The sequence below is a fragment of the Phallusia mammillata genome, chromosome 3, assembly GCF_965637545.1.
Source record: "Phallusia mammillata chromosome 3, kaPhaMamm4.hap1.1, whole genome shotgun sequence".
NCBI lineage: Eukaryota > Metazoa > Chordata > Ascidiacea > Phlebobranchia > Ascidiidae > Phallusia > Phallusia mammillata.
In genome coordinates this window covers 13,053,064-13,196,463 of record NC_137254.1, presented here as the reverse complement: position 1 = coordinate 13,196,463, position 143,400 = coordinate 13,053,064, and the positions used below count along the sequence as shown (strand labels likewise).

The following is a 143,400-nucleotide window of genomic DNA, read 5'->3' as shown; positions in this document are numbered from 1 at the left end:
TTTTGCTACCTTTTTAGTGGACAGAATTCTGGCAGTGGGTGATTAGTAATTAAACAAAACTAAAAAAACAACAATAATAGTTAACGCCAGAAGAAAAAAAATCTGATTACTTATTCTGAACGGTGGATTCAAATCTTTTCGGTTAAATGCGACAGAGAAACAAAATGTGTGGAGACAAATTAGTTGATACTCGCCACGCAATGTAAAAAATGGCACAAAAATATTACAAAACAACCACGATTGATGCTTCAGAGTTTTAATCTCTCCGATAATGGAAGTTAACATTGCTACAAGATAATGTATTTCACGATGCTAATAGAAAATTTGCAAATGTATAATTGATTAATTTGTCCCAATCTGACAAAGATTAATCTTAAAATTTTGTTTACGGTTTAAAAATTGCTTATACGCACTGGTTTAGTACTGAATATTTAAACCAAACAAATTACATTTTACACTGGTGACAAGGGTTTTCAATTCCACACTGTTGCCAAGGTAAGAAATTAAGGCGACATAAAATGTCCTTGTCACTCAAATGCTTATTTTCGATTTGTTTGCATCTTTATGTTGGTCGATAAGCACCACCATACTTTGTATTTCTACAACTTAATTATACATTTACATTTTACATTGATTTTAAACATTGGCCTTTTTTGTTTTTTTGCATTTTATGAACTTTTTTGTTTGATAATTTGCGATTTAACTTAGTATGCCTTTTAGATAGATTTTATCATTTTGCGCTTTTTTTTCAGATTTCGGATCACGACAGAGTTGTAAGTCGAGCCGAGCTTTTTCCATTTTATTGAAACGGGTGTGCCCACAACTGAGTGTTTTCCCCAACTTAATTCGAGCCTGAAATCACACTAAGCCACATAGCTGTAGTAATTGTGCATTAGTTGTTAATATTTGATACTGATTCGAGTTTTATTTTAACGAATTTTCAGTTTAGGACGTCTTACTCCTCCGAATCAAGAACCGACATTTTATAATAACATGTCTTTCATGCTTCCATTCTGCGCGTCAGATTAACGTAACACTAATAGCCACTGTTTATACAAGCTTGTTTGTCACAACATATGTATGGTAACAAGTGTGCTGTTTTTATTGACAAAATTGTTTTGTATGTTTTCGTCGCAAGAGCATCAATCCAAACACCGAACTGTTGTGCGACGGGAAAAGAGATTGTCCATCTGAGATTAACTATGTTGGTATATGGTTCATTCACGATGAGGATCCTCATCTTTGCGAACATCGCAAACATTGTCTCACTAACGACGGGCTTCTCAGCATCCCTGAATCTCAAGTTTGCGATGGGGTCATCCACTGTCAAGACGGAAGTGACGAAACTGCATACGAAACACTAACTGAATTTCGTTCCAAAGTTTGCGACGGTTTTGTCCACTGTAAAGACAAGAGTGACGAACAACCTGAAAATTGTATGAATCAGGATAGATTCTATTGCTCAGCGTTAAATGGAGTTAAGGTATGCTGTTTCACAAGGTAGTGATTTTTGATTGCAGCATAATTCTATGTCTTCAGGTTTCCATTAGCAACGCTGAGGTTTGTGATTTCACTATAAACTGCGATGATGAAAGTGACGAAAAAAACTGCACGAATGACGGAAGGTTCTATTGCGAAAACAAACAACCACTCTTTGTCAAAAAGGAAAAAGTATTACTACATTAAATGACTACTGGGTATTTCCAGTTTTCAACATTCAAATGTTGCTAACCAACAGAAATTCAACGGATTTGGAGATTGTTCTGACTGGAGTGACGAATGTCCATCAAAATCGACAAGAACAGATGAGAACATTTTCTCCTCGCGATACGAACTGATCGCTAATCCATTGTTACGAGCTGTTGTGTGGATCATGGGCTTTCTTGCAATCTTTGGAAATTTGGTATGTTTAGACTTGAACTGCATAATAATAACACATGAAGTATCACGTTTGAATTTTGCAATAACATCACAGGTCGTCATGGCAACGACAGCAAAAACTTTGATGACAACAGAATCACAAACAGCTGCTTCTCGCACCAACCATCTTCTTGTCCTCAATCTTTCTGTTTCTGATCTGCTTATGGGAGTTTATCTTCTCATGCTGGGCGCAGCTGGTGTTCACTACTCTGGAAAATATTGCGCCAATGACCTTTTTTGGAGGTCAAGTGAAAGTTGCACTACAATGGGAATATTGGTTTTGCTTTCCAGCGAAACATCAGTATTTACAATGGTTCTGCTGACATTATTTCGACTCTATGCTGTAAAACACGTAAGTAATTCAGTTGTGTACATGCACATTCATGCTTTTTCAAACAATGAACCATTTTTTTTCAGCCTTTCAACGCATCTGTATACCCGAAGCTTGAAGTTGTCATCCTTACCATTCTATTGTCGTGGTCAATTTCATTCACTCTGGCATTTATTCCTCTCACATCTCAATTCCAACATTTGTTTGAAACAAAAGCATGGATAAAGGAAAACCCGTTTTTCCAAAGTGCTGCAGTGGAATTTTCACGTAAGATTTTTTGCGCTTTTGTATATCCATTCAAATCATAATTATCATTGATTTGTTTAATCTGTTGGAAACATCTTTGTATTTTGTGCAGGCATGGAGAATTTCATGGAGCAGTTTGTAAATTTTCAACACAATTTCACTCTCAACGATTCTCAGCAGTATGAAACTGCAGTTGCGAAGCTAGAAAATACTTATTCCTGGACGGATCTTGTGGATGTTCTCAAAGATTATAACTACACCGAAATGTTTGGCATCGCAGGATATTTTGGGTATGTGGTTGCAAATACTGATGGGTTGTAACATATTGAGTGCTTTAATACCTTAACATGTTTTCATAGATACTACAGCACCAACAGCGTTTGTATCAGCAAACTTTACGTGAAACCAACAGACAAGGCTTGGACATATTCACTTGGTATCATCATACTAAACTTCTTGGCTTTTCTATTTGTGGCAGTGACGTACATTTGGATTTACAAAAAGTCAACGTCCAGTGGCAGGAAAGTGAATGAGGGGGTGAGAAATCCAAGAGCGGAAAAACAAAACCAAGGTAAACCTAATGAGGTGTTTTTGTATAAGAAAAACAGTAAAACTGTCTTGCATTTGCTAGAAATGCAAAAGAAAATCATCCGACTGATCTTCACCGATTTCTTCTGCTGGATTCCAATTTCTATCATGGCTTTCTTGAACTTCGGTGGAACAACTGTACCTCCAGTGATCTACGCAGTTTCGGCAATAGTCCTGCTTCCCATCAACAGCTCCCTCAATCCTCTCATCTACTCAAACGCACCGAAATTGCTCTATGATTATATTCGGGAGCGTTTGTGGGAGCTACGTCCACGTCAACAGCCAGAAGCCGACCGACGAGTGAACGTGGAAGTTGTGGACGAAACTCAACTCTAAAAGATAATATAGGTTTGAAACGATGTTGTAGAATTGAAAAATAACTAACTGTTTCGGTTGATGGAAAGTGTTTCAATCCTTGAAGGATTTATTCCACGTTCTTCACGTTGATTCTTTTTTTGCATTTCTGTACAAAATCAACCTGTGGTAAATTGTTTGAATCGTGGCCTTCAATAAAGTGTAAATACGTTTCTGAGTAAAAGTGTAAATTGGTTTGTCAGTTTGCAGGTTCCAGGCTGTCGGATTTGGTTTGGTAAGTCATTAGTATAAATGCGTTAAAAATTCTTCTTTTCACAAAGCCTTTGCACAAGATGCGTAAAAACCTACAATTTTAACATAAAAAACATTGTGGCGACAACTGGGTGTTTTCCCAAACAGCTGTATTTATCAACCGACTGGCACAATGCGTGATGTGCCTTTTTCTTTGCAACGTACCTGGTTCTCCCTTGGGTGATATTGGTCTTCGATATTTTGAGTCGCGCAAATATATTGTTTCATAAAACACGAGCACAACCCACTCCGAACTCCCGAAAAGACGTACAGTTTTGCTCTTGGTGACAGATTGCTGGTTTCAGTGTAAGAATATGATTACAATATTGAAACATCAGAAAACGACATTTTATAGTAATTCGGGTTTTTAGAAATGTATTTATGCAGTAAAATAAGTTGGACCACGCAATTAATCAGAAATGTGCATTAAGTGGTACTTCGGTTCACTGCACGAAACTATTTAGGGAGATCCCGATCTAACCATGTATATCCGCGAATGTAACATAGAATAATGATCGACAACACGACGGTGGGTAGGTAACTCGTCAACGCTTTTGCATTTAAGCGTCCATTTCAATGTTTGTGCATATAAAAAGCGCTTTGGATGACTGTCTGATGTCACGTGTTTCAGCCTCGAATTGTATGATTTCAGATTAAAAGCAAAAATGTCCAGACGATTTTTTTATTTATTTATTTACCTAGTTCTGTAGCGACACCCAGTGGAAAATGATTTTTAAAACCATTACATCATTGCTTACAAATATCAGTGGTACATTGACTTTAAGCAGTAAATAAAAACATTTTGTTGCATTCTCGGAATATCGAAGCATAATCAAGTTCGTCTGTTCGTGGAATACTTAAAAACCTACTTTTTGTAACACCCGACGTTTAAAAACAAGATTTCACACTGTATTTATTTACAACTGTCGTTACCTTTCTTCCAAAAAAAAATGACCTGCATTTACCCCCATTGACTTTTTTCTATAGACTTCCGAGGTTCGATTTGTTTAATTTTGTTTAGTTGTTTACATGCGCTTGCCGCTGTAGTTGTTTCCATAGTGCGCGACGAGCCAACAAGGCGCTACTGGACTAAGGGTTGCAAGGATATGGTGAGAGCGAAACAAGTATCTAACGACAATCAACAATAAGTAAGTAAATTCAATCAACGGGTATAAACTACGGGGAAGAACAAAATTATCTTACAACCTACCAACCATCAGCCGCAAAACTGGGTGTAAGCGAATTTGCCAACCTGTAAATCTCCACGAATGGGCTTCGTTTGCGATTTAAGATGGTCAACAAAACAATGGTTGAACAAGATTCACTTTACGGATCACGCCTGACCAAACATCGCTTTAGGCGATTTTCTGTTCGAGTTGCCGCTCTGAAAAGGTCAGGCTGCTTGACCTCTAATAATTCTTTGTTCTCCTTAAGCCATTTTGATAGAAACGCTTTTATAATCTCGTGTCTTAAAGTGTACTTATAGTACGTGATATCGTAGTCATGGTTATGTTCTTGTTCTCGTTTAATTTGCGTTCGCTCCGCATTTTGAGTTGTGCACAATTTGTAGCTATCCGTAATATATTTTTATTTTTAATACATCAGTGGTGTTACCAGGTCTACATCAGAACAGCTTATAGGGATACTTTACGTGCGACCTGGTACACTTGGTAATTTAAATCTGATATTGTCAACACAAACGGCGCATAGTTCGCAACAAGACCAGTATATAATTTTGTAATTTAGATCATCAACTACCGACCAGAACTTTAGGAAATGAAGATTCAAGTAGCTAAGTTTGTTACCTTGTATGTGGCGATGATCTGTTTTGCGCATCTGTCGTATGCGCTGGAGGGAAACTCACAAGGGCAAGAAGGCCCAACGAAATATTGCTCCAATTACCCTTGTGCCGCTAATGCCATTTGCGTGAGCAATGGTCTTGGTTATACTTGCCAATGTATGGCTGGTTTTTCAGGAGACGGGACCGTCTGCAACCGTAAGTGTTTTTTTTATAGTTGCGTTTACTAAAGTTTATCAAAGCTTTGTAGGTGCCGATTTTTGGAAAGAGTTTTGTTCTAGTTTCAGTATTTGCCTTCCTCACAAAGCATGGGGGATGAAATTTGAAAAACACCGTGTTTTGACTGATCTTACTAAATGTTTTATTAAATAAGTTTTAATTTACTTCTTTGCTAAAACTATTATTTTTTACAATTGCAGCGATAGCTTGATTCTTCCGATCGAAACAAATGGACTAGACAAGACAGTTTGGAACAACAGCATGACTAAAGCACATTGTGTGATATGTTTCAATATTTAACATTAAAATTTGGGCGAACTACAATTACGATTTTATGTCAATAATAAGCATGTGCTGGATACTTTTTGTGAATATTTTTAGCACTTTAATTGGTTTAAAAGTCTTTGTTTCATTACGATTCGTTTGCAAGCACCGGTGTATGTTTGGAATCTCAACGATTTGGCAGACAGTTTTCGACAATAATAGTTTATCTGGAAGAGGTTGACTTTTTACGGCCGTGAGTTTCACATTTCCAATCTCTACAAGCCGTTCGCGTCTTTCGAATACCAAACAAAAGTATAACAGTTTTTCTCAAAAAGTGTTCCAAGTCATTTATTTTTACGTAAGTGCGCAACATTTCTAAAATAGTATGAAGCAAATGAGAAAGTAATCTGTCAAAGAATTTTAAAATGAATCCGTCCTTGCTTTATCTACGTCCTACGAGTTAGAACCTTCAGAATACTTCTAGGCAATTATCTTTTGCCCACCGCTAGGCAAACTAGGTTTTTAACCTAACCTTAGCAACTTCACCGCTAAAGCAGATATTTTTAATGAGTTTCTTAATTTGATGTTGAGAGGCATTTTACTCTCGGCTCAATATTCGTATGCGTCGCCCAAACGAACTGGACATAGAATATATAAACAAGTTCAGGAAAAAAAGTATTGTTTCTGGTTTTTATCGGAGAATGGCGGAAGATATGATACACGTTGCAGAGACTTGGGGAAAAAACGGTTTCAGCCAAAAGTCAAATCAAAGTTTTAAAAACGATTTGTTTTGAGCAATTTCCACCATGCACTTTATTAACCAAATAGATAAAGCTTTACAAATGGCAACACACATTGGCACATTTTCTTACTAATCTCAAAGGTACGTCTATCACCAATGCGAACAAATGCGCGGTTTGTGTCAATTTTGGTAATCACCAAAGCTTTGTGTCCCGAAATTACTAATAAAAAAAAGGTTATGTGCAGCTTTTTGACATCTAAAAAAAATTGATATGTCCTAACGCCGGTAGTCGTGTACCATAAGCGTGGCAAGCAATACTTTGGCTCAACCAAAACCAAGTTGCTATCACGTTGGAATGCCCATCGCGCAATTTGGAAAACGTTTGACTGTCGGCAAACAACGACCGAGTTGCGCAATTGCGCCACTATGCGGACAACCATACTGCCATACTATCAAACAGAAAATACACCTGTGTTTTAATGTCGTTTTTACACAAATGCATCCTGTCATACTTTTAGATATCTGAAAAGTAAATATCTTTAAAAAATGATTCTACCACCAGTTATTTGCTCATTGCTGCTTTCTCATTGCTTGTTGTACACCTCACTTTTATTCTTTTTCCTCGTCTTTAGGTCGATGACATTCCACTTATTAGTTACGTTACGTCTTGCCATTTTCTAGTTTTGCTAGTTCTTTGCCTCTGAGCTTTGCACGTGTTCAGTTTGTATCGCTGTTTTGACCTCTTTTACTATACACCACTTCTTGGACAATCTTACTATATGTTCGCTTTAGATTTCAAAAAACGTATATTATCGTGTTCGGGTAAACTAATAGGTTCGAGTTGGTATGCAGTTTTTAAATTGGTTTAAATCTACCCATCAACTCCACGGTCTGCGCTGCGCGACTGCTTACGATTCGTTATTTTTGACAAATACTGTAGCTGTTATCGCGTGTATTTTTTGTTACGTTTTTCTAAATGCAATAATTTCGTGGTGGCGGTCGCAAAATTATATGGGCTGAATTTTTAATGCTCAAAATATGGTGGAGATACTAACTGAGGAACTCAGAGTAGCCAGGTTTGCTAATTTCTGGCAGGTGGCGCACACAAATAATTTAAATGTAATTTGTGTAAAACTGCTGACGGTTATTAGGGTTGGTCTGAGGTTTTATAATAATAATAATAAAATGAACCCAAAAACCTAACTTTTTATGTTAAATTGAGTCAACGTCATCCCAGTCTCACCGTTTTTTTTCTCAAATAACACCTGCCGCAAATTAGCAAACCTGGCTCCGCGGGTTTGGTTCCTATTCGACTGCCTAAATTATTTTACCTTGGACAAAGGTTTTCGTCTTTAAAACTAATTCGACTGCCTAAATTATTTTGTCTTGGACAAAGGTTCTCGTCTTTAAAACTATATTTAGGCTAAAGAATGTTTGTCATCTTAGCCGCTTTTGTCCACGTTTGGCCTATTTAATCTACGCACAACGTTTTCGAAATGGGAGTCCGGCAAATTTCACCAATTTTCTGAGGGGGGTGACAAAACACCAAACACCCCCATATAACATCACCATTTTATATGCGTTACAAAACTCAGTATGACACATTTAAAGGCAGTAATATTTATTGTGAAAATTGTGATGTTAAAAAATGGCCGGAAAGAAATCAGTACTGTTCTGATTTGTTTCGCAATAAACTAATTGCAATAGTTTTAAGTCGAATTTGTGCCACATCTTGTATGATGACTGGAAATCTTGGCCGTCATGCATTAGTTGGATCTTTAGAGGACAAAAAATTATTGTATGAAAAATATTTATTGTTTTATGAAAAGCTGCGAAGTAAAAATGTAAATATTATATGTGTACAAATATTTCATATCCACCGTTCTCAAAAGAGATATTAGAAGCTGAGGAAAACAACAGGATTCCAGTGGTCCGTTCGAAGTTAAGACGAGAATCTGCAAGATTTTTTTTAACTATGAAGCATGATTTGCCGAACGAATACGACAAACTGTGCCTACACCTAATTAAAAGGTTTCCTCAGTTGGAAGATCCTTTTATCCACGCAGGGCCAATGCATCGACTTGTATGTTTTTGAACATGTGTAAATTTTTAGTACCTTACAGGATAAGTAAACCTTATTTTTTGTCTAAGCTCGTCTAAAGAAAGATCTTAGCCAAAGTGTTCGAATTCACAAAAGGACAAAACATGGCTCCATATCGAACACCTTGCCTACTTTAGGTGAAATTATGGGGTTTCTGGCTGAAGATGGAGACAAAAATGAGAGCTTGCTTTCATCTTTGAAAATGGAAATCCAAAATGAAATTTCCAAGTCGCGGAGTCGCTAGGTGAATTTAATATATCGTTGCTCATACATATTGTTAGTAACACTGTGTAATTTCTTGCAGAATCACGTACGAAACCTAATTAGGCAATTAGCTCCACTTTTGAAAAAGTGGATAACAGAAAAACCACGGAAAATGAGTAAAGTTTAGAATTTGGATTCCTCCAAAAAGCCTCATGTGGTAAATATTCAATGAACATTATGATTGCTAAATCTGTATAAGCAAACCTGATATAGTAGTTTCACTCTAAAAACATGTTATCTCTGTGCAGCAGTTTTAGGTGTTACATGTGACACCTATTTTGTTGTTTGTAGATAATTGCACTTGGGGCTTTCTATTATCCCCCACCATTCCAGATTTAGAACAATATAGCCAAGAAAAGTAGGAAGAAATCTTCAACATGTAAATACCATTGCATATGTAATTTTTTTATGTTACATTTCAAATTTTTTACCATGTTAGCATATGTTGTTTTGCAGCCTTATAAAGACAAATTAAGCAATTAATATGCCAGATAATGGGGAACCATCTGGCAAACAAATGCTAGCTCTGCTGAGATACGCAGAGAAAGAAGTCGCTCAAAAGCAGAGCAAGAGCATTTTTTTCTTGGCAAAGGTAGGGAATTGTACTAAATTCACATAAAGTTCTAAAATACTTGTTTCCATGTGATACTTACAGCAAAAATGTTATTACAATTTGTATGTTTGTTTAAACATGTTGTAATATTGGCTATTTTCTTAAAAGGACCAACCTGGAAACATGCCTAAGTATCCATACATTGTTCTCAATGAAGATGGCAGGCAAAAGGTACTTCGGGTTGAAACCTTTTATGATAGATTGGCTTTAAATTTTAATTAATTGTTTTTTGAAATACTTAAAACTAATGTGCAAAAATTCACTGTGTGGCAATTGTTTTTTTTTATATTCAGTGTTCCTTTATTTTTGTTCTTTCAAACTTTTCTTTCCTATTTATTATGCACTGTTCCGTTTTTCCTATTTATTATGCACTGTTCCGTTTTTTTTTGACAACACGCGTGTTCAAACAACCTACCAGGTGTGTCGTGAAACTGCAGGCGTAGACAACACGTTCGTTTACTACCTAAACCTCAATGCATGTTGAAGAAAGTTCTTGCTAAAGAGTATATTCGTTAACTTGCCATATATTTTATAGTATATTCTGTGTAGCGTGTCACACCTTAATGTTTTTCGACAGCCCCTATTTGGCACAAACTATAACACAGGGCCGTACAACCATGACGACTTGGCGGCCACAGGAATGCTGTTGTTTTAACACTTGATAAGAATTGAGATTGATTATGTGCCTGAAAAGATTCAAACAACTTTATCTTAGTCGTTTATAACGTCACAATAAGCCTACAAACCTAACGTAGGCCTAATCATCTAAATCCTGTAAAGGTACAATTTAATCACAATAGTCTATTTTATTTTACACGGGTGTTTTCGTATGTTCTGTCTGTAATGTATCCTCTTGGAACATAGATTTAGATATGCAATATAGTTTCTTGAAATTTTCCACAAAATTTAACTATAAAAAGAGAAAATCGCATGAACAGATGACGAGTAAACATGAACAAGAACATCATTAACTTTAACAACCAAACGAAGAAACAGCAACAACAGTCGGTAAACAAGGAGAAATACAAAACACAACTGTGCCGCATTGGATTGTTCGCAAATGTGCCCGGACATGTTCTAATTTTACACTTTTCACCAACATATTTTCATACATTTTCATTGCAGGGACAACTATTAAACAAAACAATACAAATAAGTCTCCAAAAATAATTCAACGTAACGCTTCAAATTATAATACCGCAAAAAAACACAAGTAGTTTTTTACTAACTATAACATATAAGTGGACGAAAGTATGTTTTTTTAAAGCAGCGGCGTTTTTTTTTACTCTATTGTCCTTTTCCACATTGGCCACATTACCGTTGTTTTCTTTGGTGTGAGACTTTTTAAAGCAGTGGTTCCCAAACTTTTTCATATTTTTTTCAAAACGGTCCCTTTGCCATTATTTCGAGGCTTCTACTTTGATTTAAACTTATTTAATGGCACAAACTGACGCCATATAAGATTATTGAATTACTTCAACCGCTTCGCGGTCCCCCCCAAAATTGCCTCACGGACCCCAGTTTGGGAACCGCTGTTTTAAAGCATCTCTACGACAGAATCGATTCTCACAAACCCCCAGACATTACATCGATAGTGTTTTTCGTTGGTGTGAGTCACCATGTGTTTTTTCAAATCCCCACTGCTCCTGAATCTTTTCTTGGTCGCAATGATGCTTTTTGACATTGGTGTGGGTCAACATGTGTTTTTTTAACAACCCGCCCGTGATAAATACCTTTTCACATATATCACATCGGTGGCGTTTCTCATGCGTGTGAGTCAATATGTGCGTTTTTAAATTTTCGGAGCTATTAAATCGTTTTTTACAAATGTTACATTCATGCGGTCTTTCGTTACTGTGGATCAACAAATGTGTCTTCAAATAACCTGTCGAACTAAATCTTTTCTCACAAACTACACATTGCTGAGATTTCTCTTTGGTGTGAGTCAACATATGTCTTTTCAAGTTGCCATAGCGTCCAAATACTTTCTCACAAACATCACATCTATAGGGTTTCTCTTTGGTGCGAGTCAACATGTGTCTCTTCAAGTTTCCGTAGCTCCCAAATACTTTCTCACAAACATCACATCTATGAGGTTTCTTTACAGTGTGAATCAACTGTGGTCGTTCGAACTGATCAGCTTCTCCAATATGTTCTTTTAAGATCAGTTGAGTTTTAAAGCGTCGCGTTGAGTTTTTATTTTCAGAATGACGTTTGTATTTCAAAGAGGAGAAACCTGTACACTTCGATTTCATTTCCAGGTTTGCCATTATGATCCTGCAAACTTTTTGAACAATCGATCTTTTAGGTCTCTATATAACTCCTTATACCTCAAAAAGTTTTTTTAAAAAAACAACATGTAAATAATATTCTGCCACGGTCCCAATGTTCACAGCCTGAACAATAGTTTTTGGCTCTGCATGTTTGCTAACATTCACTACATCTGATATGCAATAAATTTCTTGTGTCTTTTATTACCACAATCAACTGCTGCCCTCATTCCCTTCTATTTCTTTGAACTCCACTGCTAAATCAGATAAAGTTTGATTTGTAAAAAAAATCGGATGTAGAAACAAGTGGTGCGAAAACAACACAAGTCTTTTTAGCCTCCGAGTTTCTTTGTCCCCTACCATCTTCTGTGTTTGAAGACAGGGGTGCAAGGAAACTGATAAGGTGTTAAATATGTTTTGTTGCAAGGAAAAAAATGGCACCCACTAAATGGAACTAGTTTGACTGTGCCTGTCTTCCTCGAGGGTTAAAACTTCGATATTTTCATACACAGTACCAGTCAACATTACAAGAGTTTAGAAGATTTAGTTTTACGACATTACGATCTACATGCTTTTCTGAAGCGAGCGATACACCTGAAAACGACATGGCATTGTTAGTTGTCATGTGGCCGATCTGATAAACTTGTATGTAGCCGAATATGCGAGGGCTGTGCTTCTACAGAGTGTTTACAACTATGCAAGCATGATGGTTAATAGAAACTTACTACACATCTCACGGGAGACAATTTTGAAGTCTTGTCCAACCAATAGCCCGTAAATTTTGGGAAAAATCTGGCTACACTCTCTAACAACCCCCTAATGCAAACTGGTGGTGCACGAGTTTTTTAGTGGTCTACAGGACGTCCACTAAATTTGGTGATAATCATGTTGAAAGAGTATCAAAATGTTATTGTATCTAACTTCTTGAAAATCGGGTTTAAAGAATTATGTCTCAAGTCCAAATAGTAGTTTTGTATGCATACTTCGATCTTGCTAAAAAAATGGTCCACGATATTATTATGGCTGGGGCTGTGGTCCATGGCCTGGAACGTGTTGAGAACCCTGACATTTAACTATAACTTTCTGTAAGAGCGCACAGTACTTCACTGAAACAATACCTTCCCGTCAGCAAGATTGTATATTAGTTGTGTAAGATTCATTGCTCCAGAACGCTTTAAAACATCAGTATTAAGTAACAAACAATTTACCAACGCAAACCTCAAAGGTAAAATCAAACAAACGCGGAAAAAAAGGTGCGACAATCTTGTGGAGAATTAGAACGTAGAGAGGATGTTGGCTTGCATCGTTATGTGTTTGATCTTCCATATCACTAATTAGTTGACACCCCTTCTAAATCTTTTTGCTTTGCGTCAAACAGATAATGCAACATTTTAACACCCTTATCTAAAAGAAAATGAAAAAAAGAACTCTAAAGCTAAAGTGATGTTTTTGTTTTGGCACCAGCTGTTTCTGCAAATGCCTTTCTATTACAAGCTAAAATTACTCAACAGAATAATGTGACTGATGCTTTAGCCGTCATAAGTATTAACAACATTTTTCGACATCTGTGATGGCATTTAAACATCGCGGGAAATGAAATCAGCAGTCGATTGCAGTTCATATTACGTAGGCTGATGTAAGCAAAATATAACAGAACGCTAGGAATTTTTGCTGTTACAGTGTTGGCGAAAGAAGCTTATTATCACAAGCGAGGTTGAAGTCCTGGCATTTCCACTCAGGACAGCAACATGAACGTTAGAACAGACGATTGATAATATCAGGACTTTAAAAGTGCGTGAAAAGGCCTACTACATTATTCGGTATGCACGAGCGGAACGGTTGATTACATCGTTATTTTATTTCGTTGTTAGCAAAAGAATTATTATAAAAGAAATGCGAAGAATAATAATTAAAGTTTTTTTTTTCAAATAGAATGTAGGGGCAAACGGTAATTAGATATTAACGCAAAAGTACATAAGAATCTAAAACTTCATTTGAATATTTGAAGATATAAGTAATGTTTCACAAAAACGGTCAAGAACATAATATTGATTGGGCAGGATAAATTTGGCACATATTGCACCAAAGTAGCATGTATTATTGGAAGCTAGTTTTCTAGCCTGCTGAACGCGGCTGTGCCTTTGTTCTAGAAAAGCCATAAAATAAAGATAGAACCGTTACGCTAGTGTGAATTCGTCACAATCACCGAAAAGTGTAGCATGTAGTTGATATGTTCTGTGCGACAGCATCTCACGTAGGTTGTTAAAATCTTTCCATCTGGATCTGCTTAGGTTTCTAATATCCAATAGGAGAACCGTTCAAACAACGGCCGACCGGATCCTTTCTCTAATAAGTGGGACGACGAAACGTTGACTAAGTTGTTTTAATTGCCAAAAGAGTTAACTGTCGACTTGTTTCAGACATTAGATGTTTAGTGTTTAGTTGTTTAACTACTAAGAAAAGATGAAAACCCTGGATTCGGAATCTGAGCAACCATCTTCGCAAAAGGAAAACTCGTTTCAAGTATCTTCCAACCAACAACAAACTAGAAAAAAAGAAAGTGATTACCAATGCGAATTTTGTAAAAGATGCTTTGCAACCAAAAATGCTTTCAAAAATCACCTTTGCGCCCACACTTGGGATGTTTGTGAAAAGAAGAATAGTAATGATAAACATTTGGAAACACAGAAGTAAAATCTTAATATTGAAAAGAAATCTCATCGATGTGATGTTTGTGAGAAATTTTTTGGCCAAAGTGGACATTTAAAAAGACACATGTTGACACATACTAAGGAGAAGCCCCATCAATGTCATACTTGTAAAACAAGATTTGCACAAGGTGTACATTTAAAAAGACACATGATGACACATACCAACGAAAAACCTTATCGATGTGATGTTTGTGAAAAAATATTTGCTCAAGGTAGTCATTTAAAGATACATATGTTGACACATACCAACGAAAAATCTCATCGTTGTACTGTTTGTGAAAAAGTATTTCGCGAAGGAAGAATTTTGAAAAGACACATGATGACACACGGCAACGAAAAACCTTATCGTTGTGATGTTTGTGAAAAAAGATTTCGCCATCGAGAAACTTTAAAAAAACATATTTCGGTACACACCAATGAAAAACCTCATCGATGCAGTGTTTGTGAAAAAAGATTTACCCACAGTGGGAATTTGAAAAGACATATGTTAAGACACACCGAAGAGAAACGTCATCTCTGTCTTGTTTGTAAAAAAAGATTTGCCCAAGGTGGAGATTTGAAAAGACACATGTTGATACACACCAATGAGAAACCTCATCGATGAGAAGTTTGTGAAAAAAGGTTTGCACAAAGTGGAAATTTGAAAGCACACATGTTGACACACGCACCCACCAGAGAGAAACCTCATCGATGTGATGTTTGTGCAAAAAGCTTTGCTCGTAGTGGAGTTCTGAAAAGACACAAGTTGATCCACGCAGTTGAAGAGAAGTTTTAAAAAGCCCGATGTCGACGCACATTATTCCGAAATCTCATCACACTAAAGAAAACTGTGTCAGCATTGCTTCTGAATTGTCATTAATGTAATATTTGTAAATAATTACTAAAACATTAAAAATACATACAATGAATGTTTAGTGGCAAACATGTTTGACAGAGAGAACCTTATCACTTTTGCTTGGGTAAAATATTTTGGCCAGAAATACTGCCAGCTACGTATTATCTTGTATATCCCATGAAATAAAATAGGTGTTGTTATGTCTTTACAAACTGTTCATGTACATAATGATTTCTTTTTGACTTTTGCCCAGATTTAACACAACACGTTGTCATTTGAATACACATTCGCTTTGCTAACGCAACCGAGACGCTGACACAGAGACAGGCACTAAAGCCGAGTGCACACTGCCAAACGACACGACAACGATAGGGAAATACCCACCTGTCGCACGACGGCCTCCTGATGATCTAAACCAGGGGTGTCCAACACGTGGCACGCAGAGCATTTGAAAATGGCACGCGAGCTTTTGCACATTCAGATAGTAAACATTAGGATTTTGTCACGCAAAATAAATTTGATTCTTATTGGCCTTTATTCTAAATTCTGTAAAGATTACCAGTGGTAAAGTTACACAACCCACTAATTGAATTGTTCGATTTTGACAAAATTTAAAGCCTCCTTACCATAGGCGTAGAGCTTTAAAAAAATGCCAGGGATGCGTCTTTTGATCAATAGCGCCGATACTTATACCAGGTGCAGTATATATGTACCCGTACGATACTTCGGCGGTATGCGACTATATACCAAAGCCTTTTCTGTGTTTTAGCCTGTAGTTTCTGTCACATTATATTGTAAATAGTCACTTGATACATTTCTTGGTGCAAATAACGCATGCACATACCGAAAGGACGATTTGCCGAATCAGTCATTTTAACAACGATTTAGTTTTTAAAGAACTTGTTACGCAGGAAATAAAAGTAAAGTCAATTCACGTTTCAAATATAGCTGGCCGAAACTTAGGTTATCTTGAATCAAGTTTGGGCCGTTGCAGTGCTTTGCAAACGGACATTGAACACGGCTTAGGAATCGGTAATGCAAACGTACATAACAACATCTAAAAGCGGCTATAAACCCCTTGCATTGATAATGTTGGCTCATGGAATTTATTAACAAAAAAATTGTAATCACTTTTATTTCAATAAGTTGTTACGCCACATAATACTAAAACGTTAGGGAACGTGCCATGTTTATGTCGCAATAAAATGCCCGTTTGTTTCGAAACAATTGTAATTGTTGCGTTTCCGATATCTGTTCAATTAATTACGTGACTACAAACGCATTTGTGTTTAGTTGAAAAAAAAAACATTTTAAACCGACACTTGAACAAAGATAAGTTTTTGACGCACACAAAGTTATCCAGTGCCCCATTGTTTTAACCGTTTAGAAGGGTTCTACATATTGGCCAAATATTCGGATTGAGCCCGTGCCGTTACGACGTTTAAGACATGGTTTGGAAAACGTACCAAAGGCTGGCACGCGAGTATATTTTGAAACCAAAATTGGCACGGCGGTGTGTTAGAGTTGGACACCCCTGATCTAAACCGATGCCGACGATTACTATAGATGCCCAATGCACATTGGTTACGATTGTCGGTTTACAATCAATACACCACTTATGGCTTAAATTGTTTAATTGTAGGTAATAAACTTAAACTAATCCATGACTTACAGACTTAAATTTTTCCAAGCATAGCTTAAACCAATAACTTCTTTCAATAAAAAATAAAATGAAAACATTCAAGTGAAAAATACTGCTCTTGTATTTACAATTGCTTCTTACAAAATATGACAATGATTAGGTAAAAGGGCGGTATCAAAGAAGTAGAAACACTGAAAGGAACATGAAGAAAACTTAACACTTAAGAATAAACACTACAGAACAGTGCTAAAACATGACAAGTGTTTGGCAGCAATGAAACCCTGAATAACAATGAAAAAAAATGTGCATAACACATGGTATTTACAAGTTTTCTAAATGCACTAAAATGTCTGAATACAATGTATCTGTAATTTGTTGTATGTACAAGCCAACTACATCTGGTGTTTTTGCTCTTAATTCAGCTGCTACAAATGCGGCTTATCTGATGATGATGGAGCACTTAAAGTGTTCAACCTTTCGTTAGATCTCTGGCTCACACTCCGCATTTGACCCTGCAATAGAACAAGTTTAGTACCATTACCAGTTTTCTTTGCAATTGATTTACTCCACCTGAATTTTCACACCACTAGCTAATGATTTCTTGGCCCTTTTTGCATGTGGTTCTGTTGCAGATGAAGCTACTGATTCAGGACTGACAGGAGGCTCACATTCAAGTGAAGAATTTAATGCACTGTCGATTGTAGTGCTGGAATTTCACCTTGAGAAACATCAGTTCTATTGCCACGGGGTTCTTCATTGATTGAAAATTGTCTTTGGTGCTATCTTTGCCAATACGCAACGGATGGAACTAAAATTTTGTATATAAGTTTGAATTAATTATTAAGATTTTTAGATATTTTAATCTGATACTCATTAAACTTCATTTGTGTTTTAAAAATAAAAATGTTCTCTGCAAGTATTAAGATCGGTTCCGCTTAAACGCGACCACTAAGATTTCAGCGTTTACAATGGAAAAGGATAGAAAAAAGTGGTGTTGTCGTATGTTTTTTCGTGTTTACGTAAAGCTTAGGCTTTTAAATCGGATATTAATGGTTGTTAAACAAACTAGATTACTTTTTAAAAGATATAAAGGTAAAACACCCATCCAGCTGATGGAAATACAGGCCCAAGGTAGTGGTAGAAAGCGAGATTTCTGATATGACCACATGTGTTCAGTCAAAATTGGCTATAGGTTAGTTTAAAGTTGTGCTGCAGGTTTTTGTCGACAGCTCTCTCCTATACTGAGAATGTACTGACTGAAATACACTACTCCCAAACGATTTATTTGTCTTACTATTGTTGAACTGAACTTAAAAGGGCTGTGGTAAAACTTTTCTTTTGAAACTAATGTTGTGGTGAGTTTTTTTTATAGAATACAGTGACTTAAGAATGATAATAAGTTGTTGATAGGCTCTGACTTAAGAAGATGGAGTTGTGTCACCACAGCAACATGCTCAAACTCATCAAATGTAAAACCAAAACACAAGTATATTGTTACTATTAAATCAGCAGTTTCTGTTATGTTTTGTAACAGACTAGATTTGTATGCACCTTGCTACTTCAAAGTTCAGAAATAGACAATTCCAAAATGTATCTTTTATACCTTTTTTATATTTTTAAGCGAAATGACAAAATTGATTGCATTTTAAATGTGTAAGGCCTGACATGGTCTTTATTTGATGATGACTGATTATAAAATTTTGTGCCATTCCTTTGAGAACATTTGCTGTTTCCAGCTTCATCCTGACAATTATCAAAATAATATATCTGGAATTAACACCTATGAGGTTGGTTAGTTTGAGCTGCTTCAATCGATATTTAAAAAAAACACAAGTACCACAACAAAAGGCAATGTGATAAAATTTATTGCAGTTTAAATGTGTTGGGCATAGCATGGTCTTTATTTCTACATGATAGATTTTAAAATTTAGTTACATTCTTTTGAGAATATTTGTAACTCCCAGCAATATCTGGAATTAACACCTATGAGGTTGGTTAGTTTGAGCTGCTTGAATCGATATTTAAAAAAAAAAAACACAAGTACCACAACAAAAGGCAATGTGATAAAATTTATTGCAGTTTAAATGTGTTGGGCATAGCATGGTCTTTATTTCTACATGATAGATTTTAAAATTTAGTTACATTCTTTTGAGAACAATACATCTCTTTTCGCAAATATAATCTATAGATGTTAGCAATGGTTCATTTTTGTCATGCACATCCGAAAATTTGGTAGCAAATTTCTCACACTCAATCGCCACCTGTGTCGTTTTTTTTTCGCCTTCGGAAAGTTTCTTTCTTCAATATGTTTTCAGAAGTAGTCAAGTTGATGTACCATCAATAAAATTTATTTCAAAAGCCTACGCTTCACGCAAACACGAAAAAACAGACGACAACACCACTTTTTCCTATCCTTTTCAATGGTAAACGCCGCAATCTTACTGGTCGCGTTCGATCGAAACGGATCTTAATAAAAATTGCAGTGTGCAGTCTCTGCTTAGTAGTCTCTGGTGCTAGTAATTAAAACATTGTTATCATTGCAAATTAAAACAAAAGATATAATACCTTCTGTGCTTTATGTAGCTGTCCAGAAATTTTAGTTGCTGAAAATCAGGCCATGTTTCGGGTGGTTGAGAACTTGATCCACTGGGAACTTCTGTGCTTTTTTGTGTTTTCGGGCATAGGCACTCCTCAGGTTATTCCATTTCATTTGGCAGTGTTGAACTAAACAAGGATGAAACTAGTGAATTTAGTGAAAAGATTACCGTATTTTACGGACCATAAAGCGCACTGTTAATAAATTGCTTTGATTAGTTTTTCGTTCATACGTAAGGCGCACGGGCTTTAAAACGCAACAATTTTAAGGAGTATTGGTTATAAAAGTTTACTTGTTACGTAATAAATGTAAGCAAGTCACAATAGTACAATGAGGAAAAGAAAAAATGAGTCTAGTGAATATCACAGTTGCTAGTCGCTTTTACCGTACTTTATTGTGTAAGACGGTGGTTTATTTAAATAATAATAGTATCGGTACTGGAGTGTAGGCAATAAAGCACTACTTGATCCACACATTAGGCGCACCGGCTTATAAGGCGCACAATCAATTTATAAGGGGAAAAAGGATTTAAATTGCGCCTTATGGTCCGTAAAATACGTTACTTTTCTTTAGCTATATAACCTGTGGAACTCAGTTTTGTTGCAACTTCCTTCCATGCACTTTCAGTTTTGTGCTTGTTCTTTTCGTCTGGATGATACTGATTATACAGCAGTGGCAAGCTGGAAATTATATCAATTAATTGCCTATTCCAATTTTCATCTTCCATTTTTCCTAATTTTTCTGTGAATAGGACATTTAAATTAAAGACATTTAATTATGTTGACCAATTGTCCATTGCCATGAAACAGCACCAGATGTATTAAAATATTTACACAGTTCATCTCTAACAAATCTAGCATCATTGCCATAAAAATTTGAACCCATATCCCCAATTCTAAAAAAATTTACTGAGTTTGGAATGGATTGCCTCCAAGAACCAGGGACGCAGTCACCAGAATTAAGGCTTACATCCCCATAAGAGTTAGGTTTTTAGGTTGATTTTATTATTATTATTACAAAACCCCAGGCCAATCCTAGTAGCCCTAACCGTCAGCATGTTTACACGAATTGCATTTAAATTATTTGTGTGTGCCACCTGCCAGAAATGAGCAAACCTGGTTACTGTGAGTACCTCCGCCATATTTTGAGTTGAATTTGTAGCATTAAAAATGCAGCCCATATAATTTTGCGACCGCCACCACAAACCTATTGCATTTAAAACAACGTAATAAAAAATACACGCGATAACAACTACAGTATTTTTCAAAAAAAAAAACGAATTGTAAGCAGTCGCGCAGCGCAGACCGTGGAGTTGATGGGTGGATTTAAACCGGTTTAAAAACTGCATACCGATTAATTCGAACCCGAGCACGACATATACAGTTTTTTGAAACATGAAGCGAACATAGTAAGACAGTTCAAGAAGTGGTGTAATGATAAAATAGGTAACAACGGCGTTAAAAATTGAACACCTGTAAACCTCAAGAGGCAAACGACTAGCGAAACAAGAAAAGGGTAAGACGTAGCCCAATAAGTGGAATGTCATCGACCCAAAGGCGAGGAAAAAGAAAAAAAGTAAGTGAGTTGTAGAACAAGCAATGAGCAAATAACTGATGGTACAATCACTTTTTAAAAATATTTACATTTTAGATATCTAGAAGTATGGCAGGATGCATTTGTGCAAAACGACATTAACACACAGATGTATTTTCTGTTTGAAAGTTTGGCTGTATGGTGATCCGCATAGTGGCGCAACTCGGTCGTTGTTTTCCGATAGGCAAACGTTTTCCAAATTGCGCGATATGGATTCCAACGTGTGATCCACTTGGTTTTGGTTAAGCCAAAACGTTGCTTGCCACGCTTATGGCACATGGCTACCGGCGTTACGGCATGTCAAATTTTAGGGAAGCTGCACATACCTTTAGGTGTTTATTAAGCCAAGGTTTGATCATTACCAAAATTGACACAAACTCGACATCTGTTCGCATTTTTGATAGACGTACCTTTGAGATTAGCATAAAAATGTGCCATTGTGTGCTGCCTTTTGCAAAGCTTTATTTATTTTGGTTAATAAAGTACATGGGGGAAATATATTTTTGAATATTTTTTTCTTCAACCTGTTTATATATTTTAAACCAGTGCTCTTCAACCTTTTTAGTGGCACGGAACCATGAAAGTATTTTGCACAAGTTTTTGCACAAAGCTGACTTTAGTACATGGAATACAAGCAAGCTACATAAACGGCACAAAACCAACTAATACGCCCAAGCACATAGAAAAATTTAACTTTAATAAAACAATTCACAGAAACGCATTTCTGAACTGGGCTCTTAGTGAATATATTTGTACAAGGTGCGCACATTGTTCGAAAATGTGCAATAATTCGATAATCCGCGCATATTGCTGCGTACTTTATGCAAAAACGCTCGCATGCCAAACTCGCATTACCATGTTGCTTGGGTCGGTCATTTCCACATTTGTCTCGTTTGGCCAGAGCGTATCCAGGCTGGACTTGTTACGTTACAATTGATCGATGGCGTAACCGAGGTTAACTTCCACAGGCGTGTATTACGATTCGCATCAATGATATTGTGGATCAGTCATGTTAAATTGCTACAACAAACATCAATGAACCCCTGCGGAACCCGAAAAGTTCACGGAACCCCTGCATTTGTGGCACGGAACCCCGGTTGAAGAGCCCTGTTCTAAACCCTAGTTAGCCCAGCAGTGGTTAAAGTTATCAATGGAGTCGTGAAAGGATAATTGCCTAGATATATTCTGGAGGTACTGTAAACCAATTTGGGTAAAATTCCTGAGGTAACTTTGGGTTTAGCGACAATATACCCATTTTTTTGGGTAAAATGTCTTACTGCCCAACGGGTTTTACCCAAAGTAACGTTACCCAAAAATTTATACCCAAATTTATTAGGCAATTTTTTTTACCCAAAATCATTTGGGTAAAATGGTGGTGGTACTGAACCTAAAAACTTTGGGTTGTTTACTTTAAAAAAATCTTCAAACTCAAATTCTCTGATTTTGATATTTTTAAATTTTAATTGTATTTTTCTTTTAACAAAGCATGTAAATGACATTGTACTGCAAAAAAAGCAATGTATTTACCAAACACTGATATGTTTAACTATTGTGTAACACCCACACACCCAACAGGTTCCAATCGAAATTTTGGTAGGACAACTTGCAAAAATACACCAAATGGTGACAGAAGAGATAGGGGTTGTGGATACGTTAATTTGCTTTGACACACGTACATACACATAGAACCAATTTCAACAACCCATGCATGAAAATGTTCATGGAAGTATACAGTGTTTAACTTGCGACCAACTATCCAACATTCATTACTTGCATCTGCACAAATATTATCAATTAAAATAAACTCTGGCACATAGTCTGCTGAAACACCAATGCACACAGTCAAATTTGCAAGATAATTAACACCATCGACAACAAATTTTTCAACCTGTGTAACATTCTCAGATGTAGGAAAATCACTTAATTGACAAAAAAAATCAGTAGCCTTGCATACAGTACTATTAACAGGGTTGTTGTAAAAGCAAAAAATGTCATGGTCACTTAACTGTGAGGCTAGATAAATTTGATGTTGAAGGGCTATTGAATGGGGCACATTCTTATAGTTGTTGCCTCTGCATACAATATTTTTTTAACGTTTTATGTTTCGCCACAAATCTCATACATGAATAGCGAATAAGTGGACCAATTTTTCTTATAAACCTTGGGTACATTAAAAGGTAATGGAATTTAGGCGTAATAGTGCAGTCAGGATACAACATTTTAAATTCATTGATAAGTTCTTGAAGGGTGATCTCCAGATCCACCAATGTCGTATTCGATATTCTGGGAGAACAAACTATGTCCACAACATTTAGCAAAGCCAAGAACATCGCCCAATGCTTGTCATCATCAGGAACATAGATTCCTATTAACAACGAAAGATGTCTTACCAAACACCAGTACTGTAAAGCTAAATATATTGTTTTATATATATAAGTATTGTATTATTTGTCTGCTAACCATTTTGATGCAGTGTCCTTGAATCTTTGTCCAACAGTTTGTGTTCCGTAATTATGGTTGGTTGGTTGTTTTTTTTCAACACCATATTCATAGCAAGTGATTTTCGAATTTAGGCCTTCCAAAGTAAAGTACTTCTTTGAGTAAATCAAAGTCTGCTCATAAAAAGTAGCACTCAAAAATATAAAATTGCAATTGATAACAACCTATAGCAACGTAGTGTATTATTATGAGTAAAAACACAAAATGTTTAAACACGAACCTTAAATATTTTATTTTCATTTACAAGTGGGTAATAATACAAACCTGAAGCAAAACTTTCAGCACATAGGGTACCACACCTTCAAAAACATCATGGTGCACATCTGCCGCATAGTTGTCTATAGGGTGAAAATAATTTGACAAAATGGACCATTTGCATTTAACACCAAATTTAAGGTGGCTGTACACAGGATCCGTTTCGGTCCGTTTTCGTCCGTCATGCGTATACGCGCGTAAATTTCGGTACGTCGCCTTCCGTCGACGTGTATACACAGAATCCGAACCATGCGTTTTGTCCGAAAACGGACGTTAACGCAAGGCCATCCGAACAAATAGAACATGTTCTATTTTTTCGACATACGCATGCGATTTTCGGTGTAGTGATAGTGCAAAACTGAAAAATATTTTTGGATTGGTTGATTAGTATCAATTATTTTGATCAAATCACAAGACTTGAAGCCCTCTTGTTTCTAATAGAAGTGAAGTGAAGTAATATGCAAGGTTTTATTTTTAATCGACAAAAAGAAAGGCTTCGAACTCGACTGGAATGTAGAACAACAGCGGGATACAAAAAGCTAATAATGTAAGTAACAATAGCTTTCCGGGAAACAAAGGGGTCAGGAAATAGTCAGTTCATACCTTAGTTCTGGCAGTTAATGTCATTGATTGCAAAATTTCAGAAAAAGAAAACTGCAAATATGCCAACAGAAATTCGGAACTATGTTGTATTAATATTTAGGATGTTGCTTATGGAATCATAAGTCCAAGTACTGATTGATGTTTCTGCAACAATCTGTGAATTATGTACTTTAAGTTATCATTATAAGTTCTTTTGTAGAATCCTTGGATTGACCAATATCAACTAAAGAAATCAAGTTTAACAAGAAAAACTAGTAACCTGCTTTGGAGAGAAATCTTCCCTGTAAATGGCTGTAATTCAACTTCAGCAGAGTTTGGTTTAACAAGTAATTTAACTAAGTTTTGTTTCAATGTGGATACATTATTAATGGTGATAGTAATGTTGTGGTTTTACCAAAAATTGTTTTGACAACATTTTATTGTACATTGGGAAGAACTTATTCTGCTTATCAAATGTACATTTTGTGAAGCATATGTGACTCCTGCCTGTTACTTTTTTTACAGAAAAAATGTGAAAGAAAGGGACATATGCGACACCTATATAAAAAGAAGAAAGAAAATCCAATGGTTCAAGATTTAAACACAACACCACAGGTATGTAAATTAAATGATTTATGCTCCGTATTTGTAATGAACTAATTATATGTATTGTGTTTGTAAGGCATGGACTCCAACAATGTGCTAATAGAGTACTGTAGGGAAAGAATTCTGATCAAAAATAGTATTATTTTTCACATCTTCATTGTAATTTGTAACCAAGGTTTGTGTTTAATATGAGAGATGGAAACAAAGCAGAAAAGTCAAATGAAATGGAAGATTGCACTTGTGGATTAAACAAATATACCTCTGAACTAATTTGTACATACTGTTGCATTTATGTTTTTGTTACTTGTAAGGGGACCTGCAGGCAACAACCAGCACACTGCCAAATTATAAGAAGCCACCTACTGATGCTAGGATTGCCTTTCATTTTTCCAAAATAAGAAAATGCTTGAGGCAATCGAAAGAGGGTACAGGAGGGTTTCTAAAAGAAATTGAAATTCTTTGGAGCTATGAAGCACACACACAGTGTTTGTTCATCCCCGATTTTACCACATAAACATATTGCTCATTTGCACTGTGTGTTTGTACTTTTTATTTTGTCTGCTTTAAAAGTGTCTTTTAGAAAAAAAAAATACAAATATTTTGTGACATTTGTTTTCCTCTAGCAATGTTATTGTATCTTATTTGAGCAAGGTTTGACACCAGCAAATGCGAATGGTAGGTTGGATAATGTCGATTGTAAACTATTTAAATTACTCTTTTTGGTCGGTGTGTTCGAGTTAAGCAATATTAAAACACCACCACCGTGATAACCCAAATGCAAGAAATTAGCCATGTTCCTTCTTTGAACAGCCAAACAACTGATTTGGAGTAGGACGCATTCAAGCGAAACGTCGCATCGTTCGGATCCTGTGTATACCACCAAACGCAGCCACATTCGGAACGTAAATTCGGTCCGTTTACGCACGTCAGAATACGGACCGTTTTTCGCATGCGTTTACGCACGTTGACGGAATACGCAGTCTGTGTACAGCCACCTTAAGGCTTCTTTACAGCAGATGCTTCGAATAAACATTGTTGGTATGATTCCTTTGTCCTTATGACACACTGTTTGTATAAGTTCTGTGTACAAAAAATGTTACAAAATACCAATGGGCAAAACAAATTATACAATTCATATTTATTCAAGTACGTAACCACCTTGTTTTGAATTTCACTGCCTGTACATTCACAGTATCTTGATACATACGTATTACACCCAGACAACTTTTCGGTAAAACCCAAAATCGAGTGAGCTGCAAGGTTGTCCAAAGCAATTTGAGTAATAGTACCTTTTACATTTAGTATCTCTTGACCAACACTAAAAACCAAAAAAAAAAAATTAAGACATACTCACAGTTTCTAGAATTTTAATGTCATGATTTAATGATTCTAAAATGCGTGGCCATCCTATGGAAGGATGTTTCAAATCCTTTGTGTAAAACATTGTGTTTAAAAAAATCCGATTGAGAGCTGCATTAAACTTTGGATGGACATTAGCAACCAAAAAATATATTCCACCTAAAAACATGTATTAACAAAAAAACTAGGATCACCAAACCATAATCATTTAGGTTTAAAAAACCAAACATATTTGAATGATATACAATAGGTTTTACCGATGTGGTGTTTCTTTGTTTTGGAACCAAGTGAGTTAACCACTTCAAAGCCATCATATTAAAAAAGCAGGTGCAAAGATTCACTTTCAAACTGGCACAATGGATGGCTTTTTGAATATTCTTCATCGTACATACCTTCATACATACTACTTCGTATATCTTTGTTTTGTTGTATCTACAAAAAAAAGAGCGTTGTCCATTGAAAGTTCACAAAGTGTCTAAAAAAACAGAACTTACATAATGATATAAACTGGACTGCTCAAAAATTGTATGAAGTAAGTCAATTAGAGAGACATATTCCATAGTGTGCAAAGATTTCCCTCCTGAAGACTGATTAGAAAGCTCTTCATGCAAAACAATTGTTTTAGGAGCCTACATTAAGAATAATGTAGGTTTAAAAAAGTTAGTATTTGTGGTCTATATTTCTGCAACTAACCACAAAGCATGGCAACAATCTCTTTCTGTGATACTCATTTTCCACTCCATGAAAAGGATTTGCTAGACCCATTCCAGTTTCAAAAACTTGTTCTATTTCTTCGGTTACAGAAAAACTGCTACAAGCTTTTAAACTCTCTATAACATACTTCATTTGAAACTTAAGCAGGTCCTCTGCCCATCTTTGAACTAAATTCAAAGCACTTTCAGTCATGTTGCAGTCACCTTTAAGTTTTGTCAAAGACAATGCCATATTAGTTTGCCTGTTTGCTATCTCTTCGGGGTCAGTATAGGATGTTACACAAGATTCGAAGTTTTCGGCATCATTACCAGAACAATGACGATCCATAAAAAAACCGGCTCTTCAGGATCCTGAGACTCAACCTTATCTGACAACAAATCATCTTGCAACGAAAAACTTTTTGTTTCGTGTTCTTGGCATACTGTATATGTTTCGGGAATTTCCCAATGTTTTCCAAAATGCCACATATTTACATGTTTGCGTAAAGACAACTTGTTGTTTAACTTAGCCGAGCAATTGTCAATTTTGCATATCAGTCTGAACCGTTTATCTTCAGCATGACTTGCATATACATGTCGTTTGAAAGCAAGAAAATTTACAAAAAAATTGTGACAAAAATTGCATTTATATGGCATGATCGTATTCAAAAACACACCCTTTACCGAACGCAGCACATCAAACACCTTATTTTTTTAACGACCACCCGCATCCGAACAATGTTTTGACACTGATTGGAGACGATTCAACGTCAGGTGACAAAAACAAAAGGTAGTAATGCAATTATAAATAAGAACAATTTTTGTTGTGTTTATAAAAAACTCGAAATCCATTCCATTTTTTGCAAAATAAGACAAACTAATTGATTTGAATGTTCATTAATCTTCAAAACATGCCAAATTTTTACAAAAAAAAATTGTAAATTTTAAACAAATATTTCCTAAATTATTTAAACAAACCAAATACCAAAATGCTTGTCTTTTTGAAACAAATATATTGAAAAAGGGAGGAAAAGTTTTACCGCCCAACTGCTTGTCAAAAAGTGCGCGAATCTAACTCGCCTTTGTGTTTTCCCTGTACCTGTATGGTGGCCTAAACATGAAATTAAAATAGAAAATTAACTTAAAATGGCAAAGTAATTTGAAAACTAAAATGAAAATTCAAATAAAGTTGATTTGTAAATTAAAACTGCTTCGAAAACGAAACGAAAAGTGATTTGAAAACAAAAAGTGAAATGATAACGAAAAGTAATTTGAAAACGAAAAGTGATTTGAAAATTAAAAAAATGATTTTGAAAAGAAAAGTGAAATAAAAACGAAAAGTGATTTGAAAATAAAAAGTGATTTGGAAACGAAAAGTGATTTGAAAACGTTTTTTCGCTATCTCGACGTGGCCGAGGCGTGCCAGTGCCAAGTGTTTCCGAAAACATTTTTGATACCAGTCTGATAACTTGGAAAGCGCATTTTTGCACTACAATTAATGATTTGATTTGCAGTGCGAATAGCTGTACATGAATTTGCCACGTTTTGATATTCATGTGCTAAGTAAAATACCACGTTTTAATGTTTATGTGTAAAGTTTGTTTGAAACACTGTGATAGTAGGTGTTATTGTTGGGTACGCATTGCGCGGGAATTTGTATGGTTTGGTCAGTTTTAATGTAGCCTTATTGTTTGTCTTACTAAAAACAAATGGTTGAAGCATGGGGCAAATTTGAAAATGAAATGAAACAGAGGCGGTCAAAGGATTCAGAAAATAAAGCTTCCAAAGTTAATTTTCCCTGAATATTGAAAAAAAGTGCTTAACAGTACAAAGATGCAGCCCTGGAGTTTTGGGCAAAGCCCAGAAATATTCTAAGATTGGAGCTCGTCAATTTGTTCCATTCCTATTTGACGAGATCACCATCAAAAATATTAAAGATGCGTGTAACAATCACTTCTTATTTGAAGACCAAGGTTTGACTTGTGACATTCTGGCTGGAGAACAAGGTCCATCCTGTGTGTTACTAAATCCGCTTCCTAATTTTAAAGTGCTACATATAAGAGCTATTTGCAAAAAAAGTCAGATGTCTTGTGAAGTATTAACATTGTCTTCCAGTAAAAGTATCCAATTGCCAAGCATCAAGAGAAGAAAAATAAATAGTGCTATTAAACCTGAATCCAGCGTTAAAAGTGAACAAAGTGTGCTGAAGGAAGATGTCATTCCAAAAAGTCTCTCGGTTTTAGATATGTTGAAACTGGGATGTGCAATGGAATCTACAACCACTAGAATAAAACTTTCAGAATTTCATATTTTTAATTTACTTTGGGGTACCGAAAAAGAAGTAGACATTCAGGTCGAAAAAGATAGTTTCAGTGAAGGTGGCTTAAGGAAAGCATTTAAAGTTCATTCCCCAAGCAAGATGTTGCCAGAAACCTGGGTTTTAAAAAAGTATCTTCCTCCACTCTGGAAGCAATAAAAAAAACAATCAAACTCCTGAAATGCACACTCGTAAGATTGTGCAGTGCCATATGCTTGCAGCCAATTTTGCAGCACAACTTGCTAAAGCTGTGAATGAATTGCCTACCTGCAGTTTCGGATATGTGCCAACATACACCAAAATCTTTTTTGGGGGAAAATTGGTGAACAATATGAAGAATTTGTTACTTTGGAGAAGTACATTTCAGAAAATTTTCAAAAATTCACATTCAAATGATGGCACTGTGTGTGGCAACAAGCAATCAATTGCTTGTCAAAAAGCATGTTGTTTGGCTCACTACAGTTATGAACACTTAGGTCAGCAGCTTTTATTGACTGATATCCAAGGTGGAATGCTTGTTTATACTAATCCAGAGATTGCGTCACTTGAACAAATGGATGAGAATGGAGCTTGTTTGTTCTGCACAGGGAATTTATCAAAAATAGCAATTTCCAATTTTCTCACCCAACATGAGTGTAATGAGTTTTGTAGGCTTTTAAATTTGCCCAAAGTGAACTAACTGTAGTGGATCATGTCTTTTTGTAAAACTTATAGCTATTAAGAAGAACTGTCATGTAATTTCTTACTGCATGCTGACTGTAAATCTACATACCTTATTCCTTTTGTTTTTAAGTGTTCAGTGTACTGCCTTTTGGAACCATTTAACTTTGATGCAGAAAATGATCAACATTCTGTAGATTTTATGTGATTATCTTATATGCCAACATGTTTACTGCTGGTGGCATTTACAACTAAAACAAAAAGCATAATATCTTGTGGTTTAAAATCATTGTCATTCACTCCCTTTTTGTGTATCACTCTCATTGTCATCATTTAAAGCAGTATTCGGCTGTTCCTTTTTTATGTTCCCTTCACTTTGCCTCATAAACAAGAAGGCAAAGACACATAGTTTGTTAAGCACATGTTCTTTTGTGGTTCACATCTACCTCGCCAATATTGTTATAAATACAAAGTCAGTGTATAACTGTTTGTCCGTATGCTATGGTCCTGATGATGTACCACATGATTGACTATATTGTGTCTATGTGAATATACTATGGAACAAAAAGTTGCAGATTAAAGTTTTCTAAATAAATTATACAATGTGTGCTTTCATGTTATTAGCAAGAGTCCAAGTTCCACAGGCTTCATAAGATATTCTGATATTTCAAACACAAACCTGTATGTATGAGTTTACTTGCAATTATTTGGCAATGTTACAAACAAAGTGAGCAGCAAAAAGTTTCACAAGCATGTAGGTTCTTTATTTAAATGAGAAACAATCTTTTCTTTAAGAAACAAGTATGCATCTGTACAGTCTGCTGCTTGCAACTTTTCAGGGTTAGCCATGAAAGTTTGTAATAAATCTCGTTGGTGCGAAATTAAAAAATCCGTTGGAACTCCTAGCACACCCGAAAGTTCAGCAACTTGTTGCAGTTGTTGTTCATTTACAGCCTTTCCTACAAATGACAACCTATGCAAAATAAGAAACACCAAACAATGGCATTTTATATTACCACATCTTTCCAGCCCATATTTTTCAGGAAAGTTGTACATGTAATCAGGAACACCATCAGGAAGATATGTGTCTTTTTGGTAACGGATTCTATGTGTGTTCCAGTTTTCCACAAATATTTGTATTTCCTTTTCCAGAACTGGTATATACAAAAATGCCAGTATATCTCTGTAAATATAAAACAATTCAAACATTTAAAATTGGCCTGTATAATGTGTCTTTCACTAAAAAATTTAAAAATAAATCAATAAAAGTAAACAGAGGTATTTTTACCTGTCTAAAGTCACTTCAGGGTTGTAATGTCCCCTATCTTTTAAAAACATTAATTGGCTTTTGAAATATTTTTCCAGCCTCTCGTGCAGTTCTTTCCACCACCTTTCAATCTGTAAATTTGCAACTGACCAGGTAAACTTTAAAATAAAATTGTTTCAAAATGTCACCTGATTCGATGTGGACTTCCCATAAATAACAGTGGTAGTTGAATCACTAATATCACTATGAAAGTTTCGCAAAAATGCGTGCATTGTTGCCATAATACCAGTCTCTGTTCCTTTTCAAGTCTTATATATCATGAGATGGTTCTTGCTTCATACAAATAATCCAAATAAAATCGACCTATTAACTTTGGGTCACAATTATCGGTCCAAACCCTAATCCACAAATTTTTTCTACTTGCTGTGTCGATGCACCCATAAACAGCTAAAGGAAAAGTGCACCTTTGAAACCCCATCAATTTACAATGTCCATCAAGAGAATGTACCCAGTCAGATCCTTTGCTTGCAAAATGACCTTTGCCTTTCTTCTTATGTTTGCTGGGTTTCTGGTATACATACCTTCTGGGTCTAACTCAGACATGGCAGCGTACACTAAGTCCCTGGGTACATTCATTCCATGTTGTTTTCTTAATTTTTGGTGCATGGCTCGATAACCCAAAAACTTTCCTGGCCCATTAAGTTCCGTATTTACGGCTTCCTTTACTTGATCTACACCAACTGAATAATCAGTGTAAGAAATGTTAAAATACTTCAGTCTGCGACACAAAGTTCGCAAACTCCATGCGTACAGTGGAAAATCCCGTTTCACAAAATCGAGAATTTCTTCTATTTTGATTGACTTTTTGACATACTCTTGCAATGCTGTGGCCAACACCATGTCGTCTTTCCACTCACAAGACATTTTCAATTAAACGAATTGTTTTACCAACTAAATAAAACACTATATTCAAATAGGCATGCGCAAATTCCATTTTCCAAAATGTGCATATCTTATATTTTCTACCAACAATACCAACTGATTATAGCGGACTTTTCATAAAGCCCTCCACATAAAGTGCATCTAACCGTAGCACTGCATTGTGTTCCACAAACTATTTCATGAATACATTTTTATTACATGTCATGCCATTAAAATCATCATATATTTTACCTAAAAATTGATGTAAGTTGTTTTACATATTCGGCACTTTAAAAGCAAAAATTGCGCGATTGACGAAACTGTGGGAAAAAATGTTTTCGGAAACACTTGGCACTGGCACGCCTCGACCACGTCGAGACAGCGAAAAAACGTTTTTAAATCACTTTTCGTTTTCAAATCACTTTTCGTTTTCAAATCACTTTTCGTTTCCAAATCACTTTTCGTTTTCATTTTACTTTTCGTTTTCATTTTACTTTTCGTTTTCAAATCACTTTTCGTTTTCAAATCACTTTTCGTTATCATTTCACTTTTCGTTTTCAAATCACTTTTTGTTTTCAAATCACTTTTCGTTTCGTTTTCAAATCACTTTTAATTTACAAATCAACTTTATTTGAATTTTCATTTGAGTTTTCAAATTACTTTGCCGTTTTAAGTTAACTTTTTATTTTAGTGTCATGTTTTTTAGGTGGCACTCATAGGCCACCATAGCCGTGTCTCTCAAAATTAGACTGTGGTCAAGAGCAGAGAACGTTCAAATTCACCATTCCAACAGACACCAAATTTCAACAATTCGGATGTCTGACGACTGGAGGCAATCAATTCCGGAAACAAAAACGTAACGCGCGAAACGCGATTGTGATTTCGGTAATTGGTGTGGTGTAAAGCGAATGTTGTTTGTTCTTGAACGTAATAAGTTAAAACGTTTTAAATGTCTGATGCTGACAATCTCGTATGTGTGCTGTTACTTGAGTATCGTTGTGTAGTTGATCCAGAAACTTCCAGAAATCAACAAATTGTCTATGGTGTATCGTTTTTGTGTTGTGTACGATAACTATTTGTGTGCCATTTCATACCCAATTTGTTTTATTCAAAACAAAGGTTTTATTCAACGGGATTGCAAAATCGTGTTTGAACTTTGAAATATTTCCTGTTGGAGTTAATTCGGATGGGATTTTGTGATCTGGTGGTTACACAATTTAACTTTGTGTTTTGTCCTGTGCTGTGATTGGACGATGCTTATGTGGTAATTGTGCAAGAGCCAATCGCAAGAGCACATGTGTACGATTTGACGCATTTATCCGGAGTATTTATAAAGCCGCAGTGGTTCATTTCGCTCTCTATATCTCTATTTTTTCTTCTCTATATCTTTTGTAATAAACAAACGAGCTGAAGCGCAAGACATTTGTGTGGAGTTTCCAGGACTCCGAGTGATGCGGTTGTAACTTTGAGACTCATCAGCGAATATTAACCTAAAACCGATTACTACAAATCAATTGATAGCGGATTTGAAATGATCCCAGTAGTGAATTTTGTGTCAACAACAATTCACAAACCAACGACGTTTATACAGGCAATATCGTTCATACAGGATAAAGAACAGAATCAAGTATCACTAATCAATGCGAGGTAAATTTCAAAAGGTCAGATACAAGCGACCACATACAAAGTAGTTGTATAACGTGGGTTTATATCCGCAGATTTGACAAATCAATGAAGTGGGTAATTCTTTCAGTGCGTCGAATCAAACCCTATTTATCGGTAAAATATCATAATTGTTGAATCTAACTCTCTCTGAGCATGAGCGTAATCAACTGGAGTCGTTTCGTTCAACACGGTACTTGGCAATCCGTTCCAATCTATATTAATCAAAGAAAAGTTACAAACAAATAAATGATGAAGATAACAGTCTGGAAGTATAATTGTAAAATCATTGCAGTCATCGAAGTAGGAAGAATTTGGATTGTTCATTCCTCCAATACAGGGGTCGCCAACCCACGGCTCTGGAGCCGCATGCGGCTCTTTGATCCCTCTGATGCAGCTCAGTTTTAAAATTACAAAAAGTTTACAAAATTAAATTCTATAACGCTTATGCCAACAATTTGACAATAAAATTTTTTGTGCAATAACATGACAGTACCCGCGTCTTGTAGTTAGCTACAATCATGCCTATATACCATAAAATGTCCAAATTGGGGCGCGCACGTTAGCACACAGTGTGAGATACTGCTTTTGTTGTTGTGTGTGCGTGCAACAATACCTGTTTGTTAATAGTTATGTAACAATGCGTTTAAAACAAACAAGTACAAAAATCAGCAATGCAGAAAAATCAACCCAGTCGCCCAGTGCATCATGGAGAAATCAAAGAAAAGAAAAGTGTCCGAAGAAAACAGAACATTTAATACTGCGTGGGCAGATGCATTTGCCTTTACTGCTGACGGCACTGGTTTGCCAATATGCTTGATCTGTCACGAAAAACTAGCCAATAACAAAAAGTCAAATGTCGTGAGACATTTTGAGAACAAACACGCAGCATTTGCTCAAAAATATCCCGATGGTGATGAAACAAAAAAAAGGCAGTTTCGGAACTGATGCGAAAGACTGATTTGAGTTAAAAACACTTTAAGACATGGATGAAGTCAGCAAATTCAAGTACATATGCTACTTTTGTCGCCGCTCAGGAAATAGTCAGACACGGAAAGCCGTTTACAGATGGAGAATATATGAAAGAATCTTTTATTCAGATTTCAGAACATCTTTTTATGGACTTTAAAAACAAAACAGAAATTTTGCAGAAAATAAGGGATATGCCCCTCTCAGCACAGACCGTCAAAGACAGAACAATAAAAATGGCAAAAGACATAACCAGACAGCAACTAAAAGACATCAATTCAGCAGTGGCTTACTCAATCGCCTGCGATGAAAGACAGGGGTGATATCGAACAAATAGCGCTGTTTTGCCGGTACGTTAATTCCACTGGACCACAGGAAGAATTAATTGAGTTGATACCACTAAAAGGCCAAACACGGGGTGAAGACGTATGTGAAGCTGTCTTGAGTTGTTTAAGAACCAACGGAATAAACACCACACACCTGGTGTCAGTGGCTACAGACGGGGCACCTAGCATGACAGGAGCACACAAGGGCTTTGTAGCTTTACTGCAGAAATCGCTGAATAGAAAGTTACTGGCATTTCACTGCATCTTACACCAAGAGGCACTGTGTGCTCAAACATTTCCTTCAGAATGCACAGAAGTAACGAATGTTGTAATTCAGATTGTCAATAAAATATTGGCAAAAGGATTGAATCACCGCCAATTCCGTTCGTTACTGGACGAGCTGGAAAGCACTTATTCTGATCTATTGCTGCACAACAAAGTTCGATGGCTGTCCAGAGGCGAGGTGCTAAAACGCTTTGCTGCGTGTCTGCAAGAAGTAAAATCCTTCCTGGTCAGCTAAGGGCTCAAATTTCCTGAGCTGGAACAGCCAGAGTGGCTAGAAAAGCTATATTTCTTAGTAGACATGACAGCACACTTAAATACGCTGAACACAGCTCTTCAGGGTAAAGGACGCACAGCCCTGCACATGTTGGAAGAGGTTTTAGCATTCGAGCGGAAGTTGACAATCCTGGCAAGAGATTTACAGAAAAGTACACTGTCACACTTCCCCAGTTTAAGAGAATTTAGAGAAGCTCACGAAATAAATTTGGTGTATTTACATTCTGCAGTCAACACAATGCAATCATCGTTTGGAAAACGATTCAGTGAGTTCAGAGAAGAAAAAAACACATTATCCTTCCCTGTCACTCCTTTAAGTATCGATCCATCCCTGTGTAACTTAACTGCATTTCCAGGTGTGAGTCCTCCTGATCTTGACATGGAACTGGCTGACATTGCCGACAAAGAAATGTGGGTTTCCAAGTTTAAGAATTTAACAGCGGACCTCGAAGATGTTTTACGTCAGAAGGCGGTTTTGGCTCAGAATCACAAATGGCGCGATATTGAAAGCCTCCCCAAACCAGACAAACTTGTGTTTGAAACTTGGAATGCTATCCCCGGCATATATGAAAACATGAAAAAGTTTGCATTTGGAGTACTGTCGATTTTTGGGTCCACATATGTATGTGAGCAGGTGTTCTCCAACATGAACTTTATTAAAAACAAACATCGCACACGCCTTACAGATGACAGCATACAATCCGTTTTAAAGATGAAGGTGACGACATACATCCCCGATGTGCAGTTGCTATGCTCTGAGGTTCAGGGGCAGAAATCACACTAGGCATTTCGGCCTTTTGCCCAACGTCTTTTTTCGTAATTTTGTTGCATGCATACATTTTATTTCGTTCTTCTGCTTTCGTTCATTGATTTGGAAAGGCAAATACAAAAAAAACTTTTTGCGGCTCCCAGTGTTTTCTGTACTGCGTAAAACGGGTCAGAATGGCTTTTTAAGTGGTAAAGGTTGGCGACCCCTGGACTAGCTAATTATATTAGGGTATTTTTAGCAAAAAAATTCTGTATACTCTTTAAATAAAGATCAGGGGTGGTTTGAAGTTCAGAAACATTTTTATAGGTACTTGGTCACTGGAGCTTCACAACAAACATTGTCGTTTAGCTACTTGGTAGGACATTCGATGGAGGGCAAGGAAAAGCTGAAACTGGTTGTGAAAAAAGCTGTACCCAAGCGGTTCAATTTCATCTTTCTGAGGCGAACACAGATTACGTTCTCGTTGACGTAGGTGACAACGGTCGACATGGTGATGGTGGCGTTTTTCCCAATTCCACATTTAGTCATGCCTTAAGACTTACAGGATGACACCCTAAACTTCACTCCTCCGAAAATGCTGCCTGGTGAAACGTTGTTTTACCACACACCATTGTCGCTGACCAACCATTCCCTCTCAAATAAAATTTGCCTCGGCCGTACCCTGGACGTAACCTTAATTTAGTCCAAAAACATTTGATTAGGCCCGGTGAACTGTAGAAAATGCCTTTGGTATCTTAGGCAGTAAATTAGGACTATTTCGTTCACCTGTTGTCGCCATATCTCAGAAGTCTGAAATTATCACGAAAGCTGCCTGCTGCTTGCATAAATAACGTTTCAAAAATCAGTCACAAACAATATTGTTTCCCTTCATTGGTGGATTGCGAAGATCGTTTTGGTAATGTTCAATCGGGGCAATGGAGAAACGAAAATGCTGACATGCGCCCAATAGGACAAATCGGATCGGATATGCTCTCCCAATCGGCTGCCATGATTCGTGATGAATATGTCAATTACTGTCTTAGCCCATCCAGCCAAGAATCTTGGCACGATACTTGTGTTAAACGCTTGCGGTAAAATAACCATTATGTTTTTTGTGCTATAGCTTCCTGTTTTGGATTCAACATTTTTTAGTTTGAAATAAAGATACATTTTGTTTGATTGGGATCATCTCTTTGTTAAATATTTACACAATAAAAAAGTAAAATCGAAATTAATGAGTTTAACCACCGTTTTACAATTGTTCTTCAGCCTCATACAATAAATTCAAAAAAAATTGGTGTTGAAGCTTTGTTAAACTTTCTCAACTTAGCAATCACCGAATTCCCAAAGTCAACTGACTCAACATTTGGTTGTTTTTGCCTCATTGCATTTCACAATGGAGTTTTGACTTTTTTTTTCCATATTGAAAGATTTTGCCCATCATTCCTGTCATTAGATATCTTTCTCTTCTTGGAAGATGATGATGAGGATGTTTTGATTGGTGTTTGTCCCATTAAATATGTATTTTAATTTCACGGGGTACAAAAAACAATATTTTAACAAAAAGAATACTTCACCACACTGTTCAACAAAATAATTATAATATAAAAGCATACCCAGTATACAGTCGTCCAAACATGTTGGAATTTCCTCATCTTCCATATTTTTCAAAGTGAAATCAAGCATTTTTTATAGTTTGAGTATGTTCTGTGATTGAACAAGCTAAGCAAACCAAAATAGCTATAGAAACCAGAAGCTTACGGGACCCATGAGTTTTTGCTTGCAGAAACAACCAAGGTTAGAAAAGACAATGGATGATATGGGACCCAATATAAAAGAAGTGTAGAAAATATGTGTTATAGTGTATATGCAAGGGCAATATGTGCTAAGCCTCCCTTCCTAGTTTTGACTTGATTTAATATACTCACAATAATATCTCAGCAGCTAAACACTGGACATCTGCTTCGTTAAAGAAATAATTGTGAAAACAAAAATAGGCATCAATTACTTCACAGCACACTACCAATACAAAATATTGTACTAGCAACTAACCACAAAAACAAAATACTTACTTAAATACAATAAAACTTTAAAATGTGTCGGAGTGTATGTAAATGTACATTTTTTAATGTGTAAATTGTTAGAAAAAAACAAAGTCATTGGAAGAAAAGGGAAATTTTACCTGCCAAGATAGCAAAAAAAGGTGGTCTCAATCATTGCGAAAACATGCCAGAATTCATCATGATGTCACGCAAATACAACATCCAAGTATTTGTGTGGACAAAGAACATGGATTTTTTGCAGTTGCTAAAGCAAGAAGTGGACTGATAGCTCCTATTAATGTCCAAAACAGCATAGAAAAAAGTTTAATCCTGTGCAGCAATCCAACCTGCATTGAAGTCAGCAGGGACAGTCAACCCGTCGTTAGAATGTGAGCATCTTGAGGCTGTCAGGCCTTCACAAGCAAAAAGTGTGGATGATGGGTTTTTCTGGAAGAACATTATATTAGTCAGTTTATGCACACAAAATTGAATATTACAGCAAATTGCAAAGAGTAAGAGTAACGTTTGACTCAGAGACAGGGGAATGGTCATGTCAATGTTCTTCGAATAAAAACAAACAAACTGTTCCACTACAGGAAATTCGAAATACTGTTTATCATTTTGCAGTTTTGCAAAATTTGAGCTACTCATTCATTTGCAATCGATGTGGAGTCGATCCCAAAATTGTGGTCGGGGATGGAAACTGGAACCATACCTGTGTCAAACCAAGTAAATAAGTAAAATACCATTAGGCATTTGAGTTATGTATTAGACAAACACTAAAGCTTTACTGCAGCATACCAAAGAGATTATAAAACATGAGATGAAACTCGGGCATGTCACGTGACTATTTGCATTGTTAAGCTGAAGATTCTATTTGAAAAAGGTTGCTTAGGTAACTCTATTTAAATAAAAAATCTGATCTGTTGAAAATTTGTGAGAAAACTCGAGGAATATTTTTCAAGATGTCTCAATTAAGGAAAAAGAAGGACGAACAATCTGTGGTTCTTGATAGGATAGAATCCCTGAGGGATGAGGTTCGGGAGAGTAAAATCTCCACTGACTCAACCCTAAAAGAACTGATCAACGAGCTCAGGGAGATCCGCAAGAGCCAAACATTCTTGCAAGAACAATATGAAAATATTAAAACTCAGCTGGTAAACAACGAAGCTGAAATGAAAATCTTAAAAACTGAAAATAGGGAACTCAAAAAGGCTGTTAAAGACCTCCAAGCACAAACCATCTCCAATGCCGAGAACTTGAACGATCTCGAGCAATATGGACGGAGACCGTGCTTGGAATTTAAAGGACTACCCTTTGGGGAAACTGAGTGCACAGATGATTTAGTCATCTCTGCTGTGAAGAGGTTAGGGATTACTATCACCAAACCTGACATTAGCATCTCTCACCGACTTAGGAGAGCTTTTAAAGATCATCCCCGGCCGGCAATCATTGCCAAATTTATGAGCCGGAAAGTAAGAGATGCCATATATTCCAACCGGTAAAAACTGAAACAATCCAACAAAGGTGTAGCCCCTGTGAACCAAATATTCATTAATGAGAGCTTGACAAAGAAGAACCGTGAGAGATTTAACAACTGTCTCCGGTATCAGAGGGAGCACCAATTCCATCACATCTGGACTAGGAGTGGAGCGACATTTCTGAAGAAGGATGACAACAGCAACATCACTGCCATCCACAGCGACAAAGACTTGGTAAGGCATAAGATTTGTTAACACTTGTTTTATGTCAACCCCAAAACTTTTACCAATTTTCTTCCACATGAAATGCAACAAATGTACAAATAATCTCCACAATAACACCCCATACTTTTGTACCCGATGCCTTTTGTCTTATTTACCATTTAGCAATGTCAGTAACACAGAGCTAGTAAATTCCATTTCACTGGTAAAAACACCATATACACCCTGTTTACTAGCAAACAGTGATCACACCCATTCAGATTACTATGATTGTGCATCCTTGAACTATGCCCTGAAAAAACTTAGCAACAAAGAGATGTTTATAATGCATACCAACATTCGAAGTCTGAGAAAAAAACAAACCTGCCTTAGAACAATTCCTGTCTGATATGGTCAGATCCCCTGACATTGTCATGATATCTGAGACTAGAATAACCCTGAATGGCATAACCACTGCTACTGATATAATGGGATATAATTTCCATCATACTGATACTTCACATAGTGCAGGAGTAGGAGTCTATATAAAATCACACATTTCATATAGTATAAGATCAGATATTGAACTTAATTCCCCTGATTCGGAAAGTCTTTGGTTGCAACTCAAATTGAAACAAAAAAATGTTATATTGGGAATAATATACAGACACCCAAAACATTCATTTGAAGGGTTCCAGGATGGACTATCATTAATTTTGCATAAGCTCAGTGATACCAACCATCCTGTATATATTTGTGGTGACTTTAACATAGATCTCATGCAATACAAGAAAGTAAAAAGCATTCAAAACTTTTTAGATTCTTTGCAAATTTATGACATTTCACCATTAATTTGTCAGCCAACACGTTTAACGAACCACAGCCAAACTCTTGATCACTTTTACACCAACAATGTAAATATTACCTGCAAATCAGGAATACTGACTGCAGACATTTCTGACCACTTGCCAACTTTTGTGTTACTGCATTCAACTTGTTGTGATAAAACAATCAATCAATCAATTTAGTTTATTTGTTTCAGCGCCTACGTACAATAATAAAGACGAATAACATACGGTTAAACATATAAAACAAGCGTTGAGACGAAAAGGGTGCAGCTGGAACCACAATTGGCTATTTTTGCAAGCTGACCCTATCTATTTGTGTTTGGCGAATTTATGTACACATTGCGATAAGTAGAAGAAAAATAATGAGCACTGCGTTAAACGACATCAATTTTTTCCCATTAAATAAATAAAATATTGACATGAAACTTTGTGAAAATAAGTCAACGTGGAAAACAAACAGGCGTGGGGCAATAATAACAACGATGTTTGCTTTTCTGTGGGCAGTAATTGCATGCCTGTCTGGCGGCATAATTAGTTAACTGTATTTTCGGTGATCAATCTAGACCAAAACACCCCGTGGAATGTAAATAGTCCACCACGTGGTGTGGTGCATGCCAATTGCACAGCAAATCATGGAAATTCATGGTACTGTAATGTTCATGTGTAGCTGGCCAGAATGAAGGATTTGCTGTTATTCATGAAACCTTTTAAACCAGTTTTTTTGCTGGTTATTTTACTTGGGAGTTTATTCCATACTGTTGTGCACTTGTAGCGAAGTGTATTTTGGGCTCGACTGGAAAGAATTCGCGGAACAAAAAATTTTGTACTGATGATGTAAAAGTGAAGAAATTGTCAAAAGCTGAAGGTAATCTTTTGTGTATAAACTGAAATGCAAATTTGGCCAATTCAATGTTGTGCATGTCATATAATTTTAAAATATTTGTTTTTGTGTGCAGCTTATTGGTTGAGGTCCGAAGAGGGCTATTGGTTATTATTTTTAAAATTCTATTTTGCATCACTGACAGCTGATGCATGGTTGTTTTATTTGCAAATCCCCAGGAAAGCAACCCATATAAAAGGTGTGGATGCACCAAGGAGAAATAAACACAACGGAGCGTTGATGATCGTACATAATGTCTTAATTTAGAGAGAACCCCTGCAGCTGAAGCAATTTTATTTCTGACGAAGTGGACATGATCAGCCCAAGACATTCTTTCATCAAAAATCACACCCAGATAATTCAGTGACTTTGCTTTTTGCAATTCGCTACCATTGACAGTGATTTGCAGATCTAAGGAAGCAGAGTGTGGAGAAAACAACATATATTTGGTTTTGGTGTAATTAAGGGACAATTGATTTGCTCTCATCCATTTGTCAACCTTTGTCAGCTCTGTATTGACGGACATTTGAAGTGTTGAACTTTTGTAAGTGGATATCCAGAGGCAGGTGTCATCGGCAAACAAGCGCGTTTCAAATTCGGATGCAGATGGAAGATCATTCATGTAAATTAGGAAAAGAAGTGGGCCGAGCACTGAACCTTGCGGTACGCCACATGTCATGTAGCAAAATGTTGACTGGTTTCCTGAGAAAAAAGTGCTTTGTTGTCTTTGATGTAAATAACTTCTGAAAAAGTTGTTTATGTGTCCCCAAAACCCATAATGTTCAAGCTTCTGGAGGAGTATGTCATGATTAACTGTGTCAAACGCTTTAGCTAAGTCTAGAAATATAGCACAAGTGTGAAGTTTTTTATCCTTCGCAGCAACTAAGTTGTCGTGAATTTCAGCAATTGTTAAGTTTGTGGAATGTAAAGGTCTAAATCCATTTTGATGTTTTGTTAATATATGATATTTTTCCAAAAAGCTTGCCATTCGCTTGTAAATAAGTTTCTCAAATATTTTAGAAAAGATCGGAAGTAAGGAGATTGGGCGATAATTTCCCAATTGTTTGGCACAACCTGCTTTGAAAAGTGGAATAACTTTGGCAATTTTTAAAGAATTTGGAAATGAACCAATCTGAACGGCTTCATTAAATAGTGTGCAAAGAATTGGTGAAAGAGCAGGGGCTGCAAGCTTAATTAGACGGATTGGAATATCATATGGCCCTGTCGATTTATTTTCGTTGAGATTAAGGATGATATTGTACACTTCTGTTGTGTATATTTCATGAAACTGAAATGAGTTTGAAATGGGATTGTGAAGATAAGATTTGGGTAGAACTGTTGTTGGTGCAATTTTTGAAGCCATGTTTTTACCTATACTGGAAAAATGTAACTTAAAAGTGTTAGCTATTTGCTTTGGGTTGGTGAGTGTTCTACTTAGATGGATTATTTGAGATGTTTGGGGGTGTGCTGGAGTGTCTGTCCGAAATAATTTTGTTTATGAGTTGCCAAGTCTTTTTCGAATTATTTGAGTTTGTATGAAATAAGTTTTTGTAATAATTTTGCTTGGCGGCTCTGATAGCATTTTTTAACCTTTTTGCATACTGTTTGTATTTGTCACTTGTTTTACCAATAGTAACACATTGTTTGTACAGTTTGTTTTTCTTTCTAATTGATATAAGGATTCCTTTAGTAAACCATGGTTTTCTTTGTTTTTTAGATCTTCCAAAAGAACTAGTAATGGGTACATGCTGGTTAATTACATGCTGGAATGCAGTTATCAAATTTTCAAATTTTGTGTGTATGGATTGATTTGTTTGAATAGTCTCTGCAATACTATACACATCATACAAGTAGTTGTCAACATTAAGATGCCTGTAGTCCCTCCTCGGTTTTAGCTGCTGCAATTGCATTGGACTAGTCTTTTTTACAATGGCAAATGATGGCAGATGATCAGAAATGTCAAAAAGTTACGAGACCTGGTATAATTGTATCATTTATATTATTTGTGTATATGTGATCGATAGCTGACATTGCATTTGATGGGGCAGTGTGTGATGGAATTGTAATTAGCATGTGTGCATTTAAACTTGTTGTCATTAACTTGTACTGTGTTATTGTGGATGTTGAAGCCAGACTGTTGATGTTAAAATCTCCAAGAATGTAATATGTAACATTTCTTTTATTCAGGTCAAACAAGCACTTTTCAAAGTGTGTTGAAAAGAATGTGATGCCAGGACCAGGGTGTCTGTAGATGACCCCAACAACCACAGTTTTTTTGTGGTGTAGCTCCAATTCAATCCAAAGGATTTCACATTTTGTCATGTAAAATTGGTATTGAGTTGTGACCTGGTACTGCAAAGATGTTTTGATGTATATTCCAACACCCCCTGCATTTGTTGGTGAATCAGCATGCAAAAAGGTATAACCACTAAGTGAAATGTTGCTTGTTGTGTTTGCATGTAACTTAGTTTCTGTGATTGCAATGATATGAGGCTCAAAATTAATTGTATGCAGAAATTCTTCCATAATGTGTAAGTTGCATGTAAGACTTCTGACATTGAATTGAAGTAATATTAAATCATTAGAAGTAGTGGTTTGTATTAGTGTTTTAAACTCTTCTATATCCAAATAATTTGATTCTTTGATATTGGTCATGAATGTATTGGGGTATCTTGTTCGAAATTGATGCGTGATGCTTTATGCAAATGATGAAATGACAATAAGGGGTATTTTACCAGGTGCATACAAATCAAAACAATGGGAAGTTCGAAAAACAAAAAAGAATACATACATATTGGATTGCCAGTTAATTGGATTGCTTCAACAATTATGATGATTCTTGAATGCTGTTTTTCTTAATATCTTCTTGATTATGGATAGCAATTGTGGAAGATGTTTCATCCTTCTTTAACAGAATGGTGCCGTTTCTTGTCCAAATGAACTTATAGTTATTCTGTCGTTTGAATTGGAGACATTGGTAAAACATTTTTTTGTTTGCTTTTGTAAGACTTTCATTGATATATATTGGTGACTGGTGTGAATTTTCCTCAGAAACACTTGTTTTGAACAATTTAAACCGATTATTGAAGACTTCATCTCTAATTTTTCTGCTTGTAAACTTCACGATTATTGGTGTGGAGTGTTTGTTGCGCTGTTGATTTTGCAATGAACCAAGTCTTATGTTTTCTTTTTTAACTGTGACACCAAGACGTTTAGCAACTGCTACAACAATTTCATCAGTGCTTTCATTGCTGGTTTGAGGGATACCTTTTATCTCCAAACATTCGCGTCTGCTATATTGCTCCAGTGTATTTACTTCATTTTTGCATGCCTCCACATCTTCTTTCAGTTGTTTCATTTCCTCTTTCAGTTGTACATTTTCCTTTTTAATGGTTTTTAATTCTTGTTCTGTGCCGTGTAGTTTTTTTTCAATGAAATTATATTTATTTGACAAAAATGTTTGGCTTTTTTTATGGTCTGCAGCTCAGCTAAGACAGAATTTAGTTTGGCAGCCATTTCATCTTTATTGTGATTGATTTGGGAAATAAGTATATCCATTTTGGCTGAAACATTGCAAGTGCTGGCATTTTTCTTCGGTGTAGTTGGAGACATTTTACAGATTCACAAATCTTATTTACTTTACAATTATTGTATTCATGTACTTCTATAAACACCTTATTCAAATAGAAACAGAAAAATTCCTATGTAGGAATGAGACCCTATTTCACAATGAAGATTTTATCTCGGACATAAAAGATGCTGTCATGAACATACCACTGTCAACTGAAACCATATTACACCGATTTACTTTATTTAACCACATATTTAACAAAACACTGCAAGACCATGCACCACTTATCACAATGACTAGAAGAAGAAGAAAATTGGCCAAAAAACCTTGGATAAGCAAGGGTATTTATAAATCAATCAAAGTTAAAAATAAAATGTATCATGCATTATGTAGGTCAGGGTTTTCAAGTACAAGTAAACATAACCAATATAAACAATATCGCAACAAGCTGAACCACATTCTGAGAGAAGCTAAACATAGGTACATTGAAAAAGAACTAACAGACCATAGAAATGATATTGGTGGAATGTGGAAAATTATAATGGTTTGTTGTCACGAAACCAAACTTCTCCCAAAGCTCCTGCAGAACTAAAGCTAGATGGTATAGAACATTGCACCACAGACCCAGTCACAATTGCCAGCAACTTTAATCAGTTCTTTGCCAACATCGGACCAAATATGGCATCAGCTATTCCACAACCAGTTGTTCCTCCATCACAAAGCCATCATCCTTCTTCTTCTATGACACTATCCCAGATGAGGTGGAAATGTATATATCCACTCTTGACAGTCGTAAATCTGTGCCCAGTAACGAAATTCCTATTAAATACATCAAAATGGTTAAAAGCATCATTTCACCTCTGCTCTCAGAGACTTTTAACTGGTGTATACAACATGGGGAATACCCCACTAAACTTAAAATAGCAGAAGTGATACCCATTTATAAATCAGGCTCACAAGTTGAATGCACTAACTACAGACCAATTTCACTGCTATCCCCTTTTGAAAAAATATGTATCAACGTTTGTATGACTACGTTGAAAAAAAGGGAATGTTAACAACTCACCAATACGGCTTTCGGTGCAACCGGTCCACCTCCCTGGCAATTTACGACATCCATGAAAAAGTGTTAGCTGTTCTCGATCAAAAACAATACGCATGTGCGATTTTCTTGGACCTGTCAAAAGCGTTTGACACAGTCGATCACAGGGTTTTGTTGTGGAAGTTGGAGCATCAGTATGTAATACGGGGAAGCCCCTTAGAACTGTTCCGTAGTTACTTAAGTCACCGCAAACAATGCACACGTATAGCAAACGTAACATCACAACTGCTAAACGTTACGTGTGGCTGCCCTCAAGGTTCGTCACTGGCTCCTTTACTCTTTTCGCTTTATATAAACGATTTACCAACGGCATCCAAGTTCACAACGAAACTCTTCGCGGATGATACGTGTTTAAGTCATCAGGGTCTCTAGACGACCTGCAGGTGAAAGTAAACAAGGAACTCATTTACGTTGATAACTGGATGCGACACAACAAATTATCGCTTAATACGAGTAAAACAACGTATTTACTGTTTTGTCCTTCCAAGCGCGCAAACACGCAAAAGTTTTCCATTTCCATAGGATCGCAGCAAATACAGCGTTCGACGCAAACAAATACCTCGGGGTTTACATCGACGATCAGCTAAAGTGGGAAAAACACATAGCTCATGTGGAACGAAAACTAGCACAAGCCTGCGATATCATGTACAAGCTGCGTGACTACTTTGGACAACAGTTTCTCCGCATGATTTACTACTCCTTTGCGTACCCCTATCTGCAATACGCCGTCGCCGCTTGGGGTAGCGGATACGCTGCAGCAGTTAAAACCCTCAACATCAAACACAACAAAATTTTGCGAGCCATCACCCGCAGCACTTACCGATGTCGCGCCACCCCACTATACCATGACTTTTACCACCTCAAAGTAGCTAAATTGTTGCATGCGTTTCATTCTGGTGCACTACCTTCCACATACAACTCCCTGTTTACACCTACTACGTCAGTACATAGCCACAACACCAGAAGGGCTGACAGTGAGAATTACTTTCATCCCCGGGTAAACACCGCGATCGGCGCAAGATCAATTTGCCATTGAGGTCCAAAAGTATGGGAAGAAATACCACACGACATTAAGTCTCTGCAACGCTCGTCCTCTTTCAAAAAAAGGTTTCGCTCGTACCTATTGAAGCAATACGACCCCTCAATAAGTACTTCTCGCTCATTCAAGGTTACATAAAACACAGCTTGTTCCCTCATACCAAATTACACTTTTTTTTGCTTTTAGTGTGTTCTTTTATTTGTTATATCATACCAATTAACTAGATAACTTAGTCACACACAAAAGAACAAAAAACTGCCGTAGGATTCGGTATTTTTAGATCAGCCATTCGGGTCGAAGACGGTGCAGCACCTTCCACAGCGAACAACATCTGGGATCTCGCCATCGATCCTACAAGCGCAGAGGAGGAGATGCTCGACGGCAACATTCTCATCGTTGCAACGACCTGTCCTCGGGACACCCGGGTCTGCCGGGATCACAGGAAACGTTCCCAGGAACCGAGCTGGTGTTTCCGTTTAGGCGGGTTTCATTTGGCCAGCAGAACCTGCGGGTTCAACCACCGTCTTATGCAACCGGACGTACCCCGCCAGGTTCGTGCGGTCGGTTGCGATCCTACGGCAGAACACACCCAGAAAACGGATTTCAACCAACATTCAAATAACAGGACACTTGACTCGATAACCCACGTTTTTTTTCGGTGTCCTTGCTGTTTACTCAACTGCCCAACAATGGATCTGTGATGATTTAGTGACAATGCAAATAAAATTTTGACTGGACTTGACTTGATCTGATTCAAAGTAAAAATATGCCGCTTTAACGCATATAACAATACCGTGTCACTGTATTAAAAATGTACATTAAACGCGTAGTAAGCATACCTGCTCAACTGTATGAGTTAATAAACGTACTTGTGCGCTAGTGATTTGGTCGCTTCGGCTACCGAAGACCAAAACGTCATAAACAAACAAACAGCAACGTATTAATTAAACTAATCAGTTTCGTGTGTAACTAGATTACTAGACAATAAACACAGTGTGGTCCACAAAAGCATTTGGTTGGCATTTGTTAAAACATTCGTGTATTTACCCTTAAGTAGATCTCCCGAGTCTGTTAACTTTACAGTGCTTGACATAATGAAAGTAAAACAAGAAAAATAAATTATTTAACCTCTTTTGACATTCAGCAAGTCAATTGTAAGGTTTTAGGTGTGAAGTCTTAATTAATGTTTCGGTTTTGGCCCCAAACTTTTTGTTTGTGGGTCAGTGCGGTTATATCAATAAATAATTTCCGTATGTACACATCATGCTAAACTCGTAGCACACAAACACAATTTAAGTAAGTTCGTTCAACAATAAACAAAGGCAAAAATGAGCTTTTACCGAAAGCAACCCCCTAATGCTTCTGCACAGATTAAAGACATCCTTAGATGAGAAGTTGAGAGAAGAACAGACAGGCTTTCGTTACAACAGGTCGTGTTGTGACCAGATCTTTGTGCTTCGGAACATTGTGGAGCAGTGCCTTGCATTTCAGAAACCCCTGTTTGTCAACTTCATTGACTTCAGGAAGGCATTTGATAGTGTGCACCGCAACACTGTATGGCAGGTGCTACAAAAATATGGTGTTCCACTCAGGTTTATAGATACCTTTAAAGACATCTACGAAGGATCAAGCTGCTGCGTAAAAGTTCAGTCAGGAAACACCGAGTTCTTTAGAATCAACACAGGTGTTCGCCAAGGCTGTGTCTTATCACCCCTACTGTTCATTACCACTGTCGACTATGTGATGAGAAAGGCAATGAACTATCCACAGTTCGGCATCTCATGGACAAACCACAAGCGCCTTACGGATCTCGACTTTGCAGATGATATTGCCTTGCTCGCAGTCGATGACAGATCTTCAAGAAATGACCAACTCATTGGCCAAAAATGCAGCAACAGCCGGTCTGACGATTAACAGCGACAAGACTAAATTACTTCGAGTTGGAGGGGAAACTCAGTCTAACGTACATTTAACTATCAATGGAATTGAGCCTATTAACAACATCACAAGGTTTACCTATCTTGGCAGTGTGTTTACAACAGATGCTGATGTGGAGGCGGACATAAATGCCCGCATCGGAAAAGCTGCTTCTGCCTTCAGAAGGCTCAAAACAGTTTGGTCAAGCTCCAAAGTTTCGAACAGTGGCGGCTCGTGCCTAAAATTTCTGGGGGTGCTGCTCCGAGTCTGTGTATTTGCATTTCCATGGAAAACTGACACCGTAAAACACGTGACGTCGCAACACAACTGTCTAATTTCCGATAGGTGGCGCAAAGAACACTTGCGCCCAAATGGCGTATTATATTAGAAAAGTTTACCGGTGTGTTTTTTACTTTTTGAATCGTGTGACAAAAATATCTAACATAAAATAGCGTCTTAAAAGGAAAAAAATACCAAGCTTACCCGTTTAAGTGTGGCTTTTTACTTTTGTGTGAAAAATATGTTACATTACGTTGGTAATTTCAGCAGAAAATGGATAAATTTACATTTAACAACTGTAAAATAAATGACATAACAAGTATGCGAAATGGTGGGGAAAAGGTAAATGTAAAATAGCTAATGTAAAAGTTCAATATAAATAATTCAAAATATTGTGTTTGTTGCAGAGAAAACGGAACTTAAAACCAAGAGAAAAGAGGTAAGATTAGGGTTTTATTGTGAAGTAAAATTGTTTTTATGTATTGCATAGTCCTAAGGGTTCAATATACATCAATTATTTTTTAGATTTATACCGTACCAGCGGTTTTGTCAGCTGCAAAGGTGAGTGAATTTTTTTTTCAAAGTAAGTTTTATAGGTGTATGTTTTATATAGCCCCAAACCAGCCTTTTCATGACGCCACACAACCATCAACATCCCAAACCCCTGGCCCCTCTCAACAACAGCCCCAAACCAGCCAAGTCTTTCATGACCCTACACAACCATCAACATCCCAACAACAGCCCCAAACCAGCCAAGTCTTTCATGACCCTACACAACCATCAACATCCCAAACCCCTGATCCCTCCCAACAACAGCCCCAAACCAGCCAAGTCTTTCATGACCCTACACAACCATCAACATCCCAAACCCCTGGCCCCTCCCAACAACAGCCCTAAACCAGCCAAGTCTTTCACGACGCCACACAACCATCGACATCCCAAACCCCTGGCCCCTCCCAACAACAGCCCCTAACCAGCCAAGTCTTTCATGACCCTACACAACCATCAACATCCCAACAACAGCCCCTAACCAGCCAAGTCTTTCATGACCCTACACAACCATCAACATCCCAAACCCCTGATCCCTCCCAACAACAGCCCCAAACCAGCCAAGTCTTTCATGACCCTACACAACCATCAACATCCCAAACCCCTGGCCCCTCCCAACAATAGCCCTAAACCAGCCAAGTCTTTCATGACCATACACAACCATCAACATCATAAACCACTGGCCGCTCCCAACAACAGCCCCAAACCAGCCAAGTCTTTCATGACCCTACACAACCATCAACATCCCAAACCCCTGGCCCCTCCCAACAACAGCCCCAAACCAGCCAAGTCTTTCATAATCATACACAACCATCAACATCATAAACCACTGGCCGCTCCCAACAACAGCCCCAAACCAGCCAAGTCTTTCATGACCCTACACAACCATCAACATCTCAAACCACTGGCCAGGCCGAAGAACTGCCCTCACCCTCTACTGGACCGACAATCTTTGCTTCTTCAATATAACAGGTTATTATGAAACTTTTACATGCCAGAAACGTAAAAGATTACAGTTTTTTGTATTAACCCTTTTTTTTTATTTACCAGGGAGATCTAGAAGAACAATTAGAAGAAATTCAGCTCAAAGAAGACAACAATTGTTGTAGACTCTGAACGGCCGACCTGCAAGGCTGAGCCTCACAAAGGGGTTTGTCACGTTGAAACACGCCCCGCCCTTTCCCACACAAATCACACTTCCCGAATCACGTGTAATAATCCACAGCGACAACAGCGGCAACAACCACAACGTCGTACACAATCAGGAACGGACAGAAACAGGGTTGAGAACGAAAACGGGAACGAAGACGGGAACGGTTTTCTAAACAAGAAAACGAAACACATTGACATATGTCAACGCGCAAAAATGCCAATGTCTAACTTACCAACTATTTTGCGACACAGGTCAACAGGTACAGTACACGTATCAACAGTTGCAAGACGATGAAACAATCGCTGCAAGCACTATAGAAAATTCAGCATGCCATAAGTCACACATAAAAGCCATAAATTAATTTAGTTCACAAGTCAAATAAAACACTCACCGACAATCACGGGAAACAGCCTTCACTTGAAGTTTAATTAGTCAGTCGTCACAATATTTAATTTAGCCTTATTCGTCTCTAAAAACGCAACACAAACGAATTTACCTAATGCAGTAATAAAGTCAACTCACTCGACCACGTTGTACAGTAAAATGAACCAATCATTGCAACATTCAGACAAAGGCCTTCCAATTTTACTGTTACGCACATGGCTATTTGTAACGTCATAGCGGGCCAAGTTAATCATGCATAACTGAACGTGGAAATGTAACAATTGTTTTATATAAGGGTGGACATAGGCACAAAACAAAATCTGTAAAAATATTGACATCACAGAGTGGCATAGGTACAAAACAATATAGGTACATATATTCACATCACAAAATAGCATAATTACACAACAATAAGCCTATTTACATGATCGGGTTAGCGATGCGCGTTAGCCCGCATAGAAATCTATCGCGGGTGTTCCCCGTTCTACCCCGCTAAGCACCTCAATTTACATGGCGCGTTTTCGTAACCCGCTTGTTTGGTGCAGGCTTCGTGTGATTTTTTATTTGTATCTTACAAACATTTTTAAAACTTGGTTGTTACAAAGCATTGTTTTGATGTATTGTGATATTAAGGTAAAGGAATTTAGAGTTTTCAATTGATAAGAAATGGACACAAACAAGGCTCAATTTTACCTCTTGTGTTGCAAATACTTGCTGCAAGTATACTCAGTTTTTTCTTATTTTCAAAAACGTCAAAGGTCAAGAAGGGTATTGTTTGCAGTTTTATCAAAAACAAAATCTAATCAGACAGAGAAAAAGTTAAAAAGAATTTGGATGTTACCAAGGTACTATGCATTTCACTGCCGACTTATCTTAAGTTTCAGGTTTAAAATTTTTGTATTGCTTCAGATCACAAGATTTTTGGGAAAAAATTGTCAGGAATTTTGATGATTCCCAGTGGATAAAACATTTTAGAATGCGCAAAGCTGACTTTGAACGATTAGTTGGGTTGGTCTGGAATGAAATGAAACCTGGTTAGTTGACAATTCTTTTTTTTTTGTTTTTTTTTCAGTACTTTTGTATTTTTCAGACGAATTTGCTGTTAGACAACCAATTGATACAAAAAAACGTGTTGCCATTGGTTTATACAAGCTTGCATCCTCTGCTGAGTACAGAACCATAGGTGAACTGTTTGGAGTTAGTGAAGCTTCTGTACATAACTGTCTATTGCGGTAAGTTTTGAGAATTATATTCTTGTCTAAAACAACTAAAAACTTGCTTTTGTATCAGGTTGTGTAATGCCCTCGTAAAACAGATAACAAATCACATATTTATGCCTGGCAATGAAGAGGCCCAAGAAATAGCCAGAAGATTCGAGGAAAAGTCACACTTTCCTCAGGTATGAGAAAATATGTTTTAAATTTGCAAGGTGTATATAATTGCTCTTTGTTCCTAGGTAATGGGCTGTATTGATGGTAGCCACATAGCAGTAACTGCTCCAGTTAAAGGAAAAAAGGATTACACTAACAGAAAAGGTTGGGATTCTTTGGTTCTGCAGGGTGTTGTGGATGACATGTACCGGTAAGCAAAGTTATGTTTTATTTGTATACATGAGGTCACTCGATTTTTTTTCAGTTTCAGAAACATTTCTGTAAAAATGCCAGGAAGTTGCCACGATGCTACAGTCTTCAAGAACTCTGGATTATTTAAAAATTCCAATATGCTTCCACAGGTTGGTATTTGATACACATGGTGTTTTAGTGATAAAGTGAGTTTTAAATGTTGTTTTTTTGTTCAAAGGTCCCGATTGTAATTGAGGGATTTCGTGTGCCATTACTAATCCTTGGTGATCCAGCATACCCACTGCTGTCCTGGTTAATTAAGCCATTTATTGGTTCAAATCTTTCAGCAGAAAAGGAATCTTTCAACTGCTATCACAGCAGTGCACGAATAGCAGTTGAAAATGCATTTGGAAAACTAAAGGCACGATGGCGTATTTTAAGAAAAATTTAGTGTGATATAACTTTTGCTCCTAAAATCATTGGGGCTTGCTGCATATTACATAATATGTGTGAAGGTTTAAATGTGCCCATTGCTGATACTGTGGGTCGACTGCAATTCACTACTGTTGTGCCTCAGCAGCCAGTTAGTCGTCCATGTGATGCTGCAGACCAAGATGGTGTACTATGTAGAAATGCTTTGCTGTCACATGTTGTAAAATCTTTGCCATTGCGTGAATCTAGCCGCTTCCTTTAAATGACCTGCTTTGTTATGTTAAAAAATGCTGTACACATACATTGTTTTGTGAATTTTATTCTTCAGTTATAGTTGAGTCGCTGAGTACCTCAACAACCATACACTTAGTAAGTTCAGCCACACCACTTGCGAAGTCACTTCTTATTTCGGTCATTATTTCTCTCATTAACTGGCGATCCTTTTCACAATTGTCATTGTAAACCTTCACAAATGTAGAGAAGGATGCATCTTCAGATGATTCTGGAACACACACATACAAATACTGACATAGTGTAGGTTTTGCAAAAAAAAAAATAACAATGCACTCACGATTTGTACGGCGTTTTTTTCGTGGTGGCTGTTTGGTTCTGGAGTTTGGCTCTGGATCTAAAAGTAGAAACAACCGAGTTTAAAAGTTAAGTTTTAAGATTTGTGTTTAACTGCTACCTGCACTCTGTGAAGTCTGTGGTTCTGCAGCAGGGGTATCATTACTTGCTGCAAAATAAACATAGGAAATTTTAATAACTGAAAATCAAGATGTACTGTTAAGCAATACCTTCAGGTTCAGGTGTGCCGATTCCTGTTTCTTCAACTACTGTATTATCTGCATTTATTAAGAAAGTATAAGACTAAACGGAGTTACCAAGTATCCCTAACTCATGCAGTAGAATTTACATGTAATGTTTAGAAGGTAATATACATCAATAAATGTGTATCAGCTTGAAGTCTTACCATCTGGATCTTTACTTGGTCCGGCAAGTGAATCCACCCCACTGCTACACATTGCCTGAATAGTTAAAAAAATCCTCTTTTATTTGGACTTTGCCTGCCTATACACGAGTATTACTGTAATAAAGTATCCACCACATTAAAATGTACCGTAAAGGTACTGCAATGTAATTAAACTTTAGCTTGCAGCAACAAAAATGTAATGTATAAAAAAATATGAACCTTTGCTGTTGGTCTGTGTTGAAACAGTGAGTTCATTTTTGTGTAAAACTCCCACTGGGTTCCTCTATTAGAAGCACCAGAAGTGTTTAAAGTTACTTTGATTTTATTGTATGCTTTTTTGAGATTTTTCCATTTTTCACGTAGCGACGCAAACCGTGCGTCAAAATATGCGGGTTAACTTAGCGAGTTAACTCGGTTAATTTGTCCATGTAAAGAGGCTTAATAGTACAAATTAAAATCACACAGTGGTAAAAATATGGTCTGCAATAGCATTACGAATGTGGCTGTCAATACGCGGATCAGACAGTGTTGATGATCGCACTTGATTTTCATTCTCAGTGTCAAGTGGAACTGGTGTTTGAGTTTCCTCACATAGGTTGTGAAGAATGCAACATGTTCCAATGACCAATGGAATTTCATCAAGATGTACGTCTAATTTTCTTTTCAAAATTCCATGGCAACATAGGGTAGGCAGCATCACCGACTATCATCAATGGAATCTCCACATTGTTGATTGTGATGTTACCCTAAGCAAATGTAAACGAATTATATATTAATTACTTGTTGTTCCGCTTTATTGGTTGTGTAAGTCATGGAAATGCGCTTTTTGGCCATTCGCTTTTGTCCGACTGTGACAAATGGCCATTTTTAAAAGAGCCCTCACAATGGCACCAAGCAACTGGTGAAGAGAAAAGACTATTGATGAATTTTCTGTTACTGAAAGAATGGTCAGAGAGAAGCTCGAACGCTTGAAATTTCAAGTGGGATCTGTTCCTTGCCATTACCTCGGAAGGGAAAATCACTTCCAGAAAATATAATCGGTAAGGTTAAATGCTTTTACCAAAATAATGAAAATCCTAGAATAATGCCAGGAGTGACAGACTGTTAGCATCAAAAAAAATAAATATGAACAAAAAAGGTTTCTTCTGTGCACATGACAAGAGCTTATATCATTCAAAGAATAAAACCAATAAACAAAAATTGGATTTTCCAAATTTTGTACGCTTAAACCTAAATGGTGCGTCAGCGCTGGCGCATCCGGAACACACTCTGTGTGTGTGTGTGTGTGCACAATACACCAAAATGTGGTGCTTTTGTTGCATGGCGCACAGATGGAAGAATCATATAAAGATCTTATAAAACTTGCAGACCCTAATTCAGCTATTATTCTAATGGATTTCGCAGAAAATGCAAATGTTTTCTGTCAGAAGAGTTGCAACATAATGTTGTGATGGTGTAGCCTACTTGATTCAAAAGAAAACCATTGAGATACTGGAAACGAAAATTCAGAATTTACATAATGTAGAATACTTTACTGATGACTGTGCTGCACAAGAATTGCAAGTCTTTTTACAGTCCAAACATAAAGTTGATTTTGGTGTATAAGCAGATTGGTCTTTTTTTGCCACTAGTCACGGAAAATCCCCTTGTGACGGAATTGGTGGCAATGTAAAAAGATCAACTGCAATGGAAAGCCTTAGACGACCATTAGAAAATCAAATACCAACCGTTTCTGCAATGATGACTCGCTGCAAAGTAAAACTTCCCACTATCTCATTTCTTCAACTACTCAAAGAAGATCTTTTAGATGAATTAAGAACAGGTCTCAGTGCTCGATTCAAGAACGCATCCACAATTAAAGGAACCCGTGGATTTCATTATTTTAAGCCACTTGCCTCAAACAAACTGGGCATAAAAAGGATTAGCAGTGACATTCAATTTTCTCTAGTGGAATCTGTACAGTCTTGTGCTCAAGATGTTTCATCACAACTTCATGTAACAGAAGGTCAATTCAAATGTGTTGTGTTTGATCAAAAATGGTACATTGCTGTAGTTAAGGATGTTGACAGTAATAATGAAGATATTTCAGTTGATTTTGTGCACCCAAATGGCCCTTCCCGCTCTTCCATTGGCCACAACAACCTGATGTCTGCTGTGTTCCATTTCAGCATGTCTTGTGCCCTACTGATGTTTCTTCACTCGTCACAACCAGAGGGCAGTACCATCTCAATGTGAATTGTGACGAAATACGCTTTCAACATCACCAGCAAGGTCAATAAGTAGCAAATTTGTTCACATCCCTGATGCAAATAAAATGCGGCTCATGAGCGTGTAGGATTAACACCCGAACTGTCGCATACGAAAACACGTGAATGTTCACGCCAAACAACTCCTCCGAGGGCAGGAGATCTGCCACTCTAACCCCAGGAAATTTAGATACACTAACCCCGACGGTGGTCGCGTACCGTTCACAGTATTTAGACGCGTCCTTTCCACTAATTTAATTGCGGTACGTGAAGCGCCAAACAGCGGGAAAAAACATAAATTGTCAATAAAAACTGTTGTTGGCGGCACGATGTCACATATCACGCCATGTAAATCGTAAATGAAAAATGTCATGGCTCCTTACGAACCAACTCGAGACAGTTCAGGGCCGCAATGTAACTCTTCAAATATCTCCAGGGTCCTAATTACTCTTGTCCCGGGCAGCACCGTGAAGCATGAAAACAGCTTTCCTCGATGTGCTGCGAAGGACAAACCCGAAACTGACGTTTGCTTTGAAAGCCATTCATTGCCAAGTTATTGAAAATCGGTGTTCGATCTTCCACTGTTCGACCGCGATTTCACTTGGAGGCGACTGGATAGACAACTACGACAGCCATCATGACCTCTCTTGTGTATACACAATCTTAAACACTTATGGACCGGTGCCACAACAGAAAAATAACTAATTTTTAACTTATTATTTATATTTCTCATTAGACCAGCCACTCTTTTTTTGTGGAAACAATACAACAATGCTAGAATTAGAATTGTCTCCCAGTATACATGTTGTGCAGACATGGCGTCAGTGGTAAGGTGACCAAATATTAGCAAACATCAAGCAACAAATCTACTTTTACCTGTTTAGTGCTTTGACAACATAATCATACGAATGTAGATCTAAATTGATGTCGTGTTTAAATGTTTTTTTTGTACGCAGTACCACTTCATGTACATATTATTTTACGGCTTTAGGTTGCACCGAAAGTCTAACGTACTAATTTTGATGAGCTTTACAGTGAGATGCAGTAGCATTTGTGCGGGATGCACGTGGTTTTACGCCACTCTGAAATGATTTGCTGTAACTTAATGCACAAGAGGAAGGGATCTGCTATTCATTTGACTGGTAACTGTAATAGCTGTTGTTACGTATAGAGCAGCGATTCTTAACCTTCTTTGTCCCCCTAAGGCAGGGGTGGCCAAACTACGGCCCACTGTGAACAAGAAGTGCAACAGCGCTGGCTGCTACTAGCAGTCGCTTGTGGCAAGCGTTGTTATTTTTAGAATAAATGCTCTTGCAGCGTTATTTTCAGAATAGTCTGCCAACCATGACGTAAGCAAAGTATATGTAAAACACAAGTAGTCCAACCCATTGTTACGCGATAAAGCTCCATGGACGCCATTTTGTGTCCAAATTAATACATCAGGTATACGGAAAACACATAAATTGTTTAATTTTACAAACTAGTGGACTTTAACGCGAAATTGATAGACAAAATCGAATAAAGCTTTGGGGTTCTAACATTTGAGCGTGTTAACGAACGCTGAATGCAAATATTTTAAGTTTACATGAAAAATAAGCGGCAAAATTTACATGAAAAAATAGCAATTACGCTTTTAATATTACGGTGAAATGTTAGAACCCGAAAATGTCATTCAATATGGCGAATCTAATTCGCGTTTAAGATCTACAGTTTGTAAATATCAGACAATTTATGTGTAATTTTCCTCTACCCACTGTATCATTTTGGACACAAAATGGCTCCATAGGCTTTTTTGCGTAACAATAGGTTGGACAACTTGTGTTTTATATAGACTTTGGACGTAAGTAGCTAACATAGCCTGTATGTGCTCTTTTTCACATCCCTTTGGACTACTAGCCTACTTTGTAAGAAATCAGGAAGTTAATTGTTCCGGCTTCGACTTTCAGTATATTACTTAGCATGTAAGAGACAATACGCACAGTGGATTTTCTTCTCAGAAGCAGCAATAATTTTATTTTTTCTCTACCTTATCAGTTAAAATGTCTCCAACGAAAAAGAGAAAAGTAGATGATGAATGCCGAGTTTTTAAGGAGGAATGGACATATCAATATTTTTTCACTGCGGTAAATGGGAAAGCAGCGTGTTTAATTTGTAATGAGGGAATATCAGTTTTTAAAGAGTATAATTTGAAAAGACACTATAATACAAAACATGCTGGATACAGTGAAGGACTATCAACAGAGCAAAAGGTTAAGAAAGCTGCTGAAATGGTGAAAAATCTAATAAAGCAACAGTCGCTTTTTTCAAAGACACAATCCATTCACATTTCAGCAACAGAAGCTAGTTTTTATATTAGTTACAAAATTGAACAAAGCAAAAAAACTTTTTCTGATGGAGAATTTGTAAAAGACTGCATTGTGGATGCGGCACGCATACTTTGTCCAGAAGCACAGAATAAATTTGAGAATATTGCACTATCAAGGAATACAGTTATGAGAAGGGTACAAGATATCAGCAAAGATTTGTCCCAGCAGCTTCACACTGCTTGCCAACAGGGGTTGTGACATTTTTGGGACACCTGTCACGTTTGGGACAGGTGTCACGGACACCCGTTGTATGTCACCAAATCAGGGACAGGCTGTCACTAAAGTCGCTGCGGATTTGGGTGTCCCTAATTTTGGGTGTCCCTGATTTTGAGTGTCACCAAGAATAAATAGCTAGATTAGCTAGATATAAGCGGTAGGTGTAATTGCTTACTTGCAAGATATTTATTGACATTTATAAGTATTATTGTTTAGGAAACGGCAGTTAGTATTGACATTTGTAAGTATTATTGTTTAGGAAACGGCAGTTAGTATTGACATTTGTAAGTACAGTACTATTGTTTAGGAAACGGCAGTTATTATTGACATTTGTAAGTATTATTGTTTAAGAAACAGCAGTAGTAAAACAATGTTTGTTGAAAATATTGATGAGTTATTTGAAGAAGTGGAAGGCCTCACCTACTGTCCATTGTGCCAAGCCGGTGATTTAAGGCCGAAGAATGCTACAGTCACAGAACATTTGAAAATTCACCACATCCCATACAGCATTAAATGTCCCACAAAAGAAAAAACAAGTAGGTTGATAATTGCAACTAGCATATTGACAATGTAATAATTGATGTTACTTTTAATTTCTTTTCTGTGCCAGCTATATTACAAAAGATTTTGGAATTAACATGTATGTAACCATTGTTTTTCAGTTATTTCCGTACCATGCAGAAGGCTATGCTTACCCCAAACCTCCAACAATACAAAATTTCGCTCACACTTTCACTGCCCTTTTTGCAAAAGAATATTGACACGGAGTAGTGGCCTAAAAGCACACTTACGTAAGTATGGCTGTCAAATTGTAATGCATTTTGCAACTTGTTATCTTGATAATGACTAAAATAACCCACCAATAAAGTAAATCACATTTTATTTCTTTTAGTTTTTGTATTTTAACTTCTGTACCAAAGTATGAAAGAATTTAAATTACAAGGAATGAAACATTACAATATGATCAAAACTTAACTTTGGTGTTAAGCTTTGTCTAAAATTGTTGTCAACTTCAGAAAAATGTGGCAATCAGGAGGCGAAAATCAATGCGAATACTGAACCTGAAAAATCTGTTCAGAATGGTATGTAAAATATGACCTCTTCAAATTCAAGGTCTTTTGTCCTTCTAATATAATAGATGCATGGCTAATAAATGAATAATTTATGTGAAGAATAAAACTATGAACATTAAATGCCAAAAGTTTATCACAAATAAATACATTTTTTCAGCCCCAGTCAATCAATTGTCTTGCCCACACTGTAAGAAGCAATTCAGTACAGTTTCAAGCCTGAGAATACATGTTCAGCAGCAACATCTGCAAGGCGTAAACCTTTTTCCAGCGATTTGTCTGGATTGTGATGAAGGGTTTTTTTTTGTTTCTAAGATTAAGCATGGACTAATCCATGTACAAAAAAGTCTAAAAAAGCAAAAGATTTTATGCACAGAAATTGATTGCATTGATATGATGAAAGCCGCTGGCAAGATAAACCCTGGAAAAGAATGTGAGCATCTTGAAGCGGTAAAAAATGCACATGTTCCAGAGATAAAAGCTTTAGATCAGGGTTATTCAACGGGGGCGATTACGTCTACCGAAGGGGCGATGGTGACAATTTTGGAAGTTAGGGGGCGATTTTACTACAAAGGGGGGCGATTTCAACATTACTGATTGTATAAATATGTACAAGAACTGTGAGACTCAGCTAACTTTAACTTACAAGCAGATATAATTCGTGTTGCAAACAAACACCAGTGATAAGGGACGCATCAGCTTAAACATGCTGCTATTTGAATACGTTGTGTTTACTGGTGATTGTTTGTACGTTTTGTGATCCCGAGAGCAAGGTTGGGCATTTAATTTGCCACACGGGACACTTTATTGAGGCTATGTATGGTGACGGGCCATACTTTTTTAATACAACGGTAATGAGCTTTACCTCAAACTTGTTTCGCTTTCACACTTCTTACAACCGCTTCCTTAACTGCGAAGTATTTGTATCATTTAGGATTCTCCTCTACAGAGTAATGGACCACTGTTTTCAACAAAAAAGGCGATTATTTGCGCATAATCGTAACATTGTTTTGTCTATGATGTAATGAATTTTAACAAATCTTGGATGCGTTAGTTAGAAGAATTGTGGTAAAATGGACCTTGCGTGTTGTAGCAATTAAATTAAGTTTTAGCTGTTAACTGAAGCTTTCGTGTTGCTGGATGAATCTAACCGCCCACGTCTGCTCAAAAAGCAGAACTTTTGTACAAATAACAATCTCATAGGGGGGCGATTTGGAGACAATTCCTTAATAAGGGGGCGATTGAGCCAAAAAGGTTGAAGACCCCTGCTTTAGATGAACATTTTTTGCAAGATCTTGTTTCAAAGCAAATCATTTCAGCAGAAACGAAGGAAAGATGCATGGAAATGTTTAACACCAGCATAGAGTATAAATGCCCACTGATTGTTTTTGGGGACTTCGAGGAACTTGGATACAGTGCAAGAACTCTGTATTATTCGGTTTTTACTGGAAAGGAGAAGTATTTTTCAAGGCTGAAGCGTTTAAGAGTTACCTATGATACATTTACTCATAACTGGTCATGTCCAATGTCAGGCAGCAACAGATCTTGTGTGCTTGAAGCAATCTGCAAGTGGTATATGTGTCAATATCAAGTGGAAATGTTTGCAGAAAATAAGACCAGGTTTGATTGTAGGGTGCAGTGTGCTTTTCCTTGACTACAGAAAAAATGCTTGAGGTTAATTTTCTTGTATTGTATGGCAGATGTAAAAAGTTTGCATCAGTTTTGTAGTAAATCTGTGAGTACAGAATCAAAAGGTGAAGCCATTTTATAGTCAAGAATTCTTTATTTTAATTTAAAAAATATAAATTATTTTTGGCCAACATTGGACTTTTATGTAGATTTCAGTCTTTTGAACTAACTACCAATGATAAATTTTTGATGGAATATTTTATGACGAAAAAATGTATACCCGAGACATTACCCACAAGTCTTGAATGCAATGAAACAAAACCAACTAAAATTCTTACTCCAAGTGAAACAAATTGTCCAGCATGTGGCAATGTGTTGACAAATGAGATGAAAAAATTGTGTACAATATATGGAGTGGAAAGTATTTGGCGAGGTAAGGGCTTTTCTTCGTTAAAATTGCTCAGCACTAAATTGTTGTTGTTTGCTTGTTAGGTGTCCCGATTCTTCAAAAAAAGTGCAGTAAATGTAACTTGGATGTAAGATTTCAAGAGTTTACATCTGGTCTGCACAACTTCAACAATGATACTCTGATAACTATTAAACTTGTTTCACATCTTATCAAAGGAATAAAGGTGTCAAAAATACATTTCCTAGTAGCAACTGTGGTTATTTTTAACAGTCATATTTGTGTTGGGTTACTGGATTTGAAATCCAACCCTTTGTAAGACAACTTTTCATAATATTTATAGCAATAACTTCAATTGTCTAACATGAATTGATTGTATTTCTCTTTTATTCAGAATCATGTGGCTGAAGAAAGAAGTTTAAAAGTTATATTTGATGATCAGCCATTGCCAGTGTCCTGCATAAGAAATGCAGTTTATCATTTCATTGCAATGCAAGAAATTGATTATGGGTCAAGTCAAATTCAAGTCAAATTTTATTTGCATAGTCACTTCATCATTACAGTTCCATTGTTGAACGGATACGTAAACAGCAAGGACACCGAAAAAACCGTAGGTTATCGAGTCAAGTGTCCTGTTATTTGAATTGTGGTTGAATTCCGTTTTGGGTATGTCCTGCCGTAGGATCGCAACCGACCGCACGAACCTGGCGGGGTACGTCCGGTTGCATAAGACGGTGTTTGAACCCGCAGGTTCTGCTGGCCAAATGAAACCCGCCTAAACGGAAACACCAGCTCGGTTCCTCGGAACGTTTCCTGTGATCCCGTAGGCAGACCCGGGTGTCCCGAGGACAGTTCGTTGCGACGATGAAACTGTTGTCGTCGAGCATCTCCTCCTCTGCTTTTGTAAGATCGATCTCGAGATCTCTGATGTTGTTCGCTGGGGAAGGTGCTGCACTGTCTTCGACCCGGATGGCTGATCTGAAAAAAACGAATCCTACGGCAGTATTTTGTTCTTTTTATGTGACCAAGTTATCCAGTTTAATGATGTAATAGTATGGAATAAAAAGTCAAAAAGTAAAATCACACTAAGATAAAACTGAAACACACACAAAAAAAACACGAAAGAAAAAAAGTGAAAACTGTGGTAGTTATGACGTAGGAGAACAAGCTGTATTATATGAATTCTGGTATAGGCGAGGACAGGAAAGTGAAATAATTGTTGAGGGGTGATATTGCCTTAATAAATACAAGCGAAGCTGTTTCTTAAAAGAGGACAAGCGTGACAGAGACTTAATATCGCGTGGTAAGTCTTCCCATACTTTTGGACCTCGATGACAAATTGATCTTGTGCCGAACGCGGTGTTTACGCGTGGATGAAAGTAGTTCTGGTTTTCAGCCCTTCGGGTGTTGTAATGGTGTACTGACGTAATAGGTGTGAAAAGGGAGTTGTATGTGGAAGGTAGTGCACCAGTATGAAACGAATGCAGCAGTTTGGCTACCTCAAGTTTGTAAATGTCTTTAAATTTTAGAAGACGCAAATCATGATATAGTGGAGTAGCGCGACATCGGTAAGGGCTGCGAGTAATAGCTCGCAAAATTTTGTTATGTTTGATGTTAAGGGTTTTAATTGATGCAGCGTATCCGCTACCCCACGCCGCGATCGCATATTGCAGATAGGGGTACGCAAAAGAGTAATAAATAATACGGAGAAACTGTTGTCCAAAGTAGTCACGCAGCTTGTACATGATACCGCAGGCTTGTGCTAGTTTTCGTTCCACATGAGCTATGTGTTTCTCCCATTTTAACTGATCGTCGATATAAACTCCCAGGTATTTTGTTTCTGTTGATCGCTGTATTTGCTGAGATCCTATGGAAATCGAAAACTGCTGCGTGTTTAAGCGCTTGGAAGGACAAAACAGTAAATACGTTGTTTTACTCGTATTAAGAGATAGTTTGTTGTGGCGCATCCAGTTGTCAACATAAACGAGTTCCTTGTTTACGTTGGCCTGTAGATCAGTCAGAGACTCTGATGACATGCTTAAACACGTGTCATCCGCAAAGAGTTTCGTTGTGAATTTAGATGCCGTTGGTAAATCGTTTATGTAAAGCGAAAAGAATAAAGGAGCCAGTGACGAACCTTGAGGGCAGCCACAGGTAACGTTTAGCAGTTTTGATGTTACGTTTTCTATGCGTGTGCATTGTTTGCGGTGACTTAAATAGCTACGGAACAGTTCTAAGGGGCTTCCCCGTATTCCATACTGATGCTCCAACTTCCACAACAAAACCCTGTGATCGACTGTGTCAAACGCTTTTGATAAGTCTAGGAAAATAGCACATGTATATTTCTTCTGGTCAAGGGCGGCTAACACTCTTTCATGTATGTCATAAATTGTCAGGGATGTGGACCGATTGCATCGAAAACCATACTGGTGAGTTGTTAACATTCCATTTTTTTCAACGTAGTTGTACAGACGTTGATATATAATTTTTTCAAAAATCTTAGCGAAAGGGGACAGTAATGAAATTGGTCTGTAGTTAGTGCATTCAACTTGTGAACCTGTTTTATGAATTGGTATTACTTCCGCAATTTTAAGTTCAGTGGGATATTCCCCATGCTGTATACACCAGTTAAAAGTCTCTGAAAGCAAAGGTGAAATAATGCTTTTGACCATTTTGATGTATTTGATAGGAATTTCATGACTGGGCACAGACTTGCAACTGTCAAGAGTGGATATATACATTTCCACCTCATCTGGGGTAGTGTCATAGAAGAAGAAGGATGATGGCTTTGTTGTGAGGGAAATATCGGGTGGTGGCATTACTGGCTGTGGAATGGATGATGCCATATTTGCTCCTATGTTGGCAAAGAACTGGTTAAATTTGCTGGCCACAGTGATTGGGTCAGTAGTGCAATGTGCAGTGCCATCTAGTTTTAGTTCAGTTGGAGCTTTGTGTAGAGTTTGTTTTCGGGACAACAAACTATTGATGATTTTCCACATTTCACCAATATCATTTCTATGATCTGTTAGTTCTTTTTCAATATACCTGTGCTTAGCATCTCGTAAAATGTGATTAAGCTTGTTACGGTACTGTTTATATTGGTTGTATTTACTTGTACTTGAGAAGCCTGACTTACATAATGCATGGTACATTTTATTTTTTATTTTGATTGACTTATAAATTCCCTTGCTTATCCAAGGTTTTTTGGCCAATTTCCTTCTTCTTCTAGTCATTGTGGTTAATGGTGCATGTCGTTCCAGTATTTCGTGGAATAAATGATTAAATGAAGTGAATTTATGCAATATGGTTTCACTTGGTAGTGGTATGTTGCTAACAGCATCTTTAATGTCTGAAATAAAATCTTCACTGCAAAATGAGGTCTCATTTCTGCTTAAGAGTTTTTCTGTTCTATCACCACAAGTTGAATGCAATAACACAAAGACAGGAAGATGGTCTGAAATGTCTACAGTCAGTATTCCTGATTTGCAGGTAATATTTTGATTGTTGGTATAAAAATGGTCAAGGAGTGTTTGGCTATGGTTTGTTATACGTGTGGGTTGACATATTAATGATGATAGACCATAAATTTCCATAGAATCTAAAAAGTTTTGAATGCCTTTTGCTTCCTTGTGCTGCATGAGGTCTATGTTGAAATCACCACATAAATAAACAGTTTGGTTGGCATCATTTAGTTTATGCAATGTAGATGATAGTGCATCCTGGAACACTTCAAATGAATGCTTTGGATGTCTGTATATTACTCCCAAAATAACATTTTTGTTTTTCAATTTAAGTTGGACCCAAAGACTTTCAGTATCTGGGACAGTAATTTCCAAGTCTGGTCTTATACTATATGCAACATGTGATTTTATATATACTCCAACTCTTCCGGCACTATGGGGAGTATCAGTGTGATGAAAGTTATATCCCATAATATCAGCATCAGTGCTTATGCCATTAAGGGTTATTCTAGTCTCAGTTATCATAACAATGTCAGGGGATCTGACCATATCAGACAGGAATAGTTCTAAGGCAGGTTTATTTTTTCTTAGGCTTCGAATATTTGTGTGCAATATATACATATCTTTGTTGCTATGTTGCTTCAGAGTACAGTTCAAGGATGCACAATCATAGTAGTCTGAATGGCTGTGACTAATGTTTGCTAGTAAACAGGGTGGATGTGTAGTTTTATTGGGTGAAATTACATTTACTAGCTCTAAGTTACTGATATTGCTGAAGGGTAAATTGGACAATAGGCATCGGGTACAAAAGTATGGGTTGTTGCTGTTGAGATCACTTGTGCATTTGTTACATTTCATGTGAGAAAAGGATTAAGGAATTTTGTAGATTAAACTGCAACTATTGTAAATAAATCTTATGCCTTACCAAGTCTTTGTCACTCCGGATGGCTATGATGTTATGGGTTCCAATGCATTAAGTGTGGCTCACATCCAGGTATTCTTATAGCCGATGGAAACTGGAAAAATACTTGCCTCCGACCTGGTATGAATTTTTTTGTAAAGCATGATAGATTTTTTTTATTCGGTTGTTTAATAATCGGGCATACCCAAAATCTTGGTTTAGGCAATATGCTTATTTGTCATTAAAGGTTTGAGAGAGGGGCAATAAAAAATACATTTTGCTTATTAATAAAAACCTTCCTAAATCTAAACTGTTTTTTGTTGAATAATAATTTGTTGTACTGTACTTGGCAGTTGAATGTGTGAAAAAAGTTCAACCATTGCCCAATGATGAAATTGACATAGAAAATGCATGGGAGAGTTATGCAAAGGAAATCATTGGCAGAGGATTTTTCGGTGAGTTAAACACTATTTTTTATGCAATTTCCTGCAAAAAAGGATTTCGTACTAAAATATTTTAGGACCAACAAAAAATCCCTGGAAAGTAAAAATCTCCTATGAATGAGTTGCTCCATGGATCGGTGCATCTTCTAGAAAAGCAAGGGTGGTTCCAAACACTGAGCACAGGAAAGGTGCAGCGTTAAACTGTTCCAAACCGGGTAAAACAGAAATTGAGGAAAAACAGGAAAAAATTTCTCATGACGACATTTTGGATGCCCTTTTCAATGCAGACCAGGTAAGAAAAAAACTAAACTGAGAATTACACACTTCATGTTTCATACATAAATTCTTCAGACATCAGCCAAGGCCCTGAAAAATCTTTGCAACATGTTTGGCGTTGGTAGCAGTGGCAGTGCTGATGATATGATCAATAATCTCACAGAGCTGGTAATATTCAAAGAATATTTTCCAAAGGCTTTTTAAGAGTTTTAGGGATATTGGAAACACTGACCTCATGATTAACACAAGTGTCTGTGAGCAAAGAAACGCAGACATGGCCGCAGACAGGTTAACATATACTTTGTGCTTGTTTTTTCAATATGGTAACATTTTCCATTTTGCTCAGATATTCCTTTTGCGGCATGGATTTTGTAATTTTTTTATTTCTGAGTCGTTTTTCAATCCACTTGAGAAACAAAGGTGACAACCAAAAGTATTTCAACAAATTAAAACGCCAATTCGGAGATCTAGCACATGCAACTGATGGTGCTATTGTGTCTCTCCTGAAGGGTACGTGTAGCTTTGAAATAAAGGTTTATTATAATAAAAAACTCCTATACTACACAATGAGCTGTAATAAAAAAAGAACTACTGTAAAAATCGCACTAGCTTTAAGTCTTAGCAAAGTGGGCAAGAGAAAAATGCATTTGGTCAATGTAGTAATTTGTGATGATAACTGTCAGGCAGAAAAATGTCCTATTCTATACCATAATATACCTTTTTTATTTGTAGACAGGCGAATCTTTCCCAAAACAACAGTCTTGAATGTTCCGACAAAAAAAAGAAAAATCTTAACAACACCAGCATCACAATTTCAAGAGGTGGGTTGCAGGTCACACATGTGTATATGCTTGTTTGTACATTTCTAATTGGGCACAGCATACAGCATTGTTTTGGAGAAAAATGGTTTAAAACTTGATTACCTTTAATGAAATATTAATTAGCATCCTGGCTGTACAATTTTAACATTAACAATTTGCTACTTAAATAACTCAAAGATAACATTAATATTGTCATCATTTTGTCTGGAATTGAACATACACTTGTACAAAAATTTTTTAACATAATAGGTTGCAGATGATGCAAACGAACAAAAAGGCTTTAAAGTAAGTAATGACGAAACTGGTGAAATAAACGAGGATGTTCCAAGTGAAAACAGTGAAATAGAAGATTCAGGCACAGTTGAGAACCTTCAAATTAGTAATGAGGATATTGGCACAAAAATTGAGGATGTCCCAAGTGATATGAAAGATGCAAGCACAGTTGAAATGCAAAATGAGGATGTTCCAAGTGAAAAAAATGAGGTTTCCAGTGAAATAAAAGATGCAAGCACTGTTGAGAACCTTCAAATTAATAATGAGGATATTGGCACAATAACTGATGAGGTTCCCAGTGAAATAAAAGATGCAAACACAGTTGAGACCTTTGTAATGCAAAATGAGGATGTTTCAAGTGAAAAAAATGAGGAGGTTCTCAGTAAAATAAAAGATGCAAGCACAGTTGAGACCTTTGAAATGCAAAATGAGGATGTTTCAAGTGAAAAAAATGAGGAGGTTCTCAGTAAAATAAAAGATGCAAGCACAGTTGAGACCTTTGAAATGCAAAGTGAGGATTTTCCAAGTGAAAAAAATGAGGAGGTTTCCAGTGAAATAAAAGATGCAAGCACAGTTGAGAACCTTAAAATGATAAAGTTCCAAATAAGAACCAAGATCCAATAACAGTCCAAGATGTTTATTTGGGCAATGCAGACACAAAGAAAAACAATATTGCACCAAAAACAACCAGTGTGTCACATACTAAAGGCAAACATTGTCCCACTCCCTCCTTGGTTTTTGTTGCAAAGAAGGTGTGGGAAGAGAAAAAACACAATATGATTGTTGCATTGTGCAATAAGGGTGTGTCCATTTTGCGACACTCATCGTTTTGCACCTTAGCTGAGACAAATTGGCTTGATGGAGAAGTAAGTACTTACAATTTAAGGTAATATGTGATTAATGTTCAGTGGTTTCAACAGTTTCACACTTATGCTGCATGTATATATAATTGCACCATCTTGATGCAACACCAGAATGGTTTGTTAGTATTAGAAACCAAATGTTTACAATTGTGTGTGTTCATTTCTTGCAGGTGATGAACTATGCACTCAACTTGTGTGCAAAAAATGTTTTTTTTTGTTTTGGACTCCTTTATTGTAAACTGTATTTTGGACAACAACTTTAAAGTGGCAAGTCGACATACACTAAATAATGTAATCTCACTATATTTGTTCAGTTATATTTTAATTGTGTACACAAATTAAGAAAATGGTAATGTTTCAGGTAACATTTTCAAAGTATGATGGAATTATGGGAGCATACAACCTACACGGAAATCACTGGAACCTACTGGTAAAGAGTAAAAAGTCGTATGTGTACATTTTGTCATAAGCTTGAAATTAAATGTCCAATGCTCCAAGTTATTATATTTATAACCAGTATGTTATTATAAATATATAAATACTGCTTACAATTTTAATATATTACTTGTGTTGTAGTTTGTTCATTGGAAAACTCAGACTCTGTACAAAATTGATCCATATACTCCGAACACAAGTAAAGGATCTGATGCAATACCAAAATTCAAGTAAGTGGATTCTAAAATTTTACTTATCAAGCCATTTGCATTAATGTTAGATCATATATTTTATTCTTAGAACATATTTGTCACTTCATTCTAATGATGATGACAAGGATCTTGAAATAAAAGCATACAAAAGCCTAAACCATCCAGTGCAAACTGATGCACACAACTGTGGAGTGTTTGTATTAAAGGTAAAAACTTAATGCATGTTTGAAAGCCACAATTGAAATTTTATTGCATTTAGATTGCTGAATGTTTGATGAACAGCTGCGGGAAAAATATTCCCAAAAAAGTAATGTTTCCTAGTTCCCCAAGGGCTATGGTTAATCTCAGAAATAAAATTGGACAGCAAATACTAAATGAATCAGGTAGGTTCATTTGAAAATTAACACTTCCCACTTTTTGTTATTAAATTGTTCTTTTTTTATTTAACTTAAGCATTGGCTATAATTTTGTTGGTTATAGCTGGCACTGTATTTTTGTTTTGTTTTTAGAGAACATTGTGGATCTATGTGCTCAATGTGGAAGCACCGCAGATGGAAATTGGGTGTGTACTTTTTCATTGCTTTAATCTAATTGACCTGAAATTTTTGCATAAAACAACTGCAGATTAAATTTTTTTGAAGTCAAATCCATTTTCTACTGATGTTTGTAAATACACTGTATATAATGTGATCTTAAATGATATTTGTCATTGCCACCCATTTTCCTCATGTCTACTGTGCTTGTCAAAATACTTTGTTATTTACATAAAACATTCTGTGTGTCAATAGATTGGATGTGACAGTTGTTGGCGATGGTATCATTGCCATTGTGTTGGAATTGACTCTTTGAGGCTCAAGGCACTGAAATATTGGCAGTGTCCTGTCTGCATGTAAAACTTATTTGCCTTTTTGTGTTTCATGGAGTTACTTCGTTGAATAATAAAACCTCTTTTCAGGACCTTTTCGTTTTTTTTCTCGCTGTTAGCAACATTGTTTTATAACGAGTCATTAGATTGGGTTGAAACTAAATAACAGTAAAAAACTACATGTCTTTGCACTTCCACAAAACCAAGTAGGTAATGCTAACTAGACACGAAAAGTAAATCCGTATCACACAGTCACTGTATGTGACAGAGCGTCAGCCAATGTCACAAATCAGGGACACCCTGTCACAAATCAGGGACACCTGTCACAAAATCAGGGACACCTGTCACAAAATCAGGGACACCCTGTCACAATTCTGGGACAGTCTGTCAGTGACAGGCAGCGAGTGACACCCTGTCACTAAATTGTTACAGCCCCGTCTCCTGCTTGCACTGATTTGTGGTTTTCTTTAGCTCTGGATGAAAGCAATGATGTTCAGGACATTGCACAACTTATGATATTTATACGTGGTATCAAGTCAGATTTTACAATTTCAGAGGAGTTGTTATCAGTTGAACCTTTAAAAGGCACAACCAGGGGGGAAGACCTGTGTAAATGTGTAATAAAGTGTGTGGAGGAGGCTGGCCTGCCGTGGAATAAATTGGCGAGTATCACTACTGACGGTGCACCTGCTCTAACTGGAAAAAACAAAGGTATGATTAGCCTCCTACAAAAAAAGATTAAAGAAAACTGTCCTCAGCATGAAATATGGAAATTTCATTGTATCATTGACCAAGAAAGTTTATGCAAGTCAGCTCTGGATTTTAATCATGTAATACGTCCTGTAGTTGAAGTAGTTAATCTACTCAGATCCAGGCCATTATCACACAGACAATTCAAGACATTACTGGATGATATTGAGACTGAATATAAAGATGTGCTATATCACAACAGTGTTCGGTGGCTTAGTCATGGGAAAGTTCTAAGAAGAGTCTTTGAACTAAGAGACGAAATTCTCTATTTCCTTGATATCAAACAAATCAAATGTGATTTCATAGAGAAGATGAAAAATGATTACTGGCTTTGTGATTTTATGTTTGCCACTGAAATGTTTGAAAAGCTCAATTCTCTAAACTTGGAATTGCAAGGAAAAGGCTTATTTGTGCATGATATGTACACCAAAGTAAAAGCTTTTGAGGCAAAGCTCTCACTTTTTGTCAAACAGATATCAGAATGTAATTTTATTCATTTTTCTTTGCTAAGGAAGGCAACAGTAGATATGAAACTTGCTGAAAAATACAGCAATCAACTCTGCATCTTGAAACAATAATTCCAAAGAAGATTTTCAGACTTAAGAGTAATGGATTCATCATTTAATATACTTGTTTCACCCTTTAGTACAGACATTGAGACAGCCCCTGACGTTCTTCAGCTGGAACTAATAGATCTACAAGCTAATAATGAGTTGAAAATGAAGTTTAGGCATGCCTTTGGTAGAATTTTTCAAATATTTGCTTGCTGAAAAGTTCATCGATTTACGAGGTTTTGCTGCTAGGATACTGTGTATATTTGGATCAACTTATATTTGTGAACAGACTTTTTCATGCTTAAATCAAACAAAGTCAAAAAACAGATCAGTTTTGTCAGATGCAAATTTACAAGCAATTATGAAAGTTTCGACAACGAGTTTTACTCCAGACTAAAAGGCTTGTTCAAAATTGTGGACAGTTGCATTTATCCCATTGATATAATATATAAACCTTTTATTAAATACAAGTGTAAACAAGATGGTGTTATTTATTGTTATTCTACTACAATAATATATATTTTAATAAAGATGGCAACCAGTTACTACAAATTTTACGCAAGTCTAATTTCATCCGGCCCTCCAGTGACTAGACAGTTGCAAATTTGGCCCTCTGGTAAAAAAGTTTGGCCACCCCTGCCCTAAGGTGTTTGTCGGGCACTTCACGCCCCCCTGAAACAGGCAAAAAATGACAGTTTTTTCAAACACATGCAGCAATGGAACTACAAGAAGTCTCCGTTGCCTATGTTGTAAACCAGGGATCACCTAATTATGACCCAGGGGCGTTAAATGTGCAAACATTCATAATACATTTCAGTAATAATTTTACCTTGTCTAACAGGATTACAAGGCTTAAGTATCATCCAAAAGCAGTTTGTTACGACACAGACAAAAGCAAAGAATAGTAATTGTGTGCGAACAATTGCCTTTTTAGTTCTTTGTGGTAGAATAAACATTTTTTTATAATTTTAAAATTAAACAGTGGTACAATCTAAATACAAATAAGATCGTAGGAAGACATGAAGACCCTTTGTGGTCTGGTCAAAATCGCCTCGCAAATGCCAGTTTGGGAAAGGCTGCGTCAGGGCTTGTAACCCATGCGGCTCTCGAGCGTGATTATTAAAATTATCCGGCCCGCACTAAAAAAAATTGGTGAACCCTGTTCTAAACTGACAAGCCAAAAACCTTGCCTTGTATATCATTATTCAAAATTTGTGTTACGCCATAAGGTCATAATATTCGTTTCTTTTTTGAAAACGTGGTGCTCGCAAACAATACACTACACTTGCAAAATTAATTTTAGGGGGAGGTGAGTCCAAAGTTAAATAAATTTGGTTATTTTCTCAGCTTATGTTTTGTCTTTACTTTTACTTAGGCGTGCATGAACATGAGAGCTCTGGATCTTGGATGTTGTGTTGGTGGTGTGACATTCCACTTGTCAGCAAAAGTTGAAAACGTTATCGGCCTCGACTGTTCCAAAGCTTTAATAGAGTTTTGTGAAAAGCTGAAGCAAAACGGGAAAGCGACAATTTACTCGTGTGAAGAGGGCGAACTGCAAACGAAAATGAAGGCCGAGATACCGGACTCAATTGTAAGTATTCTTGCAAATCTACGGGGATTTTCAACTAATTGAGTGTAAAAATGTAAAATCTCGGCTCAAATATCTGAGAATGTTCTCAAACCATTCATGTACAAACCGCTGTTGGTTTTATTGACTTTTTTTACAAATTGAAAGGACCGGCTTCTGTCTTTTAGTACAAAAACAAGCAATCTTATTAGGTGTGTATTTTTGTGAACACAGATTTAAGTAAAACACGTATGTTTCTAATAAAATTAGGATCGGAGCAGGTGCATTTTTTCAGTGGGAGATGCTCAAAACTTGCCTCCCGACATTGGAACCTTCGGTTGTGTGGTGATAAGCAACGTACTTGATCGCCTCATAAACCCGCTACAAGTATTAAAGACGGTTCCTAGTCTCTTGGATGATTACGGCATATGTGCGATTGTTCCCACTGTTTTTCAGAAGACTACACACCAAAGGTAATGTTCTGAACTCTTGCATGTGATGAATAAAAGAGCTATGCACAGCCATTGCGACATAGCATCTTGGAATATCACAAACTTGCAAACCAGCGTTCATTTATAATAAAATTCCTATTACACACCAGAGCTTTTTATTTAACTTTTTTATTTGGTAAAAGAGATATAAGTCACACAAAGTCATACAAAGACAAACACTAATTTGCAGAATCGAATACCTAACAAAGTTGTATTACTATGGTCATCCATCGGACAATGTACGAAATCATACATTTTTAACATTACTCAATTACGCTTTTGACAACAAATTCAGGAGAACTGGCTGGGTGGATATGTAAACAAGGACGGCCATCCGGTTTAAGCTTCACAAACTATAAAAGATGTTCTGTCCTGCCAAATAAAATTAGTAGCGAGTGTGGAAATCCCGTTTGTGGTGCAAGTGCGATCCCGCGTACCTCAGCTATTCGTTTCAGAAGTTCAAGTGTGGAAGAAACTGCCGCGAAATAATGAATTAAATATTGCTTGCGTTTTTTATAAAAAAAATTTATTAATAGTATTTTAATGTACCATTGTGGATTTAGGAACAAAAATATAATGTGTTAGTGTAGGTTATTTTTGTTTTACTCTCAATAATTTTCAATATTCGCCAATGCTATGACTTTTCTTTTCGATCTCGGAGCGTTACGACAAAAGAGGGGGAAACTTTAATGTTCCTCTTATTCAGTGGTTCTCAACCTTTCGTGGACCGTGGACCCCTAAAGTAACTTTTTGACCTCGTGGCCCCCTTAAAATATGTAAATGGCAATCTCGTGTTGGAATTCGGTAATAATTTCGGCTTTAAACAGGCGAATAGAGAAAACAAGAATCCGTAATCATGATGAACCTCAATATAGACAAATATTATGTGAAATAGTCGATTAAATTAGGAAATAAAGTTAAAAGAAAATGGCTTTTAATGGGTGTTTCTGGTGAATCTACACCCGTGCCCCCCTCGGGGGCCATGGGCCCTGGTTGAGAACCACTGCTCTTATTCAAGGCTGGGCGACCTACCGCCCGTGGCCGCTCGCAATTTTGAGCGTCACTAACAATTCGTATTGTTTTGATCAGGCGGCTGCAATTAATGCGTTGAATCCAATTTTTGTACAAAAGAATTTTTGAATAATAATTATACAAGACAAAATTATTGTGTGTATGTTTGCTTGCCTTGGAACTGTGTATAGAGTTGTGTTAACCTTTGCTGCGTGGTTGGGCTTGATTGTTGTTAGTTAGCAAAAAACTAACGAAAGAAAAAGTATCCTGCTGTAATGTGTAAACAAGTACGAACCTGGTACTGCCGGATTTGGACATTACAACATACGTCACTTGCGGATTGGTCAGATGTACGCGTGGTCGCATGCCTGCCGTGTCGTCCAGCTTGCTAGTAACACAACAATAATTTTCTGACGTCCAATTAATGACCATGTGACCAAAGGTTGTGGAAGTTTTTTGTTTGTAGTTATGCTTTTTGAGCGAGGTGAAAGCAGGGTCGCAATTGCAAATGTTGGAGATTTTTAACTTGTACAATTTGATGTCGTCATTTCATAGCAAATGTTAAAAGCGTAATGACGTCACACTACTCAAATACAGGTTAAAAAACGATTGCCCTTCTAAAAACGAAAGCCAATAAAATCTGTTTCGAAATGCGCATAAAAATGTTTTTTTTTGTCTCATTTGTGTCGTAAGTATTATTTCTTCACAGTCGATCAGTTCCACCAGTTTTTTTCCAAATTATTAAAACGACCTCTCCCTATCCCCGTAGTTTTCCCGAGCACTAAAAGTAGAAATGACACACATACATGGTTTGCCTATAGCATTGCATGCCCCTCAAACCTACATTGGGGACAAATTTGCTGGCAAAATCGACGACTAACAAAAAACAAAGCTACGTTGTATCTGTGATATATTTTATAAAACATACATTTTTCTCTCTCATTTCCAAATGTTGAGGGAGACCAATGCATACCAGTCTCCTTCAACCACATTTTTAGGTGAACATGTTATTTTGGACTATGAAAGGTGCCTTGAACGAGCTACATAACAACTCCATTTCGCCAGGAGAATTGCAAGTAGTTTCTCATGACTATTTGTACTATTTATATACAGACAGAATACGCAAAGGTACCGCGTTTCACCCAGAAGTTAAACCGTTTGCGTTTTCGGTAGTTATGATCAAGGCAAGCTAGTGAGTGCCCATTACATAAATCGGTCGTGTAACAAATAATTAGTCTAAACAAAACCGTCAAAATTCTCTTAACGTGCGCTGTGTCGTTACATTAGATCAGTGGTTCTCAAAGTATGGGTCGCGACCCAAACATGGGTCGCGCAGGGTCAAAAAAATGGGTCGCGCTATGGTGATTCAATTATGCCCAAACGAACTATTACTGCATTAAGTAAACACAAACGAATTAACTTAATGTAGTAGTAAAGTCACCACACTCGACCACGTTGTACAGTAAAATGAACCGACCATTACCACATACAGGCCACATACAACAATAGGCTTCCAAGTTTACTGTTACGCACATGGCGATTGTAACGTCATAACACCGGAAATAATAAGACAAGTTATTCATGCGAAACTGAACTTAGAGATATAACAGTAAGCGTTTAATGACGAGTAAGTATTCGTACAAGGAAACATTTTTAGATTTGAGATTCACTTCTATCAATGATCATGGTGCTGCAAAGCCAATGTGTGTTTTATTATGCAGTGTTGGCGAACGAATTGACCTCGTTAAGCTTAAGCCTGCAGCCATTTTGACATGGACAGACTCCTATGCGGCGACGGCGTGGCCGCGAAATTGCGTCTCGTTAATACATTTTTATGTTTGAGGCTTGGGTCGTGAGATGTTCATAAAACTCCGATTTGGGTCGCGGCCAAAAAAGTTTAAGAACCACTGCATTAGATGAACAAGATGGCAAAAGAACTGTTTTGTTTTAAATGTACTAAACGACGCAGACATACCAACTATGAGATGCTGCAGCACTTCTCCAAAAGAAACTTTCAACTTAATAGCATTTAGTATATACTTCTCGTGTGTATCAACATGTGTCTTTTCAAATGTCCCCGGTGGCTAAATGGTTTCTCACAAATGTCACATCGGTGCGGTTTCTCTGTTGTGTGGATCGTCATGTACATTGCTAAATCCCCTCTTGCACCAAATCTTTTCTCACATACGCAGCATTGGTGCGGTTTCTCTTTTGTGTGAGTTAGCATGTGTCTTTTCAAATATTGGTCGAGACTAAACATTTTTTCACATACATCACATCGATGTGGTTTTTCATTTGTGTGAGTCAACTTGTGCCTTTTCAAATTTCCACCCTGACTAAACGTTTTCTCACACACATCACATCGATAAGGTTTCGTATTGGAGTGATTTGCCATGTGTCTTTTCAAGCCTGTGGCGCGGTTGAACATCTTTTCACATACATCACATTGAAAGATTGTTTTACTGGTGGGAGTCAATTTGTTTCGTTTAAAGGCACCCTTTTCAGAAAAAATGCTAATTCCTGCAAATTGGCATTGTAATTGCTCTCTTTCATTTATTTTGGAAAGTTCATTGTGATCATAAGCATCTGCACATTGCCGATCGGTTTGCTCCAAATTTAATTCCTGGGTCGCCATTGTTCTTGTTTGTTTATCTGCAAAAACAAAATGATTTATTATGTTCGACTGCTCTGTAAAAAGATTTTGTTTTCCAAACGCACCACAAGTGATTTGGGCTTTAAAATTAGCTGCTAATAATCTCAACATATATAGCATGTCAAAATCCATAGCCAGTGCAATCATACGTGCAAAATTACATTATTTGGTTGCCATCAACTAGCACCATCAATCAGTAAATTTTAACCTGTGATGTTGAGTTAAGTTGATGTTTACTATAGAAACCTGTAATATCTTACGTTAGAGCAAACTTGGAAAATATTTTGAACACTTTCTTTCTCGCTACAGTCGTTGGGTGCAACGTTACTATTCTAAACCATCCAACCACAATTAGACAAGTGCAACAAGAAAAACTATGTGACAAGGGAATCAAGCGAGTTACTTTGCCTGTTCGCTGACAGTCAATTAATCATCATTACTTTAAACTCGTTCTACACTAACCACAGTAGTTCGTCGGGATATTTGCAAACGATTGTGATCTCTTTTATAACACATGAAATCAAACCTGCTGCATATGCATTCACAAAATGTAACATACCATTTTTAGAGCAGTTTTTTTCGCAATCATACAACACTGTATACTTACCGAAGCTTTTAGTTGATTAGACCAACGTTTTAACAATTGCCTTAATAATGCTGCACTGATGTAACAGCTTAAAAACATCTACTTGGGTACAGCACATAACAACACAAGGTTAAAACAAAGCAAAGCTATCAGCGTCTAAATCTAAAACAACAAATCATATATCTTCACTACACTTTCGGCACTGCGTGAGGTCACAAGCGGAAAACTGAATTGCTTGTCACTGTAGTCCAGCGGTCCTAACCTCTTTTTGTCTACGCCCCCCTAAGATGTTTGTCGGGCACTTCACGCCCCCCCCCCCCTGAAACAGGCAAAAAACGACACTTTTTTCGAACACACGCAGCAATGGAACTACCAGAAGTTTCCGTTGCCTATGTTGTAAACCAGGAATCACCTATTTACGGTCCGGGGGCGTTAGTAATTGTGCAAACATTCATAATACATTTTAGTAATAATTTTACCTGGTCTAACAGGATAACAAGGCGTAAGTATCATCCATAAGCAGTTTGATACGTCACTGACAAAAACAAAGAATAGTAATTGTGTGCGAACAATTGCCTTTTTAGTTCTTCGTGGTAGAATAAACGTGCATTACTTGGTATGTGATACTTCCATATTTTTCATAATTTTGCAATTAAACAGCGCACAATCTGAATACAAATAAGATCGTGGGAAGACATGCGAGTGCCAGTTTGGGTAAGGCTGCGTCAGGGCTTGTAATTTATGCGGCTCTCGAGCGTGATTATTAAAATTATCCGGCCCGCAGTTAAAAAATTTGGTGACCCCTGTTCTAAACTAACAAACTAAAAACTTTGCCACGTATTTACGCCAATAAGGTATTGCATCACAATATTTGTTTCTTTTTAAAAACGTCAGTGCTCGTAACCAATTCACTATACCTGCAAAATTAATTTTAGGGGGAGGTGAGTCCAAAGTTAAATAAATTTGTTTATTTAACTTTTGGCTCACGCCCCCCTTGGAAATGTCTTGGCGTGCCCCCCTGGTTAAGAACCACTGCTGTAGTCCCAGCTGCACAAACGCCACACAGCAAAGCTCGTCTAGTAGAAAGAACATGTTTCACAAATCGTTTTGCAATATAGTTGCTGCAGACCAAAGTTTATTTAGTATGTATTCTTTTCTATGGCAGTAAAACTTCAAACACCTGGGTGACTACAACAAAATCCCTAAAGTCGACGAATACACATTTGTTTTGGTAAACACTATTCTGCAAACCCAGCACTCTAATACAACTGTGTAGGCTGCGCGCAAAGCATATAGATTCTAGCACATCCAGCGCACGAACAAAACATTGAATATCTTGAGATGGCTAAAAACCCACACATGCAGTAACAAGTACTTGGCCTATGATGTGGTCAAGTAAAAACACTGGAAAACTTGTAAGCCACACAACAACGCATCAGTCAACACGAGTGCATTGACCTGTAACCGAAAGAAAAAAGGCAGCTCGTTGAGCGCCAGGTTTGTGCTGTGTAATGTAACTTTTCCGTCATAGTTGAGCTAAGTAATTTGATAAAGTCCTGTTTGAAAATACAACGACAATATTTGTCTTGTGTTATGAGGAAAATAAAACACGCCTTTTGCTGTGTAATGTAACTTTTCCGTCATAGTTGAGCTAAGTAATTTGATAAAGTCTTGTTTGAAAATACAACGACAATATTTGTCTTGTGTTATGAGGAAAATAAAACACGCCTTTTGCTAGGTTAGTACGCTTACGATATGCCGGAAATGAGACAGGTCCTGTTTTGTAGACACATATTGTGTCCGTCAAACTAATCCATGCGGAATGTTAATGTTGGTTTTTGATCTGGTGAAAGCTATTCTGCAAATCGTCGAGATCTGATACTCAGTCCATTCCAAATTGCGAAAGTGTAAAACACTGACAACCTTGTGACTGTCAGACTCATCCACACCGCAACAGTAAAGGAGTGCACTGACCTGTAACCGAAAGAAAAAGGCAGTCCTACAGCTAGTCGAGTGTCAGATTTTTGATGTGAAAGTTGACAAGGAAGTGTTAACCAAATCAGACACATAGAGAACGTTGTCACAGGAGGCATGACACTTTTTCTTTTATGGCCATTGATTAGTATAGTGCCGAACGTCATTTTATGCAGCCCGGTATGAAACGACAGCATTCGTCTTGAGTTTAGGGAAAAAATTAAATCGCGCCATTTGTTTGATTAGTTCATGTTTTGACAAACAAACTGTTTAAATCGGGGGTGGACAACCTGCGGCCCGCGGGCCAAATACGACCCTTGATTAAAGGTTGTGCGGCCCGCAGAGACGCGAGTCCAACTATTATGCACCCGTTGCTATTTTTCTGTGACCTGGCAATATGTGGCTAGAATAAAATGCGAATTTTACTTGTAGTTAAGGATATTTGGTATGCAACAAAGTAAAATCACCTTGTGTTATACACGGGTGCGGCCAAAGGTTGCCAACCCCTGGTCTAAATAGTCCAGCGGTAAAGCAAAGTAAACACGTGTGCATTGACCCGTTGCCAATTATTAAAGGCAAGGCACGTTCCATGTTCGGACGTTAGTGTGGAGCTTTTGGCATTCTGGAACTGACTTCGGTATGTTGACGTATTTTCAACTTAATAGAACATTGTTTGCGTTTACCAGTAACTCGACCAATTAATCGGTATTGTGCGAACGAGCTTTGTGATATTTCACAAAATTTTCCAAAAGCTGCACCATTTGCTTCATACGATTTGACAAAAATGTTTTCTTGACACACAGTGTGTCTGAAGAACTAATCCACGCGGCATTGATGTTTATTAAACACACATAACAGTGTTTAAAAGGGCAAGTAAAGTTGTATGTGTAATGTCGTTCTTTTCGTGAGTGGAGTTATAGTATTTTGCAGCAAACTTGAGCCTTATGTGATCTGCAGTCACATATGAACCTCCAGTGTTAGTTGCACTAGAGATGGAGGGCGATAGCAAAAGCAATTAAAACAGTCTTTTATTACTGGGAGACTTTAGCCCGCAGTAATATTTGTTCATAGTAAACGAAAGGTAGATGCTGATTGCAGAGTTTCAACGAATATATAATGAAAAAGAGTTCTTGAGATACAGTGGTGTGATTATTAGTTATGCACATAGTACTAGTAGACGCACACACGGGCAATACAAAATATCATCTAAAAGTAGAATAGCTGAAGTTTGTTAGCTAAGCTACGGAGGCATAAAGACTTTTTGCCAAGACTTACACATCCACTGATGCTGCAACCAACATTAGCTTTGTGATATTTTACAAAATCTCTGACAACATTGAGTCATGATCAGAGGAAAAGTTAGTAAGGAGTGCTTGATGGCCTCGGGTACTTCAACTGCAGCATCAAGTGGCAAGATTTGAAAAGTTGTTATGTCGGCGATATTTTACTTGTGTTAGGTTGTGGCATTACGAGCGTGAGGTTTAGGAAGCAGTTAAATACAGCGAGTTAAGCAACCAATTAACGACACGTAGCGCTCCTGGTGCTATGAGATGATTTGGTTTACACATTTCGCATCTACTATATGCAGGGTTGCCATCGATTTGAAACCAAAAATAAGGACAATCGAAAAATTAAGTTTTCATACGAAACAAAACAAGCGTTTTTGAACAAATCTTTGCATTTATACGAGCCATGACATATCATATGCTATATTTAGGTCAAAAACAATCTGTTCCACATATCATATGCTATATTTAGGTCAGAAACAATCTGTTCCAGCCAGCCACTTGTCCGTAGAAAATGTTTCGTGAATCTTACAACAGCTAAGGTCTAAGTTTACTTTCACTTGTAGCAGGGATTTGACTCATAATTGTTGAAAATAAGACAAAATAAGGACAGTTCTTAGAAATATGGACAATGAACTTTTCTAAGACAACGCCCTTCAAAATAGGGACAAATCTTAGAAATAAGGACGGTATGGCAACTCTGACTATAGGCTATAAATGTATAAGCAGCTGAACGTTCGTTCACATGCATAAGCACACTATCAACCGACAAGGCGAAACCATTTGTGTTTATGAAATGCATTACCAGGTGACGCCTTTTATGAGACAGAAGCAGCTTCTTTTATAACTGGAGAGTAACAATCTTACTCAAGTGCAAAGTCTATCAAAAAATCGAAAAGCCAAATTTAGCTTTTGCTTAGAATCAGTTTCCCAGTTAAAAACGTGCTTGAAGCTCTTTATGCTAGTTTAATTAAAATGTCCACACTATTGTTTCATCAAAGAATTTAATTTGCAAAAAAGTAAAACTTAAAATTATTTTCCATGTAGCAAAATCTTTTTTTACATGTAGTTGTTATGTGAAATGTACGCTTGTTTCTTCAGTTGTCAACAGTGATTTGTGATTTTGCTTTGATCAAATGTTATTCAATGTTTTTCTTTAGAAGTATTTTCTTTAGTTTTCTTTTTTCCTGATTCAACTGAGAAATTTGTTTGATAAGTGGTAATAAAGAAGAAAGGCGAATTGGACTCAAACCAACCGTATTCAGTACTGCGAGCAAATTTTGTTCACCTGCAAACTAACAAAATCATTGCAACGAGACAGAGAAACAACCTTTTAAATTAGGCTTATATGAGAAATGCTTCAGACGCAAATTTAACCTCAAATGTCACATGATGAATCACATTGGAAAGAAACCACATCGATGTGAGGTTTGTGAAAAGAGTTTTAGTCAAGGTGGACATTTGAAAAGACACATACTGACTCACACTGGAGAGAAACCGCTTCTGTGTAATGTTTGTGAAAACAGGTTTCGTACTGTGGGAAATTTAAATACACACATGCTGACTCACACTGGAGAAAAACCACATCGATGTGATGTGTGTGAAAAAAGGTTTCGTCAACTTGGACATTTAAAAAGACACATTCTAACTCACACTGGAGAGAAACCACATCGATGTGAGGTTTGTGAAAAACAGTTTGTTGAAATTGGAGATTTGAAAAAACACATGTTGACTCACACTGGCGAAAAACCACATCGATGCAATGTTTGCAACAAAAGCTTTGGCCAAAGAGTAGGAGTAAAAATGCACATGAGGATTCACAATGATGAGAAACCTCACCAATGTTATATTTGCAAAAAAAGATTTCGCCAAATCGGACATTTGAAATCACACATGATAACTCACATTGTTGATAAACTTTATCCATGCAATGTTTGCGAGCAAGAATTTAGTCGAATGGGAACATTAAAACATCACATGTTGACACACACTAAAGAAACATCGCGTCAATGCAAATAATTAGTCAAACTTTGAAAGCCAAACAATGAATGTTCTGTGCCAATCGTGTTAGAATTGATACCCGAAATCTTAAAATATAAAATTTTGGCAGGAAATACTGCACGTTGCGTGTTATTCGCCCCGTTGTCACTTTATACATTCGCGTTTGCTGACTTACCTTAGACAGGCACTGAGGGTAAGTTTCAACCATACTAAGACCAGAGAAGTTTATACCTACGTCATGTCGTATTTGTCCCTACTTTAATACACCTTGTTTAACATATTAGTTGTTTTTAGTCAGCGAGTCATAGTGCGTATTTTTCTCTTGAACGTCAACGTTCAACAACCGCTTTGATGGTTGGGAGTTAATTTTTGCTTGTGCACTTGTCTGACTGCTCATGATCGATACATCAGCAGACTGCAGGTCACGTTGGCTCTAATCCGTGTTTCCTATAGGGTTTATCCGTGGGGCAATCAACTAATTATTGCTTTCATTCTAACCAAACCAAATTCTTCAAGTGGCTTAACTTCTCAACATCATTCCTGTCACAAATATGTTTACCATGGTCGTATAGTTTTAAAATCAGTTAGATATAAAACACACCCTATACTGGAAAATTAGTCATAAGCATAGACGCCGAGTAGGTCTTGGGTTTTTAAAGCACGGCGGCCGTCACCGTGGATATTTTGGTTAGTTGTGACGGTATCGTACTAAATATCGTCAAATCTGAACATATGGGAACAAATTTGCTTGTAAACAAATGTGTTGGCGATGCAGCCACAAAACGTGACTAAAAAACTGCAACCTGTTTTATGTAGTCCTTTGTTTATGACGTCAAACACGCTATTGTCTGCCAGTGAATGTTGGGCCATTGTTATGTACAATGCAATTTCTTGGAATAAATGGTTAAAGAAGCAACAAGTTGACGAACATTTTACAACGTTGCTAAACCAATGATAAACGTTACAGTAACATGTTGCAATTGCCAACTAAATATTATTTCAAACATATCGTTTTTCTTCTGATATTGACGAACGTTGCATTCTATGGGGAGTTGGTTTGGACAATTTCTTGTGGTTGCAAGCAGAAGTGACGTCATATTTTACGTGTGACACCTTTCATTTTTGTAAAATTCGGCGTCTATGGCCATAAGCCTAAAGACATCAAACAACATGACCCACATCAATCTTAGACTCGCGAGGTCTGCTGGAGAGCCAGACTTCTAAACAACGTCCCAGTCTCCTTCAGCTTAGATAGAACTTAGATATAGAAGATAAATATATGATTCAAAGAAGCAGCAACGTGAACATTTGAGAAGGCACATGTTGATTCACACTAAATGAAAAGGAAATAGACGAAGTTACAAGGTTTGGATTTGTAAAAGGCATTACGCTGTACCCAAATACTTCTTTGGTAGCTAGTTAGATTAGCATAAATAAATACCATAACCACGAAATGCTATACGACGACTTTAAAGCCAAAAATTCTTTTTGCGCATTTCTTACACTCCCACAAATTGAGTTATCGTTGCTATTTGGTGCTGGGGGCATTGTGTAGCGCGAACAGAAATATTTGATTTTTCCTAATTTACGATCTCTTTTTGATTGGTTAGTTTTCGCGCGTCAGCGCTTTTCTTTACCTAATTAATGTGGACAATCGACGACAGACTATTGAAAATACAATTGTAAAACTAAGCATGGATCTATGAATTGTTTTTCAAACCCCAGTCGACTTTTTTAAGGTAACACAAAACGGGACGCATATTTCCAAAATGTTTCCAATTCGAACAACGGGGTTTTTAAGCCAATCACAATGGAGGAAGTTCGCGGGTCACGGCATCTTTTAACCAATCACAACACACCCTGCATATCAGATTTTATTAACCAATCAGAGGACACCTTGCGTAGCAACCGGCCTTCCATCGTATTTGAAGTATGTTTCGCACAGTTTAGTGATGATTGTAATAGTTACATGCAAAAGATTATTTTGTTCTTTTTAAACATAACGCTTATAAACGAATTTGATGGCAATGTCAGTGTCTATATATGATATATCATTCACGAAAAGGATTCTCTGCAGCAAAATTGGGGGAACTTGTGTAACTAAAAATGGATTATTAATGACTATGGTTTTCTAACTTGAGATTTCTGACACTTTTTCCTGTATCTACAGAAGATGTTAAAATTAGAGTTAAAACCAAGCCAACACACCAATTACAGCATAGATAAGTTTATGACCAGACTTTCCAGTAATTTTGATTGGAGACAAAAAGTAGTGGGAAGTTTCCATCTCTTGTGCTCAATCTGCTACACATGTATAGTTGAAACAGAATCAAGTCTTACCCGAAAAAACAACCTCAAGTCTTACTGGAAATGACAAGAACAGAAAGGCCAAGACACCTTACCACAAAAATTTAAAGCAATTGTCTAAAGTGACCAGCTATTGACACTCACATTTCTATTTTTGCTTGATATCAATAGCACAAAATATAATTTTCAGCTTTTCCATGCACTTTGGTTTGAAATATATTTACTGGTTTTATTTAAACCGTACAGCGTGTACATGTAGATCTCAAAGCCGTAACATTTACCACTAGTTGTGGACGTTTGGTACTTAATTAATTTGATTTTAAACACAATACATTAAACAAAAATATCATGATGTGGTATTAACCTATTTTGTATACTTGATAAATTAAGTACTTTTCCTCTGAAATGTTATGCAGTACCAATATAGTTTCCTAAATGGTGAAGTTTATAAGCCTATTGTTCTGTTTTTGTGTTTAATACAACAAAAGATGGACTAAAATCATTAGATGTTTTTGCAAAAATTGTGATTACAGCCTGTATAATAAATAGAGATTGGTGACTGTAAAATTAGGTAAACATTTGGCTTAATTTAGAGTAGGGTTGGGTATTATCTGGTTTAATCTAAACTATACACACCATAAAAAATACATTTACAAAATGGCACCTTTAGTTAGTAGTTAAACATTATGATTCATATTAATGACCACAACTAATGGATATAAAAGTCATCTAATATAAATTGATCAATGTTGAATATATATTATATCACAGGCTTTTCCCACTACATTACAGATCTTTATTGCACCAACAGCTGCCAGTGTGTCTGTATTTTTCATTTATAAATTACAAATGTAAATTGTTTTCTGGTGATATTCTATATATATGCTCTAAATTGATGTCATATTTTACCAAAGAATAAAGTGCTTGATGTTACAAATGCAATGTTGCACTGTTGTCGCATCAATGCTTATGGTTTGCAACAATGAGCACAAAAAAGCTTGGCAAGATTTTTTTTCACATTTCAGATAGGGTGTTGTCAATGGACAGGCTTGCCAACTGTAATTTACAGTATGCTAAGTGACAAAGAGTTTTGTTTCATCATAGATATTATAGATACATTACAGATATAATCAACTTTTATACTATTTATGGTTTTTGACTGTTTTTGGGCTGTAGTTATTCGGTACAACATTTTTGGGTAAAAATATTTATTATTTCAATGTCATAAGAAAAAACGCACAAGTAATTCTTCTCATAATATACTCTATACTGTAGTAGCCTTTTTTAATCCTCCATTTGTTTCAAAGCATACTACTTCATTTTGTCATTCAAGATCACTTCTGTTTCATTAACTTACAACAAAATTAACAGCATTCACAATCAAAACAACATACACATTGGTGTTACAGAACAACATTTAAGTCTGAAAATACTGGGAGTTGTTTGGAACAACTATGCAAATGGTGTCCATAGTGTACATTTAAGTTAGAACTGCACTGTGACAACTAAGAACCATTCATCTCTGTTAGTTAGGAACAGTTTGTTGATCCCAAGGTATGGCATGCATAATGTGATAAATTACGTTGATCATAGGTGCTTGCAATAGAGACAATGAGGCATAATACGCTTTGATTATACCATCCAAACTTGTTTGCTGTGCAGTACTCATCATATATGCATTGTAAAAAATCGACATTGATTGATTGAAAGGGATGTGTTGCTATCCTAAACAAACACATACCATTTATGAGAGAAAATATTTTGCTTAAAAGTTATATTGCATAGAAACCATTTTACACTCAATAAAATTATAATTTACTGTTATTCATAACCTAACAAGCATTACCTTCAGTTCAAACATCCCAAATGCATGAGTCTTTATCTTCTTCTGACCGCAAAACGTATTTTTAAATAAAAACTGACAAAAAAATTTGAATCGTTGACAATAGTAAAGTTAAAGTTACCACTTAGCAACCAAGACGTGACGTAACGCCAACCCGCAGATTTCCGCTGTTGTGATTGGTTGAAAAAACCCTGTTGTTCGAATTCGGAAACATTTTGGAAATATGCAAACGGGACGGTCTGCTAACCGCAAGTTTATTTATGCCCACAGCGAACCGGACAGAATGCTTTCTTTCTTTCACTCTCGTCTAAGTGGCGTATTCGTACATTGTGCAATTTATTTTTGATGTACCTCGAATAAACACCTCGCTACGAGCTGATGTAAACATCAGTCAGAAAAAGGGACAGAATTGAACGTGTGAGCTGAGTTATTATGTTTATTAGATAATGACCAACTAAAAGTAATGTATTAAATCAAATTTTATTAAAATGTACTTGGGCATGACTGGGCATATTAATCACACATGCATGTACCTTTTCTCTGTTATTGTTATAGATGAGCTTGAAATGGCTCTATTTGTACGCTATTGGCTTTGTTAGTAGGAGAACGATTTGACGTAAACGCCATGTAAGCACGTGTGCATTGACCCGTCACCAATAATCGTTGACAAAAGAAAAAAAGGGCGGCACACGTTTTTTGTTGTTGTGTTAGATCAGTGGTTCTTAACCGGTGTTCGATCGAACCCCAGGGGTTCGGCAACGCCGAATCAGGGGTTCGACGAAGGTCTTTTTGAAGTACAATACAAATACTCGTTTATGTCAAACTTTAGGGTCTATAGTCGTTAAAAACAGCAATTTGTATTTGCCAAATATCAAAACACTGGATGGTTGAACTTAGGCAGGGGTGTTTTGGACTGCTCTAAACAGTTTTTGTGGCACTAAAAAGAGTATTATCAGCCCAATAAGTAATAACCATATGTGTCAGACTTTTTGTACGCCTACTGTACGCCAACAATGCGAACAAGACAGGTACCACAAGCATCACAATCTAGATTATGACATCATAAACACTCAAGACTGATCTCCTCGCTGTGCACCAAGCTAGAAATTAATCTGGGGATTTTGGGCCTTGCCGAAATTAAAGCAATCATGAAACAAGTTGCTTGTATTATGTCAGATTTTAACAAAATGACAAACAGTAACTGTTGCCACCACGTTTGAACAAAAACTAATCATGACCCACCAAACAAAATGGGTTAAAAACCTAGGATGTAACTTTGGGGTTCGACCAAAGGCTGAAGAATATCGTAGGGGTTCGGCCGTTATAAAAAGGTTAAGAACCACTGTGTTAGATAATGCAAACCTTTTAGCTTTGTGTCAAAAATGTACTGACATGGTCATGTTAGCGTATTTTAATCTTCAAGTAGCGTAACGAAGTAGTTTGATTTGAACCAAGCAATTAGCCTTTGCATATATCATATCTTGACGGTCTTGCAATAGGAAAAACATTGTAAATAAATGATAATTTACAAATTTACTTTCACTGTTTTACGTAACCATGGGTTGCCTCCTTTAAAAAACGTAATAAAGATTAAATAATGTGCTATACAATGTAGCAGGTTACAACTTAATCAGGTCAATGATTGTTCGTACAATTTTTAGTCCAAGCTTGCACAAACATAATAACATAATGAAATGCCTCAGGCGTGAAAACTACCAGACTAAGTAAGCCAAAAGCTAAAGTTTCTTTTTTCTCACATTGCTCATGTCTACCTAACCGTGACGACAACTACCCATACCCTCGCTTTGATAATGCAACACGCATCAATGCGCACAAGGGTAAGAATTAGGCAACGTTTGTTTCTATTTGTTTTAGGAAGTATATATTCTTTATTTTTTCTCATGCACACTAAACAGTACAAGTCGTGACCAACTGTGTCCTCTTTCTAATTGCGCTTTCATTATTATCAGAACGTACAAAATTCTAAGGTCGCAGATGCGCTACAGGTTAATATCTCAATTTTATGTACACACACCAAATGATCATGGTAGCTCAGTTGAGGGATTTGTAAGTAGCGAGGTAACGTTGTGGTGCGTATGTCGTTACCTTAGGACATTTTTGTTTGTTTATTAACAACACAGAGGTTCTCAATATTTTACCAGTGATTTGTTATGTTGAGTCAGATTGGAGAAAGTTTCCTTTTAAGCATGCAACTTAACTACACTTAAAAATGAAGTTATGCTAACACCAAAACTTAAGACGTCGTGACTGTTTGCACAGTTTTGAATTTCCCACACGTACCCATAAACGAATTGTTTTAAATATCACACAAGCTTTATGTTTGGATCTCAACGACATGACAAGCATTCTTTATTTTAGGTTAATTGTGATATGCCATTTTCTAATGAAACTTGGTTGAACGCAGGTGATAAGCGACACAAACTGTGAATGGATGGTAGAGGTGACGATTTGGTAAATAATCCACACCGATCAAAGTCAGTAACTTTCTACATGTGTAGTTTGAGAAAGTACAGTGTGTTTCTGACCCTGTTATTAGTTGAATATATAATACTGCTGTAACTGTGGGTATTGGAGTGGGTCAAGCTGTTTTAGCAAAGTAGACTGCGAGAGATTTACAACAAATGGCATCGAACATATTTTTTATTGCTTGGTATTTGATCTTAGGCAAATAGGGAAAAGCACGGTAATGTGGTGACATTTGACCCAATTAACTCAGTTTCAGTAGCATCAACTGAATACATACAATATAAAAAGTACTGTTCCTTTGTTTTAAATAGGTCAACGACAAAACAACCGAAATAACGGTGAAAATAACGAAATCTTGTTTTTAGATCACAATATTAGTTACACAAGTTAATTAACCAAGTTGAAGGGATGTAAAAAACGAGGGTTTGGACTCGGGAACAACCTTCTCTATAAAACAAATTGACACTGATGGAATATTTGTGAGAAAAAATTTAGCCCAGGTGGAAATTTGAAAACACACCGATCACACACACAAACGAAAAACCTCACCGATGTGATGTTTGTGAGAAAAGATTTGTCCATGGTGGAGTTTTAAAAATACATATGTTGACACACACTAAAGAAAAACCCCATCGATGTGATGTTTGTAAAAAAGAATTTACCCAGTCAGGAGATTTGAAAACACACATGTTGACACACTCCGACAAGAAACCGCATCGATGTGATGTTTGTGAAAAAAGATTTAAACGGGGCGGAGATTTAAAAACACACAATTTAATTCACACTGAAGAGAAACCATATCAATGTGATGTTTGTGAAAAACGATTTAGCCGAAGTGGAGTTTTGAAAACACACATGTTGATTCACAAAGAGACACATCATCGATGTTATGTTTGTAATAAAACATTTAGTCAAAATGGACATTTGAAAAGGCACACGATGATACACACCAATGAAATACCTTATCGATGTGACGTTTGTGGGAAAAGATTTAACCGAAGTGAAACTTTAAAAAAACACATGTTGACACACGTAAAGCTGACTTGATTGAGTAAATTACCTCATTGAAATGATGACGTCACAAAGTATGTTTTTTATATTTCGCTCAGTTGCTATATATGCTGACTCATTTAGTTTTGTTGTCAAAATAAACATTTATTCAACACTTGCACAAAACCGTGATATTTTTCATTGCCATGAACTAAATGCGAATTTAAATTGCACTAATGAGAACAAAAAAGTTTTAAAAAACAGCTACCTAAAAACAAATGGCAGGAATACACAGAGAAAGATACATATGTAGCCAAAAATAGAAATTAACAAATCTGTAGATATTAAAATGCTTTGTTTTGTGATATAAACTGAAGAAGGCATACCACAGTTTGGGCAAGCCACCCTTCCCAGTTTATGGCAAAATTCCTAGGGGTCGGTCAGTCTTTGTAGTTTCTCCCCAGATCTTTCTCCTGGTGGTCTTCCTGTAAATCTCTTGATAACATTGTAGCTGCACAGTCCTAAAAAAATCCGGCTGATTTTGGAAAATAATGCCACTGCAGTAAACTGTATGAGCGTTGAGTAGTGACCATGCTCCAAATACCATTTTATTGATCAGCATGGAAAAAGTAAGTTTGTAATGTTTGGTCCATTTTGTCTCGTTATTCGCCACATAACACAATCTGGCTTTTAAGCATTTCATCTGACTTTGTTAGTGCCCCATGAATGTTCGACAGCAAAGTAAGGCGCTTCGAGTCAGGCCAAGCACAAACCATCACAGAGTCCCCTTCCATGTATACTGGATCTTTGTCCCTTTTTGAGCGAAATCTTGGGTTGTTTAGAATTTTCTAGCATTCCCTTTCAGTTGTAATTTACCGTTCCACACAGTCCGGCATGTTTCTGACTCAACTCTTTGGCCAAATACGGATTGTAATAGTAGCTGTTCATGTGTACGTGGTGATGGTGCACAGAGTTCCCTTATAACGTTGTTTCCTGCATACAGACTCCAATTCAATACATAGCCTGTTTTTGCTTCAGCCACGACATGCCTTTAGCTCTATTTCTGTGGTTTTGTTCAAAGAAAGTTCTTGTTCGTGGTTGCAATACAAATGAAACAAAATGAAACAGGTATGATCAAATCAACCAGTTTTCGAATTTTGAACATACGGTCATAGTTAGAAAAGATTCATTTGGCTGTTCACCGTTATTGCAAAAATAGAGCATTGATCTCTTAGTCTGCGAAATTTCAACGGACAGTGAAGCCAGCATTCAGCATTCTGACATTCATTTTTGATTACAGATTAGTAAAATGCACATATTAGGTAAACAAAATTACACTATTTTTGTTTTTATCGGAGCAAAAATTAATTGCTTTTTATCTTATGTGATACATAGTTGTCACTGTAATAGTATTGTTGGTCTTCTATATATGCACACTCTTAAGTACATTGTTCACAATGGATCCAATCATCATTGGTACTTACACCACATACAAAGCAAGCATGTTGGTTCTTTTGATCTGCTTTTGAGTTAATATGTCTTTTAGGCAGAATTGTTTTTCCTTATTTTTCTGTATTTTCGGTGTTTCTAAAATGTTATTGCCTGCAACACTTCGTTAATGAGGTGAACTTGTCAAAACTGTAGCTATTGTTGCTTTTCTTGTTCTCTTCCCATCTCCGTAAGTTATTTTTGAAAGAGGACTCATGTCATTTACCGTGTATTTTGTGGTTTTGTAGTAGATGACACACTTACGAAAAAAGAATCGGCCAAACCTGAAGAAGCTTCATTCAGTGGTAGACGGAAATAACAAATTGGCAGTTTTTGAAGCAACGCATAAATTGGAATCCTCTATTACAGTGGTTCTCAAAGTATGGGTCGCGCACGGTCAAAAAATGGGTCGCGCTATGGTGATTCAAATATGCCCAAACGAATTATCACTGCATTAAGTAAACACAAACAAATTTACTTAATGTAGTAGTTAAGTCACCCCACTCGACCACGTTGTACAGTAAAATGAACCAATCATTACCCCATACAGACGACAATAGCCTTTCAATTTTACTGCTGCCCACATGGCAATTGTAACATCATAGCACGGGAAATAATAGGACAAGTTAATCATGCGAAAATGAAAGTGGAGATGTAATAGTTTAAAGCAGGGGTTCTTAACCTTTTTCTTTCATTACCCACTTCCGCTACTTAATAAACCTATATTCCCCACATACTTTTAAAACTGACTGAAAAATCAAAATGAATCCTAGTGACCTGTGTGACATATCCCAAAGCACAAATAGAGAATCTTTCTAGAAATCTAGATAACTCCTAGAAATGTAGAATCTACCAGATAACTGCTAAAAGTTATTTACCATAACGTTGCTAGCTTATATCGAGTACAAGTAACCTAATCCTCACCTAAATCTAACTTCAATTTAACCATAATTAACTAAAATCAGCTTTCAGAAATCAGAAACTAAACTCCTCGCACCTCGTGGCCAATCGTTGAGCGGTGACAGGTGTCTGTGACGTAACAATGCAACGAGGATTGCGCCATCAGTAGAAATCGAGGCAAATCGTTACAAATTGTAAAACAGTGCACTAGGACTCGGTGTTTGTTAAAAAAAATTACTTTTGTGACTAACTAATCAGATTTACTTCCTTGGATATTCGAGTAAAACTTAAAACAATTTCCCACTTCCAGACCAGAAAGAATTTCCCACTGCATGGATATTCAGTAATTTCCCACTGGTGGGAAATTTCCCAGCGGTTAAGAACCAGTGGAGTACACATGGAACAACAAACCCAACTTCAAATTACCCACTTGAAATCCTCAAATTACCCACTAGTGGGTAATTACCCACCGGTTAAGAACCACTGGTTTAAAGATTAGTAAGTATTCGTACAAGGAAACATTTTTGGATTTGGGATTCACTTTGATCAATGATCATGGTGCTGCAAAGTCACAATGTGCGTTGTGTTATGTGGTGTTGCCGAATCGAGCTCGTTAAGCCTGCAGCCATTTTGACATGGCCAGACTCATATGCGGCGACGACGTGGCCTCAATATTAAAGTCCGTCTTGTCACATTTTTGATGTTTGAGGCTTGGGTCGTGAGATGTTCATAAGACTCAGATTTGGGTCGCGGTCAAAATAGTTTGAGAACCACTGCTCTATTAGGTTTGGTCGATCAGTGACCTCAAATATCAAAAACAGAACTGTCCACAAGGAAGACTCCAGATTTTCTAAATCCATTCACAGTAGTGCTAACACAGCTGCTTTACCTTAAGCTAACCCAAACATTTGACTTATTTCAAACACTGTCAGAGACCTTCCTGGATGTGCTCGCATCCACATTGTGATCTGCTGGTGATAGTATGTCTCTAATGGTGACTGATGTTTGGAGGCAGGGACAACATAATAACACCACAACTTGAGACATGTTTTGTGTATGGCTTTTATGTCCATCCAGAATTAAATTAGAAGAACCTTTTTATCAATTGATGGATGAACATATTTTATAAAATGCCCCAAACAAATATAAAAAAACATCACAATTCATCCATATCCTTTCTCCTGCAACAAATTCAGCCGTTTGTGACTCTAAAATACTGGTAGTAAACGCATACAAAATAATAGTTTAATGAGTGGCCCTAAAAATGCATGTACAGTATCTGCAATATTTGGTTGATGTTCGGCCAGTCAGTTTACAGCAATGGTTCCCAACCTTTCGTTGACCGTGGCCCCCTAAAAGTAACTTTTGGACCTCGTGGCCCCCTTCAAGCAACCCCGTATGACCTGTGGCCACCTTAAAAATGTAAATGGCAACCTCATGTTGGAATTCGGTACTAATGTCGACTTTAAACAGGTCGAATAGAATAAACAAGAATTCGTAATCATAAAAAATTCAATATAGACAAATAGTATGTGAAATAGTCAATTAAATTAGGGAATAAAGTTAAAAAGGAAATGGAATTTAGTGGGTGTTTCTGGTGAATCAACACCCGTGGCCCCCCGGAACACAGCTCGTGGCCCCCCTGGGGGGTCATGGGCCCTGGTTGGGAACAACTGGTTTACAGTAAAAAAAAAACATAATATAATAAATTGATCAAAATACAAATGTGAAAATTAAATTTTTTTGGTCTACAATCCATCAGCCAATCACAATTTGCAAGTTGTTCAGTCTTTTCTTGTCATTTAAAATTTTGTGATTGATTGTTTTTCAAAACCTGATGTTTTTACCTATGGCCTTCGTAAGTTCAGCACGATTAAACTCCCTGATCATCATTTTGTCGGTATTAGCGGAACCTTCAGCCTTCATATTATCAGTAGATCTGGTTACATCTGGATACCACTACTGGTATTTGCTAGTAGCACCTGCATTTTAATGCTTGTCTTACATCTTCTAATAACTCTCCTGGACCAGCAATGTTATTAAACCTCTCTGACATTTCAATTCAATGCCATTAAGCCCCCTTAACAGTCCTTGAGGCTTAACTGACTTTTTATCCCACGGCGAAAAACGTTACACTTTTACAGTTGTAATTAAGTTTCGAAACTCGGAAAGTGTTTGTGACAACTAAATGAACAATTTATTAGTATGTTTTTAGCTATTTTGGGACTTTTAAAAAACTGCTTTGTTCTCTGCTGAAGGTGGTAGACACAAGTTGTCCATCTCATTGTCACGCGACAGACCCACATGACCGCCATTTTGTGTCCAAATTAGTGCAGCGGGTATAGGGAAAAACACATATTGTTCTTCAATTTAAGCAACTGTAGAGTTTAAAAATAAATTTAACGGCTTAAACTTCTCTAAAAAAATTCTCCTTACTTGTTTTCCTTGCGGTAAGTCGCCGAATACAGTTATATACATTGCTAATTTTGTAAAACAATGCGTATTTGACAGGAATAACTTATAACAGTCGTTTTAAAATTTTCCCGAGTAGGTGGAATACAATGTTTAAGCTATGTTTGTGATGTCGGTAACTGTTGGTAGAAGTTGTTTGGTCGCAGGTAATACGCCTATGTCATAACTAAATCACCATTGCATGGTATGTACTTGTGTTTGCTTTACACTTACTTCTTAAACCACTCTCTAGGTCTACATCAGGAAAAACATATTGCTCTGACACATCTACATATTGCTCTGACACAAGTGTGGTAGTACCCGAAGTTCCTCCTCCCAACAAAAGGTTAAGAACCATAATACACAGTATTCTAACCAAACTGGGTAGTCTGGAATGATTTTCCAACTCTTTTCATCACATACACACCTAGCAAGTTTTTGCTGTTCACTTGGTGCTAACCATCCAAAGAGCTGATGATTGGGGATGGTAGGGCGAGTTTTGTTTTACAGTGCTCAGTGCAGGCTTTTGTTAATTGTTTAAAACTGCAATGTCGTGTCTGCTTAGGCTTGCCATATGTTTTTTACTTTAAACCGGGACACTTCCAAACAATTTTTTTCCCGTTTCTTCTGTGTTGGGGGAACAAAGGTTAGCATAGTAGGTGATATTACTGATATAAGACAACGCCGTCGCGACCTCTTCTGTACGATCTGCCTGAAGGTGGTTGACCTGATCATAATCAACAAAATCTGGCTGTGTATTTGCGAACGCAGCAGAAAACACAGACATTTTTAACGACATAAACATGCGGTATTTTTTACATCAAAAACAGACGATAAGATTTTTATCCTGAAAATGAAACTTACTGACAGGCGGAAGGCTGGGGTGGATACTGTCCAAAAAATACCACGTACACAAAAACAAGGAGTAAACCTTACAGACACAAACGAAACGCTACAATCACACAGCAAATAAATTACATTTTATTCATTCTTTAGCATTCCCATAATTTGAGGAATATTAAGCTAAAATCTATTGCGTTTCAACCACTACTCTACCACCTAACTTAAACGAACAACGATATCCGAATTACTCAACACAAAAAGCAAACACGCAATCAATTTACATTTTGGACCAGTCGTATTTATCTGTACCTCGTACTTTTTTTAAGAACTCGTTGTTCGATTTAACTTTGTCATAAAAATCGCAGCATGACGTATTAGTGTTAAGTTTGCATGTCAGAAGGACTTTTACATTCTGCTCCAACATTCTGCTTTTATTGTCAGACCACATATTTTTCATAATGGAAAAAATTCTCTCCACCAGTGCCGAAGTCCCTGGTAAGCAAAATACAAATTCCATCACCTTTCGAAAGTTTGGAGTGAGTACATTTTTTTCTGAAAGGAAGGCAAACATCTCGACCCACTTTTTTTCACAACATTCCTTTTTCCAGCTTTCGTTTTTATCATGTTGAGACAGATACCGTTTGATTAGCACATGCTCGTCGAAAAGGGAGTCGCTGTTGATTACCTGAATTCCAAACAGGGTGTTAATGTGCTCTGCCGATGAAAGAACACTAGGCCATGATATTTCATCTGCTTTTAGATCAATCCAAAGATGAGGTAACACATCTTTATAAGCATCCTCGTAAAGATCCAGATATGATAGGCATTTTTGATAAAATTCAGTTGTTTTTTTACGGAATATTTTTCCATCCACTTCCCCAGCGTTTTCCAGCTTTTCTAAAAGACACAGTGCTTGGTACGGAATGAAGCTGATCTCCTTCCTTTCACGTAAGTTTAATTTTAGTTCCGACAGAACGTTTGCCATATCTACAGCACTGGCATTTTCTTTTTCCAACTTCAAAATAATTTCGTTAAAGTACTTCAGTAAGCCTTGGACAAATTTCAAATAAAGCTCTTGCGATGGTTCTTCAAAACATCTTCTGATTAGTGTTGGACAGCCTTCCTGGGAGTTAAAGTAAATTTTTAGAGCTTCAAACATATCAAGTATTCTTTGCAAAGCTGGTAACAAAGACAAAAATCTGGTGTTACCATGTTGCAAGATTTGCTGATATTCAATTTCGACAAAGTCGCAAAAATTTTTCAGTTCGGTAACGCGAACAGTGTAAATGTGGAAGTATTCGTAGATTTTTACTACAAGACTTTCCACACACACAGGCAATGTATCCACTGCGTGTTGGAGGCAGTTGTGAACAATGTGAGCAGCATATCCAATGCCTATTATTTTTCTTTTCAGGCTTTCCCTTACTTTGAAGAAAACGTTATTTTTCCCTTTTCTTTTTACACCGCCAAAGTTAGTATTGCAGTTGTCCGCACAGAATCCAACAAGTTTTTCTTTTAGCACATTTTGGTCAAGAATAGACACTAAGTAGTTGCTAAGTATTTCTGAAGTTTCACCACCAAGTGATTTAAACTCCAACAGCTTTACTTTTACGCCCAAGTCGGGCACAAAGTAACGAACCACAACTGGAACAAGTTTGATGTCTTTTCTGTTCGAAGCATCGATTGTAACGGTGACAAAGTTAGCCTTGTCTAACTCTAGCCGTAGTTCAGCCGCTAACGGCTCACGGACTGTTATGTCCTCTGCAATAAATGATTACTTAGTTAGCACTGTAATGATAAAGATGTTTCAAATGTATTGCCATATATATATTTGGTCCTAACCTGGTTTTATGTCATCATGAATTATAGCCAACAACTCCATGAAGTTTTCTTTTGTCATCCTAAAGTTTTGGATCCATTGTGCATTGTTGTACTGTGAAACATCACCTTCCCAGTAGTTTCCTGTCCTGTAACATTTTATAATTCTAAAAAAGCTTCATAACACAGGTTGGCTAGTTACAGTTTACTACCTTGGATACATCCAAATTCTGCCACTTCGCTTGTCAACTTTGCTCTGCAAGAACTTCAGTCCACCAAATAGTAACTTAAACTTTTTGTGTTTGCTCTCTCTGTCCCACTCAACCATCATAATGTAACAGTCCAAAACATATTTTATGACCAGGACAACTCCAAGTATTTCCTGATAGTTCATTTTTATTGTTATCTAAACAAAATATAATACTTAAGCATGGTTTGTTCCATCAGCTTTGGAACCCAACAGTTAACAATAAACCAACTGACAAGAAAAAATGTCAATCAGTTACCCTAACTGCTTATAGGAAACTAACAGCTTGATTTCTCACTTCTACAAAAGCTCTAAATGAAGCAGTGATCCTTTTCACACAATAAAACAGGCGATAATTGTTAGTTACTTTGTAAGTATCCTTTGTAACCAAAACAAGAGGTGTTATAACTATGTTTACACAAACGGATTAAAACTTGTACGATACGCGCATGTAAATAGGTCGCTGGAATGGATCAAATCTCAAGCCGGCTTAAGGCTTAATCCGATCCGTTTGCAGACGACGCATGTAAACAGGGTTAGTGACTGATAACTTCTCATTATCTGCGACATCTGTAGTTTCGTCAGCAAGGTGGAAAAAAATGAAAGGTTTAATTTATATCGCTACCTAAAGTAGCTCGTATATAGTTGCCACATAGTTCAATCAGTTGAGTGTGAACCGTTTTGCTGGTGTACGTTGCATTAATATTGCTCTACTGCAGAATCGTCTCTGCGGAACCTAAGAAGCGCCAAAGAAATTGAAATTGCCATCATGCGAATTTAAACGACCGTTACCCCGCTGCCCAACTAACGGTAAGCCTTGTTTTCCGCACAGCTTAATAGTGGCAACGACAGACTTTAAGAAATCGTGGCGTAACGCTTCTAGTTCACTAGAGCAGTGTTTCCCAACCTACGCCAAGCTTTTGTGAAAATTAGAGCATCTACGTTTCGTAGCGTTATTTTGTTGTTTCCCAAGGCTATGAATTGTTTCCTAATAACAATTTCATGACTAAAAACGAATATTTTTTGTTTGATGTTATTTATTTTACAAACTAGCGTAGTAATTTTCGAAAAACTTTCCTGATTTACAAACAAAAATACAACCCAAATAGTATATCCATGGGTCGCGAGATGCCACAAAACAAAATTTTGGTAAGTATTTGGGTCGCGACAAAAAAAGGTTGGGAACCACTGCACTAGAGCATGGCGAAACCTCCCACTCTGGGTCGTAAAATATTTTAAATTTCTCATGACTATATCTACAGTATTAATGAACAGCTTTTTTAAACCTCTTAATTATTATTGTATTGTTACACGTGACTACGTAACTGCTACATACAGTCTGTGTTAAGGCCCGTTTACACTATGCGTATCGCGCTCGCTCAAACCTGCGTAAGTTTGTTTGTTTCATTTTTTCTGTCTGGTTTCGCGCTTGACTGATTTCGGGCGCTCAAGTCTCGTAGAAATGAGCGAGCGATCGCCTGCCGAGCGTTTTTCTGCGTATCAAGCTGCTTGTACCTGCGCAAACGGTTTGTGTTATCGCTGTGTACGGGTTTCTGTTTTGAAAAAGCTGGTTCAATTGCCAAAAATAAATGATGACACACTATTTGCCTTCAATTTAAGTATTTATTACATGGTTATTATTGCATGTTATGTTTTATTGTGTTTAAATACTGTAATTAATTGCATTTAAAATGTACATTTACCCTAGCACAGCGGACTACATGTTATAGAAACATGAAAGTGAGATAAAATGTCACCAATCTATACAACAACATCCAGAACAGTCCTGTATGATTACCAAGATGCAAAATCATGTTTACTAACAAAATATGATTTAATTTAGATTGATACAAAGCTTTTTCGATCTAAAATAGGTAACAATAAATTTATGTGGTAATTTATGGTCATCGACATTTGCTGTGAGCTGAAAAATACGTCTTGTATATTATATAGTAAGCTTAGGTACGCACCGATAATCGCAGTGTAAACGGAAGGGGTCGCAAGGTAAGGTTAGGTTAGGCGCCGCTAAGCACAGTGTAAACTGGCCTTTACAATGCAATAAGTTAAGCGCACCTGTGCAAGCAGTCATGCTTTTCTGTTACCATTTTGCAATGCGAGGTTAGTAGCAGCTGTGTTGAGTTGCTTAACAGGACAAATAGTGATATTTGTATGTTATCATTTAAAAATGTAGGCTACTGTTATATTTGTTAAGGCGTTCTTGATTAACTTTCAAATTTAGCAGGGTTTTGTATCTTCCAGCAAACCTTTGTATCTTTCAGCAGAGGGGATGGGCGCCCGATAAACGACTCTGATCTCAAACCAGCCCAAGCAAAAAAATGGAAAACCAGCGCAAGCAAAAGTACAGTGAAAAATTTATAAACGTTGGTTTTACGTGTATTTTTATAAATGCTGAGTTGCGTCTTCAATGCGTTATTTGCTCCCAGGTTCTTGCCAATGAGAGGCTTTATAGAGGGAAATTGAAAAAAAAACGCCATATTACAGCGAAACATCCGAATTTAATTGCCAAGCCAAAGGCTTTTTTGCCGATGAGAAAAAGAATTGTTAAGTCAAAGAAAACCATGATAAACCACCTCACAATCTTGGAATTTTTTTAAAAGGCATCGTATGAAGTAGCATATTTATTTGCGAAGGACAAAAAACACACACACACTGACCTGGTGAACGATAGTAGTGCAAAACGTAGTTTTCGTGAAATGGGTTGTAATGAATTTTGGATTCAAATGGCAAATTCTTATCCAGATCTAGCAAAGATGGCACTTAAAGTACTTGTTCCATTTGCGACTACCTACGAATGCGAGACAGCTTTCTCTGCACTACTTGCCATCAAAACAAAATGCCGAAACAAATTGGATGTGACGCATGATATGAGAGTTGCCCTTTCCAAAACTGAACCTAAAATCGATGATCTAGTGAAAGCCAAACAGGTTCACCCATCTCATTAAAATGTACAATATGTTGGCAATAAATTGATGCGGAAACCGGAGTACTTTCGTTGTTTGACGTCCCCTTTTTTTTGGGGGGGGGGACCGTGAGCGGTCAAAAAAATTGAAAGGGGACCGTTTCGAAAAAAAATCAAAAAAGTTTGGGAACCGCTGCGCTAGACTTAAAAAGCGCACAATATTAATTTGAGCGCATAGTTGTAAAGACATACGCCCAAAAAGTAAGTTCTAAACCGTAATTATTGGGGACGTTGCTTCTCGTTAGCACGTATAGGGACGATACAAATTAGCCTTAAGACAGTTAATGAGCGGTTCAGCAGAGGTGAGAAAACTTATGTGTAAAAAACGCAAGGGGGAAATTTGACCGAGGCACGTTACTTTATTTTCACAAACTCTAAACGCGCAAATCACGGTCGGTAAAATCGCTGCAAGATCACAAGCCATCCCACTAATTCGGTAAAGCAAAGTGCTAGCGCAAAAACAACAACTCAAGAAATCTGTGCGTTCTAATTCAATAAACGAAAAATAATGCGCTACCCATGCCTCTGGAATCAAAGATAACCCAACTTGGGTGTGTCAGAAGTGCACTTGAATTTAAAAAAATAAAACTTTAAATCCATTTCATTTGCTAATAAGGTTTTATGCACTTAACATTGAACATTTTTTAACAAACTATGGATATTGTGTTTCCCCAACAGCATTTTATGTAGTGTGAATCAACATGTGCCTTTTCAAATGTTCACAACGTTGAAAAGTTTTTTTCACAAACGTCACATCGATAAGGTTTCTCATTTGTGTGTGTCAACAATGTGTCTTTTCAAACTTCCATTAAGACCAAATCTGTTTCCACAAACATCACATTGATGGCGTTTCTCTTTGGTAACATGTGTTTTGACAAATCACTTCTGCGCCGAAATCTTTTGTTGCAAATTTCACATTGAAATTTGTCTGGTCAGTGTGAGTCAACATGTGTGTTTTTAACGTTTAGCCCAAATGTTTTCTCACAAACATCACATCGATGCGGGTTTGCTTTTGTGTGAGTTAGCATGTGCGTTTTCATATTGTCACTGCGGCTAAACCATTTGTTACAAACATGGCATCCGTAGTGTTTCTCCTTAGTGTGAGATAACATGTGCATTTTCAACAGTCCCTTCCGGCTAAAGCGTTTCTCACATACACCACACGAAAGCGGTTTCTCATCGCTGTGAGTCAGCATGTGTCTTTTCATATTTCCTTGACGGCTAAATATTTTTTCACATACCTCACATCGATGGAAGTTGTATTTTTTGTTGTAAATAGGACTAACTCGTTTTAAGTCATCACCAGACTTGCCGGTATAAGTAATATCCTGCTCTACACTTTCTTTTTTGAAATCTTTTGTACAAAATCCAGCTTTCAATTAACCCTTATGAGGTTCTTTTAAAGAATGCTGTAAAAAGGTCGCAGATAAACTTAATTCCTTTGCAGAGTCTGGAATTGTGTATCCATAACCTCAGGGATCGAATTTTGATCCTCATGGTAACTTTTATTATTATTATTATTTTTTAATCTGCAAAAGAAATAACGTGAAATATATCTTTACCTAAAAACGAACGCTTAAATTTCGGCAAGACAAGCTTGAAGTATTACATTGACAGCTGTATAATGTCAGGAAATCGTTGCCACAGATTAAATCGCTATTCACGCCACCAACAATTTATGCGTTTGTCTCGCAGCTTTGTCGCCACGTGAGTTAACTATCAGGTTGTATTTTCTTGCCAACCTAAATCATTTTGCTCCAAGGTTCGGGGTAGTCAACCTGCCCTTGCACTGTGTGTGGGTATCCTCAAGTCCGAGTTCAAATACATGTAGTAATTTATTGAAGATAATAATTAATGGCAGATAGGCTGCTGTTAACTCACATATTAAATAATACATGTCCTGACGATTTTGCGTGTTACTGCTTCATGTAATCATGAGATGAAATAAACAAACCTCTCTACATGTCTCCTCTCTCTTAACTCTAGCTAATTTTTTAAACAACACATTCTAGTTCATCTAAGTATGTTCTGACTGTCGAACCAAGATATAAGACCGCAGTGACCCGTTGCTAGTCTTGTTAAGAGAAAAAAAGATTACGACGTTGTTTAGAAGTGTGGTTCTCCCACAGACTTAAAGTTTGGTGCTGGCGGACACTTATCAGTTAGTGTAAGGCAGGGAGTCTCAAAGTTTGACGTGTGTATTATCATAAATGATAAAATATAAAAACGTAATACTGTTGGTTGAAAAAAGGGTGCAACTTGATTTTTGCTTGACGTTTTACGCTTAATGTTTAAGGTCGTATGGCTGGCCATTAAACCGTTATGCGACTAATGTCACAGTTTAGGATTGTTCGCAAAAACCACACAAGTATAACCAATCTTCTGCACCTAACTCACAATATTTAAGCCAACAAGCACTCTTAAATGATTGCGGAATTGTCTTCTTAGACATTTCCAAAGCGTTCGATTTGCACCATGGGTTGTTGCAAACGTTAGGTACAGCAAGTTGGCACAAATAGGAACCTACGCACGCTACTTCGGTCATATTTAGTCGGTCGTTTGCAAAGGGTGCGCTTTAACAATGTTTTTTTTTTCGGATTTTATGCCTACCAATGCTGGTGTTCGACATCTTGGGTCCGTATTTCCAACAATATAACTTCTAACATTTCGCTTTTTGCTGATGAAACAGCACTCTACTTCTCCGATAGATGTCCAAATCAACTTCGCGAAATGTTACAGCAAGATCTTAATCTACTTGACAAATGGGCCTCCAGCTGGTCAATCACATTTAACCCATCTAAATGTAAAGTGTTATCCATGTGGTTTTTCTCCAGTGTGAGTCAATATGTGTATTTAAATTTCCAACAGTACGAAACCTTTTTTCACAAACATTACATAGAAGCGGTTTCTCTCCAGTGTGAGTCAGTATGTGTCTTTTCAAATCTCCACCTTGACTAAAACTCTTTTCACAAACAGTGCATTGATGTGGTTTCTTACCAGTGTGACATTTGAGGTCAAATTTGCTCTGAGGCATTTCTCATGTAAGCCACATTTAAAAGGTTGTTTCTCGTTGCAATGATTTTGTAAGTTTGCAGGTGAACAAATTTCTTCTTTATCTTACCACTTATCAAACAAATTTCTCAGTTTATTTGGAAAGTCTGCTTCTAAAGAAAAACATTGAATAACATTTGATCAAAGCAAATTCACAAAAAAAGATTGTGCTACTTGGAAAATAATGCTAACATTACTTTTTTGCAAGTTAAATTCCTCTATGTAACAATCTTTGGAAATTTTAATTGAACTAGCATAAAGAGATTCAAGCACGTTTTTAATCTAGGAAACTGATTCAGAAAGATATCTGACTTTTCGACTTTCTGATAGAGTTTGCACTTGAGTAAGATTGTTGCTCTCCAGTTATAAAAGAAGCTGCATCTGTCTTATAAAAGGCGTCACCTGGTAATGTATTTCATAAACACAATTGGTTTCGCCTTGTCGGTTGATGTTGTGCTTATGCATGTGTACGAACGTTCAGCTCTGTATACATTTATAGCCTATGCGAAATTTGTAAACCAAATCATCTAATAGCACCAGGAGCGCGACATGTCGTTGATTGGTTTGCTTAACACGCTGTATTTAACTGCTTCCTAAACCTTACGCTCGTAATGCCACAACCAAACACAAGTACAATATCGCCGACTTAAAAACTTTTTAAATCTTGCCACTTGATGCTTGCAGTTGAAGTACCTGAGGCCATCAAGCACTCCTTACTAACTTTTCCTCTGATCATGGCTTAATGTTTTCAGACGTTATGTAAAATATCACAAAGCTAGTGTTGGTTGCAACATCAGTGGGTGTGTAAGTCTTGGCAAAAAAGTCTTTACGCCTCTGTAGCTTAGCCAACGAACTTCAGCGAACTTTAGATAACACTTTGTATTGCCCGTGTGATGCGTCTAACACTATGTGCATAACTAACAACCACACCACTGTATCTCCGAACTCAAGAACTATTTTTTATTATATATTCGTTGAAACTCGGCAATTAGCATCTACCTTTGGTTTACTATGAACAAATATTATTGCGGGCTAAAGTCTCCCAGTGACAAAAGGCTTTATGTGGTAATTGTTTTGGCTGTAGCCCTCCATCTCTAGGGCAACTAACACCGGAGGTTCATATGTTACTGCAAATCGCATTAGGCTCAGGTTTGCTGTAAAATACAACTCCAAACGCAAACAATGTTCTATGAAGTTCAAAATACGTCATAATACCGAAGTAATTAGTACATTTGTTCCAGAATGCCATGGAACGTGCCTTGCCTTCAATAATTGGCAACGGGTCAATGCACACGTGTTTACTTTGCATTACCGCTGGACTATTTAGACCAGTGGTTCCCAAACTTTATCTACTCGCGTACCATTATTTGGGTTCATGCAGCGTTCTCGTACCACCTACAACAGGGGTTCCCAACCTGTGGTACGCGTACCACTAGTGGTACGCGAAGCTTTTTCCGGTGGTACGTGAGTAGCTTCCGTTTTGTTCACATAAACCTGGATTTACAACCTTATATTTTGTTTATCTGGTTTTGTTTACAAAAAAACAACATTCCCCAGGCCTATTGTCATCGTTACGTAAATATTTCTGTTGTTTCATATCATTACGATCTTTAAAATACAGGTCATGTCAATTGTCAACAAAAGCATAGTTGCTACTTGCTATAAAAAGCCGTACAACGCTGTGGCACAGTTGGCGTTAATTATGTCAAATGATTGCTCTTGAGAGATATTATCTACTGTTTTTTAGCTTAAGCTTCAAATAGCGTCGAATGAAATATGATTCGAACAAATTAGTTGTGCTGCAAGAAGCACATTAGTTCTCTATGGTGGTACGCGTGGCAGTGCAGAGCGTCCAAGTGGTACGAGATTGTAAAAAGGTTGGGAACCCCTGACCTACAATAATTGTTAGAAAACTCTTCACAAATTCACAAATAAAAAATGATGGGCAAAATGTTTAATGAATAAAAATGTTACTAAACTTTACTAACTAACTTTACCTTTAGTAACCAAAAGCAAAATTTAGTCAAACTTTTACCGCCCTCGCTACAGTGCTACTGTCAACACAACTAGTAGCTGATTACCAAATCTGACTTTAAGGATTTATTACGTCATAATAACAGATTCATAACGTCATAATACACCTGTTTCGTCACAAAGAAACCCTGCTTTACAGTTCGATGCGTCAATACATCAAGGAATTAGAATTTAGTAGGGAATGTAGTATGAAATTTCACGCTCTACGTAACTTGTGTGAATTAAAATAATGCTTACGATAATCACTAGAACAGGGGTCTCAAACTCAAACTGCTTTGGGGGCCAAAAATAAACTTCTAAGTAAGTCAAGGGCCGCACTATATCGATATCAAACAAAATATTGCAAGATTAAAAAATGAAATGTTCATTTGTGCCATTAGCTACATTAAAAACAATATTGTATTAAATAACAAACAGATATATGTATGAAATATGACGCAACAATCTCAATTGCTGATTCTAAAACTGAGCGAGTTTGATTATCTTGTGAAAACGTAACATATACCACTAATAGAAAAATGATTGTATTATGTAAACTTTCTAGTCAAAAACGGTACTCCGCCAGAGTAAAACACAACTTTTAAAAAGTTACTTCGCGGGCCGCACAAAAACCCTTGGCGGGCCGCGTGTTTGAGACCCCTGCACTAGAAGATCATTTGCGATCGTTTGGTGTGAACTGAATAAGTTGCTCGCGTACCACGTTGGAGACCTTCGCGTACCACTAGTGGTACGCGTACCATAGTTTGGGAACCACTGATTTAGACAGTCTGTTTGTCAAAACATGAACTAATCACACAAATGGCGCGATTTACTTTTTTCCCTACACTCAAGACGAATGCTGTCGTTTCATACCAGGCTGCATAAAATGACGTTCGACACTATACTAATCAATGGCCATAAATGAAAAAGTGCAATCCCTCCTGTGATAACGTTCTCTATGTGCCTGATTTGGTTCGGTGAACACTTCAAAACAAATAATACCACCTGCAGCGGTATCGAGTTCTACGTTGAACGATTTGGAATCGACGACTAGTGTACAAATCAGTTTCGGCATGAGCTGGCAATCAAGAGATGCCACTAATCTCACGCTCGAAATCTGCATCTTCTTTCGACATACTGCTTGCAAATGTCCTTTGCACTTACAAAAATTATACCTGGAGTTTTTAAAACGACAGGTTGTTGCAAGATGTCCAGGCTTCCCGCACCTATGACATGTTAACGGTTCTTTCCTTGTATGCTGGAAGCCTAAATTCCTCGGGTTCTTGTGGCTCTTGAGCTTGTTAACGGAAGGTTTCATTTCTGCCCCGAAAACAGTTTCTTTGGCAACCCGAGCAGCATCTTCCGTCTCCGTAGCAATCTGTATAGCCCGCGAAAACGAAAGTTCGTCACTTTTTACCTTGAATACAGCCTTCAAGACAGCCTCATTGCCAACAGAACAGATGAAACGTGTCCTTAATGCTTCGTCCAAAGGGTCGGAAATAGATGGAAAGTCGCAGGTGCTAGCATCCTGACGAATGCGCGCTGCAAGTTCCTGGATCGATTCTCCCGGCTTACGCTTCATTCCGCTCCAAAATTTAAAACGTTCTCACCACAAAACGTTTGGGGTCATACTGCTCATCCATGAAAGCTTTAATCTCTTCCATCTTTAAGCCAATTACCTGTTTGGGTGGAGAACTCTGCGATGCCAAATTGGCCAGAAGCTTGTTAACAGTACCGCTTTTATTCGTCAGAAAAACTTGCGCTTGTCTCGTCTCGGGAACTTCATGAGCCTTAACAAAAGTGTAAAACCTAGACAAACAATCTTGCCACAGCTCCACTGTGGAATCAAACGCGCAGAAATTAGGCGTTACCTGGGGTGCGCTGATACGGGCTGAAGAAGAACTTTCATCGGAAGATGTCTTCTTCAGTGCCGTCATTATAACTTCTATTTGTTCTTGGTGACGTCTTTCTTGAACTTGCTTTTGCATGAAGTCGAAAAACTTTTCCATCGTCAGAAGTGAAGATTTCCAATGGCGTGAAGTCGAAAAATATCCTCTTCGCCAATGTTGTATTTTCGATCAGAGCAAATCAATTGAATGAATAAAACGAAAGCAAGCACGGTTTATACATAGCACCTAAATTAATTAGCATAACAGCACAAAAATGCGAATCATGTAATTAAAACGCAAGGTGCGAAATGCGTACAACACAGGTCTCGAAATGCGTAATACTTAACAGTTTACAATGCCTGTTGACGACGAAAATCTCTGATACGCTGCATTTGTATGAATCCCTGTGTGTTTTTTCGACGGGACTGTTTGTTTTTTACTCTGAAATTAGCAGCTTTACGTAAGACACGTGGTCAGCTTTCGTGTTAGAAACTGAGAGACCACACAACACGTGGAATATCTATTTATTCACACCATAACGATCCAACAGAAACAACGTCTGTTTACACTACACGCCAAATGACGATTTGCATTGTGTTCATCAGTTTCGTGATGAGCATTAACGATATCCTGTTGCAACAAATTGAACTTATTTCATCCCAAGTTACAAACCAAAGTCTTGTCAGTGCACAGTTTTAATATGTGTAGTCAGTGACGTGATGATTTGCAAGGTAGTTTAGCAAGAATACATGAAATTGACACTACATGTCGCTTTAGCTTTTGAAAGAAGTAAACTCGAAAACCACAATTATATGTCATTAAAAATTTATATATAATTTTTCACATTTTCGATTTAACGCTGTGTTGCATTGTACTGTTGACTGGGTTTAGACAACAACAAAAATTAATTGGTTAAAAAAATTGTTTCTAGGAATCTAAATGCATGCTAAATCTGAAATTGCTCATTTGGTCCGCGGACCCGGTTTGGAAACCGACCCCCATTTGGTCCGCGGACCCGGGTTTGGGAACTGCTGTTCTAGAGTGTGTATCATAATGTGTTGATGTTAAACCTGTACTTGTATTACATCAATGGAGTTTTGTCTTTATTGTGTGTCGTGATGTGACTTTCCCACTTGCGGTGTAGCGTTTTTCACAAACATCACATCGATGAGTTTTTTTTGGAGTGTGTAAATGTATGGTTTTAAAGTCCCAATTTGGCGAAATCTTTTTGCACAAATGTTACATTCATGAGGTTTCTCATTGGTGTGTATTAACATATGTGGTTTTAAACTTCCACTTTGACGAAATCTTTTTTCACAAAAATCGCATCGATAAGGTTTTTCTTTGGTGTGTGTCAACATGTGTCTTTTTAAACTTCCACTTTCGCTGAAGCATTTTTCGCAAACAATGCAGCGATAAGGTTTCTCTTTGGTGTGTGTAAACATGTGTGTTTTTAAGTTTCCATTTCGACTAAATCTTCTTTCACAAACATAACATCGATGTGGTTTTTCGTTCGTGTGAATCAACATGTGTCTTTTCAAATTTCCATTCTGAACGAATTTCTTTTCACAGACAACACATTGATATGGTTTCTCTTCGGTGTGAATCAACACGTGTTTTTTCAAACCTTCTGAACTGGTGAATCTTTTTTCACAAACATCACATCGATGGGCTTTTTCTTTAGTGTGTGTCAAAATGTGTTTTTTTAAATTTCCACTGTCGCTGAAGCGTTTTTCGCAAACAATGCAGCGATGAGGTTTCTCTTTGGTGTGTGTCAACATGTGACTTTTTAAATTTCCACGCTGACAAAATCTCTTTTCACAAACAACACATTGATGTGGTTTCTCGTTTGTGTGAATCAACAGGTGTGTTTTCAAATCGTTTGAACGGGTAAACATTTTTTCACAAACATCACATCGATGAAGTTTCTCACTGGTTTGTGTCAACATGTGTATTTTTAAATGTCCACTTGTTGCAAATATTTTTACACAAACATCACATTTATAAGGTTTATGTTTAGTAAGAGTCGCCTTACACAATAAAGCAACAAGGGATAAAATATGTGAATAAAGTATAATACTACGGGATTAAAATATGAAAGTTACAACCGTAAGTTTTGTAATACTTTGCAATTGCATTTAACTATCTACACCTCCTAATACTCGAGTGTGGTTCCAAGGTAATCGAAATCAACTGGCTACGCAGTGCGGTAGTTAGCTGTGCAACAATTTCCTTTTCCAGCGTGTCCGATTACAAGCGTCATTTATATTGACCACAAACTGGGACAAACAACTGATCGGACATATTTCTGTGGCACTGTTAAAAAGGCCAAATGCTTTATCCAGTATTGAGTGAATTTAACCTACAAAGGTTACCGAGAAAAAGTAATTATTTTAGCGTAAATATGTCAGAAAATATTTTTGCAGTTCAGTAGTTCTTATCTGTGCGTGAAGCGGTTGATGCCACGTCTGTAATACATTTGTTCTATTTAAGATAATCACTGCACTTCCGGGGATTGGGTTTTACACTTTGTGAAAACTTGAGATTACAACAGAAGTACAATAAATTAAAACTAATATACACGCAACCGTTATAAGTAAGTAAACATTGTAGTAAAAATAGACTATAGTCATCCTTCTATTCAAAACAAACGTATAGATGCATCAAGCCAATCAGTGTTTCCGAGTGTCAACACTTAACTCCAAACTCTTGTGGAAATTCGATCTAGGTTTAATTACAACTTCGCATCGCTTATTTGTTTCAAAGTGTAATTACGTAACGACCTAAAAGACATTTTTACTATACCGAACATATCCAACATAACAGATCTCTACTAAAATGATTGGAACGATGTGTTCTAAACATGACAGACAAACGAATTCCTTCTTCCAAATCTAACTAACATACATACTAGCTTTCCCTCGCTATTGCAAACTTTAACTGGACTACAATAATCAATTGTTGCGCGTAAACGAAGTAATTTAGACACTAACGGGTTGTGCAGCTGCGACTTACGGCTTTACAACGTGCTCGTATTACAGGAAGCAATTCGACGCATGGCCAGATTAGCTTGCTCCCATGACGTTAGAAACTAAGAGAACAGGCAACTGGTGAGATTTCAAAATTGATTTCATTAACAATTATACAACAAACCATCACAACAAAAATAGAGACATGCTACATAGTTTGATCCCACTACTGCACACCAAATGACCGATTCACATTGTGTTTTTTCCCGTTTAGTGCTGTTGTTATACAAACAAACAATTCAATCCAATTCGCTGTTAAAAAGGCATAATTTGAAAAGTAAAAAAGATTCAACACCCTATCTTGTTCACTACAAAAGCAAAAAAAAAAACACCCCAGCTAACACACAACGTAGTTTCGACGTTCGGAACCAATTTTTTTACACAAAGTAAATGTTGTGGGAAAGTTTGCCAACGAACGTCAACAAATCACGTCTTGCTACAGTTTTTGTTACGTAATACATGACGTTGAAATTTGGTAAAACCTAACGTCAGGCAAAAACATTTATACAACCTTTCCAGACGTGTTTAAAAACGTGAAAAAAACGTATTTTGTTGACGTTTGAAGAAAACCTGTGTGCAACTATATTTGACGTAATTTTAAACGTTTTATTGACGTTTCATCTGAACGTTGCAACAAACTAAAATAAAACTGTTTTTGAACGTCATACGTGACGTGGAATTCACGTTTGTTTCTGACGTCAAATTTAACTTGTGTACAACTGTTTTCGACGTCAGTTTAAACGTTTTATTAACGTTCTTTAGTAACGTTGCAACAAACTGCAATACAACTTTGTTCAAACGTCATATGTGACGTAGAATTCACGTTTGTCACTAACGTGAAATTTAACTTGTGTACAACCGGTTTCGACGTCAGTTTAAACGTTTTATTAACGTTCTTTAGTAACGTTGCAACAAACTGCAATACAACTTTGTTAAAACGTTATATGTGACGTAGAATTCACGTTTGTCTCTGACGTCAAATTTAACTTGTGTACAACTGTTTTCGACGTCAGTTTAAACGTTTTATTAACATTGTGTAGTAACGTTGCAACAAACTGCAATACAACTTTGTTCAAACGTCATATGTGACGTAGAATTCACGTTTGTCAGTGACGTCAAATTTAACTTGTGTACAACCGTTTTCGACGTCAGTTTAAACGTTTTATTAACGTTGTATAGTAACGTTGCAACAAACTGCAATACAACTATTCTAAAACGTCATATGTGACGTAGAATTCACGTTTGTCACTGACGTCAAATTTAACTTGTGTACAACCGGTTTCGACGTCAGTTTAAACGTTTTATTAACGTTGTTTAGTAACGTTGCAACAAACTGCAATACAACTAAGCCTATTTCAAAACGTCATATGTGACGTAGAATTAACGTTTGTCTCTGACGTCAAACAGTTCAAACGTTTTAGTACCGTTATTTAACAGGTAAACTACAATTGCAATGTTATAACATAATTAAATAATTATTTACACAGATGTTTCTAAAATGAAACGTCATTTCCAAATTGCAGGTTTCTACAATTGGTTTCTCTTTTTGACCGCTTTTCGTGTTCGAAGATTTTGAATTATTACGCCATAGGTCGCAACATAACATTTCAAAATCCGTCATGCAGGTTTGATTTTGGGCGCAGTGATCACTTTAAAAGTGTTTTCAAACCGCTCTCCCATGAGCTCCGATGAGAAAGCTTGCAGTCCTTTTCATTCTTTTAAACGCATGTACAAGTCATTACGACATGGATCGCAAGATTCAAATTCAAAATAGTCACGCACATTTTGAATTTTGGCGCGAAGTGACGGACTTTGAAATTTCAAACCCCGCTGTTATGGATGGACTTCGGTTCAAAAGGTGTAGAACTGTAGAAGTGTTGTGGACTTCAGAAATTCATAATGCGTTAGTCAACTTTGAGCAGATATTTTCCTTATTTATTCCCACGATTATTTTAATACAGTTCGAGTGAGAGGCTTGAATTGCCTGAAGTTGAACTATTTTGGAGATAATCCGAGATATTGTCTGTCTGTTTTTATATTTTTTCTGATAGGTATGTTTTAAATAAGAATATGAGTGAAGTGTTTGCTGGGCACAAGCCGTAGCCTATGTTTAACGTATGTTAACACTATTGTAATATGTACAGATTGTTGCACTGTTATTCATTTTTACATATTTACCTGCTATTTTACTTGATAATGATTTGGATATATTTACTTAAAAGGTCACTATTGTGCTATTTGTAAAAAAGTATGCTAAAGTTTTTTTCTAGAAAGTAAGCTATATAATGTAGGCTATACATTTGGATAAAAATTGTCAACTAAAATCAATTAGTTAACTAAAATTATTGATTGTTTTTGACACGTGTGTCGTGTGCACATTTATACTTAATTAGGTCATGTACCATCATAATTAGGAAATGCTTTTTTTGTTGTTTTATATTTACATTGCAGTTTTAATATTCATTATCATTTAATTACGCACTAAACCTGTGTGAATTTTTCATAAAACTACTTTGTGCTGAAGACACATATACTTGTCATATTGGTCATTGGAAAGAAAAACTCAAAATAATTGAAGACCACAAACGGGTTGCTAAACATTAGTACATTACCAACTCATGTGTCAAAAGTATCTTTATTGCCCTGCAACACATACAGATGGATCAGTTTTATGTAAGGTATTAGTAGCCAATAGTTGTATATGTGTTTATAGCCTAAATAATATAGAGTACAGTATATGTTGTAATATGTGAACTACCTTATATGTTGTTCTTCTCTTTATGCATGATTATAAATATATTAGGTAAAATTGATTATATTATTTAATGCTGGTCATATTTATGTCAAAGATTTTGCGGCTGTTTGCAAATTTGCTCTGTCACATGGTAAAAAAGTGCAGCACAATGAATGAGCAGTTGCAGATAATTTGTTTTAATTTGCTGTTTTAGTTGTTGGAATTGAGACTCTTTTCCTTTCCAAAAATATAAATAGTTTTTATATTTACCACTTACTTGTGGTTTTGTTTTTTAGCCTACAAGTTACACATTTGTAGAGTGACGCTAAAGAAGAAATGGAACTTGTGACAATGCAAAATCTGTTGAAAGCCCCAAATCTAGTGGCAACTATAAGAGCTAGAGGCTTTTAACTGTAAGCAAACTGAAGACAAAATCTTTTAGCAAGTCTTAGTAAGTTATAAACTAATTTATGTGTAGATCTTTTGTGCAAATCCCACTCTAAAGCCAAAATCTGTGTTACTTTGCTGCACGAGCATTACAATTACAACAAAGCTTCTGATTTTTAGGTATGCTTCTTGGCAAACATGGAAGGTCTTTTTCTTAGCGATATTATCTGGAAAATGACAAAAATTATCGTCACAAACAAAGGACAGCAAAAGGTATAGTTCTACTTGCAGAAGTTTTTCTAACAAAGCTTTACTGAGTTTGTATACATATTTACATTTGACAATTTTTTTATTATAGGCTGGTATTGAAAGCAAAACACTGGATTCCTAAAGCACCAGAAGAGAAAATCTTGAACTAGTCTGAATACAAAGTAAGTTTATCAACAGTACAAACTTAATTTTATTGTGGCCCTAAGGCTGGTCCAGCTCTGGCCCTATTTGCTTGATTTAGTATGGTAGAGTGTTGAAATATGAAGCAATGCACAGTGTGGAATGTTAGTTGTTTGTCCTTTAAAAGATCTTTTGGCAGAAATTGTTTAAAACAATTAAATAACACATGCTACCCAAACCTTTAACAGATAAGATTTTAATTTTGTTTGTTTACCTAACATGTTGCAATAAATTATACCTAAACGACTAAAATGTAACAAATTTGATTTGTTTTGCAGGGTGGAAGTGCCGGGAATCTTTGTCAACATCCTTGACTTCAGATGTGAGAAGTAAAGATTGTTTTTGAAAGGCAGAGATTGCCATGGACTTTGATTTAAAAAATTTCTATATTTTACTGACACTGCTTAAAATGTTTATTTGTTTCTGCTATAATTATGTTGTATTGTATTATGAACAAGCCATGAAAAACAGATAAGGCAATGTTTTAGCACAATGCAATGAAAATCTTAAAGGTATTTACAAACTGTTTAAGTCATACATTTTGTTTATTGTTCAGTGAATGCCATTATTTTTACGCCGTTTTTTTTTATTTTTTATTTTATTTTTTTCACGGGGTTCGAACCCAGGACTATCCCGGGGACGAATCCCGATCAGGGTTTTTTATGTCTCGTAGTGGTGCGCCAAAGCCGTTTTGTGGTCGGTTTCGTTGTGTTGACGAGTTTTCTATACCGACCTGTGGCTATTCCAACGGATGGAAAATCGTTTTTCGTCTGGCCGACACATTGCGCATTGCAAATTCGGCATTTGCCACATAAAGGCCGAAATAACACCCTGTGTGGTGTAGTGAGGCTGTCGGATGCGTCCACCATAGACATGTGGTTGCCGAAGTGGCCACACAATGCGCAATGACCGCATGGAAAAGAACCCGGCAGTAATGAAATGTTGGTCAAAAAACTACTTTGCGCGATGGTTCTGTACCTTGTGAGGATCCTAGCCAGAGTCGGCGGCTTTCTGTAGGAAACCATCACATTCGGTTGCAGCAATCGTTCTTTTTCACTAGGCTTCAGTAGATGGGGAAAAACAATTTCGCAAATAACAATGGCACAAAGAATCATCAAACAAACAGTTTTTCTTTTACTTGTAAGTGTCAACACTGCAGGAAACTGACAGCGCAGTGCATATGGCAACTGTTCCATTACTAACTTGTCATATCCCCTGGGCATTGCATTGTGTGCACTGCAAATACTCGGTGACAAGATAGTAATAGTCTGTCATATCCACCCTTCTGGCGTACATTTTAAAATCGTACACCCCTATCCTTGCAATACAGTGAATCCGGAATAAGGATAAGCACAATAAAAAGGAAATATGTATATTATACCCAAAGTTGTATAATGGAAATGAAATAATAAATAATTTATACAAGCGCAACGTTGCATCATCAATTTAATGCGAACGTTGCTGTTGAACTTCGTCAGGCAGTTGTACACAGCGAGGCAGTAACCGTGTTTCCAGTGCCCCTCTCATAAGCGTGTCAACATCCTTTATTGAATTGCGTTTTTTGGATTTAATTTCAACAAGAGCAGAAAATCCTTGCTCGCATAGGTATGTCGTGGGCATGCGAACAAGGATGGAAATCGCTTTTTGACTAAGATTTCGATATTCAGGAATGTTTGAGCAGCGATACCCAGTATAGCTTTCACTTTGTTTAAACTCCGCCTTTTGCACCAAATCTAAACGCAGTGCAATTAGTTCACCGTAGCCCAAGTCGAACTCTTCATTTAGAAACGGCTGGACGATCCATAATAGAGAATTAAGACTTAAATATTCCGTATATGGAAAGTAGACTTCAAATAGTTGCTGTAGCACATCGAGATGCTTATGTACCGCCGATTTCATATTTGATTCAATATTAGGGTTTTCGAATTCCCAGTTACTAGTCTTGATAAAATCGTGCAAGGATTCAAAATCTAAAAAAATCGCATTTTACAACATTACTCTGCCACAACTTCAATTTACATTTTAAAGCTTGCACCTTGCTGGCATGCACTTCCTTTTCCTTGCATCGACAAATTCAGCTGATTTGTGCTTTCAAATATGGCAGTTAAATAACACAATTTTGCAAGCCAGAAGGTATCTTTAAACATAGTGGCCATTACGTGTCCTTCTTGAGCAAGAAAGACATACAATTCTTTTCGCAATTGAAACACTCGCTTCAAAACTTTTCCTCAGGATAACCAGCGCACCTCTGCATGATATAACAATCTCAATCCTTCTGCTTTCATGTCTTTGCATAGTTCTGAAAATATTCTATGTTTCTTTGAATGAGAGCGGACAAAATTTACAACTTTTATGACATCCCTAAGAACAATATCCAGCACCCCTATGATTTTCTTTGTTTAATTTCTTTACTACAAGCGCCTCCCGATGTATCACACAATAATTAGAAACACAATCAGGAGACACTTTTGTTATTTTCTGAACAACTCCTATCGTAGAACCTTGCATGGCTGCTACTCCATCGGTAGTAACTGACTTACACTTGGACCAATCCAAATCATATTCCTTAATAAATTGATTCAACTTATCAAAGATTGCTTGAGCTGTTGCTGAAACTCCAAAATAGTGCTCTACAATGGTTTTGGCTTCCGAATCAGCAAATCTACAATACACAATCAACTGCGCTTCATCTGCAATATCTGTCGTTTCGTCGAGTTGTATCCCATAAGCAGCAGTCTTTCTTAGATGACAAGTTGTTTTAGCAAATCTTCAGAAATATCATCGCATCTACGTTTAGCTATATTGTCTGATAAAAGAATTTCCCTCACTTTGGCAATAGTTTTTTTCCTCCATGCAAAATGTCTGCAGCAATTTTAAGACGGGGAAGATTTTGAAGGAGTTTTTGCTTTTTAACACAGTTGTCTTAAAATTGCGTTCCAGTAACAAATTCTCGTACTACTCGTGGGACAATAACAAAAGAGCCATTCTCGAAAGCTGCGGCTAGCGTCCTTGGGTCGTTCACTTCTGCGCGGGTTTGGCGTTGACATAAAACTGCAATAAAATGCGCGAACTACGGTCACAATATTACAATTCCAGCACAGAAACTGAATGAAGTTTTTAACGAGTAGACGTGTTAGTTAATCAAAGTAATGGTTTACGTTTTCACGGACGTGGTGAAAATATATGAAAGATATTTTTGAATACAAAACACCATATTTATTGTACGATGTAGTTTGTAAAATGGTTTAAATCACCTACCTACATTCCGCTAAAGCTTTAGCTCAAAACGACAGTTCGAAGTTATAACCACTAAAATGTCTGGCTGTTATCAAACAAATAATTATTTGATTATTTGAACTTTAAAATTATTTGAAAATTTATCAACTAATTTTTACCGAATTTCAAATAATCTTTTTTTTTTTTTTTTTATGTTAATCTTGAATATGTTCGAAATATCTTTGTTTAAACATAGTAGCAACGTTCGTGCGAGTCACGAATCCCAAAAGGCATTAGAACACAAGTTTTTTCCCGTTATGTACTGCCAAATTGTAGACAGACAAGACAATGAGACTGTTACGTCATACGCTCCACAATATTGAAGGCAGGTTAATCAATGAGATATTCCTATGTTGCAACGTTGTTGACAATAGAGGCAGTTATGCAACAGTGTTCAGTTAACAGTTGTTGTTACTGTGGTGTTGTTGTAAATATGGCACAGTGGATAAAAAATGTAAATATTGTTCTGCTTGCAACCTAAAAAACTCCAGCACGTCTCCATTAATTTACCATCTGAAGAAGAAAGACAAAAATTAAATGTAGATACAAAAAACAAGATGAAATGAAAAGTAAAAAATACGAGCAAGCAAATGACTATATCATCCTGCTTTTAAAAGAAAGATCCTCCTGAATTAGTTCTTGCTAGACTCGTGGCACTGGATTCGCTGCCTTTTTATAAGCTTGAGAAAAGCCGCGATATTCAAGCATTTTTCAGGGATTTGAACATACCATCATCCAGACAGGACACGAAAGCAATGTTTGTGACCTATGCTCAAACCACTAAACGTAAACAGAAAGATGATCTTGAAAAGATAGCACAAAAAGGCCAACGCTTTTCTGTTTCTCTTGACGAGTGGACACCAACTAAAACCAAAAGATACATGTGCGTAAACTTGCATACAAACGACTCAAAAGTAATTTCTCTGGGAATGAAGCGAATTATCTGTATTAATGATCGAAGGAAAACTCCTCGAATTTGGCCTAAACCTCAAAGAACACATAATCGGAATGGTGTCTGATGGAGCCGAAAGGCTGGTCGCTTGTCTCCAGTACTACATCAAATCTGTCATTTCCATGGAATGCATTTGTCTGTAGTTGATTTATACAAGAAGGGTAATGTGGATGTACTTGATGAGCATGAAGCTGATGGTAAAGAGTTAGTTGATGTGGAGGGGGACACAATTTATGAAGAATGGGATGATGAAAATGCTCAAATAACTTTGGAAGAATCCATGAATAACAATGAACCTCATGACCTCCAACTGGGCGAAAGAGTTGAAAAAGTCATCAATAAGATTCGTAAGCCCGGTAAAGAATGATGTGCTGCAGAAAAACTGTCAAGCATAGTTTAGCAAAGAACTTAACCTTATCATGGACACCAAAACTCGGTGGAATTCATTGGTAAAAATGCTATCTAGATTCTTAGAAATTCATACAGCTGTTGACAATACCATGAACGATCTAGACCAGTGGTGCCCAACCTTTTCGCACCGCGGGACCGGCAAAAATTTAAAAAAATCCCACGGACCGGCAACGAAAATCGTAGTGAATGCAACAGATGTTTGTATGCCTGTTCTTCACCAAAGTTGTCGTTGCGCAACATTAAAAAGTACATGATTTAGTCATAGCCCTTGTATTAAAGACGAAAAATTACAACCAAACGTAAATTAACTCAACTCAAACAACAAAACGCCAAACCGTTTACAAACAAAATCAATGTTAGTGAGATGTTTGCTGTTGTTTCGCTGCCAGTATGCGAGGCAAACGAGGCACCAACGAAGTTTCTGAAACTCGTAGTTCTGCTTCGGCATCCAGTCGATTTCTTTGCTTTGTTTTAATTAAAGTCAGCGATGAAAAGGATTTTTCGCACAAGTAGCTGTTTGAAAAAAACACCAATAATTTTATTGCTTTGTGAGTTAGAGACGAGTATTCGTTTTCAAGAGATATCCAGAATTGTGTCAGTGGTTTTTTTTTGTAGCTGGACTGCAAAGTAGAATCGGAACATAATTCAATCAGACTTTCTTTTTCATGGAGATTAAGGTTGCATGTGTTGACATCTTCGTTGAATGGATTGTTGATCCAAAGGTTTCCACTTCGAGGATCTTCATGCTCCGGAAAATAATGGTCAAAATTGTTAGCCAACTCTTTCAAGTGTTGACTAACAAAGCTCAGTAAATCTTCAACGTTTACATTAACACTTGTCAAGTACTCATTCAAATTTGGAAACATAATTGTATCTTTCTTTTGCACAAGACTATCCCAAAGTGCCAGCTTCTGTTTGAAAGCATCTGTCCTGTTTCTCAGTACAAATATATTGGTGCTAAAGCCTTGTAGAGAAGTATTAAGCTCGTTCAAACAGCTAAATATATCTGCCCAGTACGCAAACTTACACAACCACATCTCATCCAACAACAAATCTGCTAATGGGGAGTTTCTTTCTGTCAAGAAATGTTTTGTTTCTTCGCGGAGTTCAAATAGGCGAGAAAGAACTCGTCCTCGTGACAGCCATGTTACTTCTGCGTGGAAAAGAAGATGATTATGCTGGGAATCCATACTTTCACACAATGCTTTGAAGAGTCTGGAGTTTAAAGGTCGACTTTTAATTGCATTAACAATCTTCACAGCACTAGTAAGTACGTTATTCAAATCAGGAGAAAGCTTCTTTGAAGCCAAATGCTCCCGATGAATGATGCAGTGAGTAAATAACATGTCTTTGTGCGCAACTTCTCTTGTTTTTGCAACCACGCCAGAGCGATAACCGGTCATGCTCGCAGCTCCATCAGTACACACTCCAACGCAACTTCCCCATTCTATTTCTTTCTCACTAAAGTAGCGTTGAGAAGTCTAAACATTTCTGAGCCGGTGGTACGTCCTGGCAAGGTTATGCAGCAAAGAAGCTCTTTCTTAATATCTGATTTTCCCTTATAGCGCACGAAACAAAGAAGAATGGCACAATTGCTGACGTCAGTTGACTCGTCGAGTTGAATAGCAAAATAAAGAGATTTCTTTACCTCCTCTATTTCGATGACCTTGGCCATATCTTCGATCCTTCGCTGAACAGTGTTGTTGGAAAGCGGTATGCCTTCAAGTTTTCGAGCAGCTTCAGAACCCAGAATTACTTCAGCCGCAGACAAGATACATGGCTTTATTAGTTCTTCCCCAATTGTTAGGCTTGCCATATGTTTTTTACTTTAAACCGGGACACTTCCAAACAATTTTTTCCCGTTTCTTCTGTGTTGGGGGAACAAAGGTTAGCATAGTAGGTGATATTACTGATATAAGACAACGCCGTCGCGACCTCTTCTGTACGATCTGCCTGAAGGTGGTTGACCTGATCGTAATCAACAAAATCTGGCTGTGTATTTGCAAACGCAGCAGAAAACACAAACATTTTTAACGACATAAACATGCGGTATTTTTTACATCAAAAACAGACGATACGATTTTTATCCTGAAAATGAAACATACTGACAGGCGGACGGCTGGGGTGGATAGCCTACTGTCCAAAAAATACCCCGTACACAAACACAAGGAGTAAACCTTACAGACACAAACGAAACGCTACAATCACACAGCAAATAAAATACATTTTATTCATTCTTTAGCATTCCCATAAATTTGAGGAATATTAAGCTAAAATCTATTGCGTTTCAACCACTACTCTACCATTTACGAACAACGATATCCGAATTACTCAACACAAAAAGCAAACACGCAATCAATTTACATTTTGGACCAGGCGTATTTATCTGTACCTCGGACTTTTTTTAAGAACTCGTTGTTCGATTTAACTTTGTCATAAAAATCGCAGCATGACATATTAGTGTTAATTTTGCATGTCAGAAGGGCTTTTACATTCTGCTCCAACATTCTGCTTTTATTGTCAGACCATATATTTTTCATAATGGAAAAAATTCTCTCCACCGGTGCCGAAGTCCCTGGTAAGCAAAATACAAATTCCATCACTTTTCGAAAGTTTGGAGTGAGTACATTTTTTTCTGAAAGGAAGGCAAATATCTCGACCCACTTTTTTTCATAACATTCCTTTTTCCAGCTTTCGTTTTTATCATGTTGAGACAGATACCGTTTGATTAGCACATGCTCTTCGAAAAGGGAGTCGTTGTTGGTTACCTGAATCCCAAACGGGGTGTTAATGTGCTCTGCCGATGAAAGAACACTAGGCCATGATATTTCATCTGCTTTTAGATCAATCCAAAGATGAGGTAACACATCTTTATAAGCATCCTCGTAAAGATCCAGATATGATAGGCATTTTTGATAAAATTCAGTTGTTTTTTTACGGAATATTTTTCCATCCACTTCCCCAGCGTTTTCCAGCTTTTCTAAAAGACACAGTGCTTGGTACGGAATGAAGCTGATCTCCTTCCTTTCACGTAAGTTTAATTTTAGTTCCGACAGAACGTTTGCCATATCCACAGCACTGGCATTTTCTTTTTCCAACTTCAAAATTATTTCGTTGAAGTACTTCAGTAAGCCATGGACAAATTTCAAATAAAGCTCTTGCGATGGTTCTTCAAAACATCTTCTGATTAGTGTTGCGCAGCCTTCCTGGGAGTTAAAGTAATTTTTTAGAGCTTCAAACATATCAAGTATTCTTTGCAAAACTGGTAACAAAGACAAAAATCTGGTGTTACCATGTTGCAAGATTCGCTGATATTCAATTTCGACAAAGTCGCAAAAATTTTTCAGTTCGGTAACGCGAACAGTGTAAATGTCGAAGTATCTGTAGATTTTTACTACAAGACTTTACACACACACAGGCAATGTATCCACTGCGTGTTGGAGGCAGTTGTGAACAATGTGAGCAGCACATCCAATGCCTATTATATTTCTTTTCAGGCTTTCCCTTACTTTGAAGAAAACGTTATTTTTCCCCTTTCTTTTTACACCGCCAAAGTTAGTATTGCAGTTGTCCGCACAGAATCCAACAAGTTTTTCTTTTAGCACATTTTGGTCAAGAATAGACACGAAACAGTTGCTAAGTATTTCAGAAGTTTCACCACTAAGTGATTTAAACTCCAACAGCTTTACTTTTACGCTCAAGTCGGGCACAAAGTAACGAACTACAACTGGAACAAGTTTGATCTCTTTTCTGTTCGAAGCATCGATTGTAACGGTGACAAAATTAGCCTTTTTTAACTCTAGCCGTAGCTCAGCCGCTAACATCGGCACAATACAATTAACAACCACTGATTCACATTTTGTTTTTGCCAGGGAAAACTTCGGATCAAACAATTTTGCAATCAACTTGGACGTACAGTCACAACTTAAAGCTTTGTCCATGAATAGCAGTATGAAACGCAAATGTAGCCTCTTTTGCTGCTGAGATTAAAGATTCGTTTGAATTGACCTTTTTGAAAAGTGTTGTCAGTTGAGTTGACGACACTGCTGCCTCAATGGAAGTTTTGTGCCTTTTGGTTTTCAAATGTTCTTTGATATCTGATCGACCACTATGACAAATTGAAAAAAACAGACCGACAACGATCGCAGTGAACCTTGTCATCATGCGTCTCTCGTATATATGGGTAGTCTATTTTGAGCTGACTAGTCAATTTACATTTTCTTTTAGGCATTTTCGAAATATTTTAGCAGTCTGATTGTCACACTGAGTTTAAAGTGCTTCACAAATCTTGCAAACTATCTTGCACAGGGTTGCCAGGTAGTGTCGACTGGATTCGGACAACATTTGTCTAAAAATCGGACATTTTAGGACAAAAAAAACTAGAGCGTATAATTGCAAATAAGGTATCAATTTCGAGGTGCCAACAGCCATTTTTGTGCGCTTACGTTCCCCACACTCATAAGAGCGAGTTTTACAAAAATACAAAGTGGTGGACGTAAAACATAACAAACTTCCTATGTTTGACAAAAAAACGACATGTTTAAAATAATATTTAGTCGGCAATTGCAACACGTTGCTCTAGCGCAGGGGTTCTTAACCTGGGGTGCGCGCACCCCCCAAGGGGTGCGAGAACTGTTCCTAGGGGGTGCGGGGAAGCTGAATCATTAACGTTGGTTAGGTCTATTCTATTTTGGCAATTACAAAGGGGGGAGCGAACATTGGTTAGTGATTTGAAAGGGGGTGCGAAAATTGGTTGGTGATTTGAAAGGGGTGCAGCAAGGAAAAAAGGTTAAGAACCACTGCTCTAGCGTTTATCATTGATTTAGCAACGTTAAAAAATGTTTCGTTTGCATTGTACACAACAATGGCCAGACATTCACTGGCAGACAATTATGTGTTTGACGTCATAAACAAGGCACTAACCAAAACAAGTTGCAGTTTTAAGCCACGTTTTGTCATAAAAAAGGTTTGCAACCTTCAAAAATGGGATTTTCGGACATATAGCAAAATTCGGACATATTAGGACAAAAAAATAAATGTCCTAATGATTTTTAGGCGTCGGACACAGCATGTGAAAATAGGCCAATTTATCGTTTTTTTGTCCGAATTTTAGGCCACCTGGCAACCCTGATCTTGCAGCCAACTATGCTTATCCAATGAAAGCAGGAACAATCAACTCACAATTATACAGTGATGTAACAATGCCACTTTCATCAAAATAAATGTAGTGACCAACAAACCAAAGCACGACAATCCACTTTTAATAGCAACACAGGTGAGAGTCAATTAAACGTACCGGATGGCTGCATAAACTTAAAAAAACGGGACATATCGGCTAACCGGGCGGGACACCGGGACAGACCCTTAAAACCGGGACGTATGGCAAGCCTAAGTATTACTGACGTCTTCTTTACGTAGATTTCTAACGTGATTCTGAGGTTATTATTGTCATGTGGATACAACGTTGAAAACAAGTTGCTTAAACGCCTAGTGGTATTACTGACGTCTTCTTTACGTAGATTTCTAACGTAATTCTGAGGTTATTATTGTCATGTGGATACAACGTTGAAAACTAGTTGCTTAAATGCCTAGTAGTATTACTGACGTCTTCTTTACGTATATTTTTAACGTGATTCTGAGGTTATTATTGTCATGTGGATACAACGTTGAAAACAAGTTGCTTAAACGCCTAGTAGTATTACTGACGTCTTCTTTACGTAGATTTCGAACGTAATTTTAAGGTTATTATTGTCATGTGGATACAACGTTGAAAACTAGTTGCTTAAATGCCTAGTAGTTTTACTGACGTCTTCTTTACGTAGATTTTTAACGTGATTCTGAGATTATTATTGTCATGTGGATACAACGTTGAAAACAAGTTGCTTAAACGCCTAGTAGTATTACTGACGTCTTCTTTACGTAGATTTCGAACGTAATTTTAAGGTTATTATTGTCATGTGGATACAACGTTGAAAACTAGTTGCTTAAATACCTAGTAGTATTACTGACGTCTTCTTTACGTAGATTTCTAACGTAATTCTAAGGTTATTATTGTCATGTGGATACAACGTTGAAAACTAGTTGCTTAAATGCCTAGTAGTATTACTGACGTCTTCATTAGGTAGAGTTCTAGCGTAATTCTAAGGTTATTATTGTCATGTAGATACAACGTTGAAAACTAGTTGCTTAAATACCTAGTAGTATTACTGACGTCTTCATCACGTCGGTTTCTAACGTAAGTTTAATGGTTCAAATACTATGTCACAACGAAGGTGTAATTTGGTTTTAAACAAACCTGGTGTATGTGTTTAACGTCCTACGAAAGTTGAAATTTGGTTGCCAAGTTTAAAAAAAATTCTTGACGTTAGTGGGACGTGTTTATTTTGTCGAAATATGACCAATCGGATTATGGTTTGTTGTGTTTTGGTTGCGTGACGTCGCAACCACATTTTAACGTTACTGTGACGTTGATTAAGCGTTGGGTGCCCACTGGGAAAAGTCGTGGTTGCAAAGTTAAAATTTTCCATTACTTAATGCTTAGCCAAACCAAAGTACCAAAATGATGGTTTGAAAGCACGTGACCGCTACACTACTTTTTAGTTGAGATTTATTTAAGTTCTCCTCTCAGACCAGCATTCAGATTAGATGTCGCTTTGCAATACTTATGAAACATGCATTTGGCAAAGTTATGACCTAAAACTTTCATAAACAAATGCACAATATACTCAAATACTTTCAAAACAAAACTTTCATCTTTTCCACATATCCCAACAATAGTTAACTTCATTAGACAGAGCATTAGTTATGCTAAAAAAGTTGACAGATTTTGGAGATACTGCAGTTTCTTTTTTGTAACGGATGAAAATTGATTGGATAAATTGTTGAAACTCATTGGTTGGATAGTGCAGAACATTTGCTTTCTTTTCCATCATCTCCACAAACTTGCCAGATGCTTTCTCTTTTACAATACATGATATAAAGGAATCATCAAGTTGAAAATAAGTTTTAGCCTTTTTTATTAGGTACCCATCAATATATTCCAATATTTCTGAAAAATGCAATAAATTTAAAATTCAAACAAAATCGTAATTTTATTAGCCAAACCTGTTTCCCTTTCATTAATGTCCTGAATTGGATTTGATTCTGTCGGTGGAAGAACAGAATTTTTTTTTACAATACAATCAAAAATCTTGATGAGAATTTAAGCGGCTTCAAATTGGTTTGTAATGCTGAGATGACTAGCTGCTGAAGGTGCGTATTGAGGATAAGGCATATAAAACTGGTCTTCTTTTTTTGTTTGACAAATTCTGTGACTAAATATTTGATGAAATTTTTGATTTTCGCGGATATGGAAGGGGTCGCAATTTTGTTGTTCACCTTCTGCGACTCACACACAGCTGTGGTGAAGATATCTTTTTTAGAAGAAAGGTGGGAATCAAAATGAACCTTTAAATCTTGAAGTGAGCCAAACACCTTGCCACACAATTCTTCCTCACAAATGTACATTGGCATATTGTCCAATTCAGCGAACTCGAAGTCCAAACTTGCCACATAAGTGAAGTTAATTGCCATTTTGTTATGATATTATACGGGAAATTCTAAAAACTAAAACAATTTTATCAAACTAAACGTCGTAGCTCAAAAAAACTATCGACAAGACGACAAAATATGTGTATGTTGTTACCAATGCACACGACATGTGTACTGGTTCATTCAAGCGTGCAACGTCTGAGGAAAGGCAAACCAATATATTCGCGTTCGTGGTAATTAAATTAGATTTGATAAAAATGTTTAAAAAATACATCAACAAAACATAAACACTCTTTAAAAGTTACATCTTATTTGATGCATTAATTTACCCGAGAGAATTTTTTAAATATTTAGTCGGCAGACGAGTTGCGCATCTAGTGAATTAAGTTATCTATGGTTTATCTTTCATCGGCACTTAAGAGTGCTTTGATGGCTCGCCTTTCTGGAACAAACTGGATTGACGAATTACCTTGGGTTATGTTAGGCATCCAAACTGCCCCCAAGGATGATTTACAGACATCTTCAGCAGAGCTCGTATATGGCTACCCAATTCGCAGTGCCAGGAGATTTCATCTGTCGTGATGAATCAGCTCCCTCTCAAGTTTTACCTGCTCTACGGGATGCAGTCGACAAACTTCTACCAACTCCTATGTCCAGACAAGGCAATTTTAAAACAGCAATACTACCAAGTCTGACGGCTTGTGACTATGTGTTCATTCGGAGAGACACACATCGTCCACCACTGACAAAGCCATATGACGGACCATTCAAAGTGGTAGCGCGATCCAATAAAACTTTTACATTAAACATGGGAGGTAAAGAGGTGGTATCGATTGACCGCCTTAAACCTGCACATCTTGACCGGAGTCAGCAAGTTGTTGTTGAACAACCTCCTCGCCGCGGCAGACCACCAAAAAAAAAAACAGTGTGCAACAAAACACAACCATTTGTTTGGACAGATACAGTGATTTTTGTGTTTTTCTTGCGTAATGTGAAAACTTCTCGCTTCTGGATTGGGGTTATGTAGCGACCGCTTATTTATTTCTTCACGAAGCGTGACGTTTGCTTTTTTCCTATTGTGCGTATGTTCGACTTTTTCGTTTGGTGCGCACGTTTGCTATGCGTTTGGTTTGACGCGTCATTCTATTAATAATACATATATTTCGAGTGTAAAAGGGAGGAAGGACAGAAATTAAGAAATACGTTGAAGTGCTGACAGTTGCTATCAAGTTTTAATGCGTTATTTGCAAGTTCTATTGTAGATTACATCGCCCTTTTGCCAGTTCTCTGAAGATTTTGATCAGCGATCTCAGAAGTAGAACTATTCAGTCGTTAACTGATCAGCGATCTCTTTCCTGGTAAAAGAAAAGGAAGACGTGACAGTCGCTATCTTGGGCATTTTTGAGATAGAAAGATTGTTTTTGCGATAAAATATAGAATAGGCTATTTCTTAAATACTCATTCTATTTTTTAACTTAAAAATTTAAAGTTTTTGTGAGTTATTTCAGGTGAAAATGTCGCAGCGTAAATGCTTATCCTCGGATAAACCTAACAATCGAAGTATAAAGCAGTTCTTTTCTGGTAAACCGAAAACACGTACTGCTGCTCTAACCCCGAAACCGCATCCGCCAACAGCACCACAAGTTCTGATTGTGTTTTACTGAATGACCGCAATTCTGCTGAAAATGTTCAAGAGAGGTCGACTCTTCCTGTTGCATTGTCGACGACTGTTCCAGCTGCACCATCCAACAAGATATTTCAATCGTGGATTAAACTGAAAGGTTTTGATGATCCATGCTGACGGAGGCATAATATGTTTGCTTTGCTCTAAGCATCCAGTAGCTATCACTGGCCGATGCAAGTTTGCTGATGTTTACGCCAGCGTACCCGCCAGACCTCTGCGCCCCTCTCGTCTGGATATGCACCTGAGCTCGGAGCAACACCAACAAGCAGTTAAACTGGAACAGAACCAACGTGTCTCGCCATTTCACACAAAGTATCAAGATCGTGTATTAAATAAAACCAAAACTGGCTGAGAGAGTACACCTAATTTACTGGGTACTGAAAGAGGAAGTAGCGAATCGAAAAGTTGCTTCCTCGCAAACACTGGTTGCCGCATTGGTCACAATGACCGGCTTCGTGACCGGCGACATACCAGTTCAACAGCAGTGACGGAGTTTATTTTGCTCATCTCCGACCATCTGACTGATCGCATCGTTGCTGATGTCAAGCAAAGCCTATGCTGGGCTACCATGGTCGACGAGACCACCGATATTGCTACTTTGCAGCAATATATTACATTTGTTCAGTGCGTCAATTAAAGATAAACGCTCGCGGGGCAACTCCTGCCAACCTATTCCGACTCTGGAAAGGTCTCTGCTGACTTCAGTATTGATGTGGGTAAACATGTCGCTATTGCATGCGATGGAGCTGCTGCAATGATAGGCCGCCAAAATTCCCTCTCACAGAAATTGACTGCACAAAATCCGATTACCTACACAGTGCACTGCCATGCGCATCGCTTAGCCTTGGCATGTACGGACACGGTAAAGGAGCTACAACACATCCAGGATTGCGAACGTGGCTTAGTCCAGACGTGGAAGTACTTTTCAATTTCGCCGCTCAAGACCACAAAACTACAAGAAATGCAAACTGTTGATGTTGATTCGTCTGCGCGAAAATTAGTTAAAGCATGCCGTACTCGCTGGCTATTTCAGGGTCAGGCTGTAATCGCGATGAAAGCAGAACTGCCTGCTGTACACGCTACACTCCAATATTTTGCTACCCAGAAGAAAGATTGCACAGCAGTTGGTATTCTTCGTTTAATTTGCTCCAAACGCTTTCTTTTCTCCCTTTAGTTGCTTATCATTGTTGTTTCGAAAAGGTAGTTTTCACTTTTCTCACATGCAGTCGGCACTTTCAATATGCAAAAAAAGAGATTATGAGCATTGACTGGGAGAAGATTTCAAAAATTTTACCAAGATCTCAAAATACACTTCTTGAAGATGATTTTAAACTGCTGCGATTCACCACAGAAACATTCTGTGAGGCACTGTGCTCTATAATCTCGAAGAACGTTTCCCTGAGCCTGAGGTACTCTCTGCTTTTCTAATCTTTGATGCTAATGAGATTGCGCCAGCTTTATGGAAATGATGATCTCTCGCTGCTTATCAGAAAATTTGACATTGTTCCTGCTGAACAAACCTTGAAAGTACTAAATGACTATCAAACAGTGAAAGATAGAATGACAATGCCAGAATTTGAGTTTTGCCAAGATCCCGGTGGTGTCTGCAGCAAAATTGCTCGAGACAACGTATTCCAGCAAATGTTTCCAGAGCTGCATCGACTTTGCTGCATTGCATTCCGCCTGGCCAGAGCGAGGATTCGTCTCTATGTCGTGTTAAAACCAAGCAACGAAATAGGCTACTAGATATCACCCTGAATGCTCTAATCAACATTTCGATGAACGGTCCGGAGCAGCTCACTGACGAGGATGCACAAAAGATAGCTGAGAAGAGGCAAAAAATAAAGGACCGACAAACAGTGACAGTGCGAGCATTGAAGGCGTTGGAATCTGCAAACAACGAAGAAATGGAAGCTGGCGGATGGGAACGGGATTACGAATCTGTTTTGTTGCATGAGATAGAACCTGAAAAATTTGTTCTGTGATTGTGCACTGCCAGTAGCCTAATAAATAATTCGTTTAAGCAAATATGGCTATTTTTGGTATTTAAATGAAACACTTGCGGTCGCCCAAACCTAACCTAAAAAAAAGAGTCCCGCGAACAAAAGACAAGGCCGTAGCTTGGTCGAATATATTTAAAAGTAGCTGCGTCGAATATGAAACTGCCCGAGTGTTTGCGTATATTATATAGGTTTCAACAAACGCTATGTTCGTTCTATGCGCAGGTTGTTTGCGCGTTTCTACGGGTCTCGTTCCAAGAAGCGATGTATGCGATGCGGAAATCGTGGCGCGCTCGGCAGCAATTACTTGTCAGTCATAAGAGCTTACAAACAACTGATGTATTAACCAACGCTTGTTACTGGTGATGCATGTAGTATCGTTTAGCCAAAACCCTAAATCGTTGTCTCTATAAAACGCCACTTTGTATAAAACAAAGGAACAAAAAAGCCTGCAAATTAAATGTTCAGTCCAATCAAGGTGTTATATCTACAGTTATAAAGTTACTTGTATTAAGCTTTTTCATAATTTATGGTGAGGTTTGCGTGAAAACACATGTGGCAAGTGTTTGGTTTAATTAAACAATATGAAGAAAAAAATCACCACACTACAACTGCAAGAAAATGTACTACACACCAGGTCATCTATTTCACTTTAAATCACCAAACATGCTGAGTGTTTACATCCCTGTTTAAAGACGGCTGATCAATATACCCCTTTGTACACCGAAGGGTTGTTGTTACAACACAGCATACGAACAAGCCGGCATATCAGGATTGTCGCTCAACATTCATCTGACGATCTCCGCTTGATTTCCGGGTTCTGTATCTGCCGTCGTCTAACGCAGGAATGTATTGGAACAGCCACGTATTAGTTAGTACCTCCATTGTAAGGTGTGCGGTTTATTATAGTGGGAATGCTGGTAGCCTGTGCTTGTGTTCAGTCGTTAAAGGGATTCTGCAGTCATTCCAACACAATCTGTTTTTCAGTAGTACTAAACGTATTATTGAATAAATTTAATTTCAATTTGCAACAAATTGTGTGTATCGCGTGTAAATAACCAAAACACATCCGATTGCAAATAAAAAGTCGAAAAATCACCCAAGCGTATAATGACGTAGTAACTATGGAAGCCATTTCGCCTGCAACTCAGCGAGTATGCAAAGTTCTGTCCCGCGATATCCGTGAATACATATACCGTTGTTTTTTCTTTCTTAAATGTTTATGACAACATTAAAGGTTAAAAAAAGAGTTGTTTGCAGTTGCACTTTAATTTTAAAATTACTTTAGTGGTAGCTTAAATGGAGTCATCTGATTCGCAGTCAAGTAACAATTCAAGTGTGTTTCCGGAAGGTATGTCAAACTAGGCCTATATGAAATATGTACCTTATAACTATTTTTATTTTAAAAACGTGTTTAATGCAATATCCAATATTGTACCAAATCATTGTAGATTGTGTGCGCAAATCTTAAAACTGTTTTAAGAATCAGAATGCCATTTGGACCGTTTTTGTGTTGAGCCACTGGCAGACGATATTTTTGAAAATACTGCAACAACTGATGATGAGCGATTGTCGAACTGCAATTGGTATGGTCCAAGTGCTTGGTTGTGCACTACACTACTTGTTTATGCTTGATAGCAGTATTCGTTTCAGGTGTTGTTGCAGCAATTGCTGCATCATGTCAACAAATTTGGAGTGTAAGTGTTGCCTGGAGGATCAAATTGTTGAAGAAAAAATTAAAGAACTAACAGACAACTTGCAGGAGCACCACATTAAATGCATACTGGACCACCCAGGATTTGAATCTGTTTGTTTAAATGTTTGGGTCTTAGAGAAGTCGTATAATGGGTATAAACAGCTGTATGGATCACTACTTTTCAACAAATTTTCTCAAAATGCGTGAGTAGTTGATCTTAGTATATCTTCAGAAATGATGGAATTAAATGATTTTTGCAGAAAATACAGGCACACTGCATATAGAAACTATGTCCAATGGTTGTATGGGTGGCGTGGCAAAAAACAACGAAAAGTGCTTCCAGCTTGTGTGGTAAACAAAATTAGAAACACATTTCCAGATGGTCATTATCAGGGCTTTCAGCCACCTTTACGCTAATTTGGTGCAATTTGTTTTTTGTACAAAAATCCGACAAAATAAAAACTTGACCGAGACAAAAACTGGTTTATTTGTACTACAGGCTTTATGTACAATAAGGAAGAGCTTTGTTTAACATTCAAGTGAGGCTGTATCTGCTTTTGTGGTATTTAATAGCTTCATTTTTTGAAATCCGTTCACTCTTTGGTGGAGGACAGGATTCCTTTTCAAAAACCACCTTTCTTTCAATTATGTTCAGGGTGAATTGCTGTAGAGTTTTAATGTATTCTATAAAATAAACAAACAATTTAGTGCATATTTACTATTAATTAAAATGTATACCTTGACCCACCATATGTAGGTTCTTCTTTTACTTTTCGTAGAATATGGTTGCCATCTTTGTATTTTGGATATGCAATATTATATAATAACTTTCCATTCTGGCCACATTTTTGTTTCAAACAGCAGTTTTCATTATAATGTAGTATAGCCAGCTGAAACCTAATATAATAAGCAGAAGGTTTGTGTTTGCAGCGTGTACAATATGTTGGTAGTTACCTTGCCAATTGTGAGAAATAGTGAAAGTGCAGCAATTTTGGGGAAAAATGATTTAAAACAGAATGAAATGTTTCATTTCCTGAAGTTTTGCTGGTTGGTGACAACTGTTTTATGTCACGGATGGTGTTGGCATTGTACAATATAGTGCAAAGCATTTCATATGGTTTGGAGTCTGCATATAGCAAAAATATTGTTACTATGATTACCAATGCATGTGAATATGCTACTAACCCTTTTGAAACCATTTCCTTGGCATGAGGTGACCATGCATACATTCAGGATATAAACTATTATCATGAACATGAATGTCACAAATATGATTTTTCACAGATTGCCAAATAGCTACTGCAACTTCACTGTCACCTTCGCCCCTTGTTGCACAGTAGTATACTTGGCGCAGCAATGATGGCTTCCACATTTCAACAATTTCACATTGTCTCTGTTTGCCTAGTGCAGACAACTTTTTTTTCAAGCCTAAATTTTGAAACTGTTGTGACTCATGAAGCACCATGAACAGGTTTTATGTCATACACAATACCTTTATGTACATGCCATGTATCAACTGAATGTTTGATTTTTGGATGATGATCTTTTAAATACTTTCTAATCTGCGGATGCCTGTCAGTGACTATGTCACAAATTTGAAACTCTTCTATATCAGCCAAACACCTTTTCAGACCTTCTAACTCCATAGCATTGCTGTTTTTTACTTCATTTGACTACAAAATAATAGTTATTTCCAATATCTATTTAAAAGTTATTTCCAATATCTATTGACAAAAAGAGAAATCTCACCTGAACCAATTCACCACATACAATTTGTTTGGTTTGGGTATCCATTAAAGTATAAACCCCATACTTGGCACTGTGACCAGGACTATCTGCCCTTCCATCTCCAGAGACTGTGATTGGTTGCTTATTCTTCATTTGCTGTAGTATTTCAGAATTACTTCTCATGTATACATTTTTTATTGCTGGAATAAGGTAACTTTTTTGGTGTCGCATAAAAGTGGAATAGGAAATACATTGTATTCCAGTGTGCATATACATTCTAATAGCTTTGCTGGGTGAAGAACCAGAGAACAAAATTCCACAACTTAAAGCTATGTTTCCAGATGGTATTTGTGACTGTTCCACCATTGATTGTGTGTCCCAAAACCTTATAACATTGCACTTGGAATTCGTACAGATTTGTTGAAACTTGATGAAACATTTATATGCACACAAATAACTTCACAGGCACACAAGCATTTATAACAAACAAGAAGTTGAAAAAGTTGACACTTTTCCACAATTAGGTATCTGCCTGTGATCACACCATTAGAAAAGTCCCTGTAAACATGTGAAAGTTATTCTATGTTAATAGAAGAATATTATAGTTAAAATAAAATTTCCTACTCATGAACTGTTTCGTTTTCATCAGATTCACCATCAGAAGATGAATATTCATATTCTGGGTCCTCCATACCATCATCACTATCACTTGATTCCTCAAAAATTTTATCCACATGCAAATATTCGTTTTTTAATTCACTAATATAACTATCACCAGCCTGACAAGAGAAGTCAATGGATAAAGAACCACATTGTGAACCTACAAAGAGTTCGTTTTTTAATTTTTGGCAAAGAATTAACGAAACCTATCACGATACCTTCACTTCGGACATGAATCTTTTCTCTTATATTAGCCTGTGACGACTTTGAACAAACCCCTGAACTAACTGAAAGCCTCGGTGGGGATAAATACTCCTCTTCATTATCTGAGCTCTACACATATTTTATTATTTAAAATATGTCACTCATTTTTAGCAAGGTTTAAGTCCGTTACTTACTGAACTTGCCTCTTTTTCACAGGCTGAAATTTGAACACTCCTTTTCTCAATGGATGTTCGAGGTCGTTTTTTTGGTGATGGCAAGTCGTGTTTTCTTTTAAAAAACTTTGTTGGTACTGCAGTGCCCAACAATTTACTTTTTATGTTGTATTTCATTTCCTTTTGCACGGAGTTGACTGACACAAAACAACATTCTTCAAAGTGATCCGAGCATAAAACACAAGCACGAAATCGAGAATTGCCTAGTGCGGGAGGCCCTCTCCAATCCTGGCGTGTTCTTCGCACTGCATCTACCCACTGCTTATATCTTACAGGTTCTTTGCCTTTATTAGGAAAAGTATGGAAAGACCTTTTCGGAAAAGTTCCATACACTGAGTTGCTACACCCATACGCCACACACGAATAACCAGTCTTTTTTTGAATTGATTTCTTCAACTTTGAATTCATTCCGCTTTTTAATATAGTAAACACTGTCGTACGCCACGGCAAATGAAACTAAACTCACTCTGTACACTTGTTGTCATCTGCTTAAAATTGTAAACAAAAACGCGCGTCTTTTTACCATGGTACGTCATCGCACGCTTCAATGATTTAGCAAGTGTTTTGGGGTTTCGCAGGTTTACTTGCGTTTAATATATTATTTTTGGAAAATCCAAAACGCTTTGGATGAAGTTACTTTAAAAATTTAAATATATAATATATTCACTATCTAAAAATAGTTTTTCTATAATCTGTGCAATAATCCCTTTAACTAGAACAATTTCTATGTGTGGTTTGCTACTAGAAACAAATGTACAAGTAACTCTATTAGTTTAAGTGATTTGTGTTTCTTTGTTGTTGTTAAGGTTGTTAATTATTTTTGTTTTATAAGGTAAATAATATTTTGTGTTTTACAAACAAAACTATGTCATTGTTGTACTGGAATTTTCTGGCAATCTTTGTCTTTTTCTGTATAAAACACGGTAAGTAAATTGACAATTTTAACTCCGTGTACAACTTGAACATAAAAGTATAGCGAAATACACTGATTGCAATCAGTTTTGCGTCATAATGGTGCGTATCACAATTACGGCAATGTCATTTTTTTACTTTGAGCATGTACGCTGCTGTTCACTACTAAAGCTCCGGTATGTAAGTTATATGAGCTTGCAACTTTATCTTAACCTGTGGGTAATTACCCCCAAAGGGGTAATTTGGCATTTTAGAAGGGGTAACATAGATTTTCTTTTATAGTTATCTTTAGATTCTTGATAATCATTATTGTAACCAGCAAACATTTTGTAATGAGGGTAAAATTTATTCAAAATAATTCAATAAAAAGTCAATCTTACTTTCTCGGAGTCCTGTCACATTTTCAAAATAAAAAGAAGTAACTTCGATGGCAAACGTTGTCATGCGCTTCTACTCTAAAAGTCTCAATATGTTTCACTCATAACCATGCTATTTGCGATGTCATAAAACTAGAACTAGAGTCTCTCGTAAATATCTGTTTTGTATACAATTGACGGTATAGTCCAGTTAGTGATAGGCATCATAGGCGTTAGTGATGGGAGGATACCAGGTTTTGAAGCGAGTACTCGGTACGAGTACCACATGTATATGCCTTCGATACCGAGTACGATTACCGAGTACTTAGGTGTAGTGTTGTACTTAGTTGTATATCACTGGCTAATTTATCTGCCATGTCCGGGGTTCAGGCGTGCACACACACACACACACGCCGAAAAATGTAATCTCCACGTGATAGCGAAAAAGATATACGTAAACTGGCGGAACTTTTTTCCAATTTTGTGCTGTCCGAAGCAAATATTGGCATAAAGTTGCCCGTATTCTTATGGTGTAAATCGGCCTTAAACTGAGGCAAAATATTTCGATACCGAGTATCGATACCACTGAAATCGTTCGATACCGAGTACCGGGTACCCGTCCCATCACTAATAGGCGTGAGGTAGCATTTGTCTCTCCTGCACAGCCTAGATTTGCACGCTTATTAGTTAAAAAGCAGTATCAACCTTCCCATTAACTGCATTTGAAATGAACCTTTGAATGTAAAATAAATAATGACTTTGTTTTTCTGTGGGTTTACTTTGGATTGCAAGCTATATTAGGTGATGTTTTTCTAAAAAGGGGTAATTGATATCCATCAAAACATTTTGTGGGTAACAACAGAAAAAAGGTTAAGAACCACTGGTTGACAGGAACTGGCCAAATCTGCCCAAAGCATATGTTTCAGTGCTCAGATTCAAGCTGTGCCCCGCTTTTCACCAAGTGTGGTGATTTTTCATTGTGTGGCAATGACATATTTGACTGCGACGGTAAGTTACAAATCATTCATTTCAGCTCACCTTGTAGGGAAATTGTGCAAGAAATTCAGTTATAATTTTTAGTATTTATTGCTTCAATGTGAATTTATTTTTTGGGTTAGTTGCATGATAGAATGTGATGCACTCAAACGCAACACATTTTTTACCTATCTATACAAGTCTCATTATAGGTTACAAGTCGCGTTATTTCCACTGTGTTCCTTCTTGTAGGAAACTGTACAGCTGACGAATTCCAATGCCAATCTGGAGCATGTATTCCCCTTTATAGAAAATGTGACCGTATAAGGCAGGGGCGGGCAACTTCTCCAGTCGGCGGGCCTGATACGGGAAAATGAAGTACTTGGCGGGCCGGATTCCTGAATCGATACATTAATCGCGTATTTATCCAGTGATTTAAAACGGATTTTTGACCACCTAAACCAGGGGTGGGGAACCTTTTTGTTTATAAAAGCTACCTAACGGTTTATCGACACTCGTTTAGGCCGCATAGACTATTTCCCAGGCCAAGGGCAGTGATGTTCAAACTTTTTGACTTACAGAATGGTGCTATTGTAACCGAAATTAGTTAGGTGATCCCGAATTTGGCCTAAGATTTTGGGGAAAGGCGAGAAAGTTAACTTTTACTAAATAAAACTAGCTTACCCAACCCTGACCACAAATATAGCGGGATCACCGCCCCTAACTTGGTAAAAACCAGGTCACCCTGCACTAACGGCTTACCGCTAAAGCCAAAGTTGAGATGGTCACACCGAACAGGGCCTCAACTAAAACAAGTTTAATATAATATAAAACAGCAAAAACGTTAGCAACCTCCACAGTTTCAATACGCTACAACACAACACCACCACGTTTTCCAAGTACAACACCAACGCTCTAAACACCACGAGGCCCAGGTGAGAACTGCCTCAAATCGAAAACGAAACATGGCAGGTGCAAAGTCACATGATCTCAACGTCCAATCACAACGTACAAGCGCGACACGTCGACGTCCAAATCATTGGTGCGAGACAGCAAATTGATTAAGGAAGAGACTGGAGCGGTAGATCAAAAAAGTGTGATTACATAAAGTGAAATGCAAATACAAACACAAATAAATATAACGTTAAATAAGAGTGTGCGTGGTAGACATTAACAAAAGTGTGCGTGATAAATATTAACGACATATTAGCAACATTGTGAAAACAAAGTACATTAAAACAAAGCGTGTGAAAAATCATTAGAAAAACAACTGTGAAAATAAAGTAACGAACTTATGAAAACATTAATTATTATCGGTGCATAAATAAGACAACGAAAACAACAATGTGCGTACTCGCTCATTACACTATTTCCTCGTAGTTTGTAGGACTTACGGTCCCAGCTAATTAAAATTCCTCACTACATTTTCATCTTCACTACAACATTCAGGATTTATTTAACCTAGAAATTGCTGAACCTGGAGTTTTTGGTAGTCCTAACTATGGAAATCGCTTTATGTACCACTATGGGACCACATAGGTCTTGTTTGAAAACCGCTGCCCTGGAACTAATCAAAAAATAATCTGCAATCAAGTCAAAAATACGTTTCTGTCTATTTTTTTCAGCGCCTGGTGCAGTCGGTTATATCAACATCTTAAAAATGTATTTTGCCATCGAAGGCCGCACTTAGTGCCCTGAAAGGCCGCATGTGGCCTTTAGGCCGCAGGTTCCCCACCCCTGCCTGAACTAGGCTATACGTGTGGAAACAAAGAAAACCGTTAAAGTAGGACACACACAAGGTTGGTAGTTATGTCGTAACAATGGACGTATGGTGCATTGGTAACAACGGCGGGAATTTTTTTTTGCTATTGGGGAGCGTTACTGTGCGTTACAACTGTAATTTGACGTAGTAAGCAAGTAATGGGGGATTGCGGCAGACTGTGGCCGCGGGCCACATTATCATGTAAGACCGGAAACTGTCCGCGGGCCGCTCAAAATCCCGTCGCGGGCCGTATGTTGCCCGCCCCTGGTATAAGGGATTGTTTTCACAACGACGACGAAACCGGCTGCACAAGTAATTGACAAATTAATCAATTTACAGATTAGTGTTATTATTTCTCAAAATAAATAGAGAAAGTAAAATCAGGGCCTTGACTCCCGCCGATTGGCGGATATGAATCGACCCTGAATAAAAAACATGGAGGGAAAAACACCAAAGACGAAAATCGAGCATAATACACATCAGAAAAAATGAAAGGTAGACGGGGGCTTTTGCTCACCGTGGGCCCACTTTTCGGGCTAAATAAAAAAAGCAAAGCGGTGAAACAACAATCAACGCAATGGCCATACGATATTTGACGGTCAAATATAGTAGATCTCTCATTGGCCAATTTTTGACCAATCACAATTCAATATTCAAACGTGTGAAATAAAGCGCACGTCAGGACTAGAAAGGCGGACGCGGGTTTTTGCTCCCCGACTGAGCGGATAAACGTGAGCCTCTTCGCGTCTCGATAGCTAGTCGCAAAGAAACAAAATTACGATGAACATAAACGGCGATAAACAAAACTCAGGTGAGATAACGTACATCATTGACTATCTCCAATCATGATAAAGTTACGTTCTGACATGCTTGGGCCCTGTATGCAGTTTTTTCCTTGGTTAAAAACGGTGTAAGCCGTACAGGCGTACATGGTAAAGTACAGTGCCGGCAAAAAAATCTTTACATTCGGTGGGAAAAAAAAACTTTACATGTAAATTCTGCATAAGTTCTTAGCTTACTGTTTTCGCCAAAAGCAGTGTATTACAAAAACGCTTATAGTTATTTCATCAGCTACTGTCTGGCTACACTTCACCGCAAAGCCATTGCTCTGCGTGCCCAGTGTTGCTTTACAGCTTCGTGAATAGTAAGGTCGGTGAAATCACACAATATTTTGTATTTTCCTAAAGTTTCGAGGTCTTGTAAAAAAAATTTTAAACACGAAAATGGGTCAAAACAAGATGCAAATGGAAGAACAATCTTGTGCCTTGACTTTGTTAGAGAATAGAGATTCTGTGATTGCTGTTGCAAGAGATATTGGGGGTCTCAAGAAGGGTAATTTATCAATTAAAAGGTCAGCGGCGTAATTGCCAAACAGGATGGCTCAGAAGAGGAAATTGGGTTCTGGCGCAGCTAAGAAGACTTCGCCAAGTACGGATAAGCTTACAAAGCATGGAGTAACCCCATATCCATCTATAACCGCCGTTGAATTAAAAAACAAGCACACTGAGCTTCTCCACAACGTTTCAAACAGGACATAAGCTACCATGTCGCCGTGCAGCCAAGAAGCCCATGCTCACTGCAGCAATCAAAGAATTTCCCTTCTTTAACAATGTCAAGGCACAAGATTTTTCTTCTATTTGCATCTTCTTTCAACCCATTTTAGTGCTTGAAAAAAATTTTTGCAAGACCTCAAAACTTTAGGAAAATAAGAAATATTGTGTGATTTTACCGACCTTATTATTCACGAAGCTGTAAAGCAGGGATCTTCAACCTTTTTGGCGCAATCGCCCCCTTTCCAAGGCACCGGCTCAAAATCGCCCCCCTATGAGATTGTTATTTGTATGAAAGTTTTTGAGCAGATGCGGGCGGTTAGCTTCGCCTAGCAACACGAAATCTTTAGTCACAGCTTCAGTTAACAAATAATTTAATTGCTACTACAACACGCCAACTCTATTTCACGCAATTCTTTAAACGCATCTAAGAAAAATCTGCTCACTCATAGACAAAACAATATTACGATTATGCGCAAACAATTGCCTTCTTTTGTTGAAAACAATGGGGCATTACTCAGTAGAGGAGAATCCTAAATGAGAAATCTTAAATGTTTGGGAAGCGCTTGTGTAGACCTATAAAAGCGAAACAAGTGTGAGGCAAAGCTTGTTACAGTTGTATTTAAAAAGTATGGCCTCTCACCAGTCAGCCACACATAGCCTCAATAAAGTGTCCCCTGTGGCTAATTGAATGCCCAACCTTGCTTTCGAGATCAAAAAAGTACAAACAATCCCCAGTAAACACAATGTATTCAGTTAGCAGCATGTTTATGCTGATGCGTCCCTTGTCCCTGGTGTTTGTTTGGAAGACGAATTATATCTGCTTGTGAATTAAAGGTAGCTGAGTCTCACAGTTCTTGTACGTATTTATGCAATCAGTAATGTTGAAATCGCCCCCTTTTAAAGTCAAATCGCCCCCCAACTTCCAAAATTGTCGCCATCGCCCCCTCGGTCGACGAAATCGCCCCCTGGGGGGCGATATCGCCCCCGTTGAATAACCCTGCTTTGAAGCAAGGCCATTGCTCTGCGTGCCTA

The 143,400-nt window shown here is 37.2% G+C and overlaps 13 protein-coding genes, 5 long non-coding RNA genes and 3 pseudogenes across 22 annotated transcripts; 12 read left to right on the top strand and 9 right to left on the bottom strand.

Annotated features, from left to right (window-relative positions):
* Nucleotides 1-4,673: 4,673 nt before the first annotated feature.
* On the top strand, nt 4,674-6,123 carry LOC145219993 (uncharacterized). Its single transcript, XR_013857933.1, has 3 exons — nt 4,674-4,839; nt 5,438-5,687; nt 5,909-6,123. It is a non-coding gene; the product is annotated as an uncharacterized LOC145219993 (long non-coding RNA).
* An 8,499-nt stretch (nt 6,124-14,622) lies between these two features.
* On the top strand, nt 14,623-15,812 carry LOC145217783 (uncharacterized; annotated as a pseudogene).
* A 12,773-nt stretch (nt 15,813-28,585) lies between these two features.
* Nucleotides 28,586-30,916, top strand: LOC145219570 (transient receptor potential cation channel subfamily M member 6-like; annotated as a pseudogene).
* A 72-nt stretch (nt 30,917-30,988) lies between these two features.
* Nucleotides 30,989-32,521, bottom strand: LOC145217794 (uncharacterized; annotated as a pseudogene).
* A 2,913-nt stretch (nt 32,522-35,434) lies between these two features.
* On the top strand, nt 35,435-35,974 carry LOC145219569 (general transcription factor II-I repeat domain-containing protein 2B-like). Its single transcript, XM_080086918.1, has one exon. It carries the CDS (start codon nt 35,435-35,437, stop codon nt 35,972-35,974), a length of 540 nt encoding a protein of 179 aa, XP_079943044.1.
* A 63-nt stretch (nt 35,975-36,037) lies between these two features.
* On the top strand, nt 36,038-36,796 carry LOC145219568 (general transcription factor II-I repeat domain-containing protein 2A-like). The gene has a single exon (XM_080086916.1). The coding sequence runs from the start codon at nt 36,038-36,040 to the stop codon at nt 36,794-36,796; it is 759 nt and encodes a 252-aa protein (XP_079943042.1).
* A 7,180-nt stretch (nt 36,797-43,976) lies between these two features.
* On the top strand, nt 43,977-44,498 carry LOC145217800 (uncharacterized). The gene is made up of 2 exons (XR_013857499.1): nt 43,977-44,178; nt 44,400-44,498. It is a non-coding gene; the product is annotated as an uncharacterized LOC145217800 (long non-coding RNA).
* A 7,362-nt stretch (nt 44,499-51,860) lies between these two features.
* Nucleotides 51,861-52,432, bottom strand: LOC145217797 (uncharacterized). The gene is made up of 3 exons (XR_013857496.1): nt 52,214-52,432; nt 52,055-52,133; nt 51,861-51,990 (listed from the first exon to the last, which is right to left on the bottom strand). It is a non-coding gene; the product is annotated as an uncharacterized LOC145217797 (long non-coding RNA).
* Nucleotides 52,433-54,375: 1,943 nt separating this feature from the next.
* Nucleotides 54,376-55,527, bottom strand: LOC145217788 (uncharacterized). Of its 2 annotated transcripts, none has more exons than XM_080085132.1 (6): nt 55,393-55,527; nt 55,174-55,228; nt 54,998-55,045; nt 54,886-54,936; nt 54,772-54,828; nt 54,376-54,702 (listed from the first exon to the last, which is right to left on the bottom strand). In XM_080085132.1, exons 1-6 carry the CDS (start codon nt 55,426-55,428, stop codon nt 54,518-54,520), a joined length of 432 nt encoding a protein of 143 aa, XP_079941258.1. In that variant the 5' UTR covers nt 55,429-55,527; the 3' UTR covers nt 54,376-54,517. The 2 variants fall into 2 exon arrangements, with proteins under 2 accessions (XP_079941258.1, XP_079941259.1); XM_080085133.1 differs by having other exon boundaries at nt 54,889-54,936.
* A 3,931-nt stretch (nt 55,528-59,458) lies between these two features.
* Nucleotides 59,459-59,983, top strand: LOC145219567 (EPM2A-interacting protein 1-like). Its single transcript, XM_080086915.1, has one exon. It carries the CDS (start codon nt 59,459-59,461, stop codon nt 59,981-59,983), a length of 525 nt encoding a protein of 174 aa, XP_079943041.1.
* A 388-nt stretch (nt 59,984-60,371) lies between these two features.
* Nucleotides 60,372-63,116, top strand: LOC145219566 (uncharacterized). The gene is made up of 5 exons (XM_080086914.1): nt 60,372-60,537; nt 60,664-60,812; nt 61,018-61,083; nt 61,387-61,521; nt 62,378-63,116. Exons 1-5 carry the CDS (start codon nt 60,372-60,374, stop codon nt 62,723-62,725), a joined length of 864 nt encoding a protein of 287 aa, XP_079943040.1. The 3' UTR covers nt 62,726-63,116.
* Nucleotides 63,117-67,818: 4,702 nt separating this feature from the next.
* On the top strand, nt 67,819-69,439 carry LOC145217802 (uncharacterized). Its single transcript, XR_013857501.1, has 3 exons — nt 67,819-67,923; nt 67,989-68,203; nt 69,258-69,439. It is a non-coding gene; the product is annotated as an uncharacterized LOC145217802 (long non-coding RNA).
* Nucleotides 69,440-71,013: 1,574 nt separating this feature from the next.
* LOC145217791 (uncharacterized) lies at nt 71,014-71,742 on the top strand. The gene is made up of 3 exons (XM_080085135.1): nt 71,014-71,174; nt 71,301-71,353; nt 71,580-71,742. Exons 1-3 carry the CDS (start codon nt 71,066-71,068, stop codon nt 71,682-71,684), a joined length of 267 nt encoding a protein of 88 aa, XP_079941261.1. The 5' UTR covers nt 71,014-71,065; the 3' UTR covers nt 71,685-71,742.
* Nucleotides 71,743-73,931: 2,189 nt separating this feature from the next.
* LOC145217787 (uncharacterized) lies at nt 73,932-83,638 on the bottom strand. 4 transcript variants are annotated; one of them, XR_013857490.1, is made up of 4 exons: nt 79,290-83,638; nt 78,005-78,681; nt 76,325-76,417; nt 73,935-75,493 (listed from the first exon to the last, which is right to left on the bottom strand). XR_013857490.1 is itself a non-coding variant. In XM_080085130.1 (3 exons), the coding sequence occupies exon 3, from the start codon at nt 78,662-78,664 to the stop codon at nt 78,059-78,061; it is 606 nt and encodes a 201-aa protein (XP_079941256.1). In that variant the 5' UTR covers nt 78,665-78,681; nt 79,290-81,242; nt 81,710-83,638; the 3' UTR covers nt 77,724-78,058. The 4 variants fall into 4 exon arrangements, 2 of the variants coding, with proteins under 2 accessions (XP_079941256.1, XP_079941255.1); XR_013857489.1 differs by having other exon boundaries at nt 73,932-76,417; XM_080085130.1 differs by lacking the exons at nt 73,935-75,493; nt 76,325-76,417 and having other exon boundaries at nt 77,724-78,681; nt 79,290-81,242; nt 81,710-83,638.
* A 52-nt stretch (nt 83,639-83,690) lies between these two features.
* LOC145217785 (uncharacterized) lies at nt 83,691-86,410 on the top strand. Its single transcript, XM_080085128.1, has one exon. It carries the CDS (start codon nt 83,918-83,920, stop codon nt 84,545-84,547), a length of 630 nt encoding a protein of 209 aa, XP_079941254.1. The 5' UTR covers nt 83,691-83,917; the 3' UTR covers nt 84,548-86,410.
* A 10,648-nt stretch (nt 86,411-97,058) lies between these two features.
* Nucleotides 97,059-100,119, bottom strand: LOC145217776 (uncharacterized). The gene is made up of 3 exons (XM_080085119.1): nt 99,869-100,119; nt 99,681-99,805; nt 97,059-99,599 (listed from the first exon to the last, which is right to left on the bottom strand). Exons 1-3 carry the CDS (start codon nt 100,048-100,050, stop codon nt 98,116-98,118), a joined length of 1,791 nt encoding a protein of 596 aa, XP_079941245.1. The 5' UTR covers nt 100,051-100,119; the 3' UTR covers nt 97,059-98,115.
* Nucleotides 100,120-110,698: 10,579 nt separating this feature from the next.
* LOC145217782 (uncharacterized) lies at nt 110,699-115,040 on the bottom strand. The gene has a single exon (XM_080085127.1). It carries the CDS (start codon nt 111,783-111,785, stop codon nt 110,940-110,942), a length of 846 nt encoding a protein of 281 aa, XP_079941253.1. The 5' UTR covers nt 111,786-115,040; the 3' UTR covers nt 110,699-110,939.
* A 311-nt stretch (nt 115,041-115,351) lies between these two features.
* Nucleotides 115,352-116,274, top strand: LOC145217796 (uncharacterized). The gene is made up of 3 exons (XR_013857495.1): nt 115,352-115,538; nt 115,896-116,050; nt 116,167-116,274. It is a non-coding gene; the product is annotated as an uncharacterized LOC145217796 (long non-coding RNA).
* Nucleotides 116,275-117,882: 1,608 nt separating this feature from the next.
* On the bottom strand, nt 117,883-118,335 carry LOC145219565 (protein FAM200A-like). The gene has a single exon (XM_080086912.1). The coding sequence runs from the start codon at nt 118,333-118,335 to the stop codon at nt 117,883-117,885; it is 453 nt and encodes a 150-aa protein (XP_079943038.1).
* A 3,096-nt stretch (nt 118,336-121,431) lies between these two features.
* On the bottom strand, nt 121,432-121,941 carry LOC145219564 (zinc finger BED domain-containing protein 5-like). The gene has a single exon (XM_080086911.1). It carries the CDS (start codon nt 121,939-121,941, stop codon nt 121,432-121,434), a length of 510 nt encoding a protein of 169 aa, XP_079943037.1.
* Nucleotides 121,942-134,520: 12,579 nt separating this feature from the next.
* On the bottom strand, nt 134,521-136,142 carry LOC145219563 (uncharacterized). The gene is made up of 6 exons (XM_080086910.1): nt 135,735-136,142; nt 135,478-135,658; nt 135,171-135,413; nt 134,940-135,111; nt 134,734-134,882; nt 134,521-134,669 (listed from the first exon to the last, which is right to left on the bottom strand). Exons 1-6 carry the CDS (start codon nt 136,077-136,079, stop codon nt 134,521-134,523), a joined length of 1,239 nt encoding a protein of 412 aa, XP_079943036.1. The 5' UTR covers nt 136,080-136,142.
* Nucleotides 136,143-143,400: the final 7,258 nt, after the last annotated feature.

What these genes read in the sequence shown, in the direction of transcription:
- LOC145219569 (XM_080086918.1), top strand. Translation starts at nt 35,435, where the DNA reads ATGAAAGACAGGGGTGATATCGAACAAATAGCGCTGTTTTGCCGGTAC.
- LOC145219568 (XM_080086916.1), top strand. Translation starts at nt 36,038, where the DNA reads ATGACAGCACACTTAAATACGCTGAACACAGCTCTTCAGGGTAAAGGA.
- LOC145217788 (XM_080085132.1), bottom strand. Translation starts at nt 55,428, where the DNA reads ATGAACTCACTGTTTCAACACAGACCAACAGCAAAG. An exon ending in AACACAGACCAACAGCAAAG is followed by an intron (nt 55,229 to 55,392) that starts GTTCATATTTTT and finishes TTAACTATTCAG; the next exon opens with GCAATGTGTAGCAGTGGGGT. An exon ending in GACTTCACAGAGTGCAGGTA is followed by an intron (nt 54,829 to 54,885) that starts GCAGTTAAACAC and finishes TTCTACTTTTAG; the next exon opens with ATCCAGAGCCAAACTCCAGA.
- LOC145219567 (XM_080086915.1), top strand. Translation starts at nt 59,459, where the DNA reads ATGTCTCCAACGAAAAAGAGAAAAGTAGATGATGAATGCCGAGTTTTT.
- LOC145219566 (XM_080086914.1), top strand. Translation starts at nt 60,372, where the DNA reads ATGTTTGTTGAAAATATTGATGAGTTATTTGAAGAAGTGGAAGGCCTC. An exon ending in GTAAGTATGGCTGTCAAATT is followed by an intron (nt 60,813 to 61,017) that starts GTAATGCATTTT and finishes TGTCAACTTCAG; the next exon opens with AAAAATGTGGCAATCAGGAG. An exon ending in AATGTGAGCATCTTGAAGCG is followed by an intron (nt 61,522 to 62,377) that starts GTAAAAAATGCA and finishes CTTGTTTCAAAG; the next exon opens with CAAATCATTTCAGCAGAAAC.
- LOC145217791 (XM_080085135.1), top strand. Translation starts at nt 71,066, where the DNA reads ATGAACAGCTGCGGGAAAAATATTCCCAAAAAAGTAATGTTTCCTAGT. An exon ending in GCAAATACTAAATGAATCAG is followed by an intron (nt 71,175 to 71,300) that starts GTAGGTTCATTT and finishes TTTTGTTTTTAG; the next exon opens with AGAACATTGTGGATCTATGT. An exon ending in GCACCGCAGATGGAAATTGG is followed by an intron (nt 71,354 to 71,579) that starts GTGTGTACTTTT and finishes GTGTGTCAATAG; the next exon opens with ATTGGATGTGACAGTTGTTG.
- LOC145217787 (XM_080085129.1), bottom strand. Translation starts at nt 78,664, where the DNA reads ATGGCGACCCAGGAATTAAATTTGGAGCAAACCGATCGGCAATGTGCA.
- LOC145217785 (XM_080085128.1), top strand. Translation starts at nt 83,918, where the DNA reads ATGATGAATCACATTGGAAAGAAACCACATCGATGTGAGGTTTGTGAA.
- LOC145217776 (XM_080085119.1), bottom strand. Translation starts at nt 100,050, where the DNA reads ATGAACTATCAGGAAATACTTGGAGTTGTCCTGGTCATAAAATATGTT. An exon ending in AGAATTTGGATGTATCCAAG is followed by an intron (nt 99,806 to 99,868) that starts GTAGTAAACTGT and finishes AAAATGTTACAG; the next exon opens with GACAGGAAACTACTGGGAAG. An exon ending in TCATGATGACATAAAACCAG is followed by an intron (nt 99,600 to 99,680) that starts GTTAGGACCAAA and finishes CATTTATTGCAG; the next exon opens with AGGACATAACAGTCCGTGAG.
- LOC145217782 (XM_080085127.1), bottom strand. Translation starts at nt 111,785, where the DNA reads ATGTTGACACAAACCAGTGAGAAACTTCATCGATGTGATGTTTGTGAA.
- LOC145219565 (XM_080086912.1), bottom strand. Translation starts at nt 118,335, where the DNA reads ATGAAATCGGCGGTACATAAGCATCTCGATGTGCTACAGCAACTATTT.
- LOC145219564 (XM_080086911.1), bottom strand. Translation starts at nt 121,941, where the DNA reads ATGTTTCCAAATTTGAATGAGTACTTGACAAGTGTTAATGTAAACGTT.
- LOC145219563 (XM_080086910.1), bottom strand. Translation starts at nt 136,079, where the DNA reads ATGGTGGAACAGTCACAAATACCATCTGGAAACATAGCTTTAAGTTGT. An exon ending in TACATGGCATGTACATAAAG is followed by an intron (nt 135,414 to 135,477) that starts GTATTGTGTATG and finishes TTCAAAATTTAG; the next exon opens with GCTTGAAAAAAAAGTTGTCT. An exon ending in TATTTCTCACAATTGGCAAG is followed by an intron (nt 134,883 to 134,939) that starts GTAACTACCAAC and finishes TTATTATATTAG; the next exon opens with GTTTCAGCTGGCTATACTAC.